Source organism: Podarcis melisellensis (assembly GCF_964234715.1).
Source record: "Podarcis melisellensis genome assembly, chromosome: 15".
In the NCBI taxonomy this organism is placed as follows: Eukaryota; Metazoa; Chordata; class Lepidosauria; order Squamata; family Lacertidae; genus Podarcis; species Podarcis melisellensis.
In genome coordinates this window covers 36,434,738-36,578,916 of record NC_138532.1, presented here as the reverse complement: position 1 = coordinate 36,578,916, position 144,179 = coordinate 36,434,738, and the positions used below count along the sequence as shown (strand labels likewise).

The window sequence follows — 144,179 nt, the reverse complement described above, 5'->3', positions numbered from 1 at the left end:
TGATGTCAGCTCTTTGCAGGAACCCTTCCCAAGGTGAGACTTTTGTGGAGGAGCTGAGAGTTTGTCCAGATTCTGGGTGACAGGGGTGCCAACTTGAATTAAATATTGGGAAGGGGCAGGCAATTCCCACCCCGCATAATCGATCACATGGCACAGTGCACGCACACCATTTGAATGACAATGCCCATCAACTTTTTTGGGGGGGGCCTCTCAAATATTTTATTGGGGAGGGTGAAGCTCCCTCGGACCCTAGAAGTTGGCTCCTATGCTGGGTGAGAGCCAGGAGGTGAAGAGGGTTTGTCTAAGGGAGAAGGAACTGGTTTTGTTTCATATTTATTAGTAATTTTGTGTTAATGTAAAATTTTTATACATTACTGAATTTTTTTTTGTAATATTGGTTGTTTAAGTTGTCTGTTGTTGCTTCAGCTTTCTGTAGAGACATATTGTAATCTATTAAGTGCTACAGAAATAAAAGCAAATGTTTGGTGCCTTCTTAGTTTTTAGAGCAGGGAGGGGGGACTTGTAGTCCTCTCAAGGTTCCTGGACTACAACTCCCTTCATGCCTGACCACTGATCCTGCTGGGAATAATGGGAGTTGTAGTCCAACCCCTAGAAGGCCATCGGTTCCTCATTCCTTATACAGGGCTTTAGATTATGTACTACAGAATGCTTGTCGTGCAATTATATTTGCAGTGCAATTGTTTTAACTTTGGATAACTTAATTAAAATGGGAAGGTGTGTGTGTGTTTGTGTTATGGAGATAGAGTATTTTCTCTCTCTCCCTCTCATGTAATACCAGAATTTAGGCTCACCCAAGGAAATCAATGGGTCACAGATGCAGGATTGACAATAGCCCTATTTGAGTGTTCAGTCCTTACACACAGTGAAAATTAGAACATGGAAACCTAGCCAGAGGCCCTTTGCCCAGTCAGATCATGGGTCCATCTAGGTCAGTCTTGTCTACCCTGACTGGCAGAAGCTTTCAAAGGTCTCAGGCAGAGAGTATTTCCCAGCCCAACCTGGAGATGCAGTTCAGGATTAAACCTGCATGCAAACAGATGCTCTGCTACTGAGCTACAGCTCTTCCTCGTCTGCCACCCTAAATCAAGTAAATAAATAAAAAATAGTTAACTAAAAGTAGGAATGATCTGAATGTTTGAAATTGAAATGCTCTACCACCAAAAAAGGCTCTGCTCATCATCTCTCTTGCTGAGCCACTAGAGTGGTCATTCAGTACTTTGCAGAGAGTACAGTAAAAGACCTGGCTAAGGTAAACGATTGCATTGAGGGGAACATCTCCATGGGCTCTGCTTACTGAGTTTGCACATAAAAACTGCACTGGGAAAAGGAGGAAACTGAGAAAGAAGTGCTGAAAAGGTTTTCAGCAAATCCAAGAAAACTTGTTTTAGTTTAGATTTTTAAAATGAAATGAAAAGGCTGTATTCTTTGTAATTTTTGCAAAATATACTCCCTGGTGTTAATTTTTTATTTAACTTCCTAGTTTTCAAATGACTGGACATTCTGACAGATTTTTCTGAGTACTGGGGGGGGTCACAAAAAGTAATATAAAACAATCAAAATTTGAAACAAATTGAGACATTTCATTCTGAATCTGACAGACGGAACCAGGTGGAGGAAGATGACAGGCGGGTGTCCTGCTCTCCCCACCCCAACATAAATCTTGGCTACGCCCATGAACTCTGATTGTCTCTGTGATGGCGCAGCTAAAAGCGAGCCTATTTCAGACCTCCAGCCTGAGAAAATCAGGTTGCAGTGTTAAGCTGAAGGGTGCCTTTCTCCACCCCAAGGGCTGAATTCTGGGCAACTTTCTGAGGGTTGCATGCCAGAAGTGGGCGGGGCCAGAGGCAAAAGTGGGCAGGGCAACAAATGCAAATGTTACCTTTGCACAAGAGTCTTGACCCACACTCCCACCCCTATCACTGTCTTCCACCCAGGCAAGTGGGAGGCATTGTTACAGCTCAAAGACGTGAAGTCTGAGGTGCAAAGTAGGGTTAGTGAGGAATGTGGCTGGAGGTGAATTCTGAGGGCCGGATAGAAAGGTCTGGAGGGCCACGCCTGGCCCTGAGGTTCCCCACCCATGCTGAAATCAAGGCAGCCCCATTGAACACAGAAGAGGGATTACTTCTAACAAGATATGCACAGAGGACTGGGTTGCCTACTTCACCCCCAGGCATTCTGTAAACAATTTAAATACATCAAAAATAAGTATTCCTCTCATCTCCAGAGCAATCATTCACTAAACACGTGCCGTTAACACTACAAGATTCCATGCACTACAACTGAATGGTTACGATTAAGGAAAGTGCGTAGTAAACTTTCCCTGGAAGCACTGGAATCAAATGCGTAAGACAGAATCCGAACTGTGCAGGCGCAGAAGTCAATCTCATTTGAGTCCAGTGGAGTTTACTGCCAAGAGAAACTGGGCTTAGGGTGGCAGCCTTGTTTTTTGCAGGATCGGGCCCACCGCTGCCTTTTAAAACCCCCGAAGAGATAGGATGATGTTCTACAATATTTCAACTATGTTTCTACGGTTTAACTAGAATGAGCATTGCTCAAGCTTTAGGTGAAAGATACACCCCCCCCAATAAAGGCTTATGCTTAACCCCCACCTCAATTTCCATGTACAATCCCTATTCACTGAAATCACTTAAAAAACCTAAGTATAACTGCAATCTAGGAGCCGTTTGTACATTATTCCAATAGGACTATGTGCGGTCTTTGGACAAAACCCAAGCAAGATGCCACACTTTTTTCATTTTAGCAATAAAGCTAGGTCTTTGTTTCCATCTCTCCTGCTGAAAAATCATTTACCTTTGTTGAACCGGGACTTCGTTATGTTAAATCTCCGCAGGATACCTGTGGGTCAGTATCTGATGGCTGGCATCTGCCTTGAGCAGCTGGAATCCCTAGATCTTCCCTGCCAGATTTAGCGAGCTCCACTCATCTCTTGTTTTCTCCCCAGTGCTCATCCAAAGAAAGAGAACTTTGGTTTCCTGAATCTCAGCCTTAATGCCAAATCCTCAGCAGACCGGACTGTGGCAAAGTTTCTGCAGCGATCCAGCAAGAGGGCAGACTCAGCTATTCCTCCCTACTGGCGAAGCTGGAATGAAAGACTCCTTTCCCCCAGTTGGAATAATCACTGAGCTGTCAGCAAAAAGGAATTGTCTTACCTTGAGTGATTTTTTTGTTTGTTTTTGTTTTAACCAGTCATTTGGGAGAAGGTCTTTGCAAACGAAGAGTCTCTCTCTGTGTCTCTCTCTCTCTCTCTTTTTAATCTCCAGATACCCTGAAACTAAACTCTGAAATCCAGACAACCTGCAAAGCAAAATGCATTTTTATACCCTTCTAGATGCAAATTGAGAAGGGGGAAATACATGAGTGTGGCAGCAATAACAAACAAATAAAATTAAAGAGGAAAACCCCTCAATTTTGGTGAGCATTGCCAGGAGAGAAATTTGTCCGGTCGGCTTCAGATGACACACACACACCCAACCCACCCAACATGTGAGTGAGTGAGCCCATCCTCCTTCCACGTAAACTTCCCTGAATCGTGAAATAAGGAAATACGGTCACTCCTGATGCTATTTTTGGAACGAGTGAGCCTAGGAAGGGCATACGCAACAAATGAGGCAGACTGGTGCAGCAGTCTGTGTGTAAGAAGCCGGCTGCGAAGTTCTCAAGCAAAGTTGAAATAAGTTAAGAAAGCTCTCTGTCTCTCTGTCTCTCTCTCGGTTGCCTGGCCTGCTTTGCAAAGCATTCTCCATCACTTCCCAGATGAAAACGAAGAAGCACAAATGCCCCACTAACTGCTGTTCTCACACAGCAAGAATTGTCTCTCGAGTTCTCCACGCCACAACAACTCTGTCCATGCCATGAGAAGCAGACAGGTTTCGGTTCATTATTGGTTTCTTACAGTGGCGTAGCGTGGGTTGTCAGCACCCGGGGCAAGGCAAGTAATTTGCACCCCCTAACCCGTGGATTTTAGCAGGGGGCAGAGAGCTGCGAGTGCGAGCGCGCGCCCCCCAGATGTTGCGCCCGGTGCGGCCGGCCCCCCCTGCACCCCCCATGCTACGCCACTGGTTTCTTATCTTTCCTATCATGAATTCAGATCTCCACATTTCCAATGGTTACTATTCTTTAAATCCTCCTGAAAAATCGCTGGTATCTGAGTGCAAAGTCCTCCTATGAAACACATTTTCATATGTACACATTTTTGCAAGCAATTATCCCCAACATAATACATTTCTGCATGTCATTTTCACTAATATCTTCATTTTGAGGCATGCTTTCCTCCTAACGTGCAATTTTTGCAAATGCTGTTTGACTGGAGAGGTGCATTGCAAAATTTGGATTTGTGTGAATTTTGAAGGACAGCTGCCTACCGTTTTTTGATAGAGCGGATTTGATGGATTCGTCTGAACAAACACGTGTGTCCGCCACACTCACGTATGTGATGTACAGCTCTGAGAGGGCCAGAACCTTTTGCATGGAGCCAGTACGTGCACCTCTTCAAAAGGACCCTGTCCCTTTAACCCTTATGCCTTATAAATAACTTATTGCACCAGGAAGCAGAGAAAAGAGGGTTTATTGCACGGAAATAAAGAGAGATCCGGATGCTGATTCGGACAGCAAGGTTATATATATACATGTAGGCAGCCAACGCCATCATTAAGCATACATGCACACCTTAAATATAGAGAGCCCTTCGTTATCCAGTGTGAGACAATGTGCCACAGACCCACACTCAAAAGACAGAAAATAACACGGAGGGCAAGACCAGCTCTATGATCAAGCGGGGTGCAAAGCCAGGGATTGAGATCTCTTACTTTTGTGAGAATTAAGCCCTCCCCTTCACTCTGGGCAGGGTGGTCCCGGTATGCTTTGCTTCTGAGGCAAGATGGGAAGTTCTGCCTCTTCCCCACTGATACCTACATCCCTCTGCTGGAGTTGACTAATCCCTCGTCCTCAATTATTCCTCCGCTGCTCCCCCTCCCAATGTCTAGGTCAAGAAAAAGGGGAGGAAAAGGAGGAGGAGGAGGAGGTGGAAGCGACAAGGTGGGCAGAGGAGGAGCTGGCAAGTGGCGAGCTGTGCGTTCCTTGAGGGCCCAAATCTGTCGCTTCTGCCAATGGTCCTGAACCTGCCGTCCCGAGGCAACTGCTTCACCTTGGCCTATGGCTGAGCCGGCCCTGGTTCTGGGAGAGACAGGTTCATCCTGCCATTCCTTAATGAAAGTTATTACAGTTGTACCTCGGGTTACATACGCCACAGGTTACCTATGCTTCAGGTTACAGACTCCCCTAATCAGAAATAGTAACTCGGGTTAAGAACTTTGCTTCAAGATGAGAACAGAAATTGTGCTCCAGTGGCTTGGCAGCAGCGGGAGGCCCCATTAGCTAAAGTGGTACCTCAAGTTAAGAACAGTTTCAGGTTAAGAATGGACCTCCGGAACGAATTAAGAACTTAACCTGAGGTACCACTGTACCTATATTACCCTAACTCCCTTCCTTGTTTGCCTTTTGCAATGTGTTTTCCTGGGGTTTTCCATAATTTTGGGGTAAAACGTCTGAGGTTGGGAACGCATTAGAAAATCCCCCGTAGGAATGCACGGAAATCACTGACTCATTACGCAAACACTCACCTAATGAACGATTTCCTGAGAACGCATCGTGTTCGGACAACAAGACCTTTGTGTGCTTGCCAACAGACTGCCCCAAGCTGACTTTTGAAACAGGATAGGTCAATTAATCGATCGAAACTGATTGTAACAGGTTTTTTTTAAAAAAAGAAAACAAAGCAAAAAGACAGCGTCAAAAACATTTGATAGAACGTTTGATCCAATGATAGAAGTAACAATAAAAGGCTATTTCTCCTTCTGTCCTTAGTTGCAGGTGACCAGATGAGGCTGGGGCCATTAATTTGCAAGTCAGACAATGGAAAAGAATCACATTAAAAAAAGGAGTGCCCTTACGCCTCCAACCCGAATCTGACCTTCTAAACTCTTAGGTCTGGTTCTAACTTTAGTAACTGGGTTCATTTTTCTTTTTTTAGTCTTCTGGCTCCTCCACCCATGTTCCTATTGCAGAACCCTTCAACAGACAGCTTGGATCATTACCAGCGCAAGAGAGCTTCTGTGCAAATCGGCACGCTTCCCCCTGGGAAAAGAGATTGCAGCATGGAACAGTTCTGGTGGGATCTCGAGAAAGGGGAGGAGTCGGGAAAGCAAGACTAAAGACTCAAAGGGCCTCAGCAGCTCTTCTTGGCATGGGATTAGCAGAGAGGTGGGGTAGGCCTGTGACTATCTCCATGTGTGGAGATCCACGCCACACACTTAAAGCCCATTCAATCCGTGTTCAAAGCTCATGACTCCCCCATTTAACATTTGTTAAAAAACCTGAAGTATTTTTGTTAGGGACTGTAGGGAAAGATCTGCCAAAAAAGCTGAAAAACATCTTCATGTATGCGACAACAGCCGCGAGAGTTTTAATAGCACAAGGATGGAAGACTGAAGAAACCCCAACTAAAGAATCATGGCAAGAAAAATTGATGGACTATGCAGAACTGGCAAAACTGACATACAAGCTATGGGACAAGGATAACTGTGACTTTAAAGATGAATGGGAACCCTTTACTAAGTATTTGAAGACGCAACAAAGCGAACTGGACTCCTTGGCTGGCTTTGAATAAACATTTACAAACTTTTTATTGATAATAATCCGCTAAATAGTTTGAGGATCTATACAACCAGTGGCGTAGCGTGGGTTGTCAGCACCCGGGGCAAGGCAAGTAATTTGCGCCCCCTAGAGTGAGTGAGCCAGGTAGGGGCAGAGAGCTGCGGGGGAGGGAGGAAATATGGGGGGAATAAGGATGATATGTTTCTGGATAATATGGTTTTTTTTTATTATTTTGAATAAAAAAAGTTATTTTAAAAAAAAACAAAGCTCATGACTCCCACCCGCCCCAAAGAATCCTGGGAACTGTAGTTCCCCCTCAACAGAGCTCCAGTTCCCAGCACCTGTAACAAGCCAAAGTTCCCAGGGTTCTTTGCAGGAAGCCATGTGCATTGGATGGGCTTTAAATGTGTGGAGTGGATCTGCCCTCTGTGTGTCTGCCCTCAAGTGTCTATTCAGGAGAAGTTGGTAAGTATGCAGAGAGATCTGATGCAGTTCATATTTAAAGGGGAATGTACCGAATTGGCACCATGGGGACCGATACGCAAGTACAGCCATCTTTGGCAATTTGCACCCCTCCAAATCTTGCAGCACAAGGTCTCCCGCCAAGTGACGTCCATGAAAAGTGCATATAATATGTGTGTAAAAAATGTGTCTGTTCAAGAAAATTCTTGCAAAAATGCACGATATTAGGGGGAATTGCTTTGCAAAAATGGGTGTTTGTAGGACAAAATGGAAAAATGCTGATTAATTTTCATGAGGATATTTTTTTTTTTTAAGCAAAGTGACGTGGCAATGTGGAGAACCAAACTTAAAATGGTAGCAAAGAGAAAATGAAATTGATGGATTTGCTCATCCCTGCCTGTGTGGCGAGGGAGGATGGCTGCAGGTGAGCAGGGAGGGAAGCGTTCTTAAAATGCAAAGGAGCTGCTTTATTTTTCTTTTCTGTCTAGCCACTGTTAAACACAAGCAGACAAGTGAAAGCAACAGCCATGGACTAGAAACTATTATTACAGGATGGTCTAGATTTCGCCAACATGCTGAATCTTTGCTGCGCTGTCCGGCGTGCAGAATTCAAGCTGGGGAAGTAAGGACTTGCAAATTGAGCAGCTGGCTATATGAGACCCACAGGAAAGGTGTGGGGGGTGGGGTGGGGGTGGAAGCTGTGCCCCCTTCCAGCCCCAGGCGAGACAGCCGTGTCCTTCTCCATCCAATGGAATGTGCTGGGTGCTCTCAATGAACCTGGAACACGTGAAATGGCAAGAGCTTCGCAGACTGATGGCATTGCTCAGCTGGTGCCAATTTCAAAATTATTTGCATTCTTCGTGACTCAACTTATCAGAGAGACATAGCAAGGGCGGTATGAAAAACAAGCTGCGGAGCGAGCAGCCTTGAGATAACACCCTGCTCTGTTAAAACAGTGGGTGCAATGGGCCTTGGAGCGCATGTGGTCTTCAGATCTCCATTTCAAAGAAGAAGAAAAATACCGGCACATTCCCAACACCCCCAATTCTTCTTTTGGTGGTAAATCCTTTGAAGCAGCCAAGAGATAGCTGAAAACTGAGAAGGAAATAAACTTTATCCACCACTTTTTGCAGAGGACTTTGAAAAGAATACAGGGCATCATGGAACCTATAAAGTAATCTTAGGCTGCCTTGTTCATCACTCATCCGGATTTGGTTGCACAAAACTTATTATACAGCAGTAAAAGGTCATGGTAAAGGGACCCCTGACCATTAGGTCCAGTCGTGACCGATTCTGGGGTTGTGGCGTTCATCTCACTTTATTAGCCGAGGGAGCCGGCGTACAGCTTCCGGGTCATGTGGCCAGCGTGACACTGTTTACCTTCCTGCCAGAGCGGTACCTACTTATCTACTTGCACTTTGATGTGCTTTCGAACTGCTAGGTTGGCAGGAGCAGGGACCGAGCAACGGGAGCTCACCCCGTTGCGGGGATTCAAAATGCTGACCTTCTGATTGGCAAGTCCTGCACCATCTGCGTCCCTATTATACAGCAGTAGGAAATGGCAAAGCTTAATATATTTTGGAAGAGCAACATAATATAATGCAGCGGTTTTTGTTGTTGTTGTCATTTTCACTAATGTATGCATAGGTACAGATAACATAATGCATTTTTGTACCTGTCACTTGGCAGGAGAGCTGTGGTGCAAAATTCAGAGATGTGTGAATTTCGAAGGATAGCTGTGTGTTTTTATCACATTAGAATCACATAATTGTAAAGGTGAAAGGGACCACAAGGGAGATCTAGACTAACCCTTGTGCAATGTAAGAATCTTTTGCCCAATATGGGTCTCAAACCCACGACCCTGAGATTAAGAGTCTCATCCAGATTGTTCTGGAAACTGCAAATTAGGCTGGCTTGCCTTTAAGTGCTTATTGAATTGAATTTCTCCTCCATTCCTAGGTAGGTGAAGGCTAGACTGTATCTAGTTGGTACTGAGCATTTGTTCTGGTTTGTTTGTGGGACGGTTACACAACAGTGAACATCTGTCTTGCATCCATCCCAATTTACACACTTTCCCATTAGTCATTTGTTCACCTCACATTTGTCAACGCATTTCCCCATTGCTTTCCAAACCGCAAGAAGTCCAATTCTTTCTTTTTTTAAAGTGAATTGATTCATTATCATCATCAAACCTTTACTGGCATCACTTACAAACATTCAAAATAAATAACCCAGTGCAATCTCATTGCCACTTCAACAGTACAGTCATTTGCCAAAGGGAAGAAGAGGCGAGCAATCAATTTCATCTCTGTGGGTCTCCAGCAAGGGCAGGATCCTGTAGTGTCCTTTGGCGACAAAAAGTCAAATAGAGGCACTTAGCTACTGGCTTGGTGAGCTCCTGGTCTCTGCCCTGTAATAAGAAGTGCATAGCCTCCGTCTCTGGTTTCCATGTTGGAATACATAGATGGTCTCAAAATTGTTGGCGGAGAGCATCATACATTTTACGTCTAAGGGCCATGTGAGCTAGAGTTTCCATCAGGTGGCCATCACATGGGCAGATCCTATCTCCTTCTGCCATATCCACAAACTACCCCAAAGGAGGTTAGAAGGATTAGAATTGAACCTAGTCAGCAAAAAAGCCCTTCTTTCTTGCGGGTTAAACAAAAATTGTAAATAATTAAGGTGAATTTATTGAGCTAGGGTGAGACAGAGCGCCCATTAACTGTTCTAACCTAAAATTCCCAGTAGATCCTTGAAACCCTCTTGCCAGGGTGAGATGAGGAAGTTGCCTCAGGGCAGCAAGCTCCAGATCACTGAGATCTGCGTTTGATGATGATGATTAATTTATTTACACACGTCTTTTTCCGTTGCAGGGACTCAAGATGGCTTATAGATAAAAAAAATAAAAGCCGCTGAAAAGATAACAAAATCAATCATTATAATCAATCATTAAAACTAACACCACCTGTTTAAAACAAACCAGTAATTACAATAGAAAGAGCACTGCGGCAGTCAGTTCCCAAAAAGCAGTCAGTTCCAAAAAGCTTGTAGGAACAAGGAAGTCTGGCAGAAGGACAGCAAGGAGGGAGCCAGTCTGGCTTCTCTAGGGAGGGATTTCCAGAGTCTAGGGAGGGAGCAGCCACTGAGAAGGCCCTCTTCTGTATCCCCACCAAGCGTGCCTGTGAGGGTGGCAGGACCAAGACAAGGGTCTTTGCTGAAGATCTCAAAACCTGGCCAGGTTTGTATGAGGAAATGTGGTATTTCAGACAGCTTAGACCTAAGCCATGTAGGGCTTTGTAGATGATAATCAGCCCTTTGAACTGTGCCCAGAAACAAACTGGTACCCAGTGCAGCTGTTACAACCGGGGGGGGGGGTCACCTGCTCCCTATAACCAGCCCCTGTTGATAATCTGGCTGCGCTGTTTGAGCCAGCTGAAGTTTCTGAGCACTTTTCAAAGGCAGTCCCATGCAGAGTGCATTGTTGTTTAGTCGTTTAGTCTTGTCTAACTCTTCGTGACCCCATGGACCAGAGCACGCCAGGCACTCCTGTCTTCCACCGCCTCCCACAGTTTGGTCAAACTCATGCTGGTAGCTTCGAGAACACTGTCCAACCATCTCGTTCTCTGTCGTCCCCTTCTCCTTGTATCCTCAATCTTTCCCAACATCAGGGTCTTTTCCAGGGAGTCTTCTCTTCTCATGAGGTGGCCAAAGTATTGGAGCCTCAGCTTCACGATCTGTCCTTCCAGGGAGCACTCAGGGCTGATTTCCTTCAGAATGGAGAGGTTTGATCTTCTTGCAGTCCATGGGACTTTCAAGAGTCTCCTCCAGCACCAGAATTCAAAAGCATCCATTCTTCAGCAATTAGCCTTCTTTATGGTCCAGCTCTCACTTCCATACATCACTACTGGGAAAACCATAGCTTTAACTATACGGACCCTTATTGGCAAGGTGATGTCTGTGCTTTTAGAGTGCATTAGAGTAATCCAAACGGCATGCAAGGAAAGTGTTGGTCACTGTGGTCAATATTCAGGCATCAGCCGGCCCTTCTTGGCCTCTTCCTCCTTTAACTCTGCTATGTGCCCATTGCCTGCCCATTGTCCACACTAGGAGGCAGTGGGTGGGTGCACAACAATGAGTGCATGGCAGGCATATGGAGGAGGAGGCAGGGCTGGTATTTCCTGTTTTGCCTTTAGCAGCAAAGCCTCCAGGGTTGGCCTTGTCTCCTGTAAACATAAGTTTGTTGACTGCAGAATAAGGACACAGCCCCGCAAGTCATGATATACTCGGTCGCTCAAGGCCGTACTGATGATGAGGCAAGAGGGAAGCCCTAGTTTTCAGAGCAACTAGGGAAGTCCAGGTTCCTTGGTGCCAAATTCTGGAAAAATGGGCCTCCCTCTGCCTGCCGTTGGCTCTGGTGCCAACTTTCCCCCCAACCAGTCTTTAGTGGGCACTGGGCACCACTGGTTTGAAAGGTGATGTTGCAACTTCGCATCTCATGTTGCCCTAATACAGGTGCCACAGAATAACCATTTCACTTTTGTAATAATCTATTTGTGTGGTGGCACCTAGACTCTGGAACTCCCTGCCACTTGATATCAAGAGGCACCTTCACTGTACTCTTTCCAGCACCTACTAAAAATGTTACTGTTTAGATAAGCCTGCCTAGGTGCTTATAAATGCTTGTGTGGATTTTTGTATTTTAACTTCCTATATGTTTTTATGTGGTTTTTTTCCCCTGGTTTTATCTTTTTGTAAACTACTCCGAGGTTTGTTTTGTACAATCAAGCGGTGGATAAATTTTATGACTTTTGAAAAAGTTCTGTGGGGCTCCGTTCATTACGTGGTTCCTCACTCTATGTGTTTGGCAGAGCCTGGTCTTGCCGTCTTTGCCACGAGTGACAAATGATTAACTCAGGCCGGAGTGCTGAGTGCCAGGCTGCTGGCATGTATGCCAAGGAAAACGGGCAAGTGAAGATGCATGCAATGTCTGAGGAAATTCGGAATGCAATGCCAGTTCCAGATGCCTTTTAAGAAATAAGCTTTCGTTTTCATTTTCAGGTGCTCCGAATTGCAGGCTTGTTCAGAAGTCACATGGCGTACCTCAGAGTTTTCCAGAAAGTCATCATGGGTGGAGATGAGTTGGCACATTTCCCCCCAACAAGAAAAGAAAAAAATAATCCATTAGTTATTCCAATGGTGGTTTTCTGCAAGAGTTGGAGAAGAAGGGAATGCAAAGACTGGGAGTGGACAGCCTCTTTTCAGAGCAAACGTATTAAAAGTCAGAGCAAACTTAGAGGAAGGGTCGTTGCTCATGTTATAAGAAAAAAAACTGCTCCTTTTCCCTTATGGGGTATCCAAGAGCCCCTATAGAGTCCGTAAGTGGGTTCCCTATCAGTAGGAGAAAATAACAGAGGCCAAACACAGTATATTGAGAAGTAAAGCGGCTAGTAAGCCTGATCTTTATTAACTGTTGCAACAGGGTCCCCTACTCACCACACACAGGAGGAAGGAGAGAACCCAGAACAATGGTGTGCAAGCCCTTTTATAGACCACAATGTAGTCCGAGACCACCCCCAAAACATCATATATGTCACAGAAGGAGGCAGTCTACAGCAGAAATCCTGTTTGCCAAGATACCTGATAATGGTCACTGATTACTTTACCTGGGCAGCCTGGGCATTCTTTTGTGATGGTTAATAGTTTAGTTCCTGAATCCAGGTCATAGGCTCACCCTATTCATACACAAATATGCCCTTAAGACAGGATTTGTAAGGAAAAGACAAAGGGAAGGCTTTCCCCATTTCTTCCCTCCTTTCAGAGAAATATTTGAGGTCAATTTGGGAGAGTCAAAATGACTTCAGGATTGCTCTCCTGTACTATTTCAGACACGTGGTTTATATACTTATTGTGTACGTTTGTTTGCCTTGTACATTTAGGAACATTTATTCATTATTAGAACCTTAGAATTCTTATAACACTCAGTTGTCGACCATCTTCCTTCCATGCCTAAGCTTCCGGTTTCAATCCTCAATAACATCTCTAGGTAGGGCTGGGAGACTGACTGACTGCTGCCAGTCAATGTACTGAGCTACAGATGGACTTGGTGTAAGGGAGCTCCCTCTGATCCCAATTTGGCTAGGAATCTTTTGCATGGGAGTCAGCCCCACAGAACACACGGAAGAGTTGGAGTTGGGTGGTGGGAGCAGGATGAAGCCAGCAACACTATTCGAGTTTGGTAGAGATGATTGGATCCTGGCACATCACAAACACACCTGATCCACCCCTCTTGGACCAATGTGCAGATCACAGCTGGCTTTCCACACATCCCAATTTTTCTTCCGCAGCTCAAAAATGAAATTTAACAAATCAGTACTGTTTGTGTTCTCATTTACTAACTAAATGCACAGTTAGCTCACCAATAGCAACATGGTTTGTAGAACTCAGCAGGGATGGGGACAAAACGAGACTTAGTTGGCTGACCTGGTCACTGCCTCTGGCGCCACCCGCTGGTTGGGCCCCCTGCTCTGCACCAGGGGGTCTCGGGGGCACCAGTCCCTGCTGGAAGCTGAAGTGGTCAAAAGCCCCCACAATCCGCATTTCTGAGCACCAAAACACTGTTAAGTTGTGGGTGAACATATCAGACGACACAGCAATTCTTCAAACAGCTCTTGTTTATTCACAGGCCAGGACAGAACTGAACTGAAGGGTTCAGTCAGCCTGCTTATATAGAGCTCCAGTACAATGTAACTGTAACAATTTTCTAAAACTATCCAATCACGGAACGTCACTTTCGATCCCTTATTTGCATAACTATCTACAGTATCCCCCTGCTGGCCCAGGGTGAGAACTTCAGTGCATAACAAACACCATCTGTTTCTTGACACGCTTTCATCGTATTTGGCCCATCACAAATCGCTCCTGCCTGGAACACAGAGCCAGTGCAATCTTTGGTTGTGAGATGCTCAGGGGCTCAGATCTCTTGTCATAGTCACTGTGTTCCTTTGGGTTACTTGACCCTTTTACAGGCCAGGCCTACCCATGCTGCTGAAGCCCTTGAGGCAGAGGGAGGGGGTTTCCTGGGGGTGCCCTCCACCCTGCCGCCACTGCCAGAGAAACAATGTGGGCATTGACGTGAATTCCAGCAAGATCTCACCAAAATCTCTCAAGATCTCTTGCAAGAGCTCTTGTGAGATTCAAGATCTTGCCAGAGGTTGGTGCCCAAACACTTCCTGTTTTGCCTCGAGTGGCGAAAAGGGACACGCCGCCCCCTGCCCATTTCATTGTGGTGGTTTCCTCTCTCTCTTTTTGCTCATGGGGCAGCGCTACGTGATCCCGCTTTCGACAGCGCGTGCAAAAGTTTCAAGGTGGGCATACTTCTTTATTTCTGACAGGTACCGGTCCTGCAGCTGCCTGCTGAAATCCTGTAAGGCTTTGCACCATAAACACTCTGTTTTATTTATTTATTTTATCTCACCCTTGTCAGGCTCTAGCGCCAGAGGGCTTCTCCCCATGGCAATAATGCAATAATAATTCCATGTGGAATCTCTAGTGGGCGGCTAGGATATTGCAGATGACAGCAGGACCTTTAGTGCCAGTGTGGTGTAGTGGTTAAGAGCAGTGGACTCGTAATCTGGTGAACCGGGTTCGATTCCCCGCTCCTCCACATGCAGCTGCTGGGTGACCTTGGGCTAGTCACACTTCTCTGAAGTCTCTCAGCCCCACTCACAAGTGTTTGTTGTGGGGGAGGAAGGGAAAGGAGAATGTTAGCTGCTTTGAGACTCCTTTGGGTAGTGATAAAGCGGGATGTCAAATCCAAACTCTTCTTCTTCTTCTTTAAGAGATGAGGGCTGCTGAAGGGGAACGAAGGCCTCTGACCAACTAATCCTGCGATTCCTGAAGGATTACGGAACCAAAACAGTTCCTAACTTAAAGTTACCAGATTTTCCTAGGGATGGTCCCCAGATTTACAAACCAGTCCCCATTACAAAACCCATTGAAGTTGAAAAGTGTCCCCGGATTCAGTGGGGGGGGGGGGATCTGGTAACCTTATCCTATCTCCTCTCTCTGCTTCGGGTGTCACTTCCGCCACACTTTGCTATCTGAGAACAGACTTGCTTTTTTTATAAAAAAGGAGAGAGAGAGAGTTTTAAGAAAGGTTGTCTCACATGATCAGCCCACGCTCAATCTGTCTATGTCAAAAGTTCAGAGCGTCTCACTTAGCACCCTGGCTGCAGTCTGGGTGAGCGTGTTTGTGCCTCTTTTGGCAGGATCCGTGCTTTTTTTCCCCCAGGGGGACCGACTGTAGAAAGGAAAGTCATCTGCTCACCTCCTCATCTTTTATTCCACTTTCTGCCACCCAGGAAACAGCTCCTCACCCACCCAGTAAGCAACGAGGAAGTAGCCAGCTGACGATTTGGGTTCTCACCCTGAATATGAGTAGGGGGTTATGGTGGCGAAAGAAACACAGTTGCTTTGGGGGGGGGGGTTCCCAGTGTTTCGTTTTGGCGTTGCAAATTGCGAGGAACACCTGCAGGATGACTCACCTCGACTCAAAGAGAGGCTCAATGAGGCGAGATCTAAGGTCCTAATGATTTGATTTCACAGCTGATGGAAGCTGAAACATCTGCCATTTCTTAGCTGGGGGTAGCGGGGCTGTCAGCCGGCTCACCAAGGAAGCCCACTGGGGGCAACAAACCATTGGGGCAGAAGATTTAAAAAACAGACACACAGAGAGAAATATACAGCTTGTTCTTGAGAGGCGATTGCATGTCAACTCAAGGCTTTGTTTGGGGTGGGGTTAGATGTCCTTTTCTTCAGCTCCTGGGCTAAACCTCTCATGGCCTAGGCAAGCTCGGTGGTGGCAGTGATGATGATGATGATGATGATGATGATGGCAGGAGACTTGGCACTGCCTGCAGTGGCATAGCGTGGGGGGTGCAGGGGGGGCCGGCCACACCAGGCGCAACATCTGGGGGTTAGGGTTAGGGGGCGAAAATCCATGGGTTAGGGGGTGAAAATCCACGGGTTAGGGGGTGCAAATTACTTGCCTTGCCCCGGGTGCTGACAACCCACGCTACGCCACTGCCTGCCTGCCAATTCACTCCTGGGCTGAGTTGAAGACACTGGTTTTAGTGTACAAAACCTGACACAGCTTGTGTCAGGAGCGAGCCAGCTGTAAATCGCACGAAGTAAGCGGAGTTAACTCTTAATTAGAAAAACGCACACCAGGATCTGCACAGGAGTTTCTGGCCTAATCAACACAGCAACTCATCTCTGGCAGGTCTTTTCCCATGAGGCAGTTGCCGAGACTGAAGGTCTCTGGTTCCCCACAGCTGCCTAACTCCCCTCCTCTCCAAGGTTTTCCCCAAGCAATCTTAGACTGCGCCTACATGGAGCTAATTTCTCCTCCGCCCTCTTCATGCCTCTCCTGGTACTGGGAGACCAGCAGGGAGGAGAGCTTGTTGCAGCAGCACCCTCTATGCAGCAGCTGCCTCTTCACCAGCCAAACTCATCTCTGCCTCTTGGCCTCTTTCCTCTCCTGCTTCAGCTTCTGTCTATTTTTCTAGACTTCTCTCTGCCACAACCTCTCCCTGCTCACTAAGCCCTGTTGACTCTCCAGCTTCCAACACCTCCTCCTCCCAGTCTTCTCCCTCTGACCACTCATTGTTGTCCCACCACCAATCCCCTGTCCCTGAGCCTTCTTCCCTTGGGGGTTCCCCAGCTGCTGCCTCCCCCTCCCCATTCCTCTGCGTCCAGCCAGTCCATGACAGCTTGGAACCAGGATACCTGAAAGATAGTCTCACCCCTTATGTACCCAATCAATCACTGCATTCTACAGGCGAGAGCTTCCCACAGTTGCCACCTTTTCTAGAGAGACAGAGTGGTGTAGTGGTTAAGAGTGGTAGACTCATAATCTGGTGAACCGGGTTCTCGTCTCCACTCCTCCACATGCAGCTGCTGGGTGACCTTGGGCTAGTCACACTTCTTTGAAGTCTCTCAGCCCCACTCACCTCACAGAGTGTTTGTTGTGGGGGAGGAAGGGAAGGGAGAATGTTAGCTGCTTTGAGACTCCTTCGGGTAGTGAGAAAGCGGGATATCAGATCCAAACTCTTCTTCTTCTTCAGGAAGTCCATTCCGCACAGTGACGGAATCAGGTCTTGAGCATTGTGGCGCTAACCCTAGTCCCCTTCCTTGAATATTAGATGGGGGCCATCTCTGTGGTCTTGTTGGCCCCAGTTGTAAACTTTTTTAAAGCAGATATCTTTCCCGGTCTGTATTTGTATCAGAATTGTGTTTAAAAAGATGCTTTTAGTGTTGCTTTACCTGGTTTGCTGCCCTTGGAAGGAAGGGTGGAATAATAAATTTAATGCATGCACGAATGAGTGTTAGTCAAACTAGACCCACCAAAATTAATGAACCCATGTGAACCATGCTCATCTGGTTTACTATTTTTATATCCTCATTGAGCTGGGATCTTTTGTGGGGGGGGGGGTTGCACGTCCTCACTTCATTCCCCCTCTAACCCCCACCCAAGCCTCCTCATATCTCCCCCTTATTTGGGAGATAATTCCACTTTTGGGAACTTAAGCAATGAGACATATTTTTGCTATGCATTTGCTACTGGTTCATATTACGATTTCGCAGATGTCTTCCCCCACTTTTTTTTGGGTGGGGTAACTGTCAATCATCATAAAATTATTGCTAGCGGGCAGTACCTGGTGTCACTTGGGAATTCTAAGATTTATAAATGGATGATTTAATTTTTTTGCAACAACCTTTGCTTTTTCCAGCAGATGAAGTCGATTTGGAAAGAAAACAGCATTCTAAATCACCAGAAATAATATCTGGCATCAAGCCGGCTAACAGGAGCGGGCTATTCCTCTGACGACTCTTGCTTTCATAACCATGACTTGTCTCACGTCTACTAATCCTAGCCTTCCCTTTGGGACTGCAAAAGGGTATTTTCAAGTATGCACCAACAAGAACCCATTTATTTTATTTAGAGGATCAAAGCTCGCCTTAAAATCAACATTGACTCAGAATGGAGGGGGGCAAGGACCAAAAAAATGAAACGCACTTTCTTCCTTTGATGGGGGTGCCGGTCATCGTGTTGACTCAGCTTGGAAAACCCATCCGAACCTCTGTCTGCACGTTCAAAAGAAGGAGGGGCCACGTCATAGCTCAGTGGCAGAGCACATGCTCGGCATGCGGAATAACCCAGGAACAGTTCTCAATATCTCTTAATTGCAGGAGATAGGAAAGTCCTTCCTGGCTAGCTAGCTAGCTGGCTGGCTCCCCCTTGGACCCTCCTTCAAAGGAGATGCTGCCTACCAAAGTAGCCAATACAGGCTATATGACCCAATGGTCTGTCCTAGGGTTCTGGATGCCTCGCTTCATTACGGATATTGCAGAGGTAGAAGTAGTTCAGGAAAGGGCACCCAAAACAATCAAGGGGGTGGAATGATTCCCCTACGAGGAAAGTTTACAACATCTGGGCCTTTAGAGGAAAAGGCAAGTACAGTGGTACCTCGGGTTACATACGCTTCAGGTTACATACGCTTCAGGTTACAGACTCCGCTAACCCAGAAATAGTGCTTCAGGTTAAGAACTTTGCTTCAGGATGAGAACAGAAATCGTGCGGCGGCAGCTAAAGTGGTGCTTCAGGTTAAGAACAGTTTCAGGTTAAGAACGGACCTCCGGAACGAATTAAGTACTTAACCCAAGGTACCACTGTAAAGAGGGGGCATGATCAAGGTGTGGATCAGGAGCAGGTAATCTTTTTTTCTGCTCAGTTCCCTTCTGGGTAACATTATGAGAGCCACATGATGGGGAGGGGGAGGAGTAAAGGAGTGGGGTTTATTTACTTGCTAGGGATATACCTTTTTTGCAACCTCATGTTCCTATAGCTTAGATTAGATGAACATTTGCCTAAAAGCAATGAACCGTCATTTCAAAATCTTTGGGAAAAAGCTCATCACAAAATCAATAAATCAGTTCTTGTATATGCAACAGCATAATGTATTATGTAATTATACATAACAATTATAGCTATGTGTTATAATGCAGGAAGATTAGAGCTTGCAAATTTTATAATACTTGTACAGGTTTTTTTGTACTGTACAAAATGTTGTACATCACTTCTTATTGCTTAGAATAAATCGAGGTTGCAGTTTGTCTTTGCTTCTGCTGCAAGCACCATAAAATCTTTGATTGCATGTTCTGTGCACTGATTAACTTCTTGGTATCTGGAGGGCGGATGGCTCTTGTTTCCAGTGCTTCTCCTGAACCCAAGGCCTTTTTGTAAGGTTTCAATATTTCTGACAAGGTCTTGAAGTCATTTACAGTAAGCAGAAATGTTACAGATACGGTGGTTCCCAATTTTCATTTCGGGGTGACCTTCTTTCTCAACTTAGTCCCTTTTTCAGTGTTTCTAAGCCTTGGGTAGGCAAACTAAGGCCTGGGGGCCGGATCCGGCCCAATCTTCTTCTAAATCCGGCCTGTGGACGGTCCAGGAATCAGCGTGTTTTTACATGAGTAGAATGTGTCCTTTTATTTAAAATGCATCTCTGGATTATTTGTGAGGCATAGGAATTCGTTCATTTCCCCCCAAAAAATATAGTCTGGCCCCCCACAAAGTCCGAGGGACGGTGGATCGGCCCTCTGCTGAAAAGGTTTGCTGACCCGTTTTAAGCAAAAGTTCATCCCTTTAGGATACAGTCATACCTCCGGTTGAATGCGCTTTGGGTTGAGCGCGCTCGAGTTGCGCTCCGCAGCAACCCAGAAGTATTGGAGCACGTTACTTCCGGGTTTCACCGCTTGTGTGTGCGCAGACGCTCAAAATGACGTCATGCGCATGCGCAGAAGTGGCAAAAAGCGACACGCGTGTGTGCAGACGTGCCATTGCTAGTTACATTTGCTTCTAGATGCGATTGGGGCTCCAGAACGGATCCCGTTCGTATCTAGAGGTACCACTGTATAGGAAATTGGGTTTGTTGTTTTTTTAAGTCAAAAAGTTATAACTCGCACACCTAGGCAAGCAGGAGCTCAAAGATACATCAGGGGCAGATTTAGGGCTGTGCAAGTGATGCGCATGAAATATGCGCTGAGCCAAAGGGGATGTCTTGGTAAACAAGGTGCTGGGCATTGGGAAGGAGGTGGGAGGCTCTGACAGGGTCCTAAAGACCCCCCTCCTCCTTCCCAAGGCCTAGTTAGTGCTTGCCCCAGTCCAGGAAGCTGGGCCAGGCGGGTCATTGTTGTGATCCAGCTGCAGGGCTCTTCCTCCTGTCCTTTTCCATTGCCTGAAAAAAATGCCAGAGTTCTGTGAAGCCTTCCAGATCCAAGCCACAGATGCAGTGGAAAGCAACGTTATATAAAAAATTACACAACCCCAAATCAAAGCATCGTGGATTGGAAGGAGTCATCGCCTCTCCAAACAAAAAGGTGTGGGGAGAAATTACCTTCTGGCTGGGTTGCTGGGGGGAATTCCCAGAGGTTCTGAGTAAACGCCACTTGTCCGAAGCATCATCACTTGGCTTTTCCACTCAAAAGCGAAAGCAACACCAGAGCAGGCAACTGCCACACCCCACAGCCCCACGTGGCTTCCTGCAGGCCCTTTGGTTTCTGTTGCGCAACAAGGTCAAGGACCTACCTTCAGATTCTTGCATTGAAAGGGGGCTGGACTAGATGACCCTTGGGGTCCCTTCTGACTCTACAATTCCAGGATTCTATGAAACATGTTGAGCCTCACAATCTGGGTAACCAGAAGGTGAAGGGCCACCTTGCCGGAGCTCACGAGGTCTAGATTGGGCAGGCTGCGTGGATGGCGGAGTGACCTGCCTAGAATGTGATTGTAATAGAATGTAAACTTTTGTTGGAAGCCGCCCACAGTGGCTGGAGCAACCCAGTCAGATGGGTGGCATATAATTAGTGTATTATTATCATCATCATCATCATCATCATCATCATCAGTGCTTTTCTTCTTGAAAAACGGTGCTGGTATTGCATACCCTTGAGTAAAAAAAAAGGTAAAAGACCCCTGACAGTTAAGTCCAGTCATGAACGACTCTGGGGTTGCGGCGCTCATCTCGTTTTACTGGCCGAGGGAGCTGGTGTTTTGTCCACAGTTTTTCCGGGTCATGTGGCCAGCATGACTAAGCAACTTCTGGCAAAACCAGAGCAGCACACGGAAACGCCGTTTACCTTCCCGCCAGAGTGGTACCTATTTATCTACTTGCACTTTGACATGCTTTCGAACTGCTAGGTTGGCAGGAGCAGGGACTGAACAATGGGAGCTCACCCTGTCACGGGGATTTGAACCGCCAACCTTCTGATTGGCAAGCCCGAGGCTCTGTGGTTTAGACCACAGCGCCAGCGTCTTATCCCCAGAAAAAAGCACTGGTTATTGTTATATTATTACTACTACTACTACTACTACTACTACTACTACTACTACTGTTATTATTAGCTATCCAGGCTAATGATGTTCTGTTGAGTGTGTGATGAAAAGGCATCATGTCACTAGAAAGCTGCCCTCATCTCTTTTTCCCCAGCTAATGCTTTAACTCCCTTGGTCAGTTTTTCCAGAAGTGCTATTGTCCAATCTTTCTGTTTCCACTATGATAGTTGTAAAAGTTTTTTTTAAAAAAATTGAGCAATAAGTTGTCAAGCGGCTACTAAAAGCAAGGCAATTAGCTCTTTCGGTCTCAAATTTGCATTTTCATCTTTAAAGATGGTTCACAATACCAAGCCCTCCCCCTGCCATCCCGTAGAGGTGGAACATGAGTCAAGAACAGTTAGCGAGAAAAATAAGGCTGTGTTTTTCCCAAGTGCAAGAAGAGTGAAAGAATTGGTATGTCCATGCTTAGGGAGGTTGCTTTTTTTTTTGCTTGTCCCTCCACCCCACCCCATTTGATAAAATGCCAGCTTACGGGAGCTTTAGATGACTCAGCTGCACATCAGTTAACACAGCTTCATTAAAAAGCTCGTGCGATGGGCAGGTAAGATACCGGAGGTGGGTGGGTGGGGAATGTAATCCAATAATAAGAAAGCTGAAAGGCTGGCTGATAATAAGTGCAGAAAAAGGCCCCGTGAACGACGAATGCATCTGCTATGTGCAGCTTGAACCAAGTGTTTGATGCGCCCATCGAGGAATGTTCTTGTTTTTGCATTCACTTGCAAATGAAAACATTTTCGGGCTGCTAAACGATCCCAGCCAATAAAAAACCCGGCAGCCAAATTAGCCAGGGGCAGTGGCTGGTGTCACAAAAAGGGCATCAGTTTTTGTGGTGCTACAAACAGAGTGTGTGTGTGGGGGGAATTCCCATTTTCACACGAAAATCCCGAATCGGCATTTATTTTTCTTTTAAAAGTATATTTTATTGTTCTTGTTGTTTTTAAAAAAATGAACATCGAAACACAAGTCAGCCCGTCCAACTTTGGGAAGATGGAACAATGGGCTCAAGCGTCAAGAAAGGATATTCCAACTAAACATTAGGAAGAACTTTCTGATGGTAAGAGCTGGTTCAACAGTGGAACGGGTGACCTCAGAAGGTGCTGAGCTCTTCTTCCACTTTTCAGCGGTTTTTCCTGGTGTCCATGACCCAGAGCCGGGTCTAGGGTAGCGTTGCTGATTTCAAAAAGTTTGAACACATTACCTGGCTAGAGAACCGCATAGCAAAACTCAAAGAAGCGTCGTTTTCAAAGGAAGGATGCGTTTCGGGTTTGCCTATCATATCAGAAACTACAAATCAGGTGGGTTTTGCCTTTCAAGGCAAATTGAACCCAAACTTTTCCTCCATCCCTAAGCTTTGATGCTGTGCGGCAGAAAAGTATCCCCAATATTTATTTGATTGATTGATTGATTGATTGCAGATAAAAAAGAAGAACCTGGAAGACTCAGTGGCTTAGTGCTCCTGGAACTGATCTATATTGTCCTTCTGCAAACATTAGGCACCCTCCACCTGTGTTCACTGCTAGAAGGTAGCAATGGTATTGATAAGGGAGGGATAAATATCAGTCGATCAAGCGGCATAGAGAATTTTGCCACACATCAATTGCCAGCGAAGGTAGAGAACAGCCACCTGGCTGTGCTTTGTGGTCGACTCAATCGTGTGGACTCAAAAACTGTCTTTTGGGGTGGTCCGAATTCACATGCCAATCCCCTAATTTGAGTTTTGCCCCTGGAAGTGGATTCCATCATTCACCTGCTAATTGCCTCCCTTCTATTTCAAAACTCTGTTTCTCCCGATCTCTCGTGTTCAAGATCTTCAGGTTGTGGCTAAAAAAAAACCCCTTTGCGTGAGACTTTCCACAGAAGCTGGGGCCAACAGCTCCTGTTAGGATGCCTCTGTGACCTTGCCCGTGAACTCTGACACATCCATGACCTCGCCCGTGACCTCTGATACATCCATGTCCTCGCCTATGACCTCTGACACATCCATCACCTTGCGCAACTCCCTTCCCCTTTCCTTGAACGATACAAGCAAACATTGAGGGCATCAGCCTTTGACACTTGAGAATCAACAAGCTTTCTGCTCAGCTCGCAGAATCTACGCAGGTGCCGAGTTTTAATCCAGCCCACACTTTCCCCCTTGGGTAGGGAGAGCATGGTGAGTCCTACCTAAGCCGCCTAATTCAATTGAGCAGGGACAACGGAGGAGTAGGACAAATCTGCCAGATTATCAGGGCAGCAACCGATGCCCCAAGGGATTGCGTCGACTTAAGACGACAGCTCATTATTCAGTACGTACGATTCACTTAGAGCAGTTTAGAATTGCTTGGATTCATTCATTTGTACTCTCCCTGGGGTTGCCTAGTCCCTAATCTGCTATAAACCAACAAAACATTCGTGTGTTATTGTAGCAGTGATTCAACCAACCATTAACACGAAAAAGTAGACATTCCTATTAAAGAGAGATGCCGCCCCGGTAAATCACAAACGAGGTGGAAATAGTCAACCGCCGGTTCTTTTGCTGTGGTGTTCATTATCCATGAGATTAAATTTGGCTTCTGGTTGCAGAGGCTACACTGTAACCTCTTCCAGTCAAGGAAGCAAACTTTTTTTTAAGGCATCAGATATCAGAAGATGCTAAACGGAAGATGCCAAGGGCTTCCTGTGCTGCCCTCTGCAGGCAGATGAAAGCATCTTCAACTAGAACAAAAGACTATTGTTTAATGCTACAGGACACTTGGCAGTGGTGGACTCTGGGCTTTAAAATTTCAGCAGCGTCCTGCAAAGTTTGGCCTTCTGTTGATTGTCACTGTTGCAGCACCCCTTGCCAAGCCTTCTCGGACTAGGCGAACTGCTCGCATTCCCTTAAATCCACCTGTTATTGGGGTGAATTTGCAATGCTCCAGACTCCTGAAGTCTCATGAGATTGGGGAAATCTCCATTAGGCTTGTATCCAACGAAGTTTCACTCAAGAGTAGATCTGCTGGAATTGATGGACCTAAGGTAGCCATGCCCATTCATTTCAATGGGTCTACACTTGAGTGTGGGGCCAGAATTGCCTACACAATCTTTAGTATGTGGTTGCAAGCGGTAACTGGGAACTTTGATCTACAAATATTGAAAGAATACCTTTTTCCTTCTAAGAATGGGTTGTTCCGTATCAGCCCACGGTCATGTGGACTGCTACTGATTTAGCCACCCTATTTAACCACCCTAAATATTTTGTAGGCAACTGGAGTAAAAAAAGAAATAAATCACTCCCTCTAACAGCAAACTTGGGGGGTGAGTGCTGACGGAAATGGGAGTCAAAGGGACACTGGGGAACATGCTCGGGGGAATCTTGTGGTTTGCAGAGTCACCAAAAAACACCCTTACTTTTAAAAACAGTTTAGGAGACAAACCTCCCAGCCCAAAAAGGATTAGTGAAGGTGGTGGAGTTTGTTTGTAAACGGAGGTCAAGGATTCTGGACTAGATGACTCTTGGGGTTCCTATGTTTTATTTTTCAACGTTTTAGATCTTTGTAGGACACTTTGAAGCGCAGATGAAATGAAAAGCAAGGCATATCATTTTAAAGTAAATAGGAATTCCTTGCCTTTTGGCTACCAAAAAACCGCAATCTCATGTAATGTAATCTGGCACACTTTCTTAAAACTGAATTACAAATGGCACATACATTGGGTTTTTTTGTACAGTCTGTGGGTGTTTTAATTTAAATCAGCAAAGAGCTCCTTGACTCTTCAGCGTGTGAACAGCACCTGATTTATTGGCTGTAAGCAGAAATGTGGCTACCATGCACTCATTTTTAATGAAGATTTCAAAGCAAGCAGCAGTCTCCAATCCAAGGGTGTCTTGTTTATCTGAATTCCAGCAAAACACAGTGACATTCATTATTCAGCCCTAAGCAGAATCCTGTAGACACAACTTTCCATCCTGAGATCTCAAACGACTCCTTTTTCGAGATTCGAACATTCCCTATATTTCAGCTAAAAGCCTTGACTCCATTGTCAAGGGAGTTCAGCATTTATGTCTGAAACCGAAATCTGGTAAATCGCGACAGCATCCTGCTTGTCTGTGCCAATGGATGATCACTGAAAGCAAAGAGCTCAACCCAGGGAGGCTGAGGTAGAGTTTGCCATCGTACATTTTGCAACCGGAGAAAGACGAGGGCTGCTGATCCACTCTGGTCCTCTGAGCCCAAATTGATTCAAGAAACGAGGCGTCTTCTCTCCATCTAACTCTTTCCGGCCTATTTTCGTTTCTTATACTAAAAGGGAAAGAGGGAAACAGGCAGGAAATAAGCAAAACGTCTGGGACACAGGCAGGTTACCTGTGCTGGATGGGGCCGCAGCCCCTCTGAAAGAGCAATGGAATAACTTGGAGGTGCTGTGGGATACGTCTTTGTCCCCATGTGGCTAGGAGTGTCCTCTGTGGCTAGGAGTGACTTTGGCCAGCTTTGTCTCTCCTCAATGGGAAGAGAGTGGAGTCCGGAATGGAGCGTACTGGAAAAGGGCAAAGCTGGCTGGCTGGCATTCTGAACAGAAGCACACCCCCATTGTAAGTCTTTGGTTGAAGATCCTACTTAGAATCCAGGCAGAAGCCACCTTCAGGCAGCTGTGGCTTACCCCCCCCCAAAGGATTATGGGAGCTGTAGTTTTAAGGGTGCTGAGAGATGTGTTCCTTTCAGAGAGCTACAATTCCCGGACTGGTTTGGCAATCAGTCCGTCTTCACAAAACCAGAAAACAGCAAGGAATACTCACTTTTTCCATCACCCAATCAGCATCTTCAATGGATCTCTTGATGATCTGCCGGATCCGCTCTGGGTTGTCTTCATCAGCATGGACGTGAAAACTCTGCAAAACAATTTGCAAGGAGAGAGTGACCTGTTCAGTTAAAGAACAATGGAGTACTCAGTCCAGAGAGCATTTACTAGAAAATAAGTATATCTTAGGGGGATGTGTGTGGCGCTGTGGGTTAAACCACAGAGCCTAGGACTTGCCAATCAGAAGGTCGGCGGTTCGGATCCCCAAGACGGAGTGAGCTCCTGTTGCTCAGTCCCAGCTCCTGCCAACCTAGCAGTTCGAAAGCACATCAAAGTGCAAGTAGATAAACAGGTACCACTCTGGTGGGAAGGTAAACAGCGTTTCCATGCACAGCTCTGGTTCGCCAGAAGTGGCTTAGTCATGCTGGCCACATGACCCGGAAGCTGTACGCCAGCTCCCTCGGCCAATAAAGCGAGATGAGCGCCGCAACCCCAGAGTCGGTCACGACTGGACCTAATGGTCAGGGGTCCCTTTACCTTTACCTTTAAGTATCTCTTAACACACAGTTCAGGCCTAATGATCTTGGTCCCTAGCTCAATTCCGGTAGGGCCAGGAACGCTCCTTATCCGAAGTACCCTTATCGGAGAGCTGCTGCCAGCCAGTGTTGGCAATACTGAGGGACAAAGAATCTGACTCTGTTTAAAGCAGCCTCCTCTGTTTCCCCAGTGGCAGCTCTCTCCAATGGCCTTGTAACTGCTCTCAGCCAAGGTCTAGGTTACGAATTACGAACTGCGTGGACCAACAATCTGACTCAGTATACGCACACAGGAACCATCCAGTCTTGCAAATTTCTCCACAAGCTGCACAAAGGCCACCCAAAGTTTATAAGGAAATCAGTGAGATAAGCCCTTGAAGGAAGCTCATGCAAGGCAAAACGCGTTCCCGGCCTGAAATCCTGGAGAGCTACTGTGATACTGAGCTAGACTTGGTACAAAGCAAGCTCCCAGTATTCAGCATCCCAGGGACACTTGCTGGGATAGCTCAGCCAGTACAGCATGAGATGCTTAACCTCAGGGTCAAGGGTTCGAGCCCCACGTTGAGCGAAAGATTCCTGCATTGCAGGGCATTGAACTAAGATGAACCTCGTGGCCCCTTACAAATCTACAATTCTATGATCCTAGGTCTAAGTCCTAGACAGCAGAGACATCACCTTGCCAACAAAGGTCCGTATGGTTAAAGCTATGGTTTTCCCAGTAGGGATGTATGGAAGTGAGAGCTGGACCATAAAGAAGGCTGATCGCCAAAGAATTGATGCTTTTGAATTATGGTGCTGGAGGAGACTCTTGAGAGTCCCATGGACTGCAAGAAGACCAAACCTCTCCATTCTGAAGGAAATCAGCCCTGAGTGCTCACTGGAAGGACAGATCCTGAAGCTGAGGCTCCAATACTTTGGCCACCTCATGAGAAGAGAAGACTCCCTGGAAAAGACCCTGATGTTGGGAAAGATGGAGGGCACAAGGAGAAGGGGACAACAGAGGACGAGATGGTTGGACAGTGTTCTCGAAGCTACCAGCATGAGTTTGACCAAACTGCAGGAGGCAGTGGAAGACAGGAGTGCCTGGCGTGCTCTGGTCCACGGGGTCATGAAGAGTCAGACACGACTAAACAACAACAACAGGTCTAATTCTTCCTCCTTACCTGCCGGATCATGTGCTTGTAGTGCTCCTGGACGTTCTTCCCTGGCAACAACTTGCAGCAACGCAACAGGTATCGGTACAGCTGCAGAGGGCTCTTCACCAGCTCCGCTCCCGGGAGGGGAGCCATCGCCTGCGATCGTTCAGCTCCTAAAAGAAAGCGCGACAGAATTGCAGGAGTATTAGTCAGATTTCACAAGCGACCCCAATGTCAAGGTTTGCATCCCTGAAGCGACAGCTAAAACAGTTGTCATTCAGCCTGCAATTTAGTCATTCATTAGCCTCGGCCCAGTATACCTGAAGGAGAGTCTCCATCTCCATTGTTCAGCCCGGACACTGAGGACCAGCTCTGAGGGCCTTCTGGTAGTTCCTTCGCTGGGAGAAGTGAGGTTACAGGGAACCAGGCAGAGGGCCTTCTCGGTAGTGGTGCCCGCCCTGTGGAATGCCCTCCCATCAGATGTCAAGGAAATAAACAACTATCTGACTTTTAGAAGGCGTCTGAAGGCAGCCCTGTTTAGGGAAGTTTTTAGTGTTTGGTGTTTTTAATATTCTGTTGCGAGCTGCCCAGAGTGGCTGGGGAAACCCAGCCAGATGGACGGGGTATAAATTATTATTATTCATACATTTTCATATTCATGAGAATCAGCTACAAATTCGAGGACTTTCGACTGTGTGGCAGGAGCTGTCCTGTCCCTTTTTGGCCAGGACACTGTAACCAGCTCTGCTCCTGGATCTGATCTTAGAGGAGCTGCAGTTTTAAAGGCAAAATATTTACTCAGAGGTAAGTCCCACTGAGTTGCAGAGGCCTTGCTCCCTAGTAAAGAACGCTTCAGATATGGTTCATTTCAGAAAGGTCAGCAATATCAGAGCAAAAAGAAATGGTGTCTTTGGCTGCTGATAGGAAACGTTTTGCAAAAATGTAGAGATTGACTACTACACCACCTTTGAATGAATGGATAGAAAGTTTTTGAGGTTTCACAGCAGTGGCTAAACTGACTCACTACACTGGGGAATTTTTTGGATTTTGTGCTAAAATGAGAAAATTTTATTGAGTACAGTAAAAATTTAAACTTGATATCAGAAATAAATTCTTTGTTTATAATGCTCTGAATAGAAGTATAGCGTTCTGTAAGTAAATATTGTCTTTAATTCAAAATACAATTCTGGTATTTATTATGGTATAACAGATATTATTCATGCATCTCAATCGAAAGGTGAAGGTGACTCCTCGTTTATGTATGCCTATATATCAATTTATAAGATGTGTTACATTATGTATAACTGATTGATTAAAAACCGTTTTATTTATATTTATGTATTTAATAAAAGTATCTGTATACTGCTCTCTCATAAATTATCAGGGCGGTGTACAACAATGCAAAAGCATGCTTCTAAAATTATTTAAAGCTGTATAAAATGATCATTGAAATGTCTGGCTACACAAGAACAGTTTAAACAACTGCAGCTGCCTGGCGGCTGGTGCCCATTGAGACTGGTAGGGTGGAAGGAAAGGAGCCGAACAGTAGGTGGCGCCAGAGTCAATGACAAGCGGAGCAAACTAAATGACAGGCAAAACCAATTCGTTTTGTCCCTATCCTGTCCCTTGCTGAGTTCTACCAGGACAACACTGATGATACGGAGGAGGAAGATGCCTGTTCGACGAGACAGCCTGCAAAACACCTTCCAACTCTAAAATGTATTTGAATCCTGAAAAACAATAATTATGAGATTCAAGATGTCCTGCAAACAAACAGCGTAAGTCCTGAGACATATCAGCTTCTGCTCTCTCTCGCTCTCTCTCCCACCTGTAGAAATCACACGCACATATTTGCCACAACTTGGCTTACTGTCACCTAAAAAGCACCGATCAAAGCTTTAAATTTACCGCTCAGATTGCCACCTAAAAATTAATACATTAGTGAAAGCAGATTTGTTTATGAGTCGCTCCGCCAATAAATCAGGAAAGCACGGAGGAGGAATGTTGGACGCAGTGAGCACACTGTGCCACAGGCTTGCACATGCTCACATTCCACGATGGTTGTTTACTGCACCTTGGTGCAATTCCGTGCGCTTCCATGCGCAATCTGCCTCCTGTGGTCCATGCTGCCTGAGGTTAAATTTGCTATTTTTACACCTTGAAGTCCAAAGGTGTGTTCCCACCCATACCCATAGCCTCCTCCCCTCCCACCAAGGCAGCTGCATTGCACCCACCCACCAGAGACGCCTGGGGGTGTCGGATTTGCAACGCCACCCCTGCCTCCAGCATTGCTCAGTGGTTCAAGAGCATCAGCCTGGGAGACCCGAGTTCACACCCCTGCTAGGCCATGAAGCTAATAAAAAGGTAGAGACCCCTGACCACTAGGTCCAGTCGTGACCAACTCTGGGGTTGTGGCGCTCATCTTGCTTTATTGGCTGAGGAAGCCGGTGTACAGCTTCCGGGTCATGTGGCCAGCATGACTAAGCCGCTTCTGGTGAAACCAGAGCGAACCCTTCCGACGGAGTGGTACCTATTTATCTACTTGCACTTTGACGTGCTTTTGAACTGCTAGGTTGGCAGGACATGAAGCTAAAAGGGCTGACCTATTGCTCCCACCCTCTTGGACTCGCCTACCTCACAGGGTTGTTGTGCGCCTGCAAGCAAGCAGGGAGCACTCTTTACGCAGCCTTGAGCTCTTTGGAGTAAGAGAGGGGTAGAAACGCACTCAGCCCGCATTGCCTTAACTTGGGGGCTGCCTCTGCTGCTTTCCACAATGTTAATAATAATAATAATAATAATTTATTATTTATACCCCGCCCATCTGGCTGGGCTTCCCCAGCCACTCTGACGGTTTCCAAAAAAAATATTAAAATACTGTAATACATCAAACATTAAAAGCTTCCCTAAACAGGGCTGCCTTCAGAAGTCTTCTAAAAGTTTGGTAGTTGTTGTTCTCTTTGACATCTGGGGGGGGGGGGTGTTCCACAGGGCTGGCACCACTACCGAGAAGGTCCTCTGCCTGGTTCCCTGTAACTTGGCTTCTCGCAGTGAGGGAACCGCCAGAAGGCCCCCGGAGCTGGACCTCAGTGTCCGGGCAGAACGATGGAGGTGGAGACGCTCCTTCAGGTATACTGGACCAAAGCTGTTTAGGGCTTTAAAGGTCAGCACCAACACTTTGAATTGTGCTCGGAAATGTACTGGGAGCCAGTGTAGGTCTTTCAAGACCGATGTTATATGGTCTCGGCGGCCACTCCCAGTCACCAGTCTAGCTGCCGCATTCTGGATTAACTTCAGTTTCCAGGGCACCTTCAAAGGTAGCCCCACGTAGAGTGCATTGCAGTAGTCCAAGCGGGAGATAACCAGAGCATGCACCACTCTGGCGAGACAGTCTGCAGGCAGATAGGGTCTCAGCCTGCGTACCAGATGGAGCTGGTAAACAGCTGCCCTGGACACAGATTTGACCTGTGCCTCCATGGACAGCTGTGAGTCCAAAATGACTCCCAGGCTGCGCACCTGGTCCTTCAGGGGCACAGTTACCCCATTCAGGACCAGGGAATCCTCCACACCTGCCCACCTCCTGTCCCCCATAAACAGTACTTCTGTCTTATCAGGATTCAACCTCAATCTGTTATCCGCCATCCATCCTCCAACCGCCTCCAGACACTCACACAGGACCTTCACCGCCTTCACTGGTTCTGATTTGAAAGAGAGGTAGAGCTGGGTGTCATCCAGGGACGCCCCTCTTGCATTCTGGGGTTTGCAACCTTTGCATTGCATTCCACCCTCCCCTTCACCTCCCGATCTGTTTTACAGGCCTTCCCCAGTATACAGTCTCCAACGGCCCCCTGTGCACGAAGCACCCCAGCTCCCGCCACACGCATATATGCACATTCCCTGTTGCAAAAGCTCCCTTACCAAGAAGCTGACCTCCTCCTGCCGCATGCGCAGTTCCTTTTTCCAGGACACCTCTGCTGTCCGTTCTCCGGGCAACGTAGAGATAAAAAGAGCAGAGGGACACATCCAATTTGCTGAATACGAAGCTTCCGGGTTCTCTTTGGAAGCCGCCCTGCTCAGCACACATTTACTCAGGAGTAAATCTCACTGAGTTCAGTGAGGATTAATTCTAGGGCAGGCATCCCCAAACTCGGCCCTCCAGATGTTTTTGGGACTACAACTCCCATCATCCCTAGCTAACAGGACCAGTTTTCAGGGATGATGGGAGTTGTAGTCCCAAAACATCTGGAGGGCCGAGTTTGGGGATGCCTGGTCTAGGGAAGTGGGATGAGACTGTCTTCTCCTAGCAGATCCGCAGCAGATATGTAAATCTCATTCAACACACATTCCAAGCACAAAACCCGCAAAGAATCCGGGAACTGAGGTTTGCCAAGGGTGCTAAGGAGTGTGGCTCTATATGGAAGCGGGAGGGAAGGGATTATGGGAGAGAAATCGTGAGCTCTAAATGTACGCAGGAAAGCTTCGTATGCAGATCACGAAAGATATTCAGAATTACAGAATTGTAGAGTTGGAAGGGACCTCGAGAGTCATCTAGTCTAACCCTCTGCCACGCAGGAATCTCAGCTAAAGCATCCATGACAGAGGCCCAGCCAATCTCTGATTAAAGTCGAGCCTGCTTGTGGATAAATTATTATTATTATTATTATTATTATTATTATTATTATCCAGAATTAATTCTTTCTAACTCAGGTTTTATTTTGTATGGAATCACAATCACCATCAGTATTAATAATAATTAATATAGTATTATTATTAATTATATTATTATTATTATTAACAGCAAAAGCAACAATATTCTTTCCAACGGGCCTTGTTTTGTATGGAAAAATTATTGCTATGAATATCATTCTGCAAAATAAAACCTTGCTTTTTGTATTGATTATTTATTGAGCATTCACTTAAGAAAGAAACAAAAGAGAAATAAGTACACATAGAAGGGGGTTAAGCAAAACAAAACCGTCTCTTCTTGCTATGTTTTTTGTTGTGGGTGGGTTGCAAAAGAAGTAACTACAATTCTTAGATTCTGTTATCTATGATTCTAACAGTAGCTCAATGAGTTCGCATCAGCGAATGATCATGCTTACTCCATGCAACGAAAAGCTTCACCTCAATCACGCCTAAATCTTGGATGGAAAAAAACTCAGTGCAACACGAATTTTAGTCCGTGCGTGGCTCTAATCTTTTTCTATCTCTGTGGTACATAATCAGCGACTGGGAGATTGACGCAGGCGTGCTTCAGGCAGTGAAAGGGCGCCCTCTGGCGAGCAAGACGCAGGCTTGCTCTTGACAGCAGTTTCTGCAGGAAAATCCCATGTTCTCCAAGACTGTGTGATAAACGGGAATCCAAAAGGTGAAGTTTTTCCAGTAAAGCTTTGTCTGTTGGATATCTGCCTGCAATGCCACAGAAAAGGGACCTGCGAAATAGCAACTCATGCTTTAATCCTCGATGTGATTGGGGAGGTGAGCTGTGATGCCTCCGTGATGGGCAAAAGGCCCTCTAATTTGTGATTCTATTGGGATAGCTCAGCATGAGACTCTTAATTTCAGGGTGATGAATTCAAGCCCCACATTGGGCAAAAGATTACTGCATTGCAGGGGGTTGGCCCAGATGACCCTCAGGGTCCCATTCAACCCTACGATTCTATGATTCCATGTATTAGAAGAATGTATGCATGAATTGGGCTTTCTTATTTTCCCTTTCTCTACAACAGAGCTTTCCAAACTTTTCAAGTTGGTGACACACTTTTTAGACATGACATAGTACCATAATTCAGCTTTCTTAGCAAACCAGTGGTTAAACTGACCCCTTTCCAGCCATGGGAGGAATGTGGGGCACAGACATGCTAATGTGTCGTGGGCATACTTTGGAAAGCTCTGCTCTACAAGTTAAGTTTTTGCCAACACTTAAATTGTTGCAGCAACAAAATCTCGCAGTGCACTGGAACAGAGCCCTTTTTTTCTTAGATTGGTGGCCCAAAAATGGGTATTTTCTGCTGTTGCTCCTGTACCAGGGGGTGCCTTCCCCTCTGTGATACAGGAAGCAACAACCCTAAGTTGCTTCTGACATTTAGTAAAAGCTTACATTTTTTATGCCCAGGCTTTCCCTAAGCCATAAGACTGGGTGCTGTTTCATGAATTTCAGTTTCATCGGCTTTTGTGCAACAAATGTTTTCATATGTGGTTTTTATAGTGCTGTCTTGACTCGTTTTGGGTTGTGTATTTTCGTTTGAATGTTAAATTGGTTTGTGGTTGTTTTTCAGACTTTGAGAATTTTTGAAATATTAAGCGCTATAGAAATGCGATAAAATGCAATAAAACTGCTAGCGCATTTGCAAAGCTCAGCAGCAGCCGGCATGGTTTCAAATTGGATGGGGGACTGTGTGTCGAGATTCCTGTATTGCAATACATGACTCTCTGGTTCCCTTCCAACTCTACCATTCTATGATTCTAAATGCATCCCATTGCTCCATCTGGACCACCTTCATCGGCCCTGACTGAATGACAGCCTCTTCCAGTCCTTCTTTTGAGATCCATTTAGATGCCAAGGATTAAACATGGGTCCCTGTGCTCTCAGCTTGAGCTATGGTCCTCAGTCCCTCTCCGCTGTCACGGCTGTGTCTTTTGCTGGTGCCATGCTCATGAGTCCATAAATTACCATATAGCATATGTTCAACACAAAAAACAGCGACAATTTGTTGTTGACAAAGGACAGCTGGACATATAAAGGACCCCATTACCTTCAGTAGCTTAGGGCCTCATCAAACCTAAATCTGGCCCTGGGTGCAAAGCACGTTTGCCTCCTTGAGCTCCTTGGAGAAATACGTGGAGGCATAAATGCAATAAAAAACAATTTTTGAAAGGCCCACTTGGGTCTGGCGGCAGCTTGTGCAGTTAATAGAGAACTCCATGGCTCCTGTTAATATAAACCAAGCAGGGTAATGATCAACACAGACTCGCCAATGATTAATTCACATGATTTTGTGATTAAGAATGGTGTATTCTAAAAATTAAGGACATTTCTGCTCCTTCCTTTCTTTCTAATGGAGCAAAGCACCCCGATATAAGGTTGTGTGTGGATGGCATAGCCTCCAACATTTCTCTGATGAAAATAAGGATGTCCTGAGGAAAAGCAGGACCTTCCGGGATTAAATCAGAAACCGGGACAGCTTCTATAAATCTGGGACTGTCCCTGGAAATAGGGACACTCAGGTGGGTCCCCCTCAGATGAAGAACACAGGGTCCTGGTTGGTTTATGTGAGGACAGGCAGTCCTTCAGGTATTCAGGTCCTGAGCTTTATAGAGTGCCAGTTTGGTGTAGTGGTTAAGAGCGGTAGACTCGTAATCTGGTGAACCGGGTTCAATTCCCCGCTCCTCCACATGCAGCTGCTGGGTGACCTTGGGCCAGTCACACTTCTCTGAAGTCTCTCAGCCCCACTCACCTCACAGAGTGTTTGTTGTGGGAGAGGAAGGGAAAGGAGAATGTTGGCCGCTTTGAGACTCCTTCGGGTAGTGATAAAGCGGGATATCAAATCCAAACTCTTCTTCTCTTCTATAGGTCAAAACCAGCATTTTGAATTGGGCCCAGAAACTAATTGTAAGCCAGTCTAGATGGGCCAGAATTTGTGTTATGTGCTCAGGCTGTCTTTCCCCGGTGAGCAACCGGGTTTCTGAATTCTGCACCACCCGCAGGTTCCAAACTGTCTTCAACGGCAGCCCGACGTATAACACATTGCAGTAATCTAGCCTAGAAGTTACCAGAGCCTAGGCGACAGAAGTCAGGCTACCAAGGTCTCCTAACAATAGTGAGTCCACTAAATAATAAAAAAGTAATCACTTGGGTTTGGTGGGGATAATCTGCCTGCATGCCATGTTCTAGTGACACAAGTTTCCTCGCTCCGACTTAAATAGCATTCGCACAGCACCAAAGAACTTCCTAAGCAAAGCTCAGTAGACTCAGAGTTTTTCTTTTTTAAAAAAAGAAAGAAAGAAATCTGCTAATTGCGCAGCTTGTGGAATAGATGACTGCATAATGATGCCCTCATCTGAGAGCTCAGATCACATTTGCATTTAGATAAAGAGCTCCTGATTCTTTTCTTTAAAGAGGCAGGCATGAAGGGAGCCCAGCTCTGGCTATAGCAACGCTCTTCTGCCTTCCATCGCAGTGTCTGCCCCTGATAAGGGAGGCTGGGGCAGCGGCGCCAGGGAAAGCCTTGCCCAATTAATCTCTGCACGCCCGAGTTTGTCAATTGGCCGATTCAGGCCCAAGCGCAGGCAATGTGAGGGAGAGATGACACCGCGTGACATCTCAGCTATCAGATGCTCTTGGGATTCATTCCTCTCCTCCAGCTGCGCCTGTTTTGCAGCCAAACCTCTCCCCCCCTCCCCATTTCACAGTTTCATCTGAAACGCTTTCAACACTCTCACTGAAGAGGGCTTCGATTGCCATTCAAATTCCTCTAGAATGCTGAACTCTTCAGATTTCACTCAATGCGAAATGTTGGGTGCCAGAGCTGCAGCCAAAAGCAAAGTGTTGTTGTTGTTGTCCTTTATTAAAAATTGGGAAAGGCCCTAAAATTCCGTGTCTCTCTCTCTGCAAGAAACCAGGAACCTCGACCACTTTGTTGGCAAGCCTTCTCTGCTCATAGCTTATAACACCAAAATTAAACTTGGCAAGCTAAATAATTGGGTTGGTCAGATTGGACAAGGAATCGTTTTTGTTTTGTTTTTTGCAGGATTCTCTTGGGTTCAGGAAGGTAAAGGTGAAGAAACAAACCGGCTGGTGAAGAAACAAGTTCTTGCCAAATTGCCCCTGAAATCTGATCTATTGGCTGGGCTGGATTTTCTAGTTTTCTATCCACTGTTGAGCTGCATCAAAAAAGCAAGGGCCCCTCCAAACCGGTGTCATAACCTCCAATATTCCTCTGGTGAAAATAGGGGCGTCCCATTTCATCGTAATAATTTTACTATCTATACTCCGGCCATCTGACTGGGTTTCCCCAGCCACTTTGGGCAGCTTCCAACATATATAAAAACATAATAAAACGTTAAACATTGAAAAACCTTCCCTATACAGGGCTGCCTTCAGATGGCTCGCGGCTCGGATAACTCCATACCCCTCAACGTTTCTCCAGTGAAAATAGGGACATCATAAGGACATTACACACCACTTTTAATTGTTCTCCGAGACGTGGAGGGGAGGAAAAAAAGAAAATGGGGACATTTCCAGGATAAGACCAGAAACCGTGATGGCTTCTGTGATTCTGGGACTATCCCTGGAAAATTGGGAAACTCAGAGGGTATGAGTGGGCAATAATATGGTCACATTTGGGAAGTATTGCAGAACTGTTAATAAAGCTGAATGATGGGTGGATGGTCCAGTATAAAGGACATCATAAGGACATTCAACCCTGAGTGCTCACTGGAAGGACAGATTGTGAAGCTGAGGCTCCAGTACTTTGGCCACCTCATGAGAAGAGAAGACTCCCTGGAGAAGACCCTGATGTTGGGAAAGATGGAGGGCACAAGGAGAAGGGGGCGGCAGAGGACGAGATGGTTGGATAGTGTTTTCGAGGTTACCAGCATGAGTTTGACCAAACTGCGGGAGGCAGTGGAGGACAGAGGTGCCTGGCGTGCTCTGGTCCATGGGGTCACGAAGAGTCGGACACGACTAAACGACTAAACAACAACAACAAGGACATTCTGGGATCAAATCAGAAACTAAGACGACTTCTGTAAATCCAGGACTGTCCCTGGAAAATAGGGGCAGTTGGAGGGTCTGGGGGTGTTTGCAGGTGTAGCCTCATCCCTATTTTTATCGGAGAAATGTTGGGGAGTATGGAGTTATGTGACACACATACCCTGCCCCAGCTACAGAGATAAGTAACTATACAAGCTTTAGATGACACCTGAAGGGAGCCCTGTATAGGGAAGTCGTTGTTTTTTTAAGTTTACTGGTTTTTAATGTTTAATGGTTTATATATGTTGGAAGCTGCCCAGAGTGGCTGGAGCAACCCAGTCGGATGGGTGGGATATAAAAATTATCATTATCATTGTTATTATTAAACAGGACATCCCTATTTTCATCGGAGAAATGTCAGAGGGTATGTAGTCTGCAAGATGTAACCAACACAATAATCCTGCATTTGTGGTGGATTTATACTGGACCATCCACCCATCATTCAGCTTTATTAACAGTTCTGCAATGCTTCCCAAATTTGACCATATTATTGCCCACTCATACCCTCTGAGTTTCCCAATTTTCCAGGGATAGTCCCAGAATCACAGAAGCCATCACGGTTTCTGGTCTTATCCTAGAAATGTCCCCATTTTCTTTTTTTCCTCCCCTCCACGTCTCGGAGAAGAATTAAAAGTGGTGTGTAAGTGCCAAAATGGAGTCCTGCACCCAATGAAGGAAATGATGAAGCTGGCATATGAAGGAAAAGGTCACCAATCCACTTTAATTACTTAAATTGTGTTGCTTCAGCAGCCAGCCATTTCTTAGGAAACATGTGGAGTGTCTACTTCTTTATTGCAGATGGAGCCTTACACTGTCTGCTGAGAAGTACGTCCCACTGTGTTAAATGGAGGTTACTCCCAAGTAACTGGGTAAAGACTGTGCAGCCTTACCCTGCAATCTGAAGCATTTTTACTTACTGGTATGTTCCTGTTCAATTCCACAGTTGTTGTTGTTGTTGTTGTTGTTGTTATTGTTGTTTCTTCTTCTTCTTCTTCTTCTTCTTCTTCTTCTTCTTCTTCTTCTTCTTCTTCTTCTTCTTCTTCTTCTTCTGTTGTAGTAGTAGTAGTTGTAGTTGTTTCCCACCTTTTTCCCTGACAGGGACTTCAAGGCAGCTTACTGCTAAAATTTTATTCCATTCCATTTATCTGCGGAAGGTGTTGTACGTTATCCTTTCCCTCACACATTTTTTCCTTTACAATAATCCTGTGAGGTAGGACAAGCTGAGCGGTTGCTGTGGGAATGTTCAGGATGGCAGGAGAGGATATATTGTTTATTAATATCCTTCCTAACTTGCGCTAGCAAGTTCCTTCATGTAGCAGAGTTACATTCCCCTTTCTTACATGCACATCAGATAGCTGGTTGCAGGCTCGTGTAAGCCTTTCACTATTATACAATCCAGTCTGTGTCAGATTGAATTGTACGTTCCTTGTAAATTCCCTTTAATCCCTCTTAAAAGAATAAAGACACGGCAATCTCATTTAAAGTCAATAAAAGAAGTTTACTCACATCAGTTCACAGTTGGATTCCTGAAGGCAGGCTTAGTTACAAATATGTACATGTGGATCTACCCCATATGGGGGAATAATCCCAGTGCTTCTGCTAGCTGAGCATTCCTAGCTAAGAAGCTGGTCAAACGAAGAAGGAAGTGAAAAAGGGAGAGAGTGCTGCGTGACTCGTCCTTTTGTTACCTGGAGAGGTAAGGTCACGTCCACCTCTAGTCACATGCAAAGAAAGGATGCTCCAGCCCAGGAGGAACAGGAAGTTTCGACAGGCTAGACAACATCCCCTTGCATGTCCACTCTAGGAAAACAAGGAATGTTGTATTTGACTGCTCCCAGTGGATTACATCCCACAGTTGCAAGTGGCTCAAGGCGACAGATGGAGATGCATATATGACATTTATGTGTGTGGGAGCTCAATCGTGGGAGATGTTTCCTGATGCAGAACAGGATGTCCCTATTTTCACTGGACACTCTTACGCTACAGCGCATTAAAAGCAGGACAAAAGCAACAACTCAAAACATTCGCGGTCTGAAAAGTTACAGGCTGTCAGTCATCAGTTACAATCGAGACACGTACCGACTAGAAATAAAGCTTAAAATGTCCCTGTGCATGCAAAGCCCTTTGCGTAGGCAGCATTGCGCTCATGTAGCTCCTAATAAAAACTGGTCATTATGCTATGAACGTATTTTGACGTGTGCGTATAATAATGGATCGACACAACCGCCTACATTTTGGGGTGCTTATTGGGAGGCGTGGTTACGAAATCTGCTTGTGGGGGTGTGTGGCTATGGGAACTGCGTTGAGGAACGTTTGCCCTTCAAAAGGTTTACCACTATACAGCTGCTGTTAACGTGGTGGCTCTTTTGCTTTCGGTTGTGGGGAGATCAGAAAGGGAGACAATTGAGCCTCAGAGAGTATAGAGATTCTAATTTCACACCCAGATATGCAAACAAGATGCATAACATTGACTTTAGCACTGCGACAAAGTCATTGTGCTGTTTCTTCGGAGCGCATTTAAATGAAGAACTATCCTTGCCACATTCTCCCCTGTTGCCAAACGCTCCCCCCCTTTTTTATTTAACCTTGCCTCCCTGCACAGTGAAACTTAAATGTTGTTACAGATATAGAGACATCTCTTTTCACATTGAGAAGCTCTTTGGCAAGAAAGGCATTTAAAGGAAAAGAGTTCGTGACGGAACTTTTGTTGGCTCTCAAAGGAGGGGGAGCTGAAATAATAATAATAAAAAACCCCGAAATAAAATCTGACATTGAGATGCGGTTTAATTAACTGGAGTTCTTGCAGAGCGGCAAATCCCAAAAGGGAACAGGGTGGTGAAAACAGGAGTGGGAAGATCAGAATCTACACAGTCTGCAAAGTTGATGGCGGTAGGGGTAACTCCAAAAGAGGCACATGAAGTTGCTACAGAAGAACACAAACTTTTTTTTAACATACTCGATGTGCCTGGGTTTGGCTTTGGGAAGGAGGCAGGAAGGTTCCAGCCCTCGTGTCAGGGCCCTGGTGTCTCCTTCCCAAAGCCTGGGATGTTTCTGCCTGACTTAGGGAAGGAGGCGTGATGCTCATGCGCATGACATCAGGACATCGCCACATCACTCTTGCAATGTGCCCCCTCATTGCCCCTGCAAGCTGGCGCCCCTGACCCGAACTCTTCCCCTTTGGAAAATTTCACCGCATGCCACAGGTTAGAAGATTTGGGACAGGGAAAAAAGGAAGGCCGTCTTCACACAGCTCAGAGTTAAACTCTGGGATCTGCTTCCAGAAGATGCGGTGGAGGAGGACAGCTTGAAAAGAGGATTAAACCAATTCGTGGGGGATAAGGCTCTCCATGGAATCTCATCACAATGGTTATGGATTAGCTCAGAGGCAGTAGACCGGAGAAGTTAAGAGGGAAGTGCCTAGTTGGACATTCTGATAAATGGTCTCATGATGGGGTAGGGTTGCCATATTGCAAAAAGTAAAAACCAACATTTTTAAAGAAAACCCCAAAATTGTTGAGGGTTTGGGGGTTGTTTGTTTTTTGCAATAATGCCCAAATAAACACAATTTTTTGTTTGACTTACATAAGCGCCACATTTCAGAAATCCCACCCACCAACCCAGACGTCAATTCCACCTTTGAAATCTTGGACGGACGCATGGCAGCCCTAGATCAGGCCTAGAGAGTGGCAGCATGAAAATATCTTTTGCCAGCATATTATCATTGACAATGGCCAGGCCAAAAGGTTCCATCGAATCCATAATCCTGCCTTCCCTCGTGGCAGCCCAGGTTTGCAACTGGAGTGTGAGGTCCATGGAGTTTGGTATGTATGTGGCAGTGGAGTTCAGAAACAAATAGGCTGGTAAGACTGATGGTCGAAAGAATAAAGAAGCTTAAGCTTGATTACTCCTGGCGGACGACATTGTCTTGCAAGAAGGCATGACTGGATGACACACTGAACAAGAGCATTCTGCACTGCAGCATTTTGTTGCAGCTCACACTTGCTACAGCATAAAGTCGACCTGTGGCTAACACAGACCTCCCAGTGTCCCTGTTTTCCAGGGTGGTCCCGGATTTACAGAAGTCATCCCAGTTTCTGATTTGATCCCGGAATGTCCCAGCTTTTCCTTAGGATGTCCCTATTTTAATCGGAGAAATGTTGGAAGGTATGGCGTTATGCAACACACACACCCCCAAGCCAAGGAGATAAGTAACTACACAACCTTTAGAAGACATCTGAAGGCAGCCCTGTATAGTGAAGTTTTTTTAAAAAAATGTTTAATGTTTTATTATGTTTTTATATACAGTATGTTGGAAGCTGCCCACAGTGGCTGAGGTTGTTGTTGTTGTTGTCGTCATCATCATCACCATCATCATTGAATAGGATGCCCCCATTTTCATCAGAGAAATGTCAAAGGCTTTGCAAACATTAGCTTAGTTTTACATAACCTATAACTGGGGCTGGTTTGGCAGAAACCAGCTAGGGATCTAAGAATCCTGAATTTAGGCATTTGGAGCTTGCACGTTGTACTACAAAGCTGCTCCAGGAAAAAAGGTGTGGGCCTGTGCCCCATAATCAAAAGGCACAGAGTCGTAAAGCACACAGCTGTGTAATTTGGCCAAGTGACTTGTCTTATTTTTACAATGTGGTAGGAGGTCTCCATTTCAGGTAAAAACAACAGGGGGTGTATGGGCTGAATAGCTCTCTCCTCAAGATCCAAGGTTCTACCTGTTTTACGACTGCATAATACTCACCTGAATTCCCTCTACCTTTTTATTAATTCGGTTCATAATGCGCTGCAATATAACATTTCATACTCTGTGTGCATGTTTGTACTTCTGGGAGTATTATTCTGAGAGATGTGCAGGAAAAGGCAGGTCTTTGCCTCGCCTCTGTCTTCCAAATGAAGTCCTCTGAATAGAACCAGCTGAAGTTCATTTTGAAAATTTAATTTATCCATCTTGTCTTCTCTTCCATAAGAACGGCATCCTATGTTGGACAACACCACACCTTGGGCAACAAACCATTTTTGCAATCACTTTTTTAAAAAAAACACATACACATCTGTAGCACCATCCTATGCCTGTGTTCATTGGAACTTACTCCTAGGGAAGCATGCATAGGATTGCAACTAGTTGGGCACAAATATCCTCTTCTCTCTCACCCTTCATGGGTGATGGAAATGGCCCGAAATCCCAATGACTCTTCACCTCGTCTGCACTTTGTGTTATGTACTGAAGTTCTCACCCTGGGCCAGCAGGGGGATACTGTAGATAGTTATGCAAATGAAGGATCGAAAGTGACGTTCAGTGATTGGATAGTTAGTATGCAAATGAAGGATTGAAAGTGACGTTCAGTGATTGGATAGTTTTAGAAAGTTGTTACAGTAACAAGGTACTGGAGCTCTATATAAGCAGGGTGGCTGAGGCCTTCAGTTCAGTTCTGTTCCAGTTTACAAATAAAGAAGAGCTGTTTGAAGAATCGCTGTGTCGTCTGATATGTTCACCCACAACTTAACACTTTGCATCTAAAGCGGTATCACCCCACTTTAAACAGCCATGGCTTCCCACAAAGCGTCCTGGAAACAGTAGGGTGCGAGAGTTGTTTGGAGATTTCTGTTCCCCTCCAACAGCTACAATTCCCAGAGCTCCCCTGCAAAGAGGGATTGGTTCATAGCTGTCAACTTTTCCCTTTTCTTGTGAGAAATCCTATTTGGAATAAGGGAATTTCCCTTAAAAAAGGAGAAATATTGACAGCTATGGATTGGTTGTTCTGGGAACTGTAGCTTTGAGAGGGGAACAGGAGTCTCCTAACACCTCTCAGCAGCCTTATGAAACTACACTTCCCAGAATTCTCTGGGGGAAGCCACAACTCTTTAAAGTGGTATCATGTTGCTTCCATTGCATGGCACGGATGTGGCCAACATCTGTGGTGTGTTTGGGACAGACTAGGACCTAAGTATGCTGCTCAAAGTCAGGTGATCATTTTCAAAATGGATGCTAACCTTTCCCTCTTCTTTCCTTGTCCGTGCAGGAGAGGGTGCCCACCCACCAGCCGATGATGGTTTTGCAGTCGTCTCCCCCCCTCCACTTTGACGCCTTTGTTTGCTGAACAAAGGCCCTGAAGAACAGGACTCTCGACAGGACTGAAAGTCTTCAGGAATAACAACAACCCAGCCACCGCCACCCTTGGCGCGTGGCAGATGGTTTCGGAGACAATCCTCGAGAGCCAGGATTAAAAAGCAATTTCCAGCAACTTCAAAATGGGTCTCCATATTTGGGTCACCAAATTAACTCTTTCGAGGGGAGGAGAAGAGGACTTATGCATTGGATTCCCCATGCATCATCAGTCTGTTTAAAGCAGGAGGTATAAGAAGCAGAGGCTGGCCCATCAAGGCAAATGGGGCTGTGCCCCACCAGCCTCAGAGAGCCCAGAGACAGCCTCTCCTCTGCTTGCCTACTAACATCCAGCCCAAAGAGCGGCTGGTCAGCTTCCTGCTCTTTGGCCTCAGTATTGGACTTGTAGAACTCAGCAGGCAGGAGGAGGATGGGGACAAAACTAGAATCAGCTGCCTCTGCCTGTCGTTGGCTGTGGCGCCCCCTGCTGTTGGGCTCCCCACCTTCTTCCCAACCAGTCCTCAATGGGCTCCAGTCACCACAGTCTAGTCTGGCTGGATGCAGAGGAGTGGTGGGAGGCACCAGATGGGGAACCCCCAAGGGACACCCCAGGGGAAGAAGGCTCAGAGCCAGGAGATTGGTGGTGGGACGATGGTCCAGTGGGAGAAGAGGGGGGCAGACTCAGGGGAGGAAGTGTCGGAAGCTCCGAGCTTGATGGATATTTCAGGCAGTCGGTTCCTTCGAAACCTGTGTGCCAATGGCAAACCCGAACTCAGACATTTTGGCAGGAGCAGGCTTTGCGTCGAGGTCGTCAGTTCCTTCATCAGCTGCTGACTTCTCCACACTGTGACTCAAACTTTCCCCTCCATTACTGGAAGGAAGAGTCTTAGTTTTCACAGGTTTTTCTGCCTCCTTCTTCGGGTCCTCCGTCAAGAAGTGGCCGCTTCAGTTTCATGTCCTTTGCCGTCTGCCATTTTGCCCCCAATGTTTTTTATTTCTGACCTACTCCTGATTCCGGCTCCTGACGTCAAACATGCCACTTTTTTGGCTCAGCTGTGAATTGAGATTTGGGGCTACTTCTATGTAGGCTTTGACTATGTTACACTGATTTGCGGTGCCCTCCTGTTGGTGGGCTAGGGGTGTTTGTCAAGGGTGTCCCGAGTCCAGGTCCACACCCCATTTTTAACCTTTGGAAAAACCCACAGCTTTGCATCCATCTCAAGTTGATGTAAACATTTCCTTCTGGGGAATGGTCACATGACAACAGGGCCAGGGGCAAAGGTAGGTGGAGCAACACATCTATATTTTTATCTTTTTATGGCAGGCTGATTTCTATAAACACACACACCCTCCAGCCAGCTGCCTAGCCTCTCCAGCCAAGCAAGAAAACACCAAAGGTTGGGTATAAAGTGTGGCTGGTGAAGGTGTTCAGCATGGGGAGAATCCTGAAGGCCAGGAACAGGCTAGGGGAGGCACATTTGCCCACACCCAGAAGGGATGAGGTTCCTGGTTCCCAGTTTGTGGCTGGACCCACTGCCATCTTCACTGGCCCAGAAGCAAAATTTGTACCCAAGTAGAAATGGGGGAGAAATTCGATTCAAATTGCATTTAAAGGCAGGTCTAACCTAAGCGGCACTTTCTGTAACAACACATCGGACCGAAAAGCAGCCCTCCTTCTAGATTTGCTCTTCCTGAGTTTTCCAGCACAGTTCTCCTGTCTGCCAACGTGCACAAAAATCCATGCGCGAGGGCAAAGTGTGTGCATAAAAATACCTCTGTGGATGAAAATAACATGCAAAAAGGCCATGATTGGGGGAAATGGCTTTGCAAAAATGCGCAAAATTGCATATAAGCATTTGCATGTGAGGAGAAGCTCACACTAAAGTCCTGATGAATTTTCATGAGGACTGGGTGGTGTGCGTGTGTGTGTTTAGCAAAAGCACAAATATATGGAAAGATGGAGAACAGAACTCGAGGTTGGAAAAATGAGAAACCGAGAGAAACCAAAATTGATAGATTCCCCCCCCCCCACTGCAACTCTCAAGCCGTTCTCCCTTAATCAGACTCAGAAACAGATATATCATAACAGGAGAAAGGACATACATTTTAAAAATACCCATGCTGATTCCCCCCCCCCCCAATGTTGAAAACAAATTGTGTATGAGGTGATTATGGAACGAAAGAGGCTGGTAAAGCAAAATGACAGAGTAGCTTCAATCTGGATAAAAGCTGAAAGAGCTGGTAATTTGCCATTGATTTCCAAGGCACATCCGCCTAATGACTTTTTTTTTTGCATTAAAAGCAACACATCTGCCGGCTGCTGCCCGACCCCCACATCTGCTATTTGTTGAAACAAAATCATGTCCTCATCATACATTCGCCCCACATTCTCCCAACATCTGCATGGATGTGTGTTGCCCTCCCCACCTTTGTCAGGGTCATTGTTTTCCCAGCATCAGTTGGTTTGTGTGTTGCAGGAGATGGGATTTGAGGCTGGTAGCTTATGTTCGTAGTTTGATGGGGGAGATGACTCCAGTAGGAAGCCTCCCAGCAGGCAAGCAACCTCTGAAACTCCACTACAACCAGCAGCTGTGGCTAGGGCTACTCTAGGAGGCCAGAGTATGTCAGGTGGTGTAGTGGTTAAGAGCGGTAGTCATGTAATCTGGGGAACTGGGTTCGCGTCTCCGCTCCTCCACATGCAGCTGCTGGTTGACCTTGGGCCAGTCACACTTCTCTGAAGTCTCTCAGCCCCACTCACCTCACAGAGTGTTTGTTGTGGGGGAGGAAGGGAAAGGAGATTGTTAGCCGCTTTGAGACTCCTGAAGGGGAGTGAAAGGCGGGATATCAAATCCAAACTCTTATTCTTCTTCTTCTTTGAGCATGGGTAGGCAAACTAAGGCCCAGGGGCTGGATCCGGCCCAATCGCCTTCTAAATCCAGCCTGTGGACGGTCCAAGGACCAGCGTGTTTTTACACGAGTGGAATGTGTCCTTTTATTTAAAATGCATCTCTGGGTTATTTGTGGGGCATAGGAATTCGTTCATTTTTTTCTCTCTCTCCAAAATATAGTCCGGCCCCCACAAGGTCTGAGGGACAGTGGACCGGCCCCCTGCTGAAAAGTTTGCTGACCCCGTCCTTGAGCCTTCTAGTGCTTGGAAGCAACTCAGATCTTTTGAGTCGGGCATCCTTGGAAGAGAAATGGCAATGCAGGTAGAAAGAACTTTTGCTGAGCCTTTTGCGTTTGAAATTCATTGTACAATGTGTTAACAGAGAAATTCAAGGGCTCCCTTGGACAAAAAAAAACAAGGACATCAGCCAGGAATACCAGAGCAAAACAGCAGCCAGTAGGCTTGGTCTTTATTGAAGACTGTCGCGGCAGGACTCCCACCTGCCACCAGGTGAAACAAAATGGAAGCCCAGAACAAAAGAAGACCCCAACTTTTATTAGTTACTAATCCCCCAAACTACACCCCTAGAACTACATCACAACTACATAATGACTACATCATTGACACATCACAAAAAGGAGGGTTTGAGGGAGGAGTTGTGGCGGTAACCTGAGTATCTTGTCACCTGGCTGGTTCCTCCTTTCCCCCTCCCCATGAGTCATTTCCAGAGGACAAAGGGGAGCTGGCAGTTTCCTGTCCCCAGAGGGAAGATCTGATCATTGTCCTTTGTTCCAGTGCATGTTGAATCCACTCCCATATGCAAGTCCTTTGTGACCTTGATGGTCTTCTGTCTGGGACCATCAAGGTTGTCATGCCAGCTGGGTAGGGCTCCTGTGTATGTGCTGCTATGGTTAAGGGATTATGGCTGTCCTGTATCAAACCATCCCCCTTTGATAGTCCTTCCTTCATGGAGTAAAATAAAAGTGGACCAGTGTAAATCCGATGTATGGTTGATTTACTATGAATTTATAACAGAAACGTTGCGTATGTCGTGTGTGTGTGTCATGTTTGTACAAACTGAATGATTGGGGGCGGGGGGGGGGGTTTCTTGCGACAAATGAAAGTGCCTGGAGGAAATTAAAAGTTTATAGCCTTTCACCAGCAATGGGGAAAAAAGGAGTCTGACCATTGGTCTATCTAGCAAAGTATTACCTGCAAGAACATGTAGCAGCTCTCTAGGGTTTATGGCAGGGGATCTTTCTCGATGCTACCTGGAGATACTGGGGATTGAGCCTGGGACTAGACAGATGCTTCAGCACTGAGCTATGAGCCTTGTCTTGCTCTCTCTTCCTCCTTAAAGCTGCATGCATAAGTTTGTCCCAGCTGAAGTTGGCATGAGGGCATCAGAGGTAATCCATTAACTGATACCGAGCTGACAGGTGGTGCAAAACCCAAGTGCATTGAAAAATATATATACATCTTTTTTCCAGCAGGTGTCTTTTTGTTAAGATTCCTTCCTGTGTACAAAAACAAATTGGAACAAAAATGCAAATGAGCCGGTTATTTTTGTCAGTGACTGAAAGGCTGCTATCTTCTCAGACATTTGCGTTCTGAGTGATCATTATTATCACTGATGGTGGCAGCTTTGCAAATAGGCTTTAAAAACAAAACAAAACAAAAAAAACCCTCTCCCCCTTTCCCTCCCTCCAACACCTCTTCATTTCCCACTCAGCATAATGGCTTGTTCTGGGTACTTTGGCCATCTTCTGTTTTATTTGTTGAAATCGTTTGTAATCTTATTGAGAAAACTTGCAAAAGAGAAAAATTGTAATAGAGAAAAATGGTAATAGAACAGCACCGTTCTTGCTTCTCAAAACAACCATCAGAGAAAATCTGGGTCAATTGCAATATGATCACATACTTTGAAAAGGCCAGCAGCAAGGAAGCTCGGAGCCCAAGGCTGAATGTGGCCCTCAATCCCCACTATCTGGCCCTTTGAAATCTTCCCAGACCACACCCCTCGGGGCCTCTGCTTTGAGTGTTATAATCTGGCTGGAACATGAACTCCGATAGTGCCTCTTGCTTGTCTGGTTGGAGGTTACAGAGGGGAGCATGTAGAAAGTAGAATCACAGTGTGGCAGGGGACACCCGAGGGTCATCCAGACCAACCCTGTGCAATGCAGGAATCTCAACTAAAGCATCTCTGACAGATGGCCATCCAACCTCTGATTTAAAGTCTCCAAGGAAGGAGAGCCCACCACCTCCCAAGGGAGACCGTTCCACTGGGAGGCAACAGTCCAAAGTAGCCAATCGTACAAAGGTTACATCAGCTGTCCCACCCACTTTTGCCTCTGGCCCCGCCCACCAGTGGCATGTGACCCACGGGAGGTTACCCAGAGGGGAAAAGAAGCCATTAGGGTGATAAAGGTCCCTCTCCCCTGGGACAGATGATATAGGGTGAGGGGCAATTGGTCAAGGAGGCAAAGGATGGCTTCCAAAAAAGATTCGACAAATTCATGGAGCATAAGGCGATTGTTGGCAGCTACAAACCATGATATGCTTTTCACACCCTCCAACATTTCTCTGATAAAAATAGGGACATTCTAAATACAGTCATACCTTGGGTTAAATGTGCTTCAGGTTGAGCGTTTTCAAGTTACTCTCAGTGGCGACCGGGAAGTAACGGAGCATGTTACTTCTGGGTTTCGCCGCTTGCACATGTGCAGATGCTCAAAATGACGTCACGTGCATGCGCGGAAGCGGCAAAACGCGACCAGAGCACGTGCAGTCATGTCTTATGTTCGACTCAGGATGTGAACGGGGCTCCAGAACGGATCCCGTTCGCATCCAGAGATACCACTGTAATAATAATAATAATAAGACATTAAAAACATGGCTCGGTGGTCGGATAATTCCATACGACATTTATCCGATGAGAATAGGAATGTCCTAAGGAAAAGTGGGACATTCCGGGATGAAATCAGAAACCAGGACAGCTTTGGTATATCTGGGACTATCCCTGGAAAATAGTCGGAGGTTGGAAATGCTTCTGAATTCCAGTCGCTGGAAACCACAAGAGTGGAGAGCGTCGCTCAAATCTTGCTTGTGGGCATCCCATAGACATCTGGCTGCTGGCAGCAATAGGAGCTTTGGGGAGTGGGTGGTGGTGTTTATTTACTTCCAGGGAGGCTGGTATTGATTTGGCTCCTGAGACTGACTTAACCCAGAGAGCATGCATGCAGAAATATTAGGCCAATTCATGACCGGCGGGAGGTCTCTCAATGCCACCCTTGGGATGTTTATAACGGCACCCGCATTTATGAATAAAATATGATTGAGGCATTTGAATTCCTGGATGTTGTGCTGTTTTGAAAAGAGAGGCTTGCTGGGAGGGGACAGCAGCCTCATGGTCCTCATACACACCCACACACCACCACCACCACTGGCCAATTAATGGGTCCTGCTCAGCGCCCGTTCTTGGTGTGACTTTTCTGTTCCTCTGCTCATCTGGCAAGTCTGCTTTTGTTTGCCTGCACATGATTAAAACATGGAGCTGGAAGCCATGGTCAGAGTCAGCAGGCACCAGCAATTTGAAAGGGCGCTCACTGCAGTTCTGATTTGAGAAGGTATTTTGGTCAAACCTTTGCACTCATGACCAGTGGTTAAACTGCACCCCCCCCATGCCCAGGGATGTGGTGTAGTGGTTAGAGCAGAGGAGTTGTTGGTGAGAAACTTGTGGCTCACAAAGTGTCATTTCACTTCATCTTCCATTATCCCCTGCCAGAGAGGACAACAGTTGGAGACCATTTATTTATAGCTCATCCTTCCTTCCTCAGCAAACACATGACATCAATAATAAAAAGTGTTCTAGACACACTTTAAAATATTAGACACACGTACACATATACATACATACATACAGTACACACACACACACACACACACACACACACACACACAAAGGTAAAGGGACCCCTGACCATTAGGGCCAGTCATGACAGACTCTGGGGTTGCAGCGCTCATCTCGCTTTATTGGGAGCTGGCGTACAGCTTCCAGGTCATGTGGCCAGCATGACTAAGCCGCTTCTGGCGAACCAGAGCAGCACACGGAAACACTGTTTACCTTCCCACCGGAGCGATACCTATTTATCTACTTGCACTTTGATGTGCTTTTGAACTGCTAGGTTGGCAGGAGCAGGGACCGAGCAATGGGAGCTTACCCAGTCATGGGGATTCAAACCGCCGACCTTCTGATCGGCAAGTCCTAGGCTCTGTGGTTTAACCCACAGTGCCACCCGCATCCCTACACACATACATAATATTGTCCTAATCAGTATTTTTTTTTTTCTGGGGGTACGCAGGAAAACCCCTAAAAGTTTTGTGAATCTAAGTTTGACCTCATTGAGGGCCAGTATTTCAATATGAGTAGGAAAATGGGAGTATCCCTAAACATTTCTTTTTAGAAAAAAAAAGCATGGAATGCTGTCTCTACTACATAATGCTGCAAATAAAGTCCCACCCCTTCTGTCCCTCCTAATCTACATCAACCCTGCACTGGCTGGTCAGTGCTTTCTGTCTCTGAGATTTCTGTTCTGCTACTCTCACGGCCCATCTGGTTTTGGGAGAGGAGGGCTCAGGAATGCTTTAAAGAGGCACTGACTCTGTTATTTGTTTCTCCTCCAGTGCTTCTGCTTCCTGCTGCTGCTTCCCCAATATTTCCAAGCTTTTCTCCTTGACGGCCCTTTCTTCAAACCACTGTTCTAAATCTATACTGTCCTCCTCGGGAAGGTGCAGAGAGGGTGGGTGGCAGCTCCCACCATTCCTCCTCAGTCCAGCCCCTGACAATTAGTAACCTCGTGTATTCTGTATAAACTCATTCCAAATATCAATATATTTATCCAAAGAAAGTCTACGGCTACAAGTAATCCGTTCTTATGTTGTGAGTGTTGTCATGTCATCAATACACTGATTAAAGAGGATCCTATCTTTATCCTTCCAATTCACCAATATTAAACTTTTGGCCACAGTTAGGGTGTGTAGAAACCATTTTTGTTTTCCTGATACTCCTGTATGACTTTGCTTCCCTCTGCATTTTAAATATCTATTTATTCCATTAGTTTGGTTTCTCTCATTTTTTTCAGTTTTGTGTGGGTTGCTTATTTGTATTTTTAAGTTGTTGCAAAGCACCCTGTGGACAGTTTTCTGTTGGAAGGCAATCCAGAAATATGGCAAATGCAAACAACAATGCAAACAAACAAAAAATATTTAACCTATTTCTTGCTAAAAGAAATATTGACAACTCGTGTTTGCTTAGGAAGCAGCCAAGGAACATTTGAAGCAGAATGTGAAATACTGTATATTGCTTCTATTATGTTAGCCTATGAAGACTAATTGCACAGTATGGTTTTAATTGCATGGTTTCACGGTTCTTAATTATGGTCTCAACAAATAAATCTCTAAGAGTCTGTTGGACAGTGGAACAGACGACCTCAGAAGGAGCCGGATTCTTGTTCATTGGGGTTTTAACACACGGGTTGGATGGCCATTCGTCAGCGATTTTTTAGCTGTGATTCCTGCATTGCAGAGGGTTGGACTAGATCAGTGTTTCCCAAACGTTTTTGGGCAACGGCACACCTGTTTACTGAAAAAAAATCTCGCGGCACACCACCATTAAAGCCCCGCCCCGTGACGTCAGCGCGCAGCGTCACGCCGGGAGGGACGCACAAAAGTGAAAGTTTTTTTCCTCCCCCTTGCTGGGGAACCTCCAAGCTTTGGGGGTGGGAGGAGGCAGCAGAGCGAGGGACTGAGGGACGGCGGCAACTGAGGCGGCGGCGGCTGAGGCAGAGCTGGGAAGGGGGTTTCCAGGGGACACGGCAGCTCCTCGAAAGGCTTCTCTCAGCTGCGCTCAATCCGCCTCGGAGAGGATTTCCCCTCCGGTCCCATGCGTTCGTTTGGGGCATCGCTCCGGCTGCTCCCTCTCCCGCCGCGCAGGAGCGATGCCTCTCTCTGGCTCTCCCTCCGCGCAGGCTGAGGGAGGGAGGGAGGGGCGCGTGTGACCCGTCTCTGCTGGGAGACCAAACCCAGCGAGGCAGAGTCGCGCGGAGGCGCCCAGGCAGCGCTGCCGGCTGCGAGGAGGAGCGCCAGGCAGCAGCAGGAGGCGCGGCCTCTCCTCGCCGCCGCCGCCCCGCCTCTCGCCGCCCGACTCGCCCGCCTCCCTCCAGGCATCTCGCGGCACACGAGGCAACGTCTCACGGCACACTCGTGTGCCGCGGAACACCGGTTGGGAAACACTGGACTAGATGATCCTTGTGGTCCCGTCCAACTACAATTCTGTGACTCCATGATTTTTAACCCACTGTTCCTCCAGGGATCTCAAGCTGGCAAATATGGTTCTTCCTCTCTTGTAATAATATTGTGTGGTAGTTTATGATAGAGAGACAATAGTTGGCCCAAGGTGAGCTTCAAAGCTGAATGTAGATTTGAACCTAGCAGTGGCGTAGCGTGGGGGGTGCAGGGGGGGGGGCCGGCCGCACCGGGCGCAACATCTGGGGGTTAGGGTTAGGGTGCGCAAATTACTTGCCTTGCCCCGGGTGCTGACAACCCACGCTACGCCACTGGAACCTAGGTCTCCTCAGGCATTCTAGCTGAGGAGATTCTAGCTGAGGAAAACCAGCTCTGGATTTGGTTTTCTTTGTCTTTACTTTACCCTAAGCAGTTGCATAAAAGAGAGTCATATTGTAGACGTGGTTTTAACAAAATACTCTGCTAAGCAAGTCCTTGGCTTAACCTAGACTAGACAACAAGAATGCCATGGTGGCTGAGAAATCAAGGGTTGCAGCCAATGCTATACCTAACTCAGGGTACACTCACTGAAGAACAGGCAGGTCTAACTTGGGTCCATCCATTTCAACAAGTAAATCTGAGTTGGATACAATCCCACATTGCTTCTTCAGCGCCACCAACATGGTGAGTCAAGAACTATTATCCTGATCATGAGCTGTGGTGGAATAATGGCTAAGTGAATGAACAAGCTCTTGACTGGGAAGTCCCTACTCCGAGTTACAACTTCCATGATCTCACCAGGCATTCTTTAGCAAGCCACTTTCTCTTCACATCCGTCCCTTCATGTGCAATATTAGGGAATATTAATACTGGCAGAGTTGTAGTAGTAAAGATGATGGCTAGAAAATACACACGCAGTACACTTGAAACCATCATTCTACAATTGTTCAATATTTGTTTCTGTAAAGACACTATTAATATTAAAAAGCAAATCAAGAAGATGGTACGATGGCGTAGTCAGTAAGATTCAATGTAGCTTTGTGGTAGGAGGTAAAACAGCACCAGATCAGGTGCAGAACAAGAATATCAGTTCAACTGCCTGTCATGAACAGCTATGATACTTCAAATTAAATGACAATCAGGCCAAAAATAAAAGAGAGTTTATTCTAAGGTTTTCCTTAAATTTTATAGTAAAATATCTAAATATCTTTTCATATATAATATATTCAAACCATTTTTAAAAATTGAAGAGCAGACAAGTTCTATAAATAAATAGATCAAACTCCCAAACCATTTTAAAAAACCAATAAAACAATATCTTGCTTATTCCTCTAAGGTGCATTAAAAGTTAGCATATGTATTAACCTACTCTTTCCCCCCCCCACGACACACCTCTCCTCAATGAGGCCCTTCGCCTTGCCAAGCCTTCATTCGCTGTCTCACTTAAACCTTAAGTCCCGCCCACGTTCGGAGGCCCGAAGTTGACCCCCATCTCCTCCTTCCCCATTCACCCCGCAGTGTCCTCGTCTCACCCCGCCCCCATCACTTTTATTGGCTTCCTTCTCTGTTCATCAGGTCACAGTCCCGCCCTCTAATTAGTCTATTATCGGAACTCTGGTCCCTGTGGAGGACAGTTTCTCGATGGCGCCGCCTTTACTGTCAGAGATTGGCCTTCTGATTCATCAACTTGGCTGTCTATCTTCACTTAGTGACCAATTGCCTCACTCTGCCGGTATAACGCTTTCTAAAGTCTTCGAGCACCTTTTAAAAATTCTTCACTCATTAACTCGGAGACGAGAGAGCGACGCGTTCGAAGCGTGTTCCTTCTTTGTGCGTGTTTAAAATTAAAAACAAAAACGAAACAGGATTTCGAGCCCTACAAGAGCCGCGCTACCTAATTGGCTAGTGCCTTTTAAATCGCGGCGGTGCCAGCCAATCAAATCGATCGCCACCCGCCCCTTTTCCACGGGCTGAATATGTAGGTGAAGGTTGCGTGAGGTGAGAGAGTCTCGCGGGGTCTCATCGGCAAAAAAAAAAAAAAAGCGGGACCAGGGGCGGGGCGACAACCTGGAGGAGCGTTTGATTGGCCGGTGGGCGGTGCCTATTACCCCACCCACCAACCCACCCTCTTTGATCTCTTCAGAGGAGCGAGAGAAGAGTCGAATCCCAAGTCCCGCTTGTGGGCTGGGCGCTGCTCTGCTATTGGCCGCCGCGGCCTTCGAGGGGATGGGTCCCATTGGTTGGGGAGGAAGAGGCGACGGGACGGAGAGGATGAGCGCGAGCGTGTTTCTGTGTATGAGAGTGTGCGAGAGAAAAAGAGAGAGAGAGAGTGAGGGAGAGGGAGGCGCGCGCGCGCACACAGACACACGCCGCCGCCCGGCTATGGGAAGGCGGGTGAGGAAAAAAGAGTAAAGCGAAAGCAGGCCGGGGGTGCGCGCATGCGCGCCGCCGTCGCCGCCGCTCTTTCGCTCTGCGCTCCGCTCTGGGGCTCCCGTGAGGAGAAGGCGGAGGAGGTGGCGGCGGCGAGGAGTCGCGGCCGGTCCGGCGGCCTGAGGGGACGACGGAGGAAGACGAGGAGGCGGCCACGGCTGCCGGAGGAGGAGGAAGAGGAGTGGGGGGGCGCCGTCGTCGACGTGGAGCGGCGCTGTGGGGCCTGAGTGACCCCCCCACCCGACCTCTCCCCTCATCCCTCCCGCCCCCCATCGGAAGAGACCCCGCCGAGGCGCCCCACACGCGACCCCCTCCCCCGGCCGGCGCCCGCCCCCCATCCCTCCTCATCTCCATCCCGCCTGTGGCTTCTCCACACAGCGGGGCGGGGGGGCCTGTAGCTGCCGCCGTCGCCGCCAACCGTGTGCCCGTCCCCCCCCCCTACCCCGCCCCGGTCCCCCAGCTTGCCTCGCCTTTCCCCCCGTCCTCCCTTCCTATCTGTCTCTCTCCTCACCCCCCGCCCGCTCTGGGTCAGGCTGTCAAGGCAAGGGCGCCCACCTCAGACCCACCCAGGGAGGCAGTGGGGGTTGAGGAGTGGGTGGGAAGCGAACTGAAGCTGGCTGACTTGGCTCGCTAGCGTTGCTGCCTGCTGTCCCCCTTCACCGCCACCTTCCGCGTTCCCTTCTTTTATCTCTTTTCTATCACCTTCCATAGCCTCTCTCTCCTTTCTTGGCACCTGCCACATTCTCTCTCTCTCTATCTCTTCATTCGGCTTTCCTTATTCTCTCTTCTCGCTCTCTACCACGTTCTCTTTCTCCCTATCTCCCAGCTTTTGCAGTCCTTACTCCTGCATCTTTTAATTATCTGTTTGATAAATAAGTTTCACTCCCCCCCCCACACCTTTCAGTTCAGTTCCTCCTTTAGCTTTTCCGGTCAACACCCATTGACATTTTTCTCTCTTCAAGAAACTCGTATTTTCTTGTACATTAGTTGCTCCGTCTCTCTCCCTGTTTCTCTCATCATCCTTCATCTCAGCTTCCATAATCTTTTTAATTTAAGGGGGGGGGGGAACCCTTCACTTTGACACATTCATTCTTTATTTTGCTTCTTTATTATTTCTTAACTTTTTATTGATCTACCTACAGTGCTTTCCTTTTTTAAAAATAAAAATATTCACATCCCTAAGCGCTTTCCCCACTTTTTAAAGGGCTCTCTCCACATTTATTTATACATTTGCTTCCTATAGTCTGTTTTTGTTTCTCTCTATAAATAGCCAGTTTAGATTATTTTATCCTCATTCACATTTTAATGCTTTCCTCTCCCTAACATTTCCTTGTCCCCCTTGTACTTTTTCTTGCTTGTTTTTGCATCCTCTTCCTTGTATTTTCCATCTCCCATCCTTACAGGAAAAGCATCCATTTCTTTAATTTACTGCGACGTGTTTGGATTCTCTCATCTCTTGTTTGTGGCTTGATCACACTTTTATTCTTTCCCCCATATTGAAGCATAATTTGCTCCAGCCCTGTTTTCATTCTTTCTCCATGTTCTTTCTCCTAATTTCCATATTCTTCTCCCTTAACTGCATTTTTTTTAGCCTTCCCAGATTTTTTCTCCTTTAAACTACTTTTTCCTACCCCATTCTTCTCTTGGTTATCTTCTTTCATTCTTCTTTTGTTTTTGTTTTTTCCCCTTCCAAAAGTTCTTGAAACCTTTTATTCCTTGTCCTTGATAACTTCTGTTACCTGACTTTTTTGCTTTCTGCGCATGATTTTTAAGTCTCTTCTGTGAGCTTCATTTGTTCTTTATTCACTCCCCCTCCCTGCCTCATTTTGAATATCATTCACTGACTCTTCCTCCCACTTCCATCCCATCTTTTTCATCCCCTTTTCAATTTTTGGATTTATTTTCATTTCCCATTTATACAGCCTTCCTTGATTTATATAGCCACTTTCCTTCCCCTTATAGTGGAAGTTGCTCATATCCACGTTTAATATTAAAGGTGGATGGATATATACACAGAACAGAGAGTAGAGTTGTAGAAGGCCTTGAAGACCTTCCTACATATTTTGAAGAGATAAATGAAAAGGATGTGGGAATGGAAGGGGTGGGCTTGTCAGTACTCCTAACATTTTCTAGGGGGGTGAAGTTTCATCCTTTTTCTGGGGGGGAAGGGGACTGACAAATTTCAAGACTGGCACAGAGGAAACATAAGAAGGATGGCGTTCTAGTACCAACTACACTGGCCATCTTGGGGGGTAGGGGGTTTATTGCATGCTCACATGCACACTCCATTTTTCTTGACTTGATGAAGACATAAAGGCCTGTTGAGCTCCATGTTTTTGAAGGTGGGCAACTTGCTTGTGGTAGTGTAGCAAACTTCATTTTTTTGTGTGGCCAAATGACAGCTTGACCCAGTTGTTATCCAACGAGAGGGCATCACCTTGAATGTCTCTTTGTAGTGCCACAGCCAGCGCAAAAATGATGGCGGCTTACAATGGCGGTACATCTGCAGCAGCAGCAGGTCACCACCACCACCACCACCACCACCTTCCTCATCTCCCCCCTCCTCATCTCCATCACCACCACCACTCTCAGCACCACTTGCACCCAGGCTCTGCGGCTGCAGTACATCCCGTACAGCAACATGCTTCTTCGGCTGCTGCTGCAGCCGCAGCTGCGGCCGCTGCGGCCATGTTAAACCCAGGGCAGCAGCAGCCATATTTTCCATCACCGGCACCAGGTCAAGCCCCTGGACCAGCAGCAGCAGCCCCAGCTCAGGTACAAGCTGCAGCAGCTGCTGCAGTCAAAGCGCACCATCATCAGCACTCGCATCATCCACAACAGCAACTGGATATTGAACCAGACAGGCCTATTGGATATGGAGCCTTTGGTGTAGTTTGGTGAGTATGGGGAGCAAACAGCTCTTGCACTCTGGTGGCTTCCAAGCCACAGCATATTCCTGTTGCCATTTGAACTTGAATGCCAACACGCTACTTTTCAACAGGTGCCTGTTCAAGTCTGTAGCAGATGGTGTCCACCCCCACCAGAAAAAGGGAGATTAGAAATGTATGAGCTGGGGAGCTTCAACTTGTGTGTGTGTTTAGTGGCACATAGTTAACACGAATGAAGTGTTTCTGTTATTGTGGCAGGTATCAAAACAAAATGTTGCTACCTTTTTGCTGTAATGATTGTCATCAGGTTGTCACTTGTGTACCTTGAAAAAATGGATCAGTTCCTGGAGAAATAGTAAGGTGAATTTGCACATCTGTATTTCATAACTTTAAATCATTTGGATTTCTTGGATTTTTACCATTTAGGGCCTTGTCTACATTTCCAAACTTTATTCCCCTCGCCTTCTCTCCTATTGGAGGGCAAAAAAACTTTATTTAAAAAAGTGGAAGCTGGCATTCTTGGTACTTGCAGGTCCTTGCCTACTCCTGTGCAGTAGGTGGTTTGCTCTTGCTTCTTCTATAGCTGCAGCTCAACAGTGCAATCCTATGCAAGTTAGTCCCATTGCATTCAGTGGGACTTATTTGCAGCCCCAGGTGAGTGAGTGTAAAATCGCAACCTAAATTGGCTTGGATTATGTCCGACATCATTGCCTTGAGACAAATACAAGCTGCTTAGATTTTCCAAAACATCCTGCTGCTACTGCCGAAGCATTTATTATGTGTTTTAGAGGTCAGTAGCTTGGGTTGCATCAGAATGCCATTTTTTATAGTAATAGAATTTCATTCATGTGTGTCTTAAATGCAAATGGAGAAAAGTTGGTTTCTCAATCCAGTGACTGGAGTTGGAAGCAATTTCTTTTGGACTCTTGGTTTTGGCAGGTGACTAGAGTCTGCATTTCCCCTGCAGTATCACACAATGTATTTCCTAAAAGTTATCTTAGGACTTTGCACTTCATTCAGATTTTTTTTTTTCATCTTGCTTTGCTTTGGCATGGGCCGTCATAGCTACAAAACCTTAGGAGCCTTGTGTAGGAAACAAAATGTTTTAATGACTCTCTGCTTGGCCTTGTCTAAGAACGGCTTTAAAAGAGGGAAATTATCCCTGTCTTGGTATCAAAGCAGAGTGTTAACCAAAAATCTATGTAGACATTTATAAAATGGATTTGGATTGTATTTGTAACTTTTCTTGCATTGAGCTAAACAGTCATGTGGCCCATTGAATGTAAGAGGCACAAAATGTATAAGGGGAGAGGTTTTCAGTTGTGCAGGAAATTGATCCAATAAAAAGCTACCCCCTGTTTGTATTGTATTCTTACCACCAGGATAACAATTCTTGAATCAGCAAAAAATCCTCTTTTGTACTTTAAGGAATGCTTTGCTTGCCTCAGCTGTCATGCTGTAGTTTTCACTTAGCTGAACTAAAATCATTGCATGTATTAATGCTATGATTCACTGGATTAATATGTGCTGTAATAGAGTGCTGTGGAGTAGAGTGGTTTTGACAGCTAAGGCACAGTTGGATTTAGACTGGTAACTGATAGTATCATACAAATGTATTGCTTAAACAGGTTTCAGCATAGAAGTGTTAGTTAAGCAGGGAACGGCTAAGGGCCTAAGATGAATCTTTTTGTAATTAGTGAATGCTTCCAAGTTAATGATTTGATTTCTGTCAAGTGTATATTCTCTGTTTCTTATACCACTTCTGGAATTAAAAATTAAGATTTATAGCTGTCTATCCTCTTCTTGGATTATACTTTACTGCAGACTATTTAATAAATGCTGTGAATGAGAATCTTAACAGTGAATCCTAGGGATGTCTAGTTGGAAGTAGCTCTCATTGAATTTAGTAAGACTTACTACCTGTGAATTGCATTTTTGCAGTTCTAGTTATATGTTATTTATTGAAAAATATGATTGCATTATTTTTAGTGTAGATGCTTTGGGCAGGATCAAAATCTAGAATAATTGGCAAGGAGTGTGTTCAGGTTGACAGGAACAGAAATAAAACATTTTCAAATTGAGTAGCTTTTCTTATAAGAGAATGATATAAAAATTACAGCAGCTCATTCATAGCATAATTCTAAGAAAGAAGTACTCAGTTGAATGGGACTTTATATCTATTTAGGTTGCAGCCTTAGTTACACTTTCAGTCAGCAATTGGTTAAGGTAAAGTAATTGATGGAGGAGTGGAAGCCCATAAAAGATGTTTTGGTTGCTTTTTAAAAAAATACAGTGAGTTTTCTTAAATGCAAAGTTAACACCACCAGTTTTTCAAATAAGTTATAAAAGGCCCTCATTATCTTACTTTGCATCTTTTCAGAGGCACAACACATGCTAAATTTTGTAGTGTATGTGGCTAGAAACTTGTAACTGAAATGCTGTGTAAGTGATAATTCTGAACTCTGTTGAGGTCTGTCATTTAAATTAGAGCTGAACACTGAAAGTTCAGCTGCAAATGTGTGTTTGAGAGTAGTGTAAAGTTGGCTTGTTCATGTAAGCAAACAATTTTTGATGCTGGAAATTTCTGATCCAGTGTAGCCCACCCATGTAGAATGATGTTTAAAAGGATATAACTGGTGAATCTGTCTGTTGCAGAGTGTTATTTTTTTAGTGTAGAATTGTGGTACAGTGGTATCTCGGGTTACATACGCTTCAGGTTACAGACTCTGCTAACCCAGAAATAGTGCTTCAGGTTAAGTACTTCGCTTCAGGATGAGAACAGAAATTGTGCTCCGGCAGTGTGGCAGCAGGAGGAGGCCCCATTTGCTAAAGTGGTGCTTCAGGTTAAGAACAGTTTCAGGTTAAGTACGGACCTCTGGAACGAATTAAGTACAAAACCCGAGGTACCTCTGTAATTCTAAGCCAAATGAAGGGGTGCCAATTTATGCAGATACTTGGTCCATGCTGAATGCTTTCTGTCTTATTAAGGAGTTTTAGAATGCACAATATGATGCAAATTGTCTTTTTTCTCTGCTTCTTCCATTTTGCTACCAATTGGGGGAAGTGGGAATGTGGAAAATTAAATGAGAGGCTTGAGGGAATGTTCTTCCCCATTGAGCGATTTTAGGATAATGTTGAACCCAATTATTTAGAATGTGGTCTGAGAATGTGGTATCCTCATTGTAGCCTTTTAGGTTGTAGTTGAAATGGCTGGTGTTCATAGCCTCTTTGATGCAGGCTGACTTCTGTTTTTCCAGTTCACTGATATAGTTCATCAGCCATAAGCTGTTAAAGCATGATGTCTTGGCAGACTTTCATACATAGTCTGCTGTTACTGTTGATTGTTCATGTGCCCCATTGTGTTCTCTTGCTCTTTTTGCTTGGCTTTGCAGGATAACTTGGCTATCATTGACAGATATCACCTCCCTTTTGGCTACATGTGGATTTTGAGGCAATGGTAATTCAGTTGCTTAGGCAGTAAGAGAATCCCAGTGGATTTAACAGCATTATAAACTAGTCTCTTACATTTTGTGTGGTTCAGAATAAACTGACAACAAGTAAGCATGTGTTGGGTTCATTTACTAGCCACTGAATTTATAAAAGCTTGGTGAAAAGTGGGGAACTTTAATAATGTAACAGCAAGAATTTAACAGTGCTGTAACTAAGGTCTCCACTGAATTGACAGTCCATTGTTTAATTGGCTCAGAATCCTCAATCTCAGTTGCTTGCTGAAAGTGAGGCAGAGAGTTCATGCCTGTGTCTTTTAAAAGTGTTATTGGTAGCTTTCCCTGAATGCCATGTTACTGTAAATCCTGACTCTTAACCAAAGCAGTCTAGTGTTGATAGCTAGACTGTGAAGAGCTTTTGAAAAACATACCGTATTCTCCAAAGTATTCCCATTTAAAAGAGGAGTCTTCCAGAGTTTGGTAGGGGGGAAATGCTAATGGTTCTTGTGAAACTCTCCCACAGACCTGCTTTAGTTATGTCACTGGTGGGCTGATGAAGAACCAGTGTTTGTTTTAGGGAGTCTTGTTGTTTCAGAAGGCAAGTTGTTCTCTGTTGGGAACAGAAAACAGGTTTTAAGCATTGTGCATGACACAATGGGCTGTACTCAGAGTTAGTCCTAAGTGTGGACCCACTGAAATTATAGGACACGCCTAATTTATACTTATTAGTTTCAATGCTTTTCTCCAAGTACAAGTTAGTTGGATAGCGCCCAGTATTCTGTGGAGAGTAATAGTAACATATCCTTAGTCAAACCATGAAGTAGAAGCTCTGTAGCACATAAAGTTCCTTTCAGTACAGAGCTCCCTGTAGAGAATTGCCCTCTGATCTGGCACTTTAAAAGTCAATATGGTTTAAAAATGCTGAATAATGACATTTCTAGCCAAGACACATCAGTTCAGGATTCTGGGTAAACTTCTAGTTGATTAAGTTGCACAATGAAAGCATGGTGGCCATATTGCAGTATGGGAAGATTCCACGGTAGATCAGGAATTTAAAAACTAACTGAAGTTTGATTTAATTTAAGGACCTAGCAAACGGCCAGGCTATGTCCATCTAGCTGAATTTTGTCTTCTCTGACTAGTAGTGACTTTCCAGGATCGCAGGCAGGTCTTTTCTGTTACTTGCTACCTGATCCTTTTAACTTGACATGCTGGGTATCGAATTTGAGATCTTTCGCATGCAAAGTGTGTGTGCTCTACTACTCAGCTACGGTCTCCTCCCTAATATTGTTTGCAAAAATATGCTTGAGTAAGGGCAGATCATCAGATTTCATGGGTGTTAGTCAATATGTAAATAGTCTTTGAGAGGTAGATTGGTGAAGAGTAGCTCCCCTTGCCTTGCAAGCATCTGCTAAACATATTTTTTGAATTAATTTAAGCAGCTTTGGGTGCTTGCAGAAAAGTTGCTCAGCATTACACACCTTTTTAAATATTATTATTACATGGACTTGGATTACAAATAATAATAATATCCTAGCTTGATTTAGGTTTTTTAATTGTTTTTATTAAAGGTTTTCTTGGTTTACAGAAATACGTACATTGTCTCCACTTTCAGATTATAATTGCTTTAGTTTTACAGAAGAGCCAGTTGCAGCAAAGGAAAATGTAGCTATCCCAGAGTTCTTTTTCTTTTTTCAGCATATTTTTTTTCTACCTTTACTGGAACCAAATACCTCCTATGGAACTTTTGAGAACTCATCCTTTCTATGGTTAGAAGTCCCCTCAGGATAATGGGAAGGGCAACTGAACAGTGGGATGAGAACATTCCCAGCATGGTATTCCTTCTAAGTGTTATCAAGTCAGCTAGCTGTCTGTGGGAAGAACTGTGCCTGAAGCATCATTTATTCTCAGACCTGAACATTCACTGCCCTCAGTTTAGTCCAGAGGAGTCTTTCCTGGGAGGGCTTGGTCTTTCTTTTGCTACTACTGTTGAAGCAGTGCTTCCTAATGGACAGCATGCACATGTTGAGAGAATATGTTGGTTGAGAGAATATGTTGGCAAGATCTACCTGTGGAGTGAAAATGGCCATTGTTCTTTGTGGGTGCACAGAGAGCTGTATCAAGTATTAGTCATACTCGGCCTAGACCCATTACGAATAATGGCAGTGACTAATTTGGGTCCATTTGTTTTACTCTGAGTAAAACTTACTTGGCCACAACTCATTTATGTGGTCCAGAGCAAGGTTGTTGGACAGCTAAGATTAACTGCACTTGACCCTGCTCTTGATTTTGACCACAGCCACATTATTTAACAGCATAACAAGCCTCTGGCCTAGAGACTTTGATTTTCATAATATGGTGGTGGCTTTGATGACAGTGCCTAGACTGCAGGGAAGAAAGTTGATAACATGAGTTATGTACATGTTTTTATTTGTAGAATGTAAAAAACAAAAAGGACACCCGTATTAAGGGGGTCTCCGAGGCTCCTAGAAACATTCAGGTCTGGGTTATGTAGGGTAGGAGTTTGAGAACTGCTGTCCATAGCTTAAGCCGCGTTTTCTGTCTCTTGAACCCAGTAGGCTTTGAGTGAAACGGCAGCTTGTTGATCTTGCCTTCTTTTCTCTCAGCTGTCAGAGGCCTTGCAGAAAGATACAGAAAAACCCATTGAACTGGAATGTCTGAGAGTTACAAAGTTTGCCCCACTTGCTGGGAACTAGAATTACGCAGTTTGTTCCATTGTAGTAATATTAATTCTAGCTATAAAATCCCAGTGCTAGCTTATTAAAGTATAGAAGCTCTATAGTTCAATGATTAGAGGGCTGCCTTGTTTAAAGCTTTAACAGTAGGTTTGCCAGGCATGCAATTCTCAATCACCCCCATAAAATTGATCTATTTTATACAAAGTAGTTTTACACTTACCATGCGGTACTAGGAAGAAATAGGCTTGGGGAAGATAGGGTGTTTGTGGCAGCAAGAGTGTAGGCAGCAAGGAGGTGCGGTGTTGGGGAAGAACTTAACTATAAACATGTCCCTTTGATTTCTTAGTGAGGATAAGGCGGGCTACTACAACTGGGAAATGAGCAACAAAATGATCAGTTTCAAAGCTTCTCATGAAGACTACGGTAACTATTTAAAAAGCGAAGAAGTCAAATCCAAAAAGGCTACATTAATAATTCTTGATTTGCAAGCAGGCTCTCAGACTGGTTTTTGTTCAGGTTCAGCTTGTGCTGCTATTTTGTTTCAGATGACCAAAAATATTGCATATATGCTCAAATTGGTTATTTCTCCTTGGTGCATTTCTTGAAGTTGTAACATGCTATTTCATATTGGATGTTTGGAAAATGTTCTCCCTGTTACAGATTACCTGATTTTTAGATCTATTTTCTAACATGGTAAGAAGGGAATGACAAAACTGTCACTAAAGGTAGAGCACTGTTACTGGTTTGCTCATTGGTGACAGTTTTATTCAAAGCAGTTTTGAAATAGAACAGTGAACAAGCTCTTAATTTATAGTTTCTTCTTGCTGTGGAAAACAATGATTTGATAGTGTTGTGTGACTTCTGTGTTGGGAAAAGATCAATTATGTGCTATTGGCACAGAATTGGCATCTGAGACGATTTTGTATCCCCCCCCCCGCACAATTCTTTCTCCATTCTTCCAGTTGTTAACTGCAAATTTTAAATAATGGGTAGAAGCCTGGGTGTTTGTGTTCTATACCAATAGTTTATGATTTTTTTAATCATTACAGATAATATAGGAATGTTGTAAGAATAAATAAATTTAAAATTAGAGCAAAGCAGAAAATTTGAAAAAAAAAATTTATAGCACCCAAAGGAATGATATAGCTATCAGAATGTAACGGGACTTCTAATAAATAAATTATGCTCCTGTTACAGTCTTGCCTTTCTGTGGTATTATGGAAAATCCAGCCTTCTGTTTTCAGTCAGATAAGTAGAAAGATAAGGAATGACCTGGAAGAAGGTAAAAAGGGAAGCAAAAGTGAGCAAGGAGAAGATAATTGGGTGTACATTTTTGTAAGCAAATTGGGCAAGAAATAAGAATATCAAGTCAAACCTTGTGTTATAAAACAGCTGCACTGGATGCCAATTTATTTATGAGCCCAGTTAAAGGTGCTTATATTAGTGTTTAAAGCCTGTCTGAAAGACTGTCTGCATCCCTATCCACCTTCTCTGAAGTTGAGATCTTCAGAGGGGTTTCTGCTGATAGTTCCTCCACCCTCCAGAGGTTCTGGGGTTGGTGTCCTGGGAGGGGGCTTTCCCTGTGGCAGACTTTGCTTGTGGAGTTTCTTCCACACACAGGTGTGTCTAGCATCTTCATTGTACAGTACAATTTTACTATATGCTGAATATGCACATCTTTTTTCTGGTTTTGACAGGTAAGGTGTTTTGTGGGGTACAGTTATTTGTTGAATTTATACTGTTCTGATCTATTTGGAATGGTTTTCCTTGTTTTATACTTGGAATGGTTTTATTTGTTTTTATAGTTGTACATTATATTGTTGTAACCTGCCTCTGGTGAAGGGCAGGTAAGAAAACTTATAAGAAAAAAAGCCATAGCTATTTGATACAGTATTGCATTAAAAAGCAGTGCAGATTTTCTGAAGCAATATTTCATCTGACAGCCCTACCAAGTACTTCGATACTTCAAAGTTGAAGACAGATCTTGCTGTGATGTCTTCATGAATTCCTGTGTTTAGAATAGATGCTACTAAATTTGAGGTTAGCACAAGTAGCAACTATTTAAATGCCTGCAGACAAACCCATGGAGTACTACTTTAAAACTAAATCGCTGTGTTGAATTTCTGTCTGTCTGTATGATGGTGTAGCAAGTACTTTTGTCTGGCACATCTAGTGCAGATGAACAGAGATTTCCTGACTAACTGAGTCTGTCAGCTTGATCCTCTGTTGCTTGGAGGGAAACCATGGGAGTGCCTGAGGCAAATGGTGCAGCGCCTCAATGAGCACATGATAAAGCAGTGTATATATTGAACCTAATTCTGATGGCTGTGCTATTTAAGAATTATTCATGCCACATTCTTATGAGGCTGTCCTGGTATTCAAGGAATGCCCTGTTTAAATTCCTTGGGGGCTGTGACTTCCATCATCATCCTACAAGGATAGATCAGTATCCCATTTAACATAAATGTGACCTAATTGAAAAGCTGTGTTTGCCTGTTTGCAAGTTTTTACATAATGAACATTGGAAGCCTATTTCAGGTACAGAAATTCAGTGTCCCCCACCAGCCTTGCTGAATAAATCAGGTATATAATGCCTTTAAGTATACGAATGCAAACTGGAAAGGTATTCATTGCATGCCTTAATCCTAGAAAGAATCATTTCTAGGTTGGGGACACTGCAGCTTCTTAGACAATGGCATCAGTTGTTTGAGTCACGAACCAGTTTCAAACAACATTCATGCAAAAGGCTGAATAAGGAGCAGCATGATTTCTAGAGTCTCTCATAGCAGATGCTTAGTTTCATCGTACTCAGAGTAGACTTAAAGAAATTAATGAACTCAGCCATACCTATTAATTTCAATGGGTCTGCTCTGAGTAGGGTTTACACTGAATACAACACACTGTACTTCTGCTGCCTTGATTAATAGCAAACTGGCCTAAACATTCAGAAGACGAATTCTGAAATATTTGGGTTTTTATGAACAAAGACTAGTATGTTAACTTAAGTTACTTTGTTTTACAAGCTCTTGCTGCCTACTGTCAAGTCATACAACGAAGTGTTGATCTGTTAAACTGCAAGCATGTTATTCTAGTTGCAAACTTTAAGAATGGAGACATGTGGAAGGCCTCATTTGTTTCTTCATTTCTCCCACCCCCCAAAATTCTTTCCAGGGGTTGTAGACAAGTCTCTTTTGATGAGTCAGTGTTCGGGGAAAATTGTCCAGGACAGTCTTATGACTAACCTGATTGTTTTGTTCTAGTACATCGCTTTCAGGTCTTGATATTGTTTGTGTCTGGGTAATTGTATGTTGGCAGTACACACAGAAGTGAGACAGAATCCAATATTTGTTTCAGTTCTTCTGCAAATGTTATAGCTGAACAGCTTGTAACTATATTGGGAACCAAAATTAGTTTTTCATGAGGTATTTATATTTCAAATGTGATTTCTCCCTCCCTTTTGAGTTCATTCTTGTGCATTCTGTCCCCCTCCCCACAACACGTATATTGATTGAAGTATTTAAATGTGCCCCATTCCCTCCTTGTGAAAACGTTTGGATAAACTGTATGGCTATAGGTAAAGTTTTATAGAGTCCCTGGTCAACAAGGGACTTTAGGTGTTTTCTTTGAGGAGGGAAAGAAGACAGTGGGCCTGCATGCACTGCACCATACCTCAAAGTAGCTCCCATTGCCACTAGTACTAAATTTGCTACACAGCTCTCTGAGTTAGCAGCTAGCACTTGCTGATCCCTTTTTTCATGACCCAGTGACTAATATAGTTTCAAGCAGAGTGCTGTGGGCAGCAGGTGCTTTATGACTGCGGACAACTCCCACAATGTTGGTTTTTATGTGTTGGGATTGGGGTGATCCAGGGTTAGAAACAGGGGTAGAAAAGCTAGGACCCAAATGACTTCTGGGACCTGGGTTGTGGGCACCAAAAACAGAATGTCTAGTCACCACTGGGGAGGCGGGTCGGCAACACTATATTCTTTATTGTTAAACTCCTTAACGTATTGTCTATCCCTAACATATACTTTGAGGCTTCAAATCACATACATTTGAGTAATCCTTGAGTGTCAGTCAGGTGCAAAAAATGACACCCAGACATTTTGAGGTGCTCGCAAATGGAGAAACTTTAGGTGCAAAATACGCCCGGCGCTCTGCTAATTTTGAACCCTGGGATGATCTTGCTTTATAGCTGTATCACAAATGCACTAAGCAGCCCAGACAGAATGTCTTAGCTCTCAAGTATGGGTGTGAGGAATACAAAAAGAATTTGGACAGTTACGGTTTCTTTAAATGTCCTTTCCACTGCCCAAGGTTGAACCGTGTTCAGTTCCAGTATCATGGCCTAGTCCTGAATCTAAAAAGACAACGATAACTTGCAGAGGCTTCCATTGAGTATCAACATGGAGTCTTGTTAGAGGGTCTCTGTATTTACTACACATCTGTAGTAGTTACTCAACATCTCTTCTGTTTTCAAATAAAATCAGTGATCTCCTAGCTTTACTTTGAACGGGGCAGGGAACTTTAGGCCTGCGAACCAAATGTGGTCCTTGGGACCCTTCCTAGGCTATTCCCCTTCTCCAGGCCATGCTTCTATTCTATGCCATTTTTGCTTGGCTCTCTGGCTTGGAACAAGAAAGGAAGTCTGTGACAGTAACTTACCTTGCTGGGGGTGGGGGAGATGGGGACCCAAGACATTTGCACTGATTTTTTCTTAATGTGGATTACTCCTGTTTAATAATATTAAACCCTTTCTTAAATGTTTCATTCTTGGTCTGGGCTACCTTAAATGAATGCTTTGCCAACAATAATTCACAACACAGTCCTACTCATGCCTTTTAAGAAGTAAGTTCTTTTAAATTCAATGAGGTTTACTTCCAGGTAAGTGATGTCGGGATTGCAACCCTTAGTCACTTTATTTTGTGGCATTTTATTGCACAATGACCTTATAAAATGAAATGTTCAAATTAAACTAATGGGCAACTTTAGAACTAGAAATGATTAACTGAGCCCTCCTGTAGCATAATGGGTCAGTGTTTCTGACTGTTAACCAGAAGGTTGTTGGTTCAAGCCCACCTAGGGGGTTGGACTTCATGACTCTTAGGGTCCCTTTCAACTCTACAATTCTATGATTCTGTCAGTGAAGGTTGTGTATTTGGGGGGGGGGGCTGCAGTTTTGCAGCACCCTGGTAGATTTTACTTTCCCCGTCTAACCTACCTGAGGCTGAAATTGTGAGGAAGAGTTTGCTTAAAGGATTAGTCTGTGTACACATAAGGCAAGAAAATCAATTGGAAGAACTCTGGATTCTAATTTAAAACTCCATAGTACATGGAAGAACAAATATAGTAAATATCAGGCTGTGACATGAGTAAGTCACTTTAAGCTAGTGGTGTGTGTATGTATCATCTAGTTCTTGTACTCAGTAATTCCATTGTTAAGCTCATTTTCCATAAATACACCATTGTGTAAGCATAATCCACACTTGAATATTTATTACTGAAGACAATGTCTCATCCAGAGATATGAATGCCACATTATTTTGGATTGTTTAAAAGTACTTATTAGGCTACACATTCAGTTTGCAAATTATGATTAAGGCTGGCCTTATGATGTTAACATTTCTTCTGAAATTTACTGGAAAAGTGTTTAGTTGCTTGCGAGGAACATGATTAAATGTAGCTCCTCACTTACTTAGTCTGTAAGCTATGTACTGTGACTTGGCAGGTACTTGACGAATCCTATTGATTTTATAGTCCCTGGCAGCAAAAGCTAGACTTTGACTGAGCCTCTGGTAGACCACCATACATGGCTCTTGTGCTTCATTTGACTTGCTTGGTCTCAAGTTATACGGGACTCGTATGCTGAAAGTGTAGGGAAAGTTATTAGAAACCCTGTAAATTTGTTCCTGAAGTGATGTAGTTTTTCTAGATTTTTTTTGAATTAGAGAGTGATCTAATTTGGAATATTTATTTGACATGTATTTAGTAAACAATGCTAAAAATGTGGAAACTGCAATTGTATTTTCAGTTGACACCTGCTCATCATTAACTGATGGACTTAAGAAATGGAAAATTTTCTGTGGAAAAATAAAAGAATGGATAATTTTCCATTTTGGAAAACATTCCTCTCCACATTACTGAGTTGTTGACACCTCTTGTAATATCCAAAGTAGTATGGAGTGGTGTTAATTCAAGTGCAGCATCAAGTGCCTTCTTGGAAGGACACTGAGGGGGGCTGCCTTACCCAAGCTAACTTATTAGGTCTTCATGGCTGAACTGGGCATTTCTCTGCTAAACTAGAGGCAAGGACATGTTAGAGTTTACCATATATATAACAATTTTATCTCTTGTCAGTAAAGAATGGTGCCTAAAATAGCATATTAATGGCTGTAGACTTCCCTATTCATTGGGTAGGCCTTGCACCGCTTAATTTTATCTGCTATTGCACCCCATCTTGTCCTTGTGTTGTGAATGTGAATTTACTGTTCTGATTGTTCAGTTCTTTGAGGTCTCCTCTTGTAAAAAGGTTGTAGCTTGCTGCTTTGGACGGGTTGTTCGCCTTTCTTGTGTACTGAAGTGGCAATTAGATTCAATTTTGTGAAGTAGGTCCCCTGAGCTGAGGTACTTGCACTATAAACACAAGCTATTTATGTCAAGCAGGGTGAATTCACACAAAGAGTAGATGTCTGTGGCTAACATTCATAAAAATATATAACTTAAGCTCTAGCAAGCAGCAAGAATAAATTACAAGGAAAAGGTTGTAAAAGCGACTGAGTAATGGAGATGACTACCCACTGCTTTCCGATGTGGTATTGGGCTTATAATGGCTGAATTTTGCAAACTGTGCTTTTAAAAAGGAGAATGAAATCAAAATTTTATCAAGAGCAAGTTTAGGTGTCCCAGGAGAAATATGTGTGTCTGCTAACAGCAACCACTTTGTGTTGGGTTTCCCTAAGATGAAAACCCTCACAGAGGACTGGGAAGAAGTTCCAGGAGATCAGAAAGCTGGACAGGATAGAGGTAAGTGGGCTAAGTACACAGTAGGAAATGAAGGGAGGGAAATGTGGGAGAAAGTTCAGTACACAATATAATTTGGTGGGAGGAAGGGGCCTGAGGGAACAGAGAACTGAGTCAAATGGAGAGGTTTGCAGCAGGGAAACATTTTTAAAATCTGGAGGAGCGTGTGCTAAGTAGGCTGATCAAGAGAAAAGGAGTTAAAGTGAGACCAAGTAGACCTTTGCTGTTAGCAACCAAAAACTGAAGTTGAAAGAAGTTGGAGACCAAAGAGGCTATATGCAGAAAGAAATCAGATGGGCAAGGGGGCATTTGGAGAACTGCACCAAGGGGGCATAGGGTTTCTAGAGTTTAGATCCCCTGGGCCTGGAGTATTCTGCCAGAAGTGACTTCTGTTGATACTGCAGCATTGTGACCCTGGCAACACTAAGGGAACAGCAAGGACAAAACTGTGGATGATGCTGAATTTCCTATATTGATTTGAACTAACAAGCCAGTACTTTGGCTGAAGGCTTCTAGTTGTTTGGAATTCTTCCCCTTGGGCTTGTTGTACTGATGTCCCTTAATTAATCACTAGCAAATGAATACCTTGCTTAGTTTTTTTGCTACTGTTCTCTGGGAATCTTATTTGTAAATGCAGCAGAGTCTTTAAGGTACCATGAAACTGAAATATTTATTGTGGTATAAAAGTCCATGGCCCCAAACCATCTATTGAGATGACAGAGCAATTGCACTTTTATACTTTAAGAATCTGGATACTAATCGCTATAAAAGTAACATCGCTTTGCCATCTCATCCTTGGAAGACAGGTTCATGCTTTGTTTTACTTTAGAGGTCTAAATAACAGCGAACTGGTTTAAGTCCCTTATCTAATCATTACAATGGCTAAACTATGTCTGTGGTGAAATTTTTATGATCGGTGCGCCCCTGAGTCTACCTACATCTCATTTTGGCCCCTTTTTGGGGAAGGACAAGCTAAGCACCAGAGTCCATGCCATACACGCACACATGAATTGCTAATATCCTATGTTTGAGGCCCACAGAATGGCATCTATAGACACCCCAGGGACCTTAGACACTTTCCTTGCTGCTTGCCTAAGCCTCTTGTCCCTTCTGAATTTTATTTTCCCCCTAAAGGACACCTATCTATCTTGTGATACATTATAATCATTGTATAACATGCTCTGGGAATCTGTCTTGACTGACAGGGGGGGGGGGGAGGTTTGTACGTGGAACTTGTCTGAACTTGGTCTCCATGGTTACTGATTTTAGAAGATCTTCAAATGAAATGCAGCCACTGTGCAACTAAGGTCAAATATCTAAACAGCCAAATATTGTCACTGCTCAGGGAATAACGTGTAAGTCATATATATATTTCAGAAGAATGGAGGCAGGAACTCCCCAAATGCGCAGTGATAATGCTGAAATGTATGTTATACCGATGGTGATAACTTGGAAAAGTGGCTACAGACATATCTTGTTAAGGAGTGAAAACCGAGGTGCTGATGGTGAATGGGTGTACGTATGGTGCTATTGTTCTTTAGGTTTATTATCCATAGCTGTCAACTTTTCCCTTTTCTTGTGAGGAATCCTATTCGGAATAAGGGAATTTCCCTTAAAAAAAGGGAAACTTTGACAGCTATATTATTATCACAAGTGGTAGTATTAAATACCTTTGGATCATGGGAATGTTGTCCCATGTGCAACAGGAGTTAAAACTACTACTGACTGCACATCTGTGTATAACCTTTGATAGGACTAAAAGGGTGTGTGAAAGAGATATACCACATGTATTTAAATCCAGTTTAAATACTATTGCACAAATGTAAACATAGGTGCTGGAGATGGCATGAATCTCCTGCTTGGAGTTATATGTACCTGCTCCTTACTTGTTTTTTGAGCTGTTGCCCAATACTGTGTAAAAAATTAATTGTAATTGGTACTCTCAGTGGTGAAGCAACTAAACACAATTCTTAAGTCAGTAACTTGTGCTTTACCATCTCTGATTACTTAATAGTGAAAACATAGTCAGTTCTTAGCCCTGTGGTATGTGTTACCTCACATTGCCAAATTTGGCATGTTAACACTTTATGCTTTTTGAAGTACAGTACCATCATCTCCCCACCCCACCCCCAGGATAGGGAGAGGGAGAGGCCCCATGAGGACAGCCTAGATGCCACATTTCTTTCTGACAGAAATGACTCTTGGAAACAGATGTTCCAGTTTAAGAACTTGAAAATTGCCTGGTTTCCAAATTGCCTGTATGAAAGACACTTCGAACGACTACCATTTAAATTACAAATGGCTCTAGAAATTCATAGTGCGTGACTTGTAGAGAAAGCATATCATGTTAATGTGTTACATTTTAATACGGGAATCACTTACAAGTGTGTACCAGTGAGTGGAAAACTTTAATTAGGTGAATTGGTTGTTGGGATTGCCCTTTCAAACATGGTGATGTTTACTCTCTGCTAGGAGAAGATCAATTCTTGAAAAATTTCTCAGGAGTGGAGCTCCCTATTAGCAGTGGCAAGAACACAGCTTCTTCTACACCCACCACCCCAAGTAGCAGAAGCTGTGTTGGCAATTCTGCTGGCTACCATTCTGCAATCTCCACAGCATCCTGGGCATTCTGGGCATTTTTGGGTGGTGAGTGGTAACCTCCACACACTATTAATAGTGTAGCATATTTGCAGAAATTCTGCAGTGTCCTTATTTTTGTAGGGTAATGAGAGAGTGCTCAAATTTTCTCACGTCTCAACTCTAGTTTTTTTATAAATCTGGCGTTGGTCATACTTCCAAGTTGATCTGTCCAACCATAAGACCTAGAAACTTGCTCTTTTATTTATTTATATGAAAGCTGACGTTCTTCCAAACTTCCTCCATGTGTATGGCAAATACACAGCCCTGACATATGATGAAAAACCAGAAAGTCTTATTTGTATAATGAACTGTCCTCATTATTTCAACTATTCAAATCAACTGCTGGAATCTGTCGTTATATTTAAGGCATAAATGCTCATATATCCTTTGTTTTAGCATTGCAGCTAAAGGGGCTCTCACTTGTTAAAAGTACTACGACTTACACTTGAAATGTCAAGCAGTAGGTCATGGCATCTCTCAAATCCATTCTGGAGACTTGGTATCTCTGAAGGATTTGAACAGCGAGTTGCTTGGAGTTCTAATACAAATTGTAACTCTTCCACTGCTTCCAGGAAAGCAGTAGGGTCTGAACTTCAGGTTTGGGCTATTAAATTCCTGGATATGTAATTGTTGACTTTTAATTCAGTGAAGCCCCAACTGTCTCCTGGAGGCTATTTTATCAGGTGAGGATAACAACATGTTTCTGTTTTGCCTTCACTATGCCATCTTGTGTGGTACAGTGGAACCTCGGGTTGCGTATGTGATCTGTGAAGGAGGCACGTTCGCAACCCACAGTGCCACGTCTGTGCACGTGCGAGTCGCAATTCAGTGCTTCTGTACATGTGCAAAGCGTGATTTAGTGCTTCCACGCATACCGAGTGCCGAAACCCAGAAGTAACCCGTTCCGGTACTTCCGGGTTCGGCGCAGTGCGCAATCCAAAAATGCATAACCTGAAGCGTCTGTAACCTGAGGTACCACTGTACAGTCATACCTCAGGTTACAGACGCTTCAGGTTGCGTGTTTTCGGGTTACGGGCGCACCGAAACTCGGAAGTAGCGGAACGGGTTACTTCCGGGTTTCGGTGCTCGCGCATGCACAGAAGCGCCAAATCAAAACCTGCATGTGCGCAGATGCGGCGCTGCAGGTTGCAGATGCTGCAGATTGTGAACGTGCCTCCCGCATGGATCATGTTCACAACCCGAGCGTCCACTGTACTATGCTTTAATCCCTTGGATATTGCAATTGGATTAAATCCCTTGTTTTGGATGATGACTGCCATGCTAAAATGTTAAGCAACTGGTTCTGTAATTTAATAATGTGCCTGAAAATCCTATATCAGCAAGTCTCAAAGTCCAGTTCCAAGTAACATTATATTTTAAACTCTGTGATTAGAGCTTTGTTGTTCAGAATTCGTTACATTAAAAAAAAAGTTATTGTTAATAAGATCAGCTTTGTTAGTGAGGCAGTAGAATTTATTCACTACTTTTAAACTGAATTACATGTAGTAAATTTGTTGTTTTGCAACTAAATTGGCAGTTTTTAACTATTGGATTTGATATGTTGCAAAATGGGAGCTTACTGGAACAATCCATCTTGTGGACAGTATAAAAGAAGCCATTTAATGAATCCAACTTGGAAATTGTTCTAGCCATGGTGCAATAGTAACTCTTGGATTTCTCCTTTCTGTTTTCTGATATTTCATATTTGTCAGAGTTGAAAATCCCTGTAGAAGAATAGCCAGTGCTATTCTCCAGCACTCTGTTTGAATGGCGATTCTGGATCGCAACTAGGATTGTCCTCAGTATCACTTGATGTTCTTGTTCTCATTTTGAAAACATATTTTTCCATATTCTGCAAATAAGCAAAATTAATAATTTGATAATTTTTTTTGGTACTATGCTATATTATACTACGCTGAAGTGTTTAAATGTTTATTTGCTTCTTCTTGAATCTTCTCACCACATTTACCATCCTCTCCTGCCACACTTGCCACCCTCTCTTGCCACACCTGTGCCCCACACCCTTTGAGAACCGTTGGCTTACACTCTGGTTTTCGGGAACAATTCAGGATCAGAAACCATGGTTTGATCTTGATTTGCTTCAATGAAGCATCATTTACATTATAAACGAACTACTATTTGACCTTGTTGAACTAACGCAGAAACAGATGCTTCTAACTGAGCAGCTTGTTCGCATAAAACTAAACAGTAATTTTGGTCTAGGTTGGATGTTTATGCTGATTTGATTGAAGCATTCTAAACACTTGAAAGCATTATATACATATTATTGCATGTTCCCTTTCTCTCTCGTGCCTGAATTCCCCCTTCTCCCCTGCTGTACCTAAATAGGATTAATGCTAGTACAGGCATAACAGCTAAACATACTTAGGGTTGGCAAGAGGAGTACAGAAGGAATCTATGTGCAAGAGAAGCTGCAGGTGTAAGTTTGTGATCACATATCCTGATCCTCATCTCTCAACTGTGGTCTACTTAATTTATTGGCCACTCAGACAAATGTACCTTTTGAAGACCTTGAAGATTTAAAAAAATTAGACGTACTGTAGCTCCTTACCTTGGAATTGGTTTATCTGTGATGCACAGTGAGAAATTGTGTGGTCTCCTTTCCAGACTATCCTTTTAAGAAGATGGAAAATGATAGCATCACGTTGCAAACATTGTCTTTGCATTTCATTTTTTGCAAGTAATTCATAGGCTGTACTGTACCTTAGCTATCAGTACCTATTAGTACTGTGCAGTGTTTAGAAGCCTCATCCTACACACAGTATGCTTCCTTGGAAATATTCTGTGAGGCCTCTAATAAAGAGATGAACAAGGAATGAAATCTGTTTGCTGAAGATTAATGCATCTGCTGAACAGCTGGCTCCTAGCTACTATATGCTTGTCTAGAGCTCATGTTTCTTTATCCTAGCAACCACACCAGGTAACTGCTGACTCTGGTCACCCAGATAGCTCCAATTTGTACAAGTACAAATCATGTGGTATCTCAGATAACTTCAATATCTCATGCTCTCATGCCAGAGCATCCTTTGACTGAAGCTGCCAGATCCAGGTAGCATTAGGAAAACTTCTGCTAGGTTTCTGGTTTTTGCAGGGGAGTTGGGTTAGAATGGCGGAGGAAATAGCTGATAGTGTATGCAGTTTTTTGTTTTGTTTTTAAGTCAAATTGCCTTGGTGTCTCATACAAAGATAAATATGGGTTAGAATTAGAGTTTTCAACTGTGGAGGGGAAGAAGATGGTTGGGGAGTGTTCATTTAAGCTACCGTATTGGATTAAATAAGTCAGTTGTCTTGAATTTGCAGCTGGCATAAAAAAATGCCAATCTGCAAATTATTGGATGGAGGGAATGGTAAAGGTATTGAGATCTGCAAATAAGGATTATTGGATTTTTAAAACTTTTCTGTTAAAGCATACATTTCAACAGGACTTCAAACAATTAAATAGCATGAGGATGGCAGCCTATGTTTGGAACAAGATTAATGTCATAGTTTCACCTCCAAACTACTTATCGTTTAGGGATTCAAGTAAACAAATGCTTTGGTCAGAACATATTGTGCTGATCAAGCATAGTCTAAAGCAAGTGACATCAGGCTGTATCTGTACTGTATTGTGGGGTGTCTCATATCCATTTTGAAGTTGCTTTAACCTGTGATGCTACTTTCCAAACCACTTTGCTTACAAGTTTCATCCTATACTCTGCCCTGCCTAGAAATGAGATCCAGAAGCATCCAACCATACTGTGTTTGGTAACCTGGAAAGAACTTCTGTTTCCCTTCTGCCACCCAAGTTCAGATGAAGTCTGGGCAGATACACTACCTTTCCCTCCTCTTTTTATGTCATTTCTTCCCTATGAGGGTCCTCTGGGGCATAAGGTTCTAGGTTCAATCCCAGGCATAATGATGTAAATAGAATATGGAGCAGCCTCTGTCAATGAGAATGAATTATACTGGCCTAAATAGACCAACAGTCTGACTTGGAATAAGGTACCTTCATTTTGGATGACGTCTCCCAGTATCATCTACTCTTGTTGCCAGAGTCTTCCTTATATTCTTTTTGTGTAAACCTGGGCTCTTTTGCATGGAGGGCCAATGCCCAAAATAAGCAAAAAGCTGCTTTTAGTGGAGATATGGCTGGAAATGGACATTTGAACATCCTGAGCCTAGGCTTTTCCCTTCAGCTGGGTTGTGACATAATGGGCAGGAGCCTTTTACTAATCTCTGTGAGATACTGCATTGCCCAACACTTATTCTTTTGTACATGGGATGAACTGGAAACAAAATCTTAGGTTTGTGGTCTCCTGGCTCTCTAAAGTTTTGTTAAAATATGAAGTTAGCAAAGGAGGCTCAAAACCTCCTGGAAAGTTCTTCTTTCCCTTCTCCCCCAAATCTGGTGGGGGATACCACCCTAAAGGTCAGGTGTTGGACCGTAGGAATTTGAAATATAGTTTCAACTCTGTGGGTTGTAGATAGTACCAATTCAAACAGCCATCATCCAGCACTCTTAAAATTTTGAGTGGCTTCTTCTCAGTTTACTGCTTTAATTTGCATTGGAGGACCTGCACACTGCTTGCATATCAGATGGCAAATCTTGAAAGTGTGCCCACATCCAAATTGTGCAGTATATTTTGATGTGCTGCTGCAGGAGCTGGTACACCCATTCTGAACAATTCCTTATTTACCTACTGAGTCTCTCTAGGTGTGTGCCATTAATGATTGATGTAAGTCCATTATTTGACTTTCAGAGGAGAAAAAAAATCAAGGAAAAAAGTAAAAGTCCAGTGAAATAACCTACATAAAAATTGTATCTGTATCTATTCACAGTAACTGCTTTTAAAAAGATATAGTACTCAGTGTGTTGTGATTCATAAAGTGAATTAGAAAGCTAAGAATGAAAAGAGCTTTTGAAAGAATAAATAAAATCTTGATTTAGAAAAGTCTTTCTGCTTTGAAGCTTCCTAGAACAAGAGCAAATGAAACATTTTTAGAAGATGTTGGCTGTGAGAATATCACTTTAATTTCCTTTCCTTCCTAGAGTTAATAATCATTTTTGCTTTTAGCACTGGTTTTTTTATTATTAAAAAAAGAATAACTGGTAATGGTGCATAAGCTTGCAGAGTTGATTAGAATGCATTCTAAAGGGCCTTTTAATGCTATCTTCAGTTGAAAAGAAGCTCTGGAGATGACTGCAGTTGGCAGCTGAATGAGATGTGAATGAAGGTTACCTTTGAAGTATAGTGTGCAGTGCAAGTTGCTTAACCCATTTATTTTGTGTTTCCTGTTAACACAGACTCATGGTAGGGGATTTTTTCAATGGTTTTATAGATTGGGGGAGGGATCCCCCTACACCCTAGAAATTAATAAATGCTAGGATTTCTGTTACTTGTGATATGAAGGGAGAATGAAAGCTGCAAAGGAATTCCTAGGCTAAGCTAATGTAAAACAACCTGGCTGTGCTGCAACTATCAAAAGAGCAATTGTGGGACATTAACAGTACAAGAGACCAGATCCAGGAGCCTTGGAAGAAACTGATTTTCTGGATCCATTTCAATGGGGGGGCGAGAGGGTAGGCCCGATTTTGGCACAGAAACTGCTTTGGTTGCCCTGTCCAGACTCTAGGGAGAGACAAGGGAAACATGACCCTGTTAATTCTTCTTGACCTCTCAGTGGCTTTCGGTACCATCAAACATGGTATCCTCTGAAGTCTCTCAGCCTCGCGCACCTCACAGAGTGTTTGTTGCGGGGGAGGAAGGGAAAGGAGATTGTTAGCCGCTTTGAGATTCCTTAGGGTAGTGATAAAGCGGGATATCAAATCCAAACCTCCTCCTCCTCCTCCTCCTCCTCCTCCTCCTCCTCCTCCTCCTCCTCTTCTTCTTCTTCTTCTTCTTCTTCTTCTTCTTCTTCTTCTTCTTCTTCTTCTTCTTCTTCTTCCTTCTGGAGCAGCTGTCTGAACTAGGGGTGAGTGGACCACTTTGTGGTGGTTCCAGTCTTACTTGGATGGTCGTTCCCAGAGGGTGTTGCTTAGAGAATGCTTTTCAGCCCGGTGGAACCTTCAATTTTGGGTTCCTCAGGGCTCAATCCTATCCCCTATGTTGTTTAACATCTACATGATGTTAATTGTGTATTTTGTGGTTTTATATTTTGATTTTATTCTTTGAACTGCCCTGAAACCTGTGGGTATAGGGTGGTATGTAAAGTCAGTCGGTCAATAAACAAACAAACTCACTCCTTCCCCCTTGTCCCAGGTGTGAACAGAGACTGGGGATTTGGATGGTTGCCAGGGTAACTGCTGCGGTGGGGCAAGGGTTGCTGGAAGGAAAGAGGAGGAAGAAAGGCTGAGATTCATCTTGGACAGACAGGCTGAAGGCTGCCTGCGCTGCTGGCTCTTGAAATCACTATGCCATAAGATCTGGACTCCCTTCATGCAGACTGAAAGTGTAAATAGGTGAATAAATCATATTTCTTAAAGTCCCAACAGTCTCCTCCGGGTCTTCCATCCTTCAAAGGATCACAGACCTTGTATGGGTGCCTGGGACCCCATGGGCTCCTGCCACCACTTGGCAGAAAGAGGGGCAGGCACCCAGCTTTTGTAACAACATATTCACATGCATTAAACATCTTTCAGCTCTGTCAGTCCCAGCAGATCCTAAGTCCATGAATCAAATGGTGTGAACAGGTTGTATTAAAACTAATTCCAAGTTTTGAAGGTGTGAGCGCTTGTCAAATGTGTGCATGTTGTTGAGGATGATTTTTTTGCTAAAGAGACTAAAATCCTACTTTAGTATTAACTATTTTAAACTGTTGACACGGTTGGCGCTGTGGGTAAAACCTCAGCGCCTAGGACTTGCCGATTGCATGGTTGGCGGTTCGAATCCCCGCGGCGGGGTGCGCTCCCGTCGTTCGGTCCCAGCGCCTGCCAACCTAGCAGTTTGAAAGCACCCTCGGGTGCAAGTAGATAAATAGGGACCGCTTACCAGCGGGAAGGTAAACGGCGTTCCGTGTGCTGCGCTGGCTTGCCAGATGCAGCTTGTCACGCTGGCCACGTGACCCGGAAGTGTCTGCGGACAGCGCTGGCTCCCGGCCTATCGAGTGAGATGAGCGCACAACCCTAGAGTCTGTCAAGACTGGCCCATACGGGCAGGGGTACCTTTACCTTTACCTTTATTTTAAACTGTAATGCAATGTGTTAACTAGGTCTGCATCCTTTTGGTAGACAGCTTTTCTTTTAAGAAAAAAGGCGGCCCTCTGTAGTTGCTTGTATGGCCACACTCCTAGTGATCAATCCAAAATCCTTGGATTTGCCACCTCAGTGGCAAGAAAGAAAAATATTTAGCTGGGGAAATTGCAGCTTACAGGTCCCAGATGTCTAATTATAATTGTAAGACATGGGTTTTCTTTTGTTTTTGCCTTTGTCTGTTAATATATTCATCCCATCTCTATAGGCAGGATATAGAAAGAAATGGGTAAGGACAGTTTCTTGATGAACAACCTTCAGCTGGAGTATGGTCTAAAGCTGCAGTGGAAATTAAGGTTTTTTTAAGTGGCTAAGGTACTTGGATTCAGCATGATACAAAATCTGACTCCAGTCTCATTTAAGATCACTATAAAGTAAACACTTGCCTCTGTGTCTTAATGCTTATTTCCGTTGATTTAAAAATGGAATTTAAGTATGTTTTGGATTGTACTCACATTTAAAAGTGCCAAAATGTTAAACATCTGAAAATATTTTTGCAATAGCAAAAGTAGTTGAACTGAAATACTAATGGGGGGGTAGCAGTGGTTTGTATTTAATTGATGTAATTGGTGTAAGTGTTACGTTTTGGAGCTTTATTTTGACCATTTTATTTGATTACTTCTGTATCGCTTAATATATTAAAAATATCTCTAAGCAGTGTACAGAAAACTGAAGCAAAAATAGTCAACTTAAACAAAATATTACAAAAATACACAGTTAAATTAATACAGAGTTACTAATATATATAAATCAATATCAGTTTATTTTCCTTATGACACATTCTCCCTCAAAGCCTCTGGGTTCTCATCCAGGGTCCAAACACATGCTCAATTCACCTATAAAAGCCTTACAATGAAAAGAGCTCCTTAAAACCACTGATATCAATATTTGGGGGGCTTAGCCCCTTGCAAAGAATATTGAGGGGGCTGATGGCACCTCCATCTACTAGCGTTGGCACACCTGCCCCTGAGAGGGTGTGAGTGTCACCGCAGAAAAGGCCCATTTTACCCAGACTACTTTTCAGCTCTAAAGAACTATACCAGTGATAGCCAAACTTGGCCCTTCAGCTGTTTTGGGACTACAACTCCCATCATCCCTAGCTAGCAGGACCAATGGTCAGGGATGATGGGAATTGTAGTCCCAAAACAGCTGGAGGGCCAAGTTTGGCCATCACTGACATATACATTTTACAGATGTGTTAATGTTCATATCCTACCAGAGCTTCAAAATGTAAAAGGTATATTATTCAGGAGAGGTTGTTCAAGGCAAGTTGTCTACTGTCATTCAACTGAGAAGCATTTTCTCATGGCATTCCTAGTATTGTAGAACAAAGCCTATGCAGGAATCAGGGAGTACAAATTGGCTATGACTACCTTGTGCACTGTACTTAGTCATAGAAAAGAGCATCTATTTGGCAGTGACACCAGCCTAGAGTGCTTTTACAGAGCAAACAGTCATTCCTTACTTGGAGCAAGTAAATTCTGTCATAATGAAAGGGATTGCTTCAAATCTATTCAGACAAATTTAAAATGGCTGTTCCTTGCCTTTGAGGCAACATTTTCAACCCCTTCTGTCGACCATAACAAGATAGGAATATAATTTCATGAACTCAGGAGACTTGTATCCAAAAATCTTGATCTGCCCCTGATATGTATGGTAAGACTAGTCTATGCCCCTCCCCCCACTGTACGTCCTACCACCTTCTGAAGTATGGTTGGCAGGGATATGTAAGGCAGTGTTAGAAACTCAGATATATAAGCTAGGTGCCAAATGGCTCCTTAAACCAGGGATACGGTCACCAAAACAGAATGCCTAGTTGCCATTTGGGGGCCAGACAGCTTAAGAAGTCATATTTTTCAATACAATGTTTTGGTTCCTGAAATTCATTCTGATCGTGCAGATAAAATATACTGGATGTAATTCTATAGGATGTGTTGCTAGTGTGTGAAAACAATCAAGATCCAAGGAATCCCAGCCATGCAGCTCCAGAGGGTGATGTCAGATTGCATCCTGGCACCTGGGCATCTTCCCTTGGTCACAAGTGTTCAGTAACCAGGTGCAAAATGTGCCTGGCACCTGCTGAATTTTGAACACTGGTATGGAGGGCTTTTCCTGTCATAGCAACCAGAATGTAGAACTCTTTGTCCAGGGAAGTTAATTTGGTTTCTTTTTACCAATATTTCTGATCAACTATTGATCCTGTTTAATCAAGCATTTCTTATTTGCTTAAGGAAAATAGTTTGAGACTATTGTGACTCTTGATTGATTGATTTTGAAAACCTGTGATCAGGAATTTGGAGTATTATGGGGTGTTTGACTAGTGAGGATGCATGACAGTAAAGATGTCAGGTCCCACGTCCAGTATTTCACCCAATTTTATTGTAATCCTCTCTCTCCCTGTCCCACATGCCCACATTTGTATATTTGGATAGCATATAGAGCTTTGTGCCTTGATCATATGGAACAGGCTTCAGAAGTGGCACAGGAGCATGATAGTGGTAATTACAGGTGAGGTTGAAGGAAAGAATGAAGAAGCAGCAGGATTTGGGAATAATAAAAAAAAGTGTTTGGATAGAAAGATGGAATGGAAGCAGCTTAGAAGGAAAATCACTTTGTGGTTTCCTACTCCCTCAGGATTTGAGGGTGCAGTTTCTAGGCTGATCCAAAACTTCTGTCCAGCCATCTGCATAGTCAAACCTTGTAAATGGCCTCTGGCTGAGTACCTGTGGCAAGTAAAATTCCAAACTCCATCGCAGGGTGATTCTTTTATTGGGCCAACCAAAATGTCACAAAATAAGGAGCAAGCTTTCAAGTTTTCCAGAACTTTTCATCAGGCTAGGTGTTAACAAAAGCAGGGGGTATGGAAGAGGAAGGGAGGGAGGGAGAGGGGAGCTGGCTTGTTGCAAAAAGCCATAAAGTCTGCATTAGCCTTGGTTTTAAGATGGATTGTGGAAAGAGATAGCTGACTCCATAGATTAGGTGTTATGCAGGTTTCAGGTTACGCCTGGGGATGCTGGAAAGAAGAAACATATCATTGCTGACTACCCATTTTTCAAAATATAAAATCCAGCAGTTCTCTGGATCTGTCTCCGGCCTAAGGTGAAACGCACAAAATCCTTCAGGTAGAGAACAGCAGTAAAGAAAACTAAAACGATTGTTAGATTAGCAAAACCAGAGATTAATTTTAGGTGGTGTAATAGGTTTTTTAAAAAGGTCAGTAACTCAATGAGATAGCTTTATCTATTGGTTTTTGCGTGGCATGTTCTCCAGACATAGAAGCTTCTGTAAATGCGAAAATTTTTATTTCCAAATAAATAGCATTACTACCGGTATATGATGTTACCCTAGTAAAAGTATTGTGGCCTACTAAATGTATTGGTTTAAAAAGGGAAAGGAGCAGGTTTAGTATCAAGAAAAATAAAGTCACCCGATCTCTTTTGGTAAAGGGTTGTGGGGGATATCTATGGCACAAATTTAGATTGGTTTCATATTACTTCTGTTGCAACCTCTGGATCTTGGGAATTAATAATTGAAATAATTGTTGTTTTAATGTGCTCAAAGTTCTCTTAACTTCTCCAACACAGAGTACATTTTCCAGTAGTTTCTGTAAGATTGAAGTATTATTTAACCTAGAATGTATCTATATGGTGACCTTAAAAGTGTTTTTAATCTAATCTATCTATTTTATCTATCATGATGGAAAGAGATTATTGTTTTCTCTATGCACAAGAACTCTGCTTTGAACAATAATTATCTTACCATTCTGAAAAATTTTAAATAGAAGGTCATTTCTGACCCTGGGTTATACTGATTGCCTGGTTCTGATTTAAGGATTTGCCTGGGGAACAGGCAGGTGAGAGAGAAAGTATTTGATATCAAATTAGCATCTTAAAACAATCTTGGCTAGGTAATTTTTAATTGCTTTTGTTGTTTATCAAGTCCAATTTGTTTGAAAATGTTTTCTGTGCTCTGTTTCCTCAGTATAAATGACCAGGTGTTGCCTATAAAAACACAAGGAGGCAGGCACTCAATCAAGTTTCCCCTCTCTCCACTCTTTGAGAGCATTCTTTATTTTTTGTGTTTTATCGTTGTCATGAGGTGGTCACAAACTTGTTTTTTTAACTAATTGGTCAGGAATTTAAAGTACTAAATGAAGTGGATTAGAAAGTGAGGAGGTGAGGGAGAACCGGAGAGACACAGCACTGCGGGGTGTAATCACTGGCGTGACATTTTCTCTTCAGCATGGTAGTCACTTGAGCCTCCTGGGAGACCAGTTGTTACTCAATATATACAGTACCTGAATTCTGAGTGTAGTAGGAGTCTGGGTTAACCCACTGACCCTGTTTTATTCAACTCCAAGGGTCCCTCCCCCAATGCAGTGTTAACTCTAAAGAGAGTATCAATGAAAGCTTGAAAAAGATGTTATAACGGACAGTCCTTGTTAAGACAGTCATGTTTCCTCCCCGCTGTCAGGCACAACTATTTTGCTTCGCTGTGGAGAAATTGATTAGAATAGCAACTAACTCCTAGCAACATTCTGCCCCTTGGATGATACCATTGTTGGGTATAGGACAGTGTTCCTCATGTAGTCATTGGACCACTTTCAGTCTCACTGGCCTCCTTGCTTGCCCACCCCACCCTCTAGTCTAGCAGCAGTGCCAACACCAGGAACTCCTTGCATGCTGACTAAAGGTGGTCTGGCAACAAATAGGTTTGAGGGTGTGTTTCCAAGTTTGGGAAACACTGGCATAAGAAAAGAAAGCTGTTACCAAAAAGAAGTGAATGAAAAGGGACCACGAAGGAGAGATCAAAGAAGCTGGCAGTTTGGGGTGGCTGGGAATATTTACAAGATAAGTGTGAAAGAAATGTCAGGAGACAGGTAAAAACATTTTTTGATGCATGGTGCAGGGAAGGGAAATAATTAAATGAAAATATTTCTTCCCTTAGAGTCTGTGAATCAGGAAATTCTGCCTAAATTGGGGAGGTGGAATATTTCCAGAGCCAATGTCTATACTTGGCTGGAAGAAAAATGACTTACGGAACTCATTTACACAAGGAAATTGCTTGTGGTGAAGAACTTGGCAATTTCCAAAATGGTGTTGGATGATAGTAGAAAGTTATGTCTAGTTGCCAGCTGATTAGCTAAGCCTTACTGCCACCTGCCACTATTCTGTGACTGGTCCTGCTACTGCACTACTATTTTGTGACTGGTGGGCCTCAATATTTTTAGCCATCCCAAGTGAGCCTTGGGTGTATAAAGTTTGAGAAGCTCTGATCTGGGATTTGATAAATCTAACCCATCGTGCAGTGATGCAAAGTTGGTTTAGAACAAAGGTGACCCAAACTCAAATCCCTGCTCAGCTATGAAGTTCACTTGGCAGCCTTGGGCTAATCATAATTTGTTTTACTAAATATTTTGAGACTTTGTACAATATAAACATTTATACAACTATGCCAATAAAATAACAGTAAAACCATCATCAAAACCATCAGCAATAAAATAAAGCAGGAAATCTTCTGAAGAGTGGGACACCTGCTGGATCAACTTAAGTCAGGGGTTGCCAACTTTTTGAGGTCCATCCAGTTTATCCATCAAACTGGATAAACTGTCATGGGCACCATGCTCTGCAACTTACTATATTGGCTATGACATAATGCTGCTTTAAAGCCGAATTTCATTGGAGGGGAGGAGTTACCCAGAGGGCACCAGGGAGGTTTCTATAGGCACATGTGCACCCTTGAGCACTATCTTGACAGTGTTTAAACATTGCAAGTAAAAGGATGGTGTAGTGGGAGTTGACATCCATCAGTGACTGGAGCATATGTTGAATCAGGCTAGATATGTTGAAGGTCTGATAAAAGGTGGTAGATGGGGTATGCTTAGCCAAGGAGCAATGAATGCCCGTTTCTAGGAAGGCTTGTTAAAGTATTTCTGTGACCTATGATGCAGAGAGCCAGAGTGACAGCAATCGCTGATCTGATAAGAAAAAATCCTCATCTGCCCTCCAGGTGAACATACTTTAAATTGGATTGAGTATGTGGCCATATGTTAACCCAACAGTCCTGGTAAATGTATTACAGCTTGCCATATATGCCCTTCTAGAATAATCATTTGTCTTTTAGTAAAGATGGAAAAAGAGTGCCTATGTTTTGGAAAGTGAACTTTAAGTTAGGGAAGGTTTACTAAGTAGCATACTACTAAGAATTTATACTTCCTTTTTAGTACAACATAATATTCAGTAAGCATCATATCCAGGACTGTTACTCTATTGCTGAAAATAAATTGATGTTCATTAGAACTGAGAGAGAATGCATAAATTCACAGTTGTAGCGCCATTAATCAACAGTTTTATTTTTTTCAGGGCAGACCTACATTATACAGTTAAATCATATCCAACATGCATTTAATGCACAGGGCCTCATTCCCCAAAAGAATCCTGGGAATAGCAGTCGTCCCCGTCCCCCCCGCCTCACAGAGTTACAATTCCCAGCACCCTTGACACACCACAGTTTTCAGGATTCTTTGTGGGAAGATATGCTTTAAATGTGTATTGAATGTGCTTTAAATATATAGTGTGGCTCTCTCCTCAGTGTTGTGTGTTTGAAAAGCAGGGAATCAATCCAATCACTTTTCTTTTCTCATTCTTGTTTCTCACTGAAGTCATTCCGGATCAGGCAAAAAAAAAAAAAGTTGCCAACAATTTCAGTTGTATCATGGAGACAAGAAGGCATTCAGTTTTCTTTGAGGTTAGGTTCAGTTGCCAATTGACTCTTCCACAGGAAAACTCACCCAACTGCTCTTGACCAACCATACTGCAGGGCTTCAGTTCTGCTGAGAACACTCCATGTTTTCTTTTGTTTTCTTCTATAAAAGGATGGTTTCAAATGGTCTCTCCTGAGTTAGAGAAGTAGCTCTATTGAGGGGGCTGCACTATATTTTTTGCCCAGCCCTCCTTTCATTGTTCCAGCCTCTAGGACCTGAAGAAAAGAGACCCAAAGCACCATGGGCTGCACTGAGCAACAGCCACTCATTGATTCCAGCTGCTAGGACATTAGCCTGTCTCCCAGCTTTAGCTAAATGGAGCAGGGTGCAAAAGACTTACAGAGCAGGGGGCTGCTCACACTGTGATCTTACTCCCGGCTCTTGAGGGCTGGAATTTATTGCAAGGGAACACAAAGGAAACAGGTAACAGGGCAACGATATGTTCCCCTCCAAATGTTCCTTTTACTAGCTGGACCAGCAGCATGTCACTGAACATTCTCATAGAGGGTTGTGTGTGTTTGTGTATCTGTGTAGTTGCAAATATTCTCCAGTCCCTACAGAAGGACAACCTTTTTTCAAGATGTCCTGGAGCTGTTTACCTTTGTTCTTGGGAATGCAGACTTTCTAATTTACCTGTCTGAGAACAAACCAGGATTTACAATGGTGTTATGAAACTGAAGTACCCGGTAACTGTTTGGACATGACTGAATTTCAGGGGGTATGTACTTTTGGGCTGCCTCTCCCTCCAACTCTTGACCAAACCCAGACTCTGACTTTCATACTTGAATTTAGGGGTCATCTTTAATCATTGGAAACCAATAGATGAGGCGAGAGTTAAGTAAACTGCTAACACAAGTTTCCATAAGCAAGCCCACCCTCCAGCAGCAGTTCGTACATTTCATGGCTATAATTTTGCTGATTATCATGAAAGAGACCACTAAATAGTCTTCAAATAAAATTAGAGAGTCTTTGGCGTTATATATCTCTCCTGGTCGGCACTGCTGAACTGTCTATTTTAAGCAAAAGATCTCATTGGTCTCTCTCTTTCTCTCTTAATCTTTGCTTAGCAGGCACAAGGCATGTCAGTCTGGATGGACCCTGTCTTGCTCTTTGATAAGCAGGTTTCTGAGGTCTCTAAAGCAGCTTTCTGTCGGCTACATCTGCTGTGCAGCCTGCGTCCCCTCATGAAGAGCAGGGATTTTGCCACCCTGTTTTAACATATAAGCTTGAGAATTGAAATGTTGGGGTGCCCTTGAAGATGACTTGACAGCTTCAGCTGTGCACAGTGCTACACCCCATCTCCTGACGAATGACTTTTGATTTTTATTTATTATCTGCCCTGCACCCTAAGGTCCTACAGCAGGTATCAACAATTGCAGTTTTGTCAACTGCAACTGGCTACAGTGTGCTTTTGGACCCAATTCAAAGTATTGTTTTTAACTTATAAAACCTCTTCACAGCCTGGGGCCAACAAACTTCAGACTGAGATTGCCTCCCTATATTAATCATCCTGCCATCTTTGTTTACATCCTCCAGTTCATGTAATCTGAACATGTGCTAGAAACAGTGGTCCCGAGACTGTGTTGCCCTGGCTCGTGTTTCACCCTTCCATGCTTTTCTGTAGATGGATTGTAAAATATGGCAGACTCATAGGATTGTGCCATTTAATTTGTGGTATGTTTGGATAGCTTTAGGAGGCCACCATCATTTTTTGTATAGTTCACCCTATCCCACAATGGGATGCTTTCTCTGCCTACAGATTATGTCATGTTGGATTACATATTCAGACAGATACCAGCTTCGCCAGGGATTTGCACCTGTAATTTAAAGGTGGAGAATGTAATCCACTATGTATTGAAATGTCCATTATATGCTGGCCCAAGGGAAACATTTCTGACAAATACTTTGTCTAGTGCAGGAACCTACCCTGACCAAGAAATTACCTGTTTTCTCTTAGAAGATGCTTACCAATACGTAACATACAGAACAGCACTATGTGTTTTAGTTGCAAGGAAACTCTGAACAGAAATGATCAGTGTAGTGTAGCAAGTTATGCCTAAGAGTTTTAAGAGTGTGCTCAATTCAGTTTTAGCTTAAATTGGGTTTATTTTTAATTTTTGTTTTGTTTTGTTTTTAATTTTATTTTGTATTGGATTTTTTTGAGTGTATTTTAAAGTTGTCAAGGCCAAGGGCAGATGTAGTAAATTCGTTCCTGCTGCTGGGATGCTGAGCACAGGGGCAGGCTCCATTCAATTGATTCCCACAGCTGCGGGGAAACAGTGGCAGTTGTCTTGCTGCTGCTGTATTAGACTAAGCACATGGCTCTCGTATTCGTTCTGTCTCAGTGTGGTAGCTACCCTTAAGAGTTGACATGGTAATACTTACGTTTACACTTTAGCTGTAACAGCAAAGGAGCAGGACCAGTGTCTGATCCTTGTGTTTTTTAAGCCTGGATGAAACGGGGAATGGTGCTTGGTGTTTTGTTTATTTTATTTTATAAAATTTATATACCACTTGATCCTAAGAAAAAATAACTCAAAACAATTTACAAAAAGAATGAAACCTTTTGACTGTCTCACATGTGCAGGAAGATGTGTGTACATGAGCCTGAGGCTTTGCAGACACATTCCTACAAAAAAAAAAGCATAGCTTGTTGTTAAGTATAAACTATGTAAATTTTGAATGTTCCCAGGAAAGAATAGGTGATATTTTCTGCCATTGTCTTGCTTTTCTATATGTGAGTGTGTATGTCAAAAGCAGAGTTGCAATTCCAAAAGTGAAAAGGATTCTCCCCTCTTCTGATCAGTGTTAGAAACTGAGATATGAAAGCTTGGAGCTAAATAGCACCTTAAACCTAGGTTATGGGTGTAGCAACGGAATGTCTAGGCACAATTATTTATAACAAGGATACAGAGTTGAAAATGAATGAACTGCATTTAAAATATTATGTTCATTTTCCCCTTGGTCTAGTCCTTCCCTGGACCACCTCCCTAATATTCTTAAGAGGGTCTCTTCTCCAGTGTTCAGAGAGTATCTAGAAGTGGTGAAGCAGAAAAAAGGTCCTCCTTACCTTCCACTCAGCAGTTTTAATCTGAAATCTTAGGCGCAGTACTGCACCCAGAGCTCAGAAACTGTTCGTGCTAATGAAATTCCCTGTCGCAAAATGCGCCTAGAACAATTGGAGTTTCAAACACTGCTTCTGATTATTAGATATGATTATTTTACTGGGAACTAATGCTGCTCTTGGCCAGCTTGTGATTGACCAACTCCATCAAACCTGTAAGTACTCAAGGATCTGCTTTGAGGCAGTCTATTCTCTTTTCCTAGCCTCGTCTTTATGCTTTCCTTGATCTTGCTCCCATCTTTCTAGAAGGAAGGCTGCATGGTCTGCTGGGCACAATTTTTACTTACCATAAGCAGCTAGGTTCATTTGCATTCCTATGTAAATGGTGTTAGCTAGAGTTTTGAAATTTTGTCTTACAGCTGTTCTTTTCCTTCCCTATCCTGTCTTAACCTGCAAAGGAACTCTGGAGAAAGCCTGTGATCACTATATATTGTAATAAATCACATTTAACAATAAATAATAAAAACCAAAAAGGTTTATTCGGCTTTGTTCAAAGCAAGAGAAAGAACACGCAAGTAGGTCCTCTGTGTGGAGAAAAAAGGGGAATGCTGTTGGGTGACAGAGAGAACATGAAACTGCTGAACACCTACTTTGCCTGCCATCACCCAAAAGGAAAGGAGGGTCCAACCTGATGACATAATAATTGATGTAAGGAGGAAGCTGTAGCCTCCCTGATGCTTTAGTTGAGATTTCTGCGTTGCAGGGGGGTGGACTAGATGACCCTTGAGTTCCTTCCAGCTCTGCAACTATATGATTCTTTAAATAGTAGTCACTTTGACATATTGGAAGAAATCTAAAGATCATGGATATCAGAAAACATTCACATTTCTCGAATAAATCCCCTGCAAAGCCTTAGGTGTTGATCCAGAGACTCATGTGTCACTTGTACCTAGTTTTATACAGTAAATGTGTTTGGTAGAAAAACTTCTGAGAAGGACACTGAAAGTCTGATACATGCATGCTGTAATTTGTGGGTGTCCTTTTGTTGGATTCCACACCTTCCTTGAGCTTTGTATGTGGGGTCTTGCATGAATTCTTTCTGTGACTATAGAAGCTCCTTTAATTCTTACCTCAAGTATCTTGATCTCGAATATTTTTAAAATATTTTAAGTTAAATGATTTTAGTCTTTTATCACTTGTCTACAGCTATGCTTCATATGTGAAAACCTTTAGCAGGCTTCTGTAGTTCTTTAAAAGAGCACCCTTGCTGAGTCTGAACTAAGTGATGGATGGGTTCCCAGCCTGCTGCTCACTTTGTTGCTAGAGTCATGCAACATCCTAACAAAGCTGGGTAGGGAATTGAAATGTTCTCTTCTGAGGACAACAGTAAGTAAAGTTACTCTCTCTCAATTAGCTCCTAGGAGACTTCATGCTTTCACAGGTTTCTTTTGGGTATTTGTGACCTGATTTTTGATGGTATCCATATATGTACTATATAAAATGGCAAACATTTTCCTTCAACCAGAGAACTATTTTTTTTAAAAAAAAAACTACCCTGTTACTTATAAGCGCATCTCTGTTTTTTGGACTTCCAAAGTTGATTCTAACTCCACTTTATTTCACTTACCATGTTCGTGTGATGACCACTTCTGTGCATCTGTGACCACTTGCTGCCTTTTGAGAGTGCCTGACCACTAAGATCTTTGGGGATGGGAGGCCCTGAACTGTGTCCCACCTCTGTCTGGGGTTAAGTTGGTGAATGTGAGCTTTTCTCTACAGCAGCAACTGGTTTCTGGAATTTTCTTCCACAATTGATGCACTTAGCTTAGGGAAGCTTTTAATGTTTGATGCATTACGGTCTTTTAATATTTTGTTGGAAGCCTCCCAGGGTAGCTGGGGAAGCCTGGACAGAAGGTCGGGGTATAAATAATATATTATTATTATTATTATTATTATTATTATTATTATTATCATCATCATCATCATCATCTTTCTGTCTTTAAGCAAATGGCAAAGATTCTTCTCTTCCATTGAGCATCTTACAGCTGTTTCATCCCATATTCCCCCACATCGCTAGTGATAGCATGGGTGTAGGCAAGAGGGGTGGGGGGCAGCTTTCCTTTCTAAATCAAGTAAATAAATAAAAATACTTTAAAAACTGGCAAACCGTGTCACAGAGAGCTGGGTTCTGCCTCTCCCCAGTAATCCTGCCCCCCTAACATAAATCCTGGCTACACCCATGGGTGGCTGATATTGTGTTAAGACCACAGGTTGAAACATTAAATTGTTAAGAATTAACAGCAATCAAATTACATAAAGCCCGATGTCAGACATCAAATGTTTAAAGCACAACTTTAAAATTAAAATGACAATGAACAGAAATTTGTATCACCGTGACAGTCTACTGTGTGAGCCTTAAAAATTATGTGCTTACCAATAAAACTGTCACCTTATGACTTACTGTATACTGTTTAACAGGAAGGCAGATCTCTGAAAAACTGACTAAGGGACTTTCTCTCTTAAAAGGGAAGTCAAATTATTATTACTAACTTCCTTTATTAAAGGTAAAGGTACCCCTGCCCGTACGGGCCAGTCTTGACAGACTCTGGGGTTGTGCGCCCATCTCACTTAAGAGGCCAGGGGCCAGCGCTGTCCAAAGACACTTCCGGGTCACGTGGCCAGCGTGACATCGCTGCTCTGGCGAGCCAGAGCCGCACACGGAAACGCCGTTTACCTTCCCGCTGGTAAGCGGTCCCTATTTATCTACTTGCACCCGGAGGTGCTTTCGAACTGCTAGGTTGGCAGGCGCTGGGACCGAGCAACGGGAGCGCACCCCGCCGCGGGGATTCGAACCGCCGACCTTTCGATCGGCAAGTCCTAGGCGCTGAGGCTTTAACCCACAGCGCCACCCGCGTCCCCAACTTCCTTTATTATGGATCATTAAAATATCAAGTCACCACTTGCACAGATACATTACTATGGTTGTGCTGTTAGTTACTGGATCTTATTATTATTATTAGTCTGTGCTGCAATTTAAAAAAGCTACCCAGTATGAAATGTATTTTGGACATCAAATCTTCAAAACCTTTATGTCACCTGGCCTTCCCTCATATCACCAGAAAGTTGCTATGAGCGTGGTTTGTTTGGGGGTTTTTTTGTCTAACCCACAAATATAGAAACATTATTGATTTTTCCATTGGGCTTTAGAGCAGGAAGTACATTTTAAAGCTGCTTTTGTATCTGTTACAACATACAGTATAAATGTACATGTAATTTATTAAATGAGAAATAGAATGAATACCCTCTAACTAAGACTCACTCTTTCAAAGTTTTAATTGGCCACTTGTCACTCTCTTCCATGAATACAAATGCACTATTATCCACAAAAGAGGTTTCATTCTCATATCTGGGCACACATATATCCTTGCTTACAAGTTGGCCTTCTGACCATCAGCTTCATCTTACCTTTTGAACCTTCAACTTGGCTGAAGCTTCCCATGGCTTTTGGATAGGCTGATATATCAGAGCCATAAGGAGATTGCAGAAGGCCAGATGGAGGAGGTGGTGCACTGAAATTCAAGCCTGAGATTCCCCCTCCCTAAATTATTCTGTCATTCTGGAAAGTCTTGTTATCCTATTGGACACAGGCTGTTAATTCTAATATGACAAAGGCTGCTCACCTGTTCATAGCACGGTTCATTGCATGTGAATACTTCAGTTTTACAGAGGCACAGCACAAGTGCTACTGCTCTGCGTCAGAGTAGGGGGCTTTGTTTGGAACTGCTCTCCATGTGTCTTTCTGCTCATTCCTTTCTAGCTCTTGCCATAGTGGGTGGCATGCCTTGTCCATGGACCATAGGTCAGCCAAGACCATGCATGGCTTGGCACTACAGAGTCTGGGGGCATGCTTATGAGGAGCACTTATGAAGGAGGGGTAAAGTGTGCAGCAGGAGCACTTATGAAGGAGGGGTAAACAGGCCTTCATACTGTAGCTGCATGTAGCCTTAATGGACTCTTCTGCCTTGCAAAGCACCCTTGGGAGGGGGACTTTTTTGCACCAGAAGATGCAAATGCACACATCCACACGTTTACACTGTGTGTGCATACAGTCATGCACATGCCTGGGTCATTTTCAGCACTGGTAGGCTTGTTGTGACTGCATTTTACACAGACATTTTCCATGCAGTAATCATTTGTGTGTTTGTGTACATGTTTTTAGCATACCCATACCCAATTTTTAAATGTTTCATCTTACAAATGTTTTCCAAATGGTGTATTTTAAAAAATAAAATTAAATGGTGCTGCTCTGCTTCTAAATTACCAACCAAAATAATGATACATGATGTTTGTAGCTAGCAATTGCAGACCCATCTCCCTCCCTTCATTGTCTGTAAGGATGCGTAGTTCTGTAGCCCAGAATTTATGGCCTAACATTTTATTATTTCACCACATAAAAACGGTATGTACTTGGCAATGACTCTTGCCAGCTCTCTTGCCAGTGCCACATACCCATTCCCCTCTATCACTCCTTTGCTGCTGGTATGTATCCTAGAATGCTGTGACTTGTCAGCTGCTTCAGCTGCCCAAGGATACTAATGTAATATGTGCATATTTAAATACATCTTTCTAGGACTGAGGGACTATTTTTGATCTTCCAGATAGTTTTAGAAGGTGATTAGACAAAGTCATAGAACAAGATAAGGCTTTCTTCTTCTTATTCAGATTCAGATTTGTATACTGTCCTATACCCATAGATCTCAGGGCGGTTCACAGTAGCTATTAACCAAATTGAAACTCCATGTCTAGAGACAGGTTACCTCTGAATACCAGTTGGTGGGGTCAAACTGCAGCAGGTTGCTGCTCTCCTGCCCTGTTTTTGGACATGCTGGAAGCATCTCTCTGGCTACTGTTGAGAGCAGGAGTCTGTGGACCTTTGGTCTGATTCTGCAGGATGACTTCAATGTTTTCCATAGGCTATGCAGGCTGGAATTAATGGGATTTGGAGTCTGCAGCATCTAGAAGGCCAAGGATGTTCTTTATTCCTGCTATAGAGAAAAGCCCTCACCCCATATTTTTGTGTAAAAGAGCAACCTCTTCATTCTTCTATGGGGAGGGGCTATATTTTGGGGAGCTGGCCTGGAGGCTGGGCATCTTACACTCCAGTTTTGTTGTATCTGTTTGGTCACTGTGAGAAGAGAATGCTTGACCAGGTGAACCATTCACCTGATCCAGCAGGTTCTTATGTTCTTCATTTTTGGAGTTCTAGAATGCATATGCAAGATTCCTGTGTAACTGTGAGAAGAACTTAGTCTGGATACAGCAGTGGAGGGAGACTAGATCTCACTTACTTTGAGAAACCACTTCTATTTAATATGAAAGAAACATAATACTGTATTGGAGTTTGTGTCAACTCTGCCCATGATTGTTTTCTGAAACTTGATTGACTGATCCACTGTGGAGTGTGGAAATTGATGAATAATTCTAGGTGTACTAGATGGTGTCATTTTTCAATTTAGCCAGGGTACACTTCATTGGCTATGTTTGCATATATTTGTTTTTATAACAGCACAAGCATCAAGCTGGCTGATTATTAAAGTACCTCTTTTGTTCTAATAAAGTTAATGGTTTAAAAATACTGGTCAAAGATTCACTGTTTAGTTTGTCAGTTGACCAAGCCTTTTTAAATGGTTCAGTAACCAACTCTGTATGCATTTTGTGACTTCGTTGAGGAATGCCTTTTCTCCATTTCTCTCTCTCACCTACGTACAATACTTTGCTGGGTTTTTATTTTTTTGCACTGTATGCTGTGTTCATGTGGCAAGCTGTCAGTTCAGGGCTCAGGATTAGAAATCCACAACTGAAGCTGTTAAAGTACTGTTGCAATGCATTAGCTATTAAATGTCTCAAGAGGAACTCTTTTGGACTGTCTCCCAAGTGTGGCAGCATGGGGACAGTATGTAAATACTTTCCTCAAATACTGTACATTAATGCTTGCAAAACTACAGATAAAATCTGAATGCTGCAAGCAGAACAGAACATACGGAATTGTTGTTGGGATTGGTACCGGTAGTTTTATCAGGCTTTATTAACAGTGTTTCTCCTAGGCCTAGTTCATGCTTCTAGGCCTCTCTTGCATACATACACACACACATATGCATTGTGCATGCAGACACACTTGCGATAATCTGTGCTACCGCTTTTAAACCTGATTGATTAAGAGCAAGATCCTAAACACACTTAGAGAATCTGATTGTATTTGGGGTCTCAGTGGTACATCTAAATTGTACACTGGTCCTAACTTTACATTTCCAGGAAATAGGTTTTACATGGACTTTTTTCTTTCTTTTAAGGACTAGGTTCTGGCTGAAATAATAGAAAAATTGTTGTGACTGTTCAGTATGCATATACTGTATTTTTCGCTCTATAGGACGCACTTTTTCCCCTTCAAAAACGAAGGGGAAATGTATGTACGTCCTATGGAGTGAAGACGCCATAGTCCCGCGACCCTCTCCCGGCTGGAGAGGTGACACGTGGCTATAGCAGGAGCCTCTTTAGCCGCGCGCCACCTCTCCAGCTGGGAGAGCGCGTGCGGGGCTAAAGAAGCCATAGCCCCGCGACCCTCTCCCAGCTGGAGAGGTGACGCGCGACTATGGCAGCAGCCTCTCCGCTGCGCCTTTCCGCTGCTCCCTGACCTGCTCTTTGGGGCTGGTGGTGGGCTTCCCCCCGCCAGCCCCAAAGAGCAGGTCGAAAGGAACCTGAAGCCTGGAGAGCGAGAGGGGTCGGTGTGCACCGACCCCTCTCGCTCTCCAGGCTTCCAAGGTAGCCGCCTGAATGCACCTTAAACGGCACCTTGTTTTAAAGCGGGAAAACAAGAAAGGGGAAATTTTTCCCCTTTCTGCGCAGCGCCTCCTGCCGCTTCACTGAAGGGGCGCTGGGCAGAGAGGGGGAGAATTTTTTTTCTTGTTCCCCCCCTCTAAAACAAGGTGCGTCCTATTGTCCGGTGCGTCCTATGGTGCGAAAAATTTGGTACTGCGAAATTTGGCACATAGTAGTTATTCCTGGGAGTGCACTACTTACGTTACTCACTGGCTGTTAAACTACCAAGACAAAAGAGAAATTGCTACTCCCAAATGTGATTGCTTATCTGCTGAAGACAAATTGAACTTTGTGCAGTAATTAGACCATGCTGATACTCTTCAGCCTTGCATGCCTTAGTGAAAGCTGCAGTTACATGCATATTGAAATGCATTAATAGTTTATGCCTACTGCTTATGTTGGAGGTAGTATTTTTTTCTTGAATGATACTAGATGGGCAGCCCCTCCTCAAGATAGCTTAGCACTGATAGATGATTTAACAGCTAATTAATCACTGTTATTAAAAGGTAAAGGTACGCCTGCCCATACGGGCCAGTCTTGACAGACTCTAGGGTTGTGCGCTCATCTCACTCTAGAGGCCGGGAGCCAGCGCTGTCCGCAGACACTTCCGGGTCACGTGGTGAGGGTGACGACGCTGCTCCGGCGAACCGGCACCAGAGCAGCACACGGAAACGCCGTTTACCTTCCTGCTATAAAGCAGTACCTATTTATCTACTTGCACTTAAGAGTGCTTTCGAACTGCTAGGTGGGCAGGAGCTGGGATCAAACGATGGGAGCTCACCCCGCCACGGGATTTGAACCACCGACCATGCGATCGGCAAGTCCTAAGTGCTGAGGTTTTACCCACAGCGCCACCTGCATCCCTCACTGTTATTACTGTTGGTCAAATAAGGTTGATATGATATTAGGTAAATATTTCTCCTCATTCCTCCAGTCCATGCTTACTGGTTGCATGTGATTCTAAAGGTAGCAATGTATGTATCTAAATGAGGAGATGAAGCCAGAATAAACAAGGATATTATCATGTACCGTATGTCCTCTAGAGGAGGCATATTTGGTTTCCTTTCTGTGCTCTCATTGAACTTTCAGACGAAGGAAATGTGACAATGATAATGTGAGGTTTTCTTTATATGTGGTGCTCTTGTACTCAGAGATTGATAAATTACAGAAGTAACCTTTCAAGTAACAGGTAAATGAACCTTGCTCTTATATGCCGTGGAAGAAGACTTGGGATGTTATGTGAAGTTACTGAAAAGTTTGTTAGCTGCAAGAATTATCAACACTGAACACAGGAAAGTGGCTCTGGTTCCCAACAGCTCAGAAGTGGCTGATAAATAGCCTGAATACTTCATAAATGGGCATACTGACTGGTCTGCATTGGTGGAATGGATTATCTACTTTGTTAGATCTCATTCAAGGATGGGAAACTTCTGGCCTTCTTCAGGACAAGCATGGCCCACCAGACCTTTGCACTTTTGGGTGGGGGGAGCCATGCCCATCTGCCTTACCTAACATCCTACATAACACCCCAGGTGTGGGGTGGGTAAGTGGGGGGCTTCAATGGAACATTGGGGAGCTTAAAGTAGGTTCCCAGTTATTCAGTTGATGGGTGTTGGGAATGTGGCTTGGTTAAAGGGAAGCAGTTTCTATAGGAGGTGGAAAGAGCCACGCAGGGAGGATTGCAAAGCCCTTTCACACGCTTCCCCTTTCAACCCCCAATGTTGCAGGATGAAAGAATTGGAGGTGGGTTGCCCTGCCCACCACCTTGTCATAGTTGGCCTGCAGGCCCCTGGAGCCAAAAACTCTCTCACTTTACTAAGCATTGGAATTCTTATCAATATGCAAGACACTGTATCTACCATCAACTTTAAAAACAAAAATAAAAAAACTTGTTTTCTGAGTATGGATTTTGGAGCTTTCCAAATGCTTATTATTTCTACAGAATTATAATTTTACTGTTTGGAAAACAGTAAAACCCAGAATACTTGAGAAACTTTGCCAAGGTGGTTTATAAGAACTATTTTCCATACTTTTGCCTTAATATAAGGTTCTTTTTCTGACTTTATAAAATTTGGAGCTCCAAAAGTATTTTTAGACTTCATGTTTCTAAATTATGGGCAGAGAAAAAGGTCCCACCACTCCTTTTGTGGGGCTATGGAATCAAAACACTGCATTTTTCTCTCTCATGCTTTCTGCTCAGTTAAATATAGGCTCAGTAACCAGTTTGGCATACAATGAACAAATAGTTATTTATGGCTTCCATGTAGTCACACATACCGTATTTACTTGAATGCAATGCACACTTTTTTGGCCAAATTATGTTACAAAAATTAGGGTGTACATTAGATTTTATGGCGCATTTATATTCGCCAGCAAATATTTTTTTGGTTTCAACCTTTTGAAAATCAAGGTGTGCATTAGATTCAATAGCGCATTAGATTTGCGTAAATATGGTATGTGTCTGCATCTGCGTAAAGCAAGCTTTGAAACATCCTAGAACTCTAAATAGGAAGCTGGTGCTCAGGCACATTGCTTAAGTCTAAGAATCTGCATGCCTTATGGTCTGTTGTGAACTCCTCCTCCTTTAGTTTTCAACTAATGTGTTTTGCAGCAACTAGATGAACATTCTCCCTGTCTCTCTCACTGCTTTAGCCTTTCTTATGTAGGTCAATGTGAGTGTGATTTCTTTGTGGACGCTGTTCCTTATTCCTTTTTGTTGTATTCCTCTTCACACCTGCATGTTTATGGCACAGCAGGTTTCTTTTGTAACATTTTTATATTCACATCATGATGAGGAGCTTATACTAAGAAGATTAATCTTTTGATACTATGTCCTAATTTTACTGTGTATAGTTAAACACTGTAGTTAAAATGTTTAATACATATGGTGTTGAAATGTAGGAGGGAGAGCAGAGGGAACTCTGACGGGAACAAAGGGAATGCTATTTGCTGAAAGGTGTGATATGATTGCAAAAATTGCTCTTCATAATATTTTTCATAAATAAATAAATAAACAGGTTATTCCCATCTCATCATCCCTATTTTCCCCACAGTTTTACCCGTCTCAGAAGCCTGAAACAGGTGGGATTGTGATCAAGATTTAACTTAATGTGTTGCAGCCCTTGGCTTTCTTGCTGCTGCAGAACATCATGACTAGTATTCTGAAATGTATAGTTAAAAACCTCAAAACCCACCTTTCCCCAGGAATGTTTTGGTTTGAAATTGGCACGTATACTTCACCAGTGCCTTTGTCCCACTACTTCTGTTATCTTTCCTCTTCTCTGTCAAAATTCATATTGTAGAGTCTTCTGTACAGGGGCCTGAGTCTGACCTTTTGCTTATGTTATTCTGTAAAAGGCCAATTGATAATGCTGTATAAATAGTCATGTAGCCTGAGCTTCCGTAGGCTTCAGTGTGTCATGGCAGATATATGAGCATATGATGATTCAGCCTCTTGCCTACAAAAGCTCATGCCACTGCAAACCAATTAGCCTTTCAGGAGTCATGTTACTTTTTTGCCCCTTGAGTGCTGCTCAAATTAATTTTCTGTGCTCTAAAAAGTCAGTCATTTTCTTCTCTCTGTCCCCCCTCCCTCATAAGACGCACAGTCTGGTATTATTAGCAGTCTAATAGTCACATTTATGTTGTAGAACTCTTTAACTTTTAAAGAAACTGCCCTGTTTAGACTTGTTAGAATGACCTCTTTCAAAAATGAGGCAGTGAAAGGTGCTGTCAGAACTGGCTGTTATCTTTACCGCCTGTAACTCATTAGCTCATACAGATGGAGATAACTGGCCGAAGAGCTCAGCACAGCAAGCCTTTTCAGCAACAAAGAAAATAAAAGCATTCCTGTGTAACAGGCTTCAGCACTTATCTGTTTTCTGGTACTATTTGTGCTGAACCAAAGCAGCTGCTACCCCGAGTTAAGAGAGAACAAGCTCAACATGGCATGAAATTACTGCACTGCCATTCACATTCATTAGGTTATATTGCTCCAGCTACAAGCATGGTTGGTCTTAGAATGAATAATTAAAAGAAATGTTGCTTTGTGATTTTGTGTTAACTTTACAATATTAACAAACTACAGCCCTATATTTGGGGAGCAGGTTTTGTGTCTGTTCAAAATTTAAAAGAAGAGTGATTTTGTGCTTGTTTGTTTTAAAGAAATAACTTCATTTATGTAAGATAACCCCAACATTAAACCATTTTGGGGGGAAAGTGTGTTAAGTTACTGTTTAAACATGGAACTGCTATTTAGAAAGTACAGGCACTAGTTCTCACATGTTGAAATTATCCCAGTTTAAGTAGTCAGATGCCTTCTTTCATCAGTACATAACTATTCTTTGTAGAGCTTGGAGTTTTTCATAACTTCGAGTATGGCACTTGCTGCACACAAATTGCTAATCTACATCTGTATATTGGTGGAGAAGTATTACAAAAAACTTTTGGGGAAGCTAGCCCTCAGATTTTTGGAGAGAAAAATATTTCAAATGTGTTAAGCATTAGCTTCTAGATACCTGGATGAAAAGGCATGCTTCTGAATCAGTTTTCATATGCAAATATATTCACATCCGGATTTGGTTATCAAGGGGGAACCTGAGTATAAAATGTGGCACTTGCTGACATTTGTGCGTGTCTCATCTTTGGTACACATAGGAGCAAACTGCTGTTTTTTTCAATATTTATAAAGCACAGGCTTTGCTGGCAGGAAATCCCAGGTTCTATCCTCTGCCTCTCCAGACTCTTACCCATGGGTAGGCAAACTAAGGCATGGAGGCAGTATCTGGCCCAGTCGCCTTCTCAATCTGGCCCCCGGACGGTCCAGGAATCAAGAGTGTTTTTACATAAGTAGAATGTGTCCTTTTATTTAAAATGTATCTCTGGGTTATTTGTGGGGCATAGGAATTCGTTCATTCCCCCACCCCACCCCAAATATAGTCCAGCCCCCCACAAGGTCTGAGGGACAGTGGACCGGCCTCCTGCCAAAAAAGTTTGCTGACCCCTGCTCTTACCAGAAACCCTGGAGAACTGCTGCCAATCACTGTGGACAGTACCCAAGCTCAGGGGTGTGGGTTTTCTGGGAAATTTTCCTGTGCAAATTAAGGTAGTCATTTTGGAAAATTTTCAGCCTTCGTCGGAAAATTTTCTGATGCCCTAGAGCAGTTTTTCCCAAAAACTGGGGTCTCAAGCTATATTTGGACTACAATTCCCACTGGTTCTCCTAAGTAGAGATGATGGGAGCTGTAGTCCAAAAACAGCTGAAGGCCCAAGTTTGGAAAACCTGCCCTAGAGAGTGGTGTAATTTAGGATCTTGTCTAACACTGTATTTGAAGTTGATGTTGTTCATTGTTAATAATGAACTTACAAAATAGATTTTTTTTCCTGCAGAAAAGTATCACACTGGACTGAGCTAGATGGACTTGGTGTAAAGCAGCTTCCTATGTTCCAGCATAGCTAGCCTGAATTAGGAGTTGGGTGGCTTTCTTGTCTTGGGCCATTTCATAGAGTTCTTGGAAGTAGCAAGCCATATATTAGTGTCTATCCTCTTCCTGAAATATTTTGTAATCATTGCAGATAGGTAGGATTTTACTGTGTTTTGCATGGGGGGACATTAGCTGCCATGAAGTATCAAGGAAGACAAGGGATTCAGTGTCTCCCCCTGGCCCTCCCTCACAATGCAGGCCAGAAACTGCATGTAGAACACCCCACCAGAAGATATGCACTATGGTCTAATTTGATGCCAAGGGAGCAACTTTTTTCAATAGTTCCATACAAAATTAATCTTGTTAGCAGGCAATGTTGAAAAGCAATGTACTGTGGCAATTTAATATTGAAAGGTCTTGTAATGGGAAAGGTGTCCTAGAACTAATAGAGTAATTAAAGAGAAGAAAATGTAAGTGATCACATACTGCCATTTATTGACCAGACATTAAATAGTAGTGTACAGTTGAGGTGAATAGTTTTACTGATGGAAGACGCGAGGACTTGAATGCATAGTAATCTCATTGCTGAATAACATGCAGAGTTGCCTGAAGCGTGGATTGAATTCACTTTGTATACAGAATAAAATGCAGCGAGACTTGTTTAAGAATTCTACATGCCTCTCTTGATTTTCTGCTTTGAGCATCCAGATTCATCTTGTTTTTTGTTTTTTTTTAGCATAGGTATTCTTGGGGTGGAATGAAAGAACTTTGTTTAAAGTCAGATTATATGCTTAATCTTCTTCTCCTCTTCTTCAGGTCAGTAACAGATCCGCGAGATGGAAAGAGAGTTGCACTCAAAAAGATGCCCAACGTCTTCCAAAATCTGGTCTCTTGCAAAAGGGTCTTCCGTGAATTGAAGATGTTGTGTTTTTTTAAGCATGACAATGTAAGTGGCCTGCAGCTTGCTTTGCATGAACTTCAATACAAAATTCAAATACGAATGAGGCACAGCGGCAGAGGAAGCTGCTTGGGCGCCTGGGTGGACTGTTTGGGCAGTGTGGAGCTTGCGTGCATCCAAGCCACCGCATCTCTCCCCGTGGCTCGGGCGTGCTGCAGGCCCCGCGGTGAGTGTCACCCAGCATTTTGTCACCCCTCACAGTGGTGACACCCGGGGTGACCCGCCCCCTCCGCCCCAATGAGGCAGGTTTCTTTTAAGGACTATGGTCACGCCTTCGCTATTAGGCTAAAAGCAGTTGAATTAGACTTGACCGGCTTCCTCATTTATGGCAAGTAGCAGATGCCCCCAATGAAGTGTGCAAATGGCATATCACACCCAGTCTCTTCTCTCCCACCTTTAGGAGAAGAATAAAGCCAATATTAGTGTCTCGGTAATGACTCTGAAATCATTACTTTAAGCTTTTTCTGAGCAAGGTGCCTAATTATGTTACCAGTGGAGATATTTTTGTTAACTTTTTAACCAGTAGGGACTGTGTTTAAAACTTTTTACCTTCTTGTTTATTTGTTAAATGCAAAATCGAGCATGAACAAAGTCACTACAGAAAATAGGTTAAATACATTAAATCAAGAGACAAAAAGGGGGACCAGAGACTTCAGCAATACATTCCAGACTTTTGGTGTAATAGAAATCATAGGAACCTATAGAAATAAAAACACTATTAACATGGAGATGCCTTATTTTGGGGGGCGGGCGAGCTGCATTTCCTGCAAACCTTAGCTTGTAAAGCTCTGCACATATTCTTATTTTATTGTATCATCAACTGCCACTTATAGACAGGGATGGGAGGAGATTGGTATAGTGTGATTGTTTACATTAATAATGCAGAGCATAACCAAACAGAAGTTTTCTCTCCTACAAGCTTTCACAAAATGCACTACCCATTAGTGAAAAGCAACCTCTTATATCTGTGCAATTGCCATAGAGAACTTGTACACTTCATTTGTGTCGAGTGAGAGTGCCAGATGTAAGAGCTGGTGTAGATACAGCTGTGGTGCTCTGTGAATCACAGTTGACACATGTGGAGCCACTCCTTGGCAACATGCACCCTCAACACACACTAGCTGAGATCAAGAGCTTGCTGTCACCACATCAATCATGACCGAGACTGACTAGGATTACCACCTAAACGGAAAACATTTTTTTTGTTGACAAACTGGTTAATCATGGTGGAGAAGAAATAGGGAGTGAACGTCTGGCAGGCCATTATTCCTTACTCCAAGGGCTTTGCAAACCTTCAGCATTCTTCCTGAAATCTCCTAGCTTTGTGATATTTTAATCTGTGCAAAGAATGCTTGCATTCATTCATTCCCAAAAGTAGGCATCATCACAGTAGTCTTTTCAAATGGAGGGAGCATAACTAGAAATAATCTGGTAACCCCAAATGGTATTCAAATGCCTTACTATAAGGACCAACAGAACTCACCGGAATACCTGCTGTATTCAGTTCAGGTGGAATAGCACTCTCTGGGAAGAGCAGGTTTGTAGTCCAAGCTGCCACTGGAGGCCAAGCTACCACAATGGTGAGGAGCACCTGTGCCCATCTACAGTTTGTTTGTCAGCTACAGCCATTCCCAGACCAGTATCAGCCATCTATGCTCTGATAACTTTCCATAGATTCCCCATATTACAGTACAGTGCATTCCATGTGGCACTTCCCCCGAAAGCAGCTGCTGCAAGATTCTGCTGCCTGCTAGTTAGTGGGTGCAGCCCTACAGGGTCATATCTCTGAAGGCACTGCACTGACAGCTAGTAAGCTACCAGGCCCAACACAAGGGGTTGACTTCAGTCTGTAAAATCCTAGATGGCCTGGGACCTAAATACTTGGCAGGACACCTTCTCTCGTACCTGGTTTTCCAAGCCCTAAGATCTGTCTGGAAGTCCCTGCTTGTGTCCCCGCCAGCTAGTGTGGTGGGCAGGACAGTCATAAAAGATGGGGCATTTTTGGTGGTGGCACCCAATTTAAGGCACTTCCTCCTGATTGAGAGATGACTATCCTCCACATTAGAGGTATTTAGATGACAGGTCGAAATATTTATCCAGGTCCTTGAAACCTGATGATTTTAATGCTGATTGGAGTTGTAATGGATTTATGGTTTTATTATATATTATATTTTTTTCATTACCATGTACATTGCTGCTTTTTGTTGTTGTTGTTTATACCCTTTTTTCCTCTGATGGGACTCAAGGCAGCTTACAGATAAAAACAGATAAAACCAACAATCGCTAAAAACATGGAAAAACTAATCATAAAAAATTGTTACTAGAATTAAAACTATGTACATGTATAAAATCTGTTAAAACATACAAATAATTACAATAAAAACAGCATGGTGTTTATTAAAAGCAGTCAGTTCCCAAAATCCTGTTGGGAACAAGATCTTCACCTGCCAGCAGAAGGACCAGGAGGGAGCCCATCTAGCTTTTCTAGGCAGGGAGAATTTTGGAGGAGACACCAAGAAGGCCCTTTCCCGTGTCCCCATGAAACTACCTTGTTCTCATTTGGAGGAAAGGTGGGATATGAAAATAAAATGAAGTAAATTTGTTGCAAAGAGGAGGAAGTTAAGTTGCAAATACTTAAGTGTAATAAAGTTGCAGACTTTGGAGAAGACCTTGCCTAAGAAGTTATGAGCAAAGATATTGTGCATATAGTCTGTGGGTTGAGAAAATCTGAATAAAGCAGACATAAAGGATTATGACATACATAGCAGTACAAGGACCATCATTTTCTGGATACGTCAGTTCTGCAATTTTTTTCTTTGATCAGACATCAGTAGTGCCCTTTTTCTTTGTGAAGACCTCTCAATTTTGCATCTCTCCCCTCAACTAAAGGTGGGGGCAGCATAGTTGTGAGTTGAAAAGAAAGCCTTGTCTTTGATTTCACAGTTGCTTCTCTAAAGTGAGGATTTCTGGTGTATTACACGTAACCAAATCAGCTTCCCCCTTGTTTTGTAGGTGCTCTCTGCTCTCGACATACTCCAGCCACCACACATTGACTACTTTGAAGAAATGTATCCTAAACACTAAATAAACAGTCTTAAATGAGGTAGGTGTTGATTTGACTCCAGCCTATAAAAATGCCTGCTGCTTTTGAATTTCTTAATCTTTGAGCTTTCTGGCCTCTGGAAAGGTGGTAGGTAGGCCAGCTGTCATAGCCCATATGGCAAGTGGTTGCTGATCAGAGGGGGAGTTAGGGAGGTGGGTGTGAGTGTAAGTATTTGTGGTCATCTTTAGATAACATGAATGAATAATCCCATCGGTAAGGGTTTAGAGTGCACCACTCCCCCCTTATCTACTGAAAATGTGTAGGAGAGTTTCCACAAAATGGCTGCAGATAAATGATTTTGTAATGCATTGTTGCTGACATAATAGTTTTAAAACGTGTGACTGTGCCTTGAAGCACATGCAGAGTGGAGTTAGTTACATTATCAATGGTTTTAAAGTGTTATGGTCAAAGTGTAGATTCCTTTTTTTAACCCTTTTAATGCTTGCTTATGACCAAAGAGTATTCTGATTTTCAATACTGTATGGAATAAAGGGGTGGTATTTAGTTCATATTGTATAACAGAGCATAAGTCTGTAGTTGCCTGGCTTTGCAGTCTATGATACGTTACTTGGGCAGTGACCCATTACTGTTGGTACTCTGGCTATATTTTAGATGTTTTCGGCAGCAGGTTATCTTGGGTTCATAAGATGCTTCTGGTTAAGATCATTGCCAAGAATTGGCTTTTGTTCACTGCTGACCTTTAAAGCCTCAACTGCGTATGACGCGAGAAGTCTGTGATCAGGATCTCTTGCTGTCTTCTAAAAACTCAATAGCAGCTGAAGATAAACCGTTTATCTTTCCACTCCTTCCACCTTTGGTGGTGTTGGTGTGTGTGTGTGTGTGTGTGTGTGTGTGTGTGTGTGGTTAAGCAACAAAATTGCTTGGTGGCATCACCTTTGATGCCAAGATACTGATCAGATTCATATTCTGTCACTCACACATGCTTACATGCTAACACAGCTGTCACCTACCCCTGCTAATCAGTGTGGGTTTTTAACCTACAGGAGATTCTTGATTAGTTCTCGTTTAGTAATCACATTTAGTTTGGCGCCAAGCCTTATATATGAAGTTTTAGGTTCAAAATGGTATAATAAAAAAAAGGCTTGTGGATCTTCCAGTGTAGAGGGGCTAAATGCTCAGACTTGATCCTCAGCTCCTCAAATTAAAATCTCCCAGGTGTCTAAGAACTTGGCCTTATAACAGATAATGTATATGGGCCAAGAGGACATGTAATTAACAAATTATGATCCTTGCTTCTTGTTTGCTTCAATAACTTTTTCTGTATTTGCATTATTTGTGGATATGCTGTGCATGTAGAAATGATATATTCCTAAGGACCTCACCCCCAATTTCTTATATACTTGCATTGTTCAGAAAGTGAATTTGCTAATATTCCTTTTGTCAGTTCAAAGAGGATGTAGATGGTATCCACCTAGCCAAGGACAGTGATTTAAATAAGAATTGTTTTTGTTCCTCTTAGGGAGTTTACCAGCTTACAGTGCTAAAGATCTTAATGGCAACAGTCTGCCTAGACTCATCCGGCTAATCTATTACTATATTTAGAGTTAACTTAAAACATTAGAGCAGATGAAAAGATAATTGCTACAAAACGTTTGGAAAAGGCTTTGCCAGGTCTTATTTGGGTGAGTAAAAGACACAAAGTAGACAGACAGAGCAGTGTTGGATATCATTTTGTGCCCCCCCCCCAAAAAAAGCTTTCATTTCTGGGTAGATTTTACAAATCTTTGAACTGTTAAGAATGCCAGGTTGATGACAAAGTGCCACATACTTTAAGACATAGTTTTTTTGGGGGGGTTAATGGTGTCTTGAGACTGTAACAATAATCAATAACCATATTTCTCCATGTATAAGACAATATTTTTTCCTTAGAAATAATAGGCAAAAATTGTGGGTTGTCTTATACGTGGATAGCAGAGGGGGAACGGGTGATTGGTGGCAACAGCCAGCAGGAGATTGGCCTGCCGACGATTTACTGCAGCAATTGGGCAATTGATTTACGGCAGCGGCGAGGCATGCGTGCAATCGTCTGTGGATTTGTCAAGTGGGCAGGTGGGATTTTGGCGTCGAGCGTGCAGATGATTGGTGTTTGCGGCGATGCGTGCGATTTGCAGTGGTGGGCATGCTGTAGAGCGATTGGTGGTGGTAAGACCTCCCCACAACTTTGGTCAATTTCCCCCCTAAAAAATTATTGTTGCAGTCCCAAAAAAATAGGAGTCATCTTATACATGGGAGCGTCTTATACACAGAAAAATACGGTACCACAAGTGAATCCTGCACACGATACGAGTGCCACAGCTCCAATTCTGACCAGACTTGTTTACATTCATGCTCTTTTAAAGCCAGTACCTCTTCAGAGCAAGGGTCTTTCCTTTACTAGAGTAATAAAGGGGAACTCAGAAATCGCTTGGGTGATTTATAGCTGATAGTAATTTACTAGTTTTATCTTTACTGGTTCTGTCATCTTTTATCTCTTACTCTTAAGACTTAACACTGGGAAAGGCATGGGTGGGGAAGCAAACCTCATTGCTCAAATTGCTTCTTAAAATACATAATAACAACACACATGTTGCTCGTATAAGCCTTGCTTGGAAGGAGATGAAAAGCTTGTATAAGATGACAACTGTGGAAATAAGCAAGGTGACGAAGCATCCAGATGTTCCTGACTATTGGAACTGTCCAGATCAGTTCCAATATGAGAGTATGCAGTGCAAGGCAAGAAGGTAGGTGGGCTGCGTTAAATGGCCAGAAGGTGTTTGAATGGGGCTAATCAAATGATTTGCTGCAGGTCAAACTTTTACTACAAAGCAGGCTCTTGTGAAACTTTTCTTTTCATTTAGACCTAAAACTTATTACTGAGGCACACCGATTGTAGTGGTGGAAAGCCATAACTCTTTTAATATTTCATTGAAAACCTAATTGCTAAATCCCTCTAAGTGGGAGTGGGTAACCCTTATAAAGGACTAAAAATATATTCAAATTCCTAGGAGCCAAAATCAGATATTTGAATTCTTGGCAGCTGAATACTTCGGCACCAAAAGAACCAGGAACCAACCCTATAAAAACTGTGTTAAATGGAGATGCAGTGCTGGTGCTTAGAGACTAGGTGTCAAGGATTTTTCCAGCCGTGACCTTATGGTGTACTGAAAGAGAGATAATCTGTGCTTGCGAGCAACATACACTGCATCACAGAAGAATGCTAAAAAGGCACAAGTCCTAGATAATATAGGCAAACCCACCCATTGCTATACTTAATGCTTTTGGCACAGACAGAAGTTATCCTGTTCCTCAGTGTGATTCAGCATTGCATGCTTGAGGTATCCCTTGTTGGAGAAAGGCAAGGTCTGCTCATTTTGCTGTTGGTTAGCTGCTTTTACCTCTAGATAGAGGCAGATGGCTGGGGCCCTACAGAATGTTAGAAAGGATTGCCTTCCCTGAGTCCTCTGTGATCTACCCAGTGCAGCTTATCTAGGGCCTCTGAGTAGAAAATGCAAACTCTGTTGTACAGAGATATGTTCTTTCCCACAATGGACACTGGAAAATATTTCTAAAAAGATGGCGTTCTTTAGGGTGTTTTACCCTCCTCCACTATGAATCATTGCTTATAACCACATCCTAGCTTGACTCCCATTTGAGATGTCGGTTTGAGGTGATGGAAGTGTTGTTCTGTTGCACTTAACTCATGATGAAAATCAAAGGTTTTGGGGCAAGTTTCTAATCTATGGGGCCTGGGAGGAGGAAACAAATATGATGAACAACCAGCTTCAACCCAATGGATTTGCTTTAGATCAGCCTCCAGCCCAGCCCCCACCCTTTGAGCCTGGGGAAAGATTTGGAATTTTAGGAAAATGTCACGGGTACTATAAAATACCCATTTAATTAATTATATATATGGGAGGCTCCCCCCTCAAGCCTAATTGCAACAAGGGAAGGGGGATTTGGGGGGTGGGGAGGTCACAGCTGGAAACCCCTTGAAATTGCTCTACTCTGTTGTAATTCAGCTTCAAGAAAGGCTATTGTAGTTGGTAAAAAGGCTTCTTTGAAGCCTAATTATGGTGTGAGAGAGGTGTTTTCAGTGTGTTTAGGTGGGGGTGGAATAGCTGGGGAGGGGAGAGAGTAGCTTCTTCCTTCAGCTGCACTCTCTCTCTCTCACTCTCTGAAAATGCCCCATGTGCTGTAATCCGGCAAGCTTAATTCCAGCAGGGAAAGAAGAGGTGGGCAGGATCTGGTAGGTGTCTGGGAAGGTTTCTGGGTCCTATGGCTGGTGACCTATATTGATAAAGCACTGTGTGCACGATGCCTTACAGAGCAACAGAAGACAGATCTCTGACTTAAGGAGCTAAGCCCAAAATTCAGGAAAGGGAGGCCACAGAGGGATCGGGTAGAGATGAGGGTAAACCAACTTTGTTTTAGTAAGGGATGAGCACCAGATATCATGCATTTTACATGCAAAAAGGACCCTGATTAGATCCCTGCAACTGCAGGTAGGGCTGCTCTCTACAACCTTGGAGAGATGCTTCCAGTCATCACCTTTCATTCAATATAAGGCAGCTTCCTATAATCCTGTACGTCACAGAAAAGATGGGATCTATCCTCCCTCATAGGATCCAGTTGCTTTTCTACCCCGGCCCTCTCTGTGTGGTTGCAGGTAGGTCTCAGGGCTTTATAAAGTCATCTTGCAGGGGGAACGCAGTCCATGAGCAGCTGCCAGTTGGCCATCTGCACTCTAGGCAAATGTTTGCCTGAGGCAGATGAATAAAATATTGCCTGTATTGTCACGAATGCTTGCCTATAGGGTGTTGGGCAAGAATTTTTTAATATATATTTTTAGTGTAGGAAAATAGGCAATCAGATGGAAGTAATGCATTTCCCAGAGACCCTGACATCTTACTGCCTTTTTGTTTTTCACTTCATTGAGCTGGCTTTGTCAACTAGTTTCGGCATGGTACGAAAAAAGCAGTGCCTATGGTGTAATGAAGCTTGGCTTTCTTTTATTAATCACATGCACTAAGAGCTTGAGCAAGGAAGTTGAGCAATGATATGTTGTAAGCATGTCAGTGTACAAAATTGGAAATGCCAGTTTCCTCAATTTACAAGTTGGGTGGAGAAACCCTTTCAAGTTTTAATTATTTAAATCTTAGTTTGCGTAAGAGATCAAAACCTTAATCTGTTCAGGCATTTCCATCGTATTTAAAAGACTCTTCAAGTGATGTAGCTAAAGTGAAACTATTAGGATTCACTTTTAACAGTTCACATTGAAACACTGCTAGTTCTGTGTTGCTACATGTGTTATCATCCACACAGTCCAATGAGAACAAGAGCTGCAATAAGGTGTATATATTACACAATGTAAGCATTTCCCCTTCTGATTAAACCAACTACATGGAACTGTAAACTGAAATAAACTCACAACCTGGTACAAAGGAATAGTGCTAGGATCTTACAGCTTAGAAGGTGGTTCTATGTGGGTTTCAGATTCTTGACCAGAGTGAAAGCAGCCTTCATAAATTTAAATAAACAACCAGATAAGGTCACTAATTATTCCTTTGGCTGTCAAGAGTTTCATGAGGTGGCTGTCCTGATTGTTGGAATGCATAAGGGAGTAGAGGAAATTATTTGCTTTAAAAAGTGAATCTACTTCTATTCCAGCTTTGTCTCTTTGGGCAACTAGACACTCTGAATTCTGAAAGTAATGCCATTTTGTGTGTTTTTATGCTTAAGTCCCAACTCCATTCCACCGAACTTGCTCAGAGCTACTGTGGGAGCTTAAAAAGCAGAGGCAGCAAAATGTGATGCATCAAATGTAGCAAACTGTGGATTCCCAAGCAAAAAGGGTCAGTGGCAACCATAGGTCCAGTAGTAAGTTAATGGCCATATGCTAGTGTAACACATCCCTGGCTTGCAGGTGGCGAAACAGTACAACTCCCCGCACAATAATAAATAAGTTCATTATTTCCTTCATGGTTTGCTTATGTCAGGTCCAACAGGTTTTTGTTGTACTTCAGAAACTTGTGAGAAGCATTGGCCCACAGTAAAGAAGGCTGATACAGCCCACTGTGGCATTATACTACAAACAAGTCTAGGATGGAGCTGTCCTTCCCCCCCCCCCCGCCCCTTTGCAAATCAGTGGCTAATTTCCAGTCAATCCAGAAGCTCACAATAATTTTGGTTGTTCCTTTCCAACTCTACAATTTCCTTTTTCAGCTGCGGCGACTAGAACTGAACACTGTATTCCAGAAATGAACACAGTATTCAAAATGCAGTCACACCATAGTTTTGTATAACAGCATTATGACATTGGCAGTTTCAATCCATTCTTAACAATCCCCAACATGGAATTAGCTTTTTTTCACAGCTGCCAAACACAGAGTTAACATATGCATTGAGTTATCCACCACAAATCCTAAGATCTCCTTCCTTGGTCAGTCACTGCCAGTTCAGACCCCTTAAGCACATATGGGAAGTAAGGGATTTTTTTTTTTGGCCCCACTGTGCATCATTTTACACTTGCTTACACTGAATCACATTTGCCATTTTACTCCTCACAGTCCCTTTTTATTTTTGTTTATATCCCACCTTCCTTTCACCATGGAACCAAAGGCAGTGTATATGTTGTTCCCAGGTGGTCACCTCCTTAGTTTCAGCAAGTTGGTGGCCTCAGGTGCCTTCAGGCTATACCCTGGGACTTTCTTAACACTCCAAACAAATTGGTGTCATCAGTGAACTTGGGTACCTCACTTCTCACTCTCTGCTCTTAATTCATATATATGCACAAGTTAAAAAGCACAGTTTCCAACACTGATCTTTGAGGTTCCCCCCGTACTTCTTTCATCCCTCCATTGTGCGTACTGTAAGTCTTCATAATTCCTTCTCCTTAGTGATCATGTTATTTATATGTGTTGGTATTATGATGCATACCGTTTGCTCTGTTGCTAAAAATACAAAAATAAGAACTGTTTGCCCAGAGATCATAGCAGGACAAAAATAAATAAACAAATGAACATATGTACTGTAGGCAATGCTATCTCTGTTTTATTACCTTTCAAGTCAATCTATACACAATCTCTTCTTAGTGAGTGTGTCTCTTCTAGGTTTTGAAGCTCTGGCATGAATATGATACAATAAAATATTGGCAGGCTTGTCCCTTTTTAGCATCTCCCACGTGATAAAACTTGAAATGAGGCAATTGTAGAGAGCTGCAAATATTCTGTGAGGCACCTGCAAGGGTATGAGTTGAGTGCTTTGTCCTCCTGTCTTTGTTCTTTGCACCCCTGCTTTTTGTCAAGGTGAACTCCAGCAGGAAAGATGCTGAGGGCAGATATGCCAGCTGAATGTGTCTCTGAAGCATTGCCTTTTCCCCTTGCCCTCCTCCCCAGTTTCCCTTCTTTCATATAGTTCAATGGAAACAAGAGGTGGTAGGGCAACTGCTGGTTAGTGCTTCTTGTAACACAGTGCCAAAGAACCTGCAGGCCTCTAGATACTGTTGGGACTCCAACTTCCATCAGCTCCTGGCAGCATTGGCAGTGGCTAGGGATGATAGGTGTTGTAGTTCAATAACCTCTGGAGAGCCACTTGTTCCCCACCCCTGTTGTAACAGCTGGTGTTGATCTATATATCAGTTTCTTTGCTTCAGTTGTTCATCGTTCTTTCCATTCCACTAAAAGAAATTGTAATGGAGAGACAGAAGAAACTGCACCCTTCCCCTACCCTGTAACATACTAAATATGTGTTGCCTGCCTTTTCTTGTAATGCAGCTTCAGTTAATGGATTTTTTAATCGTTTAAGTTGTTTTGTTTTCTAATACTAACAATTTTCAATAAGCTTTAAATATGTAAGTGCTTTTGAAAAAAAATGTGGTGGTATTGATCCCAAATGGATTCTTGTACCATCATGTTGTTTTTTGGATGTTATCAGTTGCAGTTTAACCCTTTGTCTAAGACTTGGTTTCCCTAACAACAATGAGGTGTTTGAGTCTGAGGTCTTTGTAAGGTGACTTCCAGCTATTTCTTCAAAGGGCTGTCATTGCTTAGCATGTTTGATAGTAATTAGTTCTAGCAGGAACACTTTGATTCAGAGAGAGGCATTTCTAATTGTCACAGAGCCTGAGTAAACTTAAAAAACAACCCTAAAAACTTCATAGTGGAATGAAGACACTTGCAAATCAACGTTGAAATATAAACTAGGCCAAGGGCATTCGTTTCTGTGGACTGTTGTCTAACCTTAGCCACTTCTGTGTTAACAATTCTTCACATTTCTGGTCAACCCTCAGTAATGAAACTTGCAAGGTGGCTTGCTTCTAGTCTCCTTCCATACACACAGGTTTGCAGTGTTCTGCTTGGGGCTAGAAAGGTGTTAAAGGGCCAGGCCAGGGGGTTTAATTTATATTGGAAGTAAAATGGATGTGGGTTGACAAGTGAGGATGAGGGTGGATTGGTAGGTGACAAATGTTGGTGGAAAGAAAACTAAGATGGTGGGGCATGGCTCATTGGTTTAGCACATGATTTGGATGCAAATGGTCCCTGGTTTTGTGTTCAACATCTCCAGCTAAAGAAACTACTTGAGGTGTTGAAATCCCACTACCAGTCCAAATTAGACATAGTCAGAAAACATCAAGTTTATTGCTAGATGACAGGAGGGTATCTAGTTGCATTTTACTGTTCTTCTTGGTGGGCTGAGGATCATTACATGTGGCAAACTGCAGGAGGGGCTGCTCTTCTAAGCACATAATGATAGATGGCATAGGGAACAGCTTAAAGATGAGAGTCCGAGATAAAATTATTTGAACTGGAGGGAGAAATTGAGAAGTGTGGCATAAGAAAATAAGAGAAGCTTTAGGTCAGGCATTATGAAGTGCAAGGTTTAAAACTTAATGGCTAGAACTTTGAGATGTTCATCTTAATGCCATCCCATAATACAACAAGCATTTGAAAGAGAAATGGGCAAAGCTGTGGCTTGCATGATCTGGCTGTTGGCAGAAGATCTTAGTTGGCCTGTGTGCTTTCACAAGTACAAGGGGTGTTCACCACTGACGTGTTCATTAATCACTTGGTCAAGCTTCACAACAGGACTCTACATCCAGCTTTTAAAAATCTGAGCTGCATATTGCTCATTGTTTGTCTTTACTTTTGAAATGGGGGAATTGTTTTTGGTTTGTGTATGTGATTTTTTATTATTTTTTATTTGCAAGAGAATCTGTTTGGCAGCACAATTCCAGTTATATTTCACTTATTCACATTCTATTCCCCATGCTGTTAACCCTAATCGTAATACATTGGTTCTAGCAATTTGTCCTGCACGGTTGGAAAAGCTATTTTTGGATTTTTTCATCTCTTCTCCTGCCCCCACCTCCAGTTAATCCATCTCTGAGCTGGCATTGATGGCACATTCCCCATTACCATAGGCATAGCCAAGCAATACAAAGAGCTTCTGGGCAGGATTCCAGCTGGCTACAGATCCCTGCTCCCTAATATTTGAGCTTTTGATGTACACTCTGGTTCTGTGATACGCTTAAACTTGTAGCCAACTGTCAGGGTGGCCTGCTACCCATTTAGAAAGCATGGCGCTTTCAGCTTGTCACTGTTGTCGCTTGTTTACATGATTAGGACTACCTGAAGATGTATGTGGTGGTATTTTGTTTTGTTTTTTTAGCAATGAGTACTTCTGCTTGTGCCTGATGGAAGCAGCCAAGAGCTCCCAACGTCACCTATTGATGGTCCCAGTGCATTTATCAAAGGCCCAAAGGGGAACTGAGCTCTTGTGATAAAGTGAATCCCTTTATTTTATTCCTTTTTCTGTCCATCTGTGTGGAAAGAGGAAGCTATATTGAGGGCTCTATGGTGCTATCATAAAATAGCCTTTCCTGACAAGGCTTTTATTTCCGTAGAGAGAGATACTAAAAAACCATCCTCTTGCAAGATGGATGGGCTGATACTATTATTATTGTTGAGAAAAGATGCTAGCGTATTAGTGTGTGTGTGTGTGTGTGTGTGTGCTCACGCAAGCACACAAATAATAAAGGGATTGTGTTCTACTGAGTCGGTAAAAATCAATGATCTTTTAAAAAATAAATTTATTTATTCTTTACAAAACATTACTTTGATCTTCAGATATTTGGATGTAATAAAAGCATATACAAATTGAAGCCATGATCTTCTGTCAAACCAGTTTTTCTTTGTAAAAGAATCAACCAGGAACAGAAATATGCAATTCTTGTTGTTAAACACTATAATATAAAATACTATTTATAATTGCATCATGACAATTTAGACTTTCAGCCAGATACCATCTATGTCATGTAGAAATACTGTACTAGCTTGCATCTATTGGCCTTTGCTCCTGGAAAGTTTTAGGGACCTTAGTCTTCAAGTAAATGAATTTGCTCAGTCCCCTTGCATGAGTATGTACAGAGAACTACAGTTACAAAGTGTCATAGAGAGTCCATTAACAAACATAGAGACAGCCAAACAAAAATCCTTAATCTCACAATCCCACAAGCAGATATAAATACTGTAGTGTAAAAGGCACATGGGCTGCTTGATTAGAATTTTTAGATTATGCCCCAGGTAGTGCAGCCACATTCCATTTCAAAAGTCCATTTTAATTTTTATAGTGCTCAGTTGGTATGTGCGGTTGTACATGGATTAGAAAGTTGGAAGCTTAATTTATCTATCCTCTTTCTTAATTATTGAAATTGCTCTACCCTGATTAATGATTGCCTCCTTGAAAAATTTTGTATGAAGAGACCTAGGGTGATACAATCGTTATGCCGGTGGTGGTTTTCACTCACAGTGTCTTGAGCATTGGATATTGCTTCAGGCCTATGTGTTATTCCAGCTACGTGATGTTTCACATCTAGAAGCACAGGATGTCTAACCGCAGAGTTACTTGGTACAGTGGTACTGAAGTGGTATGGCTCTTCCTGTGGCCATGCCATTTGAGAGTGGTTAAAAATTGCCTGAACCGCGTGAGTGCTGGGCTTTACACAAAGTGCACATTTCATCAGCAGTATGTATGGCTCAGTAGCCCGGCAGCAACAATATCATCAGGCTAAACCACAATCAACCCCTGAGCCTTCTACTTACTAAGCACAGGAGTTAGATCTGTACCGAAGCTCTTCGTATTAATGCAAGTTGTTTCGGGTGACTTTCCTGTAATTTCTAATGTTTGAAGACGTAAATCTGGAGCATGGGGGAAAGTTAGTGGGCTGAACTGCTATACACATATACAAGCTGAAGTGGGTGAACAGGAGTCAGATCCCATGTATAATTTTTGTACGCGTGGATCTTCTTGAGCAGTGTCAAAAATCTGACAAAACAAATGTGCTGGTTAGATTGCTTCTACATTACCAAATAGAAACACTTCCCCATACCAAGCTGAAAACAAATGCAACATGAGAATCAGTCCCAAGAGCCACACCATGCTGATTTTTACTGTTGTACTAAAGAGAACTGACAGGAACTGTTCGTCTTCGTGGTCTGCAGTCTGATACATGATGACTATATTAGGAAAAAAAAGTTATCCTCGTGAACTTTTTCTGTTATATTTCACATATATACGAAATTTATGATCCATAAAATTAGACTTTTAAGAACATGGTAGAGATGCATTTTCTACTCAAGGCTGAAATTTGAGACGCATGAAGTTGGTGCCATTGCACTCTGTAAGGCAAGTAATATTCTTCAGGGTTTTGCATAGTCCACTCTTTTGCAGGGTGCATTGGGTCTTTCTGGCTAGTTGGCTGCTGGAATGAGAATTGCCCCATCCAAAGAAAGATGGAGCAGTTTTCCTTAGGTGAAATCTGCTACAATATGTCAGAAGGCTGCAAGCAACAATTGGATATGGCCGGAGAGCTGATTTAGGATTGTGTCTACACCCCTGTGATAAGACACCACATTTTGCAAAAAGGGAACATGCTTAGGGAAGAATTTCTTTGAGCTTTGCAGATCTCAGGGAAGGGGACTGCAAACAATACTATTGTGATGTGCCAGGCTTGTACATTAGGGTTGCTTGTCAGTATGGCACAGTCTGTTAGCTTCAACAAGTCTCTCAGTCAGCACAAATTAAGGCCCTTCTCCTGTCCTCTGCTTTGTGCCTTTGATAATTGTTTTGAAGCAAATTGGTGTGTTTCGTACTTCTAATTTTATGCAGCTCCTTCACTAATTATTACTGTCAGCAGCATTTTCCATCCAGGAGTGCTGTTCTGTTTGGGGGTATAAAAACTAGAGCAACCTCGCAAGTCCTCTGGCCATGATATTTATGGCTCAACATTAAATTTAGAAAGACAGACATGCACTGAAACTTGCTTCCATTAAATGCCCTTACTTTAGCTTTATGGAGCCCCCCCCCCTAAAAAAAAACCTTACTAACAATTATAAGCACTGGAGAAGGCAAATGACATTGACCTATCCAGACACCAGCTGCTTAAGAGGTTGCTGTACTTGTGAAACCGGAAAATCAAGCGAGGCCTGCTTTTGCTCTTGCTTAGAGGCCCTTGTTAAATTATCCAGAGACAATTAGGAGATAGTTATTGTTGAAGCTAATAGCACCTCTGAGCCCTTATCAAAAGCTGTTTTTTGGAGGGGTTGTTTTTGTTTTAATGCACAGCAGACCTGGAGCTGTGCAGGTGCCATTCCAGGCCCTCGTTTAATTTAAGCTGCTTTAGTTGGCATGGCAACTAGTTGAGACATCTGGGAGACATTAATGCTCGGGATTGAGGTTGAGGAGGATTTAGGTGGGAGAACCAAACAAGGATGTCATACCATAATAAAGCACAGAGTATTGTAACTGGTTTTCTAGAATAGTGCGTGTATTGGCAGGCAGGGGGGCTGGGGCTGGGTGGGGGAAATCTGTATAGAAAAGAGGAAAAATGCAATGGATGCTAATATGGTTGGGGATTTTACAATAGGATCATGTTTCCTGAGCAGATTCTGTAAATTTCTCCATAAGACCAGGCTTTGCGAAGATGGTTAAGAACATAAGAAGAGCCCTGCTAGATCAGACCAAAGGCTTCTGTTCCCCACAGTCGCCAAGTTATGAGAAACCCACAAGCAGGAAAGAAAGAAGGCAGTAGCTCTCTCCTGCGGTGGTTTCCCAGCAATTGGTGTGCAGGGGCATGCTGCTTCCCATTCTACAGATAGCATGCAGTCATCAAAACTAGCAGCCATCATTGGCAGAAGTAACAGCCGAGTAATATTTTTATTACGGCCGTTGAATATGTCCAGAGTAGTCAGCAAGGAACAAAAAACAGGGAGATAGAAAACCTACTTTCCTGGGCATGATGAAACGAATCATAGTCCTACAGTTTGTGAGTTGGGAACTGGGGAAGCAGCTTTGCAAGCTTAATTTGATGGGACAGTGCTGCAGGCAAAACGGGATTTCCGTTTGCAGCAAAAGCCACGTGGGTGGTATATGTGGATGCACTCACTGCTCTCCCTTTGAAAATATAAAAGCCAACATGTAGTGGGATCTGTCATTCGGGCGCTAATTGGACTACATGTAAAGAAGCGACGCTTTACACAAAACTCCTAAAACAAGCATAGACAACTTGGCTCACTTCAAGGGTTGCATGAAATAGCGTGGGTGTGGTATGTCAGGTAACATGCCGGGCTTCTTCATCTAGAAAACCCTATGTGACTGTCATGTACCCTAAATTTCATTTGTGGAGGTTCACTCTGCTTTTTCTGAAGTGTGCAGTACAATGACAAAGGAAGTGCATCTTTTTTATGTTGCGTATCTATATCTATAGATAGATATCCTGAATCATCCTGAATGCATGGTCCCAGGGCAGCTACAGAAAAGTAGTAAGAGACGATAAAAGTACAATGTTTAAAAATAGAAAATAAGAAAAAGCATATAAATGCAACCAACTAAAATAGCAACATTCCATTCAAATAAACAGTAAGATCAAAACTTTGATTTTATATATATGCTAACACAAGCTGTTCTTAAAAGCCTGGGAAAACAAACGTTTTTTGCCTGGCATTCAGAAATGATTGGTAGCCAAGGTGCTTCCTGGGGAGGGCATTCTAAAGATGAGGAGACACTGCTGATAAGGCTCTCTCTGGTCATGACCTGAAACATTTTAGATGGTGGGGAACCCCGGAGGAAGATGCTGATCTCAGTGGGCTGGCAGATTGATAGTCGAGCAGGTATTTGGGTTCTAAGCCACATCGTTTTAAGCCACAAAGGTTAAGACCTTTTAAACCCAGAAGAGATTTCTTCCATCTTGCTTCCCTCCCCAGAACTCTTCTAGTTCTGTCACTGCAGGCATAACCTGTTTCCTGAATATCCTGACGCACTGGTTTTGCTACAGGCTGTGTGTCCTCCCAGGCTCTTGTCAACAGCCAAACTTGTGGATCAGAAAATTCACCTGACAATTACATTGGTATGGGAGGTGAAACTGGGATACCATCTTGCTCTTTTTTGTAGTTACATCTAAGCACTTTATTGCTGACAGTGGGGAAAATCAGACCGCTTAAGCAGGTATGACTCAGGCAAACAGGCAGCAGCTATCGGCCTCTTCACACACACGAAAAGGGTTGGTAGAGTTATTTATCCGCAAAAAGAATTGCACAGGTTCCACTGCTGATGGTTCTGAAAACAGCAGAAGTGTAAAGAAATGAGCTCTACGTTGAAGTTACTTTACTTGAAAAATGGGCTACATTTTTATTGTTCATTGGAATAACATTTCTGAATGTGAGCAATTTGAAAGCAATGTGTGTGTGGTTTTTTTTTTAAGATTGCATCTTTCAGAGATTTTTCTTTATGGTCCTTGTGTACATGAGGCAAAAATGTGTTTATGGTTTCAAAAGAAGGAAGCAATTTGGTTTGTCAACTCTTGGGGATCATTTGAGTCCGCATAGTACAGGCATGGCCAAACTTGGCCCTCCAGATGTTTTGGGACTACAGTTCCCACTGTCCCTGAGCACTGGTCCTGTTAGCTAGGGATGATGGGAATTGTAGTGCCAAAACATCTGGAGGGCCAAGTTTGGCCATGCCTGGTATAGTAAGACTAACTTTCCCTAAAGTCAAGTTTGGTTTTTCGCACACCTGGGGAGTTAAGTAAGTAAATCAAAATAACAATTACTGTAGAATAAAGTGCCACTAGCTGCTGCTCTGGCCTTTGCTAACTCTCTGTATCATGTGTTAAAGAGAACGAGAAGAGACAGCTTTTCAGACATCTCTTGCATATGTTGAGGAGCTGAAATCATTTGTTTGTACTTTCCTTAATGAGTGCAATTGAAGATATGTTGTTACAGAATTGATGCAGAGCGACCTCCATAAGATTATTGTCTCTCCTCAGCCACTCAGCTCGGATCATGTAAAGGTTTTTCTTTACCAGATTTTAAGAGGTAACATGTTTTTGGTTTTTAATGCAGAATGAATGTGTTGGGTCCTTATCCCACTTTATCCCCATTGCAACTTGTAAACTCACCTTCTCCATTACCTCTGACAGTAGAATCCACCTGTGGGACCGTCCATAAAGTGGGGGGGGGCAAGGATGGTGTATTGGTTAAAATGTGGCAAAGGGTGATGTGGGGAAAGTCGGGAGATTTGTAAGCCTTTAACAAAGGTGGTATACTTTATGGATCGGTCCTGCTCCATTTTTAATATGTTAATTCATTCCCTATGAATTATCCTCCCAAAATTAAAATGTCCCAGCATTTAAACTTGGTGAAAATAATGGGTTATACCTGAAGTTAGTGCTACTCAGAGTTAGACCTATTGAAATGAATGGGCATGCCTAACTTAGGTTTATTATCGTCAGTGGGTCTACTTTGAGCAGAACCTAGTTGAATACAACTCCATATCTTTTAATCTGAAGTTCAGTTCAGCTTGGAAGAATTTATTAAGTTGAACAAACCCAGTCTTTGGTGTTCAGAGGAAAAATAAAACTAAACCTGCTTAATCTTCAGCTATGCATACTCTGATGAAAACCACCATGCCTGAGCATACTTAGAAAATATATGGTTTTGATTTTGACTTGCATATCTCCCAAAGCTTCCAAAATATTTAACCAGCTGGAGTTAGTCTAGTAAGGGACCTTTTGGCCATGGTCAGTCTTAATAGTAGCACCTTGATATATGTCTTAAACTCCTAACTTTGTATGTACAAATTTTAGGCCTTCATTAAAAAAGTAAGGAGCAGGTTTTTTTCCAAGAAGCAAAACTTGCGTTAACTTTTAATGTGGGAAAAATACTGGAGTGTTGACTCTATTCTTTGATAACTTAACATTCTCCTCCAAATAGTCCGCTGGCCAAAAGAGAGCCTTCCAAACATATGTTAACTTGGAGATATAGAGTGTGCTAGTAAGCTGGAAATTCCTTATCAAATGCTACTATTACTGAGAACTGTAATTCTGCATTGAGAGCTTTGCAACAGATACCTGTTGCCTGGCTGGGTTAGTTATGCATCCTAATGGAAGTCTGAGGAATGTAACTGCTCAACACCTTATGAAAAAACATTGTAAATATGATGTCATACTTTGTATGTAGATGTAGCTCATGCCTTATATCACGCAGTCACTCACCCACCTTGCATGTCTTTCTAGGATCTGTTATTTCCTTTTACTCTATGCATAGTTTGCCTTTTTTTTACAGCTTCTCTTTTTTATTTTTGTTTGCAGGTCTGAAATACCTACATTCGGCTGGTATTTTGCATCGAGACATTAAACCAGGGAACCTACTTGTGAACAGCAACTGTGTTCTTAAGGTGGTTTTTTCCACACCTATATAAAAAATACTGCACATGCCATGCCCAGGTCCAAAAAGGTTTTGCTATTTCTTTCAAAAATAGAAATAGAGGGTCGCTTCTATAATCCGCTTGTTGTCTGTAGCTCTGAGATGCTTAAAACAAAACCCAGGAACCCTGAACTTCCTAGGAAAAAGCCCTAATGATAAGTATGAGTTGATTCTCTTCAAGTAGGTGCCTCTTCATTTGAAAAGTTTGTTTCCTTTCATTCCGGTACATTGTTACCATTATGAATGTGGCATTGAACACAAGAGTTTTTGTAATCCACTCTCACATTTGTACAATATTGGGAAATAGCAATGCCTTGCTTTGACTTGGCTTGAAGGAGAGGGAGGACTATAATTTCTCCCCACCTCCTGCTCAGAAGCCAGGAGCATTTCTCTGCAGATTAACAACACAGTCTTGTGCACATCTTCTCATCCTGTTTCTCCTAAGTGAGTGGGTGTAGGAATGCAGCCCAGGAATCCAGCAGGAGCCTGGTCCTTCCATCTGATGTAGCATAAAAGCTAAATTGATCCCGATATTTATCAATCATACAGTGATTTGACTTGATGTGCACACCCTTCTGCTTCTAAGATCCATTATGTGCACAAAGGTCTCACTTATGGGTTTCCTCATCCTCATTCTTATGGGGCAAAATACCTGTATCTTGGTTGTAGCAATTTATTGTGCAGATGGGGGCTTCCAGGACTGAATGCTCTTCCATACAAAAATAAAAAAAATAATATGCAGGAAAAACTCTGTCAAAGTAAAGGCTAGGGTAGAATCCTGCTCCCAAACAGTCTTTGTAGAAGTTGGTGGGGAAGGGGATTGTATATAGAAACATGAACACAGCTAATACTTTGGTAGGACAAACTCTTAATTGCACACACAAAAATCTCAAAAACACAAGAAACCTGAGAAGTCTGAACACAAAGAAGACTTAACAGTTAGTGAACATTTCATCCCTATATTGGGAGAGCTAGATTTAGCATGAACGCAACTGTGAAATTTGAAAACTTGCCACTAGCTGAAGTTTCAGGCATTTGCTGAAATATTTCAGATCCTGGTAATCCTGAACTGTTAAAAATTTAGCTAAACAAATGTGTATCCCATAGGTACATATGCCTGGTTTTCATATGTGTGTGGCCCAAACCAGGTTTTATGTGGACTATTTGGAAGAAGGCAGATTCAGATATCACATATCAGCCACCATTCTTAAATCTGTATAAATATACCAAGTATTTATATTCACCTCTTTCTTTCATTCATTTTTCAGATCTGTGATTTTGGCTTGGCCAGGGTGGAAGAATTAGATGAATCTCGTCACATGACTCAGGAAGTTGTCACTCAGTATTATCGAGCTCCGGAAATCCTGATGGGCAGCCGTCACTACAGCAATGCTATTGACATCTGGTCCGTAGGCTGTATATTTGCAGAATTGCTAGGACGGAGAATATTGTTTCAAGCGCAAAGTCCCATTCAGCAGGTATGAAGGCATTTCAGTCTAACCCTGTCGATTAGCAAGTGATGCCCGGCTCTCTGACTCTTCTAGTGGATGGAATTCAGTGTGTGTCAAATTCTGGTCATTCTTAACATCCTGAAATCTCCATTGGGGTGGACAGTTGGATAAATGAAGTTGTAGTGTCTTAAGTATGCTTTGAATCAGCTTAGCCTGTCCAAAATAAGGGAGAGTGTCCTATCTTTCTCTCTGGACTTTACATTGGATGGCTTCCTGATGCAATTCAGGTACTAGTTTTAAACTTCACAGTTCAAAATATCAAACTAGCAGAACTGAAGGTATCACCTCCTCCCATGTGAGCTTCCCCTGCTCCAAGTTTCTCCACCTTCAGAGGTGAGGGGGGTGGCTTCCAGTGATGGTCCTTTTGTGTGGTCACACCAAGACTTGAAAAATTTCCTCCCCAGGTATATTTCTCAGGTTTCTTCCTTTTTTCTGTGCCAGGGACCATTGTTCAGCAGTAGATGGCATTCTTTGCTTTCAGAATGTCCCAGGTTCAATCCCCAGTGAGCATCTCCAGCTAAGACTGGGGAGAGACCCCTGCCTGAAGTCCTGGAGAGCCACTGCCAATCAGTGTAAACAATACTGAGCTATATGGAGTGTTGGTCTAACTCTGTACATAAAAGGCAACTTCCCATGTTCCTAACTAAAAACGTCTTTGTTGGGTTAAGCGCTTGGCAGCATTTAATTGTGATAAGATGTTTTTTTAAATGTATACATAGTTTTAATGGTGGCTGCCTCTTTGGCTTTGCATTTTTATTATAGTAAGGAATTCTGTTTAATTATTAGAGGGACTTAAACTGGTGGAAAGGCAGAATATAAATGTTTTAAATAAACAGGGGTTCCTGAACGTTTGTGCAATGGTTCTTCTGCCCATGTAGAACACTGAGCCGACAGCCTTGGTTCTTATTTTTCCTGGGTCCTTTAGCTCCTGCCTGCAGATAACAAGTTTGCAGCTTTGCTGATCTGATTCATGCTCACAGCAACCTTCTGAGGTAGATTGTCATCCTTCCTATATGACAGATGGGGAACGGAGGTTGAGAGAGAAGCTTGCCCAAGGCCGCCCATCTTGTCCAGGAGTTGCGAGGACAGGTGTGGGTGGCTGATAATTTGCAAACTAGAAGTGCTTTTAAAAAAATAAAAATAAAAAAGTTGGTTTAGAAAAAGTGAAATGCTATTCTGAAGTTTTTCATAGAATATCAAAATGCTTGGTTAATATACTGACAGTGTCAGAGTCTTCCAGTGGTTACTATATTAAGGATGCTAGTTTCCACTGTAATCTGTCATCTCCAGAGTTGGAGGGATTTTGCGACAATTTGCTGGGGATCGTATGTAACAAAGTAAACACAGTGTTATCAAGAAATAGTTTGTGCCAGATTCGCGTGAAGAAGACCATGCTGTGGCTAAATGGAGTTTGAGGTTTAGCAATACAGTGGTACCTCGGAAGTCGAACGGAATCTGCTCTGGAAGCTTCCAATTGGAAGCCGCAGAAGTTGCATCCAATGTTCAGGTTCCAAAGTATGTTCACAAACCGGAACACTCACTTCCAGGTTTGCGGCATTCGGGAGCCAAAACGTTTGACTCGCAAGGTGTATAACTGGATTTCATTCATGTGAAGTCTACAATATCTACAAAGTATACCCATAGCTTCAAACAACCCGCACGGGATAAGGAAGTGCAGTTCTTCAGATAATAGAGTCCAGTTTGTCCTGCCTCGGCAGCTGAGTGAAAGAAAATTGCATGTGACATGAAGGAGTGAAAGACTTCATTCCCTGCCACTGCAGGATTGGAGGGCAGCAAGCAGGCCTTTGCCCTCTATATCAAAACTTGTAGATCCAGCACTGAATCCCACTACAGAGTCTGAGAAGCTACACCTACCCCCAAAATGGTGACTTGGTTGCTACCATTTGCATTCTGCCAGTGGTATATTCGGGCATGTATCCGTAACACTGTGGTAGAAAGTTTGCTGCCATAGCTCAGTGGTAGGATGCACACCCCGTATGCAAGAGGTCCAGACTCAATCCTCATCATCCTCAGTTGAAGGATATTGAGTAGCAAGACTGGGAAAGACCTGTTCCTGAGCTGTTGCCAGTCAAAGTAGCAGGACTGGGCTACACAAACCTGACCTAAAGCAGTTTTTCAAGCTGCATCCTGACTTTACTTGCACTCATCATCGCTGTTAACCAATCAAGCTCAGATGTAGCACACTTAATGTGCAAAACGTTTTGAAGTCTGTTACCTTCACAGGAACACTTTGTGAGGTAGGTTGCTATGCCCATTATTATTTTCATTATTATTTTTATCCTTCACCAACAAGTCCCAGGGCAGTTTGCAGCCATTTAAAATTCAGAATTATAATCAGTTAAAACAAATTGCAGTCACAGGAATAGGGTGAGTCCTGTAAACACAGGTCAAAGGCCAGGGTGAAGAGATGCATCTTCATCATTCACCAAAAACCGGAATCAGTGCAATACGTTGTTGGGGCAATGGCAATAAAGGAGAACTACCAAATACAATCACATTCTGCAAAACCTTTGCAAAATTACTACTCTTTGCATTGGTTTAGTATCTACAAAATGGTGAGCAACTTAGGCCCCAAATACCTGAAAGACTGCCTCCTTCCCTACAGATGCTGTCAAGTGTTAAGATCAGCAGAGGGACCCCTCCTGATGGTTCTGCTGTCCTCAGATGTTTGGGTGGTGGTGACCCAGAAAAGGGGGTTTTCTTTGGCAGCCCCTATGTTTGTAGTTTCCTCCCCACAGAGGTGCATCTGGCACTTTCGCTATACAGCTTTTATCTTTCTGTTTTTTTTGGGGGGGGGGGGTACAGGTAGGTAGCCATGTTGGTCTGCCATAGTTAAAACAAAATAAAAAAATTCCTTCCAGTAGCACCTTAGAGACCAACTAAGTTTGTTATTGGTATGAGCTTTCTGAAGAAGTGTGCATGCACACGAAAGCTCATACCGATAACAAACTTAGTTGGTCTCTAAGGTGCTACTGGAAGGAATTTTTTTATTTTGTTTTTTTGGGGTTTGCGTCTTCGTGGGTTGTATCACATGCTTGTTCCACTCAGAGAGACCCATTGAAATTAATGGAAATGACTAACTTGGGTCTATTAATTTCAAATGCTCTTGTCTGAGTAGAACTTAGGTGGACACAACCCTGTGGGACTATGGGCATGTCAGCCCTATTGTTTTCAGAGAGTTTCAGATCCTTCTAACCTTCCAGGCAATGGAGTCCTTGGAAGTTCTTTGAAGGGGCCTGAGGAATCCCTAAATTAGGCATCCCCAAACTCAGCCCTCTAGCTGTTTTGGGACTACAACTGCCATCATCCCTAGCTAACAGGACCAGTGGTCAGGGATGATGGGAGTTGTAGTCCCAAAACAGCTGGAGGGCCGAGTTTGGGGATGCCTGCCCTAACAGATTGTTTATCCCCCTCTAAAGCTTACTATTTCCAGGATGCTCATTGGACACCTAAAATAAACAGTGATGGCTGCAATACATCTCCAGGTGAATATGCCTGCCGCTTAAGATAATCTTAAGGGGCCTTTCTTTGTTACAAAGCCTTCTGAGGCTAGGTGGGTGTCTAGCATAAAGAGAACTTCTCTGTGGCAATGCCCAAACTGTAGAACTGTCTGCTTGGATGTGTTTTCCTGGCACCATCTCTTGTCATATTTTAGGAGCCAGGTGAAGTCTCCCCTGTTCTCTCATGCTTTTAATGGAAATTTATGTCCTCTTGTTGGCTTTTAATCTGCTGGTTTTACTGTCTTTTATCTTTGTGGGTTTATTTGTGGTTCTAAGGCAAGATATAAATCCCATACATGTATAAACATGTTTCAAATAGTACCAGAAAGTGGAGAATAGAAGGCAAGAGGCTGATTGTGCAAAGCTGTGTATTCATTTAGGAAAATAGGAATCTGCCTTATACAGAGTCAGACCATTGAGTTCATTTAGCTCAGTATTGTCTAAACTAACTGGCAGTGACTTTCTCCCAACCTTAGCTGGAGATACTGAGAATTTGAGTGTGTGTATGTGCTTATTGTTTGAAAAGAATATGCTTCTATCCATATTAAAACTGTGGACAATTTCTTCCATCTTTACAGTTGGATTTGATCACAGATCTCTTAGGAACACCGTCACTGGAAGCAATGAGGACGGCTTGTGAAGGCGCCAAGGCACACATACTCAGGGGTCCTCATAAACAGGTAGGATGAAAAACTATGACCCTGAATTTCCCAACAAGCCCCATTCTGCAATCACATTATGGAGGTGCTAATCTGGGCATATTCTAATGTAAAATTTTAATACTCATGGCAATAAGTGTGCACAAGATTGAATGATAAATAACTGAAGGCCAGCCAGGAATCCTCTTTTTGGAATCATTTTTCAATGAAACACTATGCTGTATCACTAATATATTTAGTGAAATTGGACAAAAGGCAATACATTTTATAAAAGTGGAACATTGAAGTTCAGACATATTAATCATATAAATTATTTATCAAACATACATTCTTCAGAAACATTTTATCCTTCTAGGCAATTTAAGATACAAAACTCTAGGTCAAGATAACAAGTTGAGTATTTTTAATCCAAGCCATTACAATTTTAGTGTACTTTGTGGTAGTTTCATTATAATAAATGGAGCAGGTTTCTTCATGTTTAACCATATTTATTATTTCAGAGTACTTTGAGTCATCGAGTTCCTGTTCAGTGCATTGACTTTATACCTACCCTATTTCACCAAAAAAATGTACAAACATTTTATTCAGAATTGCTGATTCCTGTATTTTGGTATACCATTCATTCTCTTAGCTCATGGTATTTCCATTCTCTGTCAATATTCAGCATATTTTTAATAAAGATTATGAAATTAGAAAGTATCCTAAAACAGAGTTTGGTTGTAGTTCAGTTAAGTTACATTCTGCCTTATCTTCAGAGTGTTTCCCCCAGCGCTTCTGTGTGGTTTCCCAGCCCAACCACTGACCAGACCTTTTTAGAGCTGTACAGTAGTTTTGCTGAAGCATATGCCTTCCAACCATACCTTGTGTATCTCGCATCACATGAGGCTTTGTGCTTCACAGCCCATCTCTTGGCCAGTAAAAGTAGTTTCTGACCTGGAGAACTAGGTGACCTCACAGGTTCTTTCATTTCTGTGTTTCTGCAGTATTTAGTTTTTTTCTGAATGCATGGTACCTTTTAAACCAAGGACACTTGAGGAGCAGGAAATGGTTCCAGGCAGCAGTCACAAAGTGAATTACCTAAATATATGGCACGAGAACTTATGTGTAACTCTTTATTCCTGGATTCAAGACATAGTTGCCTGTTACAATAGGTTTCTATTGGAGAAAGCAGGCAGGTCTGCTTGACCTGGGGTATAGGTGTAGCTGGCAGCGTGTGGTTCTAGTGAACCATGCATAGCAAACCACGAGAAAGTTCTGAGTTTGTGTGCATTGATGGTAGCATATGAACAATAACACTTAGGCTAAATTAGAATGAATACAATCCAATTACTTAAACAAGCCACTTAACCTCAATTTCTTTCACCATCTGTGTCTTGGGCATATCCGCAGAAGATATAAGGAAATTAAATATAATGCTTGGAGACTATAAAGTGACTTGTAAATCTGTAGAGGAGCAGCTGCCTCATTCAAGAAAATGTATCGCTTCAGCAGAGGATGTTAACTTGCACAAGTAATTCTGATAAATGTGAAGCTCAAATGGAACATTCCCAGCTCACAAACAAGCTCTGTGTCCTTTAAAAAAGAGGGGAAAAACAGAATTCACTGAAATTCTGATAGAATTGGGTATAGAGAGCTATGATTTTGTGCATGCAGGGTCATAAATAATACAGCTAAGGAATTATAAGTTTATTAGAGCTTTTGAGGAAAAATAGGGAAGGAAACCTCTCTGTAGATAAAGACTTTGTTTCCTTAGGCAACCATAATAGAACGGATCAATCATTGTGTGTGTAAATACAATGGAGAGGCAATGAATGGGAGCAGAAGGTCAATTTTGCTGTTCCTGAGATATGAGGCCTGCTAGCTGAGTGGTAAATCCCATTTTTTGCACACACTTGTTAAATAATTCCCTGAAAGGACAACTGGGCAAAAGGCCCTGTCTGTCGGAGGAGGCAGTACCAGACTAAGTGGACTAGTGGCTTGACATAGGAACATAGGAAGTTGCCTTGTACTTAGTCAGAACCGTACGTCCCTCTCGGTCAGAGTTTTAGGCAGGGTCCCCACCCAACTTTAAGGTGAGATGCCAGGGATTAAACCTGGGACTTTCAACATGCAAAGCAGATTCTGTACCAATGAGCTGTACCCTTTCCCTGTTACTTACACAATGCAGCTTCATATAAGACATGCTTGATTTTATAGCAGTTTGAATATGTGATATAAATCAATAGCCATCCTCTGCATCCCTGCAGAACATTCATTCTCACTTGGCTTTTTTGGCTTGGGGTGGGGATAAACTGTGGCAGGTGTAAGATGTCTTGCCCAAGGAGCTTCCCCTACAGCTTTCATGAAACATTTAATACAGTTTGCCAGCTTCTGAAAAGCTATTGTAGCACCTAACCTTTTCTATTAATGTTCTCCCATAAATAGATAAGGCAAAGGCTTGATTGCTTCATCATATTTCAGGCAGAGTATGTTTTAGTCCTTGGTTGGCATACAACATATTCCTCCCACATACCAATAACAATTAATCATCTTCCATTAATAGGAAAACTCTTATATAATCTCCTCCCCCCTGCCTTTCTTTGCTCCTAATGGTTTTTCCCCAGCACCTGCACACTCTAGACCTCTTGTAATAAACTTTGCTTTTTATATTTGCATAGGAAAGCAGATGATTTCTTTTAAAAAAGAAAAAGCACCATGCTAAGAAATGATAGTGTAGGAAGTGCTGGAGAACAAACAGCTTCAAAGCCCAGAATTTTAGGCAATGTTCTTTTTAAAAAAAGAAAATGGCAAGGCTTTTGGATTTGCATAAAGAGGTCAGGGCTATTTTTGTCTGTGAAAATTACTTTTAATTTTGGAGCTGTTTCCCCTACACCCCCCCCCTTGTGCTCTCATTCTAATTTTAAGATCAGGCACCCTCAGGCTGAAATCTCTCAGCATCCTTGATCCAATGCATAGTGACTCAGAAGAGCATAGCTTCTACTAGTCTTTTTGTCGGACAGTGGATACTGTTAGGTTGAGCCACTGGAAAGTAAGGGTGAGAACAGAGGGCCAATGTCCAAAATGCTTCCGCACCATAATCTCCAACGGGTAGTCCCTGGTCTCCTGTAGTTCATATGGCCCTAAGAGATGCTGGCAGTATTTAGTGAAACATCTTTCATTGTGCGGAAGAGTCTTCTGTTTCTAGGGAGGTCATTGAAATAATGACTTGTGTGTGTGTGTGAGGGTTTGAAGGTTCAGTAGAAGGAATAAAGTAGCCAAGTGGCTCTGGCAAGAGCAGAGCAAAATGCAAGAACCAAACATGAAGCTAGAACAAGGAGCTGCAAAGTCTGCCCTGGGGGCTACATTCTCTTTCCGCCATATGCACACAAGTCTCCACGAATATTTTTGCTAGGAGCAAGTGGCTCTGGCCCCCCAGCAAACAGGTTGTGTGGCTTTCTGCAGATCCTTGTTCCCAAAAATATTGGCAAACTTGAAGAGAAGGTAGTAAGTAGCAGGAGTCTTTACACTGCCTGGAAAAGAGGTGCCTGCTGTTCCTTTTACACTTGTGATATCACACAATGCCTCTCTCCCAAGCCCATTGTCTGCCAGAGGATGTTGGGGTGTGTGTGTTGGTGACCACAATTAATGGTTGTCTGGTAAGCCAGCCACTGCCTTCCTCCCCTCATATACCTCTCCCTCAAACCATGGGCTTAGGTTGTACCTTAAATTGTGATGGGCTTTAACTAATGCATTGGTGTGTGTCCATCTTGGCTGAAAATCAGTTTGTCAATGTAATAAATACTAGTGTCTTTATACAAAAAGAGGGCAGCATTACTTGCTTGTTCTGTGAACGGAATTTAATATACATTAAGAAAGAAGAAAAAGTAACTTGACCCATAATGTGTGTTTTCACCCAAAACATGGTTCTGTGAATAGCAACAGTAGCTTTGGAGAGGTACAGTGGTACCTTCGCTCTCGAATGGCTTGGCTCCTGAACGCCGCAAACCCGGAAGTAACTGTTCCAGTTTGTGAACGTTTTTCGGAAGCCTAATGTCCGACGCAGCTTCCGCTTCAGTGCAGGAAGCTCTTGCAGCCAATCGGAAGCCATGCCTTGGTTTTCGAACGGTTTCAGGAGTCAAACGGACTCCAAGAACGGATTAAGTTCGAGAGCCAAGGCACCACTGTACAGTACTTCATTTCCTGAGCTCAAGCATGGGTATGTAAAAAGGGGGGGAAGTAACCAAAATCCATTCTGAGGAAACTTATGAGTGGCTAAGATAGTAAGCTTAAAATTAAAATAAATGAAAACCTGGGTTTTGTGGTCTTAAAATACTACATAGCATAATCCTTGTTCTTACGTTTCTTAGGGAGATTCTAAGTAAGAATGCCTGTGTTCATTGGATGCTATGTGTGTGTACGCTTGCGTGCGCATGTGCGTGCATGGAGAGACTATGCTGACAATGAAGAGTAGTATTGTGATTGGAAGGAGGGATGTCCTCCAAATGAACAATAATAATACTTAGCAGGTAGGTAGGTGGATAGGTAGTAGATAGATAACTTGTGTGAAGCCCTTAGAACATTATTTCAATGACCTTTTAACACTCCTGTAGGTTTGGTTCAGGTTATCTTCCCACTGAAGATGCGTGTCTGAGGGTGGGGGAGAAAGAGACTGTAAATAGTTCACTCAGCAAGTTGATGAGTTTACATACCTTTAAATATATAGAATTTACCAATTATGTACAGCATTACTGGACAATATCAATGACCTTCAGAATGAGGATATATATGAATACTTACATGGATTCTAAGCTTCAGGAATCCTTACTGAATAAAAATGGGAGGAGGAGATGCTCCAGACCTGACAGATTTCTGGAATGCAGGAATCAACTGACCTTGGATTTCCAGCTAACAGGGTTGCCACTCAAACAAACAAAAACAAAAAACAAACAAAAACACCTGACTGGCTTCTCCAGTCCATCTAACTCATTATAGAAATAAGGTCATTTTTGTTATAACAATTTCAGTTTTGTTCAACAGCCAACCTCAATTTCCCACTTTTGTGTTAATTCCAGTTTACCCTCACAATTCTAAGAGAACTGCAGTGATTAAATCTTAGAAATGCTGTCCTCTTTATCTCCTTTTGTGTACACATTTCCATAACCTAGAAAACCTAGAAACTTGCTTCATCGAATGAAACAAAATACTGAGGGGTTTTGAACCCACATTCTGCTCCAGATAATAGGCCTATTTAACAATAACTTTAAAAGATACAAGATGAGCTTTTCTGAGCTCTTTCCCTTTTCTTTTTTCAGTTTTAGCAGGGTTGTCTCCTGTATTTCTTCCCCTGCCTGCCTTCATTTAAGAAAGCTAAAATCGAGTCTTCTAGCAGCTCTGTGAAAAAGCAAATGCATATTGCTATGAGAAAATGAAGGTGGGATTGGCCTGATGAGTTTTTGAAATGAGACACTTGCTTTTATCCCGCGGAGCTCTTCTTATATACCTGTGTGGATTCTAGCAGAGGGATGTGGAAACTGTGGCCCTCCAGATGTTGCTGGAGTCTAGCTCCCATCAGCCCCAGACAGCATATCCATGGATGATGGGAGTTGTAGTATATCTGGGTGGCTGCAAGTTAGCCACCCCTGCTCTAGGTGTCTGTAGGTTTTCTGTTCATATGTGAAACTTTACTGTGAGCACAGAGAGACAAAATTGGCATGCTAATTTCTCCTCCCGCCTTGCCCTCACTTGTGAAATGGCAAGGTGTGAGCAGGGAACCCCTACTACCCAAACAAAGTTTCCCACATGAGTTACAATCTGCATGATTGGGGATCTGAGTTGCTTCAGAACGCTTCATGGAGGTTTTCTGCTGCAGACCTCACTTCTCCCACATTTTGGAGGGTGACTGGGGACAGGAGCTTAGCACATTGTCCCATTTCTGTGCCCCTGTGCTTAGATTTGGGCTTCACACAAGTAGCACAATTGCATTGGGTTTTTATGTTAAGGGTGAATTGCATGTATCAGATGAGGCTCAGCCCATTTTCTCTTTCTTTTCACAGCCATCCCTTCCTGTCCTGTATACATTATCCAGCCAAGCTACACATGAAGCTGTTCATCTCCTTTGTAGGATGTTGGTCTTTGATCCAGTGAGTTGGTGCTTCGTGTTCTGCATTTTGGAAGGGTGGGGAATGGGTGGAAATAAAAAAATATATTTGTGTGTGCACAGAGGGTTAAGGTCACTTGGCTCCATAGCACTCTTGACACCATGTCCACATTCACTGAAGTCTCCGGTGAGGTGGCTGATGCAGCCTGGTCACATGGACAAGGTGCTTGTAATTATGCAGCCAGCCGTATGTTCCCTCAGCCCTTGCCCCTCTTGGATGATTAAAGCTTGCCCAAGGAGGTTTGCCCAGATGGCTCCAGGGCATGATAAGCACATCCTTGTGCGAAGGAGTGAGCCCAGCCATCTTGAAAGAGGCACACAAATAACTGCAAAAAGCCCACCCTGTACCCATTGATTTGTGACAACTACTGTTTGGTCACAAGTATCCCCATCTGAGGGAAGGTGAAGGGGGAAACTGCTCCAATATCACTGAAAGGAGAGTAGGAGACACTGGGCTTAAACAGAGCACATCCATGAGTTGCAGTCCTCACTCTGTGAAAAACCGTTTCAACGAAGCTGTGTGGACATAGTTCCCCATTTCATACTGGAACACAGGTGCATGTCAAATTTGCAGATTTCCATAGCCCCTTGTGAATCTTCATGGGTCTCCATTTCTTCTTCTTCTTCATTCTGCAAGCAAACACTGCTTTTAAAACAGTTCTGTTGCCTGAGCTCATCTGAGCTCCTTTCAACTCATCTACCCGGCTGTGGATTTTCTATCTTTACAACCGGCCACCCTCGGAAGGGAAGTGGGATTCTATCATGCAAAGGTGTTTGGTGACTCATCCCGGGCTCCCTTCTTCAGCTTAAGTGTTGGTGGCAGAACACTTGATTGGCACCATGTGGGCGCTTGCCTTTCTGTAGCAAGTGGTTTTTTCCACTTCCCTTTTGCCACTTGTGTGGAGGGTTCTGTGCTTTCCTCTTTGGTCTCGAGCCCTTTGTTCTTGGCTTCAAGTTTTCACTTTCCATGAAGCATCCTTGGCTTTCCCTCATTTTAGCAATACTGAGAGGCAGCCTGTGGCTAGAGGACTCTTGAGGGTGGCTGTGGAATGCTGACAGCAGATGAGTTACTCCTTCCTCCAAAAAGCCCTATCTCTTTGCTCAGACCTTCCTGGAAGGAAGAGCATATTTGGCATGCCTGGGTTTTTTTTTGCCTGTGGTGAGAGGTATGGCAGAGGCTCCCTAAAGAGGAATTCTGTCCAGAGTTAACAGGCCCTTAGGAAGCAGACCACACTCCCTCAAAACCAAGCAGTATGGGAAGCTCTGGGGCAAGAAGGCATACCAAACTCATTGGAGGCTTGCTTTGCTTTGCTTTTAATACTTTTACAATGGTTTTGCAACAACAACATTCAGCACAAAGCAGTTCACAATATGAAAATAATAGCATTAAAAAGTAGCAGTTCTTAAAATTGCTATAATCGTACCAAAAAGACAATAGCATACAAGGCGAAACAACAACAACCATATTCATCAAAACAGTTGATGCAGTTCAATCCAAACTTACAATCACAATACAGTGGTACCTCAGGTTAAGAACTTAATTCGTTCTGGAGGTCCGTTCTTAACCTGAAACTGTTCTTAACTTGAGGTACCACTTTAGCTAATGGGGCCTCCCTCCACCGCTGCTCCGCAATTTCTGTTCTCATCTTGAAGCAAAGTTCTTAAGCCGAGGTACTATTTCTGGGTTAGCACTGTAACCTGAAGCGTCTATAACCCGAGGTACCACTGTATCAGAAATGGTTGCTGAGCAATAACCCCGTGCTAGCTGGCATACTCTCTTTGGGAAGCGGCTTCTTTGCCCAGAGCAGCAGCAGCAGCACCGCAGTCCCAGGCAGCAAGATCTTTTGTAGCCTCGACTTCTTTTTCAGCCTCAGAGAAATCAATCCTTTCTGTGTTGTTTTCTGAGGGGTGGGGCAACAGGTTCCACAGAAGATCCAGATTGCCTAGGATGTCTTTTCCCATACGGCATATTAAAGGCAACCCCTTTCCACACTCCCTTTGGAGGAGTGCACTTGGCGGGGCGGGGGGTCTATCAGGGGCTGCAGGCAAAAAAGCCACAGGACAAGAGTCCTTTAGCTCTTGCACTTAGTGCCCTAATGGCTCACACCTCTGGCAAGGCATGAACTTTCAAAATTTCCAAGAGGTAAGGAGAATAGACAGGCCCGATGAGTTTAAGGTTTTTGGGTGGAACCTCACAGGTACAGACTCCCAGAAAATGCCTTCTTTCTCTATAAAACGGATGTCTATGTCTCCCCATCTCTCGCTCTCTCTTTCTCTCCCCACCTAATATGTTTTACATATTAATCCAACCTATCTATAAACAGCTAGCGCTCTTTGGGTCCAGTGGGTCAATTTAGTCTTGGAGGCTGTTTGCAACAAAGTTATTTAATAGTATCAGAACTACTGTTCCAGAAGGCATTTCTGGTGGGGTGGGGTGCGGAAGAGTATATGGTTTAACTTATGAGCCACCTGTTGCCACGTGGGGAAAAGTTGAATTATTCGCAGCGCTATTTCAAGCAAATACTGCCTCCTAGTGGTTTTTGTAGTAGTACACAGAGGTTAGAAAAAATGATTAGTTTTATATTTGCATGTTGTGAATACGTGTGAGCAAATAAAAATCCCCCTTTAAAATAATTGTGTTTTTCTCCCCCTCCCTTCATATTCCAGTCCAAAAGAATATCCGCTAAGGATGCCTTAGCTCATCCATATCTTGACGAAGGGCGTTTGCGATATCATACCTGTATGTGTAAATGTTGTTTTTCCACCTCTACTGGAAGAGTTTACACCAGTGATTTTGAACCCATCACGAATCCCAAATTCGATGATACTTTTGAAAAGAACCTCAGTTCTGTTCGGCAGGTTAAAGGTGAGTATTTTAGGTTAGGAATGTCTCATTCCTCTTGGAACTGCTTTGTTGTTATGTTAGATTGATAAAGCTATACACAGAGCTAGGTATGTATAATATTTGTGTATAAAGCAGGGCATACATAATATGTGTGCACATTGTGCCTGGAGGGCATAATGTCGAGAGCATCCTTTACTACAGCATATTTCTGCTCCACAAGGTGTTGCTGCTGTTTTTCCTAGGCATGTTCGGAGGAAAGAGGTTTTTTTAAATTACTGTAGAGATTTCCTTACTTAATTGACCATGACTCATGGTGTTAATCAACTTAAGTTTCCTTTAAGCAGGTGACCACTCTAATTACACTTTGTGTGATTGTTCAGTAATAAAAAGAAAGAAAGAAAGAAAGAAAGAAAGAAAGAAAGAAAGAAAGAAAGAAAGAAAGAAAGAAAGAACACAGTAGAACTCCTGAATATTTTGAGAAAAACCAAACTGAGATAGGAGGTGAGGAGCTTTGGGCTCCTGCAGTACATCCTGATCTGATTAATGTTTGTGTTTCTCAAGTGGTGTTGCTCGACTTTTTTGCATGCTTCCCCCCTGTACAACCCTAATGTACTATGCAGTTCTTATCAGCTTGTGTGAAGTCGGGTTTGCTTCCTTTCATCCCCGATCACTTCTTGTTTTTCAGAAATAATCCATCAGTTCATTTTGGAACAGCAGAAAGGAAACAGAGTGCCTCTGTGCATCAACCCACAATCTGCTGCTTTTAAGAGCTTTATTAGGTAACTGTATGTAATCACATCTGATATTCATTCACCTTTTTTTTTTAGTGGTGCAGCAACTTTTAAAATGAAGCCTATATTTGAATTAAGGGCTCTGCAACAACTTTAGCCATGCACCTAACGTATTACTTGAGTGCTTTAATGTTTACCATGATTAGGTTTTGTCCAGCAAGAGCCGCTGCCATGCAAAACCCCACTGAACAGGAACAGAGAGCACTTGGCAAGCTGTTCCCTTGGGGTTTTTTCATGGCGCTACAATCTTTGACTTGATCAGGTGTGCTAGAAGCATTCCAAAAAGCATTCCATAAAGCAGTAATCAGCCACTCATCCAGGAAAAGGAATTGGTGTTAAGCAGAGAAGAGGATAGGAAGCCAGTAGAAGGAATTAAGTTACACACCTTGATCAACAAGGGGATTGAATGCCTCTTGACCAGGTTTCCTCAATCTCAGCCCCCCCGATGTTTTGAGACTACAGTTCCCATCATCCCTGACCAATGGTCCTGCTAGCTAGGGATCATGGGAGTTATAGGCCAAAAACATCTGGAGGGGCGAGTTTGAGTAAGCCTGCTCTTGACAGGAGAGTTGTGAGGGGAACTGAGATGTGAGAGGAAGGTTGCAAGAGCCAAGATGGGAAATAGGTAAGGTAAGAGCACAGCGTTCATACAAAGGGACATTTAAAGCACATTTCCCTTCTGAATAATCCTGACAATTATAATTTGCATCTCACCGAATTCAGAAGAACCTTCACAAACAAAAGTTGAGATGAATCTCTTGGTGGGCATGGATGTGCTTTCAGTGTATGGAATGTATACAGCCTAAGAGGCAGATCCTTCTTTTGCAACATATGGCTTACTGTCTCTCTCTCTGTCTCTGGGCAACCACAGTCACACCTCTCGAATCAGGGGGCGATATTTCTTCCACAGTCTGTGCATTCTGGCTGCCAAGGCTCTCCTGCCTCCCCGCGCCCTGCCCCACAGACATGTGGCAAGTGCCACTGCCATGCTAGCATGCGGCGTGGCCTTCTCTGTGTTCCTGTGGCCTCTTGCAGGTGAACGCTGATCTTCTGTGTCTTTCTGCCTTCCAGTTCCACGGTCGCTCAGCCATCCGAGATGCCGCCATCTCCACTGGTCTGGGAGTAAACGTGGAAGATGTACTACTGAAGACATAATGTAGCTTTCCACTGGATTCTGGGATTTGCAATTCTGGACATTTAATCATGCTTGTACTGTAATTTTACTAATGAAGTTTTAAATTAACAACCACTATCCTTGTATGATATATGAATAAGACTTAGAAATGTTTAACTAGGCTTTTAAAATTCCTGTCACGGGTGGGGTTGTGCTTTTAGGAGAAGAAAAAAAATATTTTATCCAGAGTTGCACATGTTTTGTTTTTAAAGTATGAATTGTAGCGCAGCTGTAATCTTGCTTGGCTCTGAACAAACAGAGGGTTTGAACCAAATTGGTGGGGAAGTTGCTTTAAAAATAAATAAATGATGGGGCTTTTCTTCTTCTTCTTTTTTCCAAGTGGATAAGTCATTTTTGATATTGAGCCATTCCTGAAGATTAGGGATTTTTTTCTAAAACAAGAGAATAAAAAGTTTAGGGAGTACAGAAGTTTTAAAAACTGTGACCAATCATGAAACCCACCTGATGACAATAGCCCAGCTTCTGTGGGCAAGTGTCATCTGGCAGTTTAGAAGAACCCTATACAGAGCTTCTCACTAGTGGGGGTGATTGTGTGCTGTTTTCCAATCAGATGTTGCGAGTAGAAAGAATGAGTTTGTGACTAGGGAGAGATGAGACTCCTTTCCCCTTTCCTTTTTAACCCCCCCTTCCTCTGGTATAAATAAATATATATAAATATATATATATTTAATCTATTTTTATTAGAAGTTTTTTCTGCTCTTTTCTTACATAAACCATCCCTTTCTACCCCACCTCCCACGTGCATCTGCAAATGTGTGTAAATAATTCCATTTCCGGGGCTAATAATGTCAAAGAATCTTGCTATCCATTGCTGTGTAAAGAGAGAGCGAGAGAGAGAGCGCAAGAGAGGAAGTAGCTTGCACATTTTTAGGTCTGTGAAACATTGTGGGTTTTTTTTTTTTTTAATTCTGCACTGGACAGTCAGCGAAAAAGAAAAGCAAAAAATGCAAAAAAAAAGCACATAGGGAATTACGTTAATTGTATTTGTGTCCATAGGCAAAGCTGTGGAAGTCTTGAAATGTCACAGTAGTAAATGACTTTTATTACGTTTTGGCTAACTCCTTTTTTTGTGTGTGTTCTGTTCAAACACTGAATTATTTTGTGCATATGTGTATATATATATATGAACACAAACTGAAGGCCTCTACCTCCTGGAGTATACAACTTGGTTTGTTTACCTCCACATGATTTTTATTTTTATTTTTAAGTTCAGTGTGGAGACTTGAAACTTGAATGTCCCTCCCAACTTTTATATTTAAAAAAAGGCAAGAAAAATTGAAGACTGTTTTTCACCTGTACAAAGAAATAATGAATGGATGGTCTTAAATTTTGAACATTGGTCTGGGATATTGAGAGAGAGAGAGAGAGAGAGAGAGAGAGTGAGAGAGAGAGAGAAAGAAAAAGAAACCTTGGTGTTTGTCATGGACAATTAACTGTTAAAGTTATTGTAAGTTATCTGTATTTAGCAGAGTATTTTCAAGAAGAGTGATCTGAGCTGGAACTGAATACTATTAGTTAAGTTATGTTTTGGAAGTTTTAACTTCAATGAAGTAATTATTTTGCTGTGAAAGAGACAAACGTTGAATTTCTCGAACAAAGATGATGAAATATCTTTGTTTTTTATGTGGCTCCTGAGGAATTAAAAACAACAACAAGAACAACTACAACCAACTGAAGCATTTCAATTCACTTGAATGAATGAGAAAACATGTTTTAACTTAAATATGAGCCCAAGAAGACACTGGTATGAAAGGTAAAATCTCAGAGGTTGGTCTGTTAAATGTGGCACACTTGCGGGTCACTTTGTACAATGTAGATTTTGAAGTACAGTGGTGGAAACATTAAATGTGACATTTGAAACAAACAAAAGAAGCACCGTGACTAAGTCTTCTGTTCTCCATCTGGCCGAGGCGGGTTGTGGATTCTCTTGCTGACTTCTCCTTTATATTGAATCCACGTTCTTGGATGTGGGACTTGGGCTGTGTTTGCTACATGGAGTTGTCAAATGAACAGATCATTCAGAGGCTGCATGCCAGCTGCTGGAGACTTAAGATGTGGACCTCTAGGGCAGGGGTAGAGACTTTCCTTCCTGTGGAGGGCTGCATTCCTCTCGGGGGTAGAGTTTATTTCTTAAAGGCCTCCTGGTTAGTCGGGCCTGATCTGGCCGTAGAAGCTGAAAGGGGGTGGGGCTACTACTATTCTCCATCCTCACTGCCCATCAAGCTACCATAGGGATTTCGCTTGTCAAGGAGCTTTTGCTGTTGCTTGCTTCCGTCCTATAAGGAAGCTTCCTTACACAGAGTCAGACAGTTGGCCCATCTACCTCAGTATTGTCCACTCTGACTGGCAGCAGCAGCGGCAGTCTATGATTTCATACTGGGAATGCTCTTGGCCTTACCTGGCCACGCCAGGGATTGCACTAAGGACCTTCTGCATACAAAGCAGATGTTCTACCACTGAGCTGTAGCCCTCCAATGTGCTTTTCATATAAAACCTGTACACAATTCCTCTGGCATGTGCATTGCCCCTACAGCACTTTGAAGCACATTCTACGGCACGTTCATTGCCTTGTCTTACTCTCCCCCCCCCCCCATTTGAACAATCAAAACATTTTAACCCTCATCTCTTAGGGATGATTTATTCTGAACTGGATTTATTCTAAACTGGCATTTATTTTAAGTGCCCCTCTGGAACCTTTTGGATTTGAAGTGCCAACAGTGGAGCTTGTCCGTTTTGCCTCACACATCCAAAAACCTCTTCCCACACATCACCATCTCATCCATGCTCCAAGACTCTTCAACTTTGCCCATCTGGTTGTAAAACTAGAAACATACAAATCACAGGAAGAAGGAGAATACATCAAAGGATGGTTTGTGTGCTGTTAATAAAGGAACAATTGAGGTTAAACACAGGTCGTTTAGGATTTGTTATATCCTATTGGCGAAAAACCCATCTGGGGGGTTGTTTTCCCCCACCACACACTTCCAATAAATTGTCAGTCTATTTGGGGTTGGTTATTGCTGTCGGCTGAGTAGTTGTATTGTCCATGGTAAGTACGTCCCATAACTTTGCTATTCCAACCAGTAATGACAACTGCCCATTGGATTTGGTGGGCCAGAAGGCAGGAAGCCCA

At 43.2% G+C, this 144,179-nt stretch overlaps 3 protein-coding genes across 6 annotated transcripts in view; 1 reads left to right on the top strand and 2 right to left on the bottom strand.

The window, feature by feature from the left end:
• NOS2 (nitric oxide synthase 2) overlaps positions 1-2,913 on the bottom strand; it is a 36,918-nt gene extending 34,005 nt beyond the window's left edge. Inside the window, exon 1 of the mRNA XM_081890208.1 lies at positions 2,833-2,913. The gene's annotated coding sequence lies outside the window, so the exon portion shown is untranslated. The remainder of the gene's footprint in view (positions 1-2,832) is intronic.
• Positions 2,914-25,082: 22,169 nt separating this feature from the next.
• LYRM9 (LYR motif containing 9) lies at positions 25,083-32,017 on the bottom strand. 3 transcript variants are annotated; one of them, XM_081890769.1, is made up of 4 exons: positions 31,953-32,017; positions 28,065-28,210; positions 26,364-26,456; positions 25,083-25,869 (listed from the first exon to the last, which is right to left on the bottom strand). In XM_081890769.1, the coding sequence occupies exons 2-4, from the start codon at positions 28,188-28,190 to the stop codon at positions 25,852-25,854; spliced, it is 237 nt and encodes a 78-aa protein (XP_081746895.1). In that variant the 5' UTR covers positions 28,191-28,210; positions 31,953-32,017; the 3' UTR covers positions 25,083-25,851. The 3 variants fall into 3 exon arrangements, with proteins under 3 accessions (XP_081746895.1, XP_081746897.1, XP_081746896.1); XM_081890771.1 differs by having other exon boundaries at positions 28,065-28,207; positions 31,953-32,003; XM_081890770.1 differs by lacking the exon at positions 31,953-32,017 and adding an exon at positions 31,706-31,835.
• A 23,294-nt stretch (positions 32,018-55,311) lies between these two features.
• NLK (nemo like kinase) lies at positions 55,312-142,918 on the top strand. 2 transcript variants are annotated; one of them, XM_081890456.1, is made up of 11 exons: positions 55,312-58,399; positions 104,387-104,516; positions 107,541-107,596; positions 122,893-122,999; positions 124,274-124,359; positions 125,657-125,866; positions 129,999-130,100; positions 136,112-136,198; positions 138,883-139,081; positions 139,746-139,845; positions 140,923-142,918. In XM_081890456.1, exons 1-10 carry the CDS (start codon positions 57,945-57,947, stop codon positions 139,841-139,843), a joined length of 1,530 nt encoding a protein of 509 aa, XP_081746582.1. In that variant the 5' UTR covers positions 55,312-57,944; the 3' UTR covers positions 139,844-139,845; positions 140,923-142,918. The 2 variants fall into 2 exon arrangements, with proteins under 2 accessions (XP_081746582.1, XP_081746581.1); XM_081890455.1 differs by having other exon boundaries at positions 55,313-58,399; positions 139,746-139,839.
• Positions 142,919-144,179: the final 1,261 nt, after the last annotated feature.

Bases quoted from the DNA above. Each gene is read 5' to 3' on its own strand.
- LYRM9 (XM_081890769.1), bottom strand. From the start codon at position 28,190: ATGGCTCCCCTCCCGGGAGCGGAGCTGGTGAAGAGCCCTCTGCAGCTG. The intron at 26,457-28,064 runs GTAAGGAGGAAG...ATTGTTTTGCAG, and splicing joins ACAAGCACATGATCCGGCAG to AGTTTTCACGTCCATGCTGA.
- NLK (XM_081890455.1), top strand. From the start codon at position 57,945: ATGTCTCTTTGTAGTGCCACAGCCAGCGCAAAAATGATGGCGGCTTAC. The intron at 104,517-107,540 runs GTAAGTGGCCTG...CTTGTTTTGTAG, and splicing joins GTTTTTTTAAGCATGACAAT to GTGCTCTCTGCTCTCGACAT. The intron at 130,101-136,111 runs GTAGGATGAAAA...TTCTTTTCACAG, and splicing joins TCAGGGGTCCTCATAAACAG to CCATCCCTTCCTGTCCTGTA.